The sequence below is a fragment of the Oncorhynchus mykiss genome, chromosome 30 (genome assembly GCF_057628025.1).
Source record: "Oncorhynchus mykiss isolate SJ-2025 chromosome 30, ASM5762802v1, whole genome shotgun sequence".
Taxonomy (NCBI): domain Eukaryota; kingdom Metazoa; phylum Chordata; class Actinopteri; order Salmoniformes; family Salmonidae; genus Oncorhynchus; species Oncorhynchus mykiss.
In genome coordinates this window covers 38,805,813-38,935,684 of record NC_143051.1, presented here as the reverse complement: position 1 = coordinate 38,935,684, position 129,872 = coordinate 38,805,813, and the positions used below count along the sequence as shown (strand labels likewise).

General features: G+C 42.8%; 6 protein-coding genes and 1 long non-coding RNA gene across 16 annotated transcripts; 3 read left to right on the top strand and 4 right to left on the bottom strand.

The window, feature by feature from the left end:
* The first annotated feature begins 11,524 nt into the window (after positions 1-11,524).
* setdb1a (SET domain bifurcated histone lysine methyltransferase 1a) lies at positions 11,525-29,699 on the top strand. The gene is given in 22 exon segments (XM_090228358.1): positions 11,525-11,561; positions 12,501-12,547; positions 12,731-13,214; positions 13,392-13,597; positions 13,695-13,730; positions 13,732-13,877; positions 22,601-22,674; positions 23,029-23,039; positions 23,041-23,100; positions 23,102-23,162; positions 23,297-23,507; positions 26,039-26,237; positions 26,669-26,717; positions 26,720-27,008; positions 27,214-27,330; positions 27,584-27,622; positions 27,624-27,655; positions 27,906-28,034; positions 28,248-28,556; positions 28,809-28,978; positions 29,211-29,299; positions 29,501-29,699. Coding segments are annotated over 22 exon segments (2,943 nt in total). The 3' UTR covers positions 29,649-29,699.
* A 7,125-nt stretch (positions 29,700-36,824) lies between these two features.
* Positions 36,825-52,170, top strand: clk2a (CDC like kinase 2a). 2 transcript variants are annotated; one of them, XM_036971166.2, is made up of 13 exons: positions 36,825-37,039; positions 38,129-38,316; positions 38,557-38,842; positions 39,670-39,760; positions 40,876-40,942; positions 42,182-42,298; positions 42,835-43,001; positions 46,182-46,276; positions 46,719-46,848; positions 49,715-49,797; positions 50,345-50,424; positions 50,710-50,800; positions 51,034-52,170. In XM_036971166.2, the coding sequence occupies exons 2-13, from the start codon at positions 38,129-38,131 to the stop codon at positions 51,220-51,222; spliced, it is 1,584 nt and encodes a 527-aa protein (XP_036827061.1). In that variant the 5' UTR covers positions 36,825-37,039; the 3' UTR covers positions 51,223-52,170. The 2 variants fall into 2 exon arrangements, with proteins under 2 accessions (XP_036827061.1, XP_090084359.1); XM_090228233.1 differs by lacking the exon at positions 39,670-39,760 and having other exon boundaries at positions 36,882-37,039.
* A 420-nt stretch (positions 52,171-52,590) lies between these two features.
* Positions 52,591-57,000, top strand: LOC149970299 (uncharacterized). 4 transcript variants are annotated; one of them, XM_090228235.1, is made up of 5 exons: positions 52,591-52,710; positions 54,659-55,066; positions 55,336-55,417; positions 55,679-55,815; positions 55,905-56,369. In XM_090228235.1, exons 2-5 carry the CDS (start codon positions 54,774-54,776, stop codon positions 55,933-55,935), a joined length of 543 nt encoding a protein of 180 aa, XP_090084361.1. In that variant the 5' UTR covers positions 52,591-52,710; positions 54,659-54,773; the 3' UTR covers positions 55,936-56,369. The 4 variants fall into 4 exon arrangements, with proteins under 4 accessions (XP_090084361.1, XP_090084362.1, XP_090084360.1 ...); XM_090228236.1 differs by lacking the exon at positions 52,591-52,710 and adding an exon at positions 54,275-54,389 and having other exon boundaries at positions 55,908-57,000; XM_090228234.1 differs by lacking the exon at positions 52,591-52,710 and adding an exon at positions 54,286-54,389.
* Positions 57,001-65,124: 8,124 nt separating this feature from the next.
* On the bottom strand, positions 65,125-77,774 carry LOC110488529 (dnaJ homolog subfamily C member 8). Its single transcript, XM_021560761.3, has 9 exons — positions 77,114-77,774; positions 76,043-76,144; positions 75,031-75,087; positions 70,954-71,020; positions 70,765-70,859; positions 70,423-70,494; positions 70,226-70,317; positions 66,951-67,026; positions 65,125-66,674 (listed from the first exon to the last, which is right to left on the bottom strand). Exons 1-9 carry the CDS (start codon positions 77,204-77,206, stop codon positions 66,549-66,551), a joined length of 780 nt encoding a protein of 259 aa, XP_021416436.1. The 5' UTR covers positions 77,207-77,774; the 3' UTR covers positions 65,125-66,548.
* A 2,816-nt stretch (positions 77,775-80,590) lies between these two features.
* LOC149970298 (uncharacterized) lies at positions 80,591-82,697 on the bottom strand. Of its 4 annotated transcripts, none has more exons than XM_090228228.1 (4): positions 82,535-82,697; positions 81,543-81,634; positions 81,021-81,211; positions 80,591-80,894 (listed from the first exon to the last, which is right to left on the bottom strand). In XM_090228228.1, exons 1-4 carry the CDS (start codon positions 82,567-82,569, stop codon positions 80,715-80,717), a joined length of 498 nt encoding a protein of 165 aa, XP_090084354.1. In that variant the 5' UTR covers positions 82,570-82,697; the 3' UTR covers positions 80,591-80,714. The 4 variants fall into 4 exon arrangements, with proteins under 4 accessions (XP_090084354.1, XP_090084355.1, XP_090084357.1 ...); XM_090228229.1 differs by having other exon boundaries at positions 81,021-81,252; positions 82,652-82,686; XM_090228231.1 differs by having other exon boundaries at positions 81,021-81,252; positions 82,535-82,657.
* A 697-nt stretch (positions 82,698-83,394) lies between these two features.
* On the bottom strand, positions 83,395-102,240 carry LOC110514582 (heterogeneous nuclear ribonucleoprotein R). 3 transcript variants are annotated; one of them, XM_036970705.2, is made up of 11 exons: positions 102,157-102,240; positions 101,098-101,266; positions 100,864-100,982; positions 100,613-100,720; positions 86,991-87,104; positions 86,619-86,795; positions 85,658-85,793; positions 85,367-85,572; positions 85,104-85,253; positions 84,892-85,013; positions 83,395-84,795 (listed from the first exon to the last, which is right to left on the bottom strand). In XM_036970705.2, the coding sequence occupies exons 2-11, from the start codon at positions 101,261-101,263 to the stop codon at positions 84,186-84,188; spliced, it is 1,908 nt and encodes a 635-aa protein (XP_036826600.1). In that variant the 5' UTR covers positions 101,264-101,266; positions 102,157-102,240; the 3' UTR covers positions 83,395-84,185. The 3 variants fall into 3 exon arrangements, with proteins under 3 accessions (XP_036826600.1, XP_036826599.1, XP_036826601.1); XM_036970704.2 differs by having other exon boundaries at positions 102,054-102,233; XM_036970706.2 differs by having other exon boundaries at positions 102,161-102,219.
* Positions 102,241-104,747: 2,507 nt separating this feature from the next.
* LOC149970297 (uncharacterized) lies at positions 104,748-107,010 on the bottom strand. Its single transcript, XR_016493672.1, has 2 exons — positions 106,855-107,010; positions 104,748-105,223 (listed from the first exon to the last, which is right to left on the bottom strand). It is a non-coding gene; the product is annotated as an uncharacterized LOC149970297 (long non-coding RNA).
* Between the last annotated feature and the right edge of the window lie 22,862 nt (positions 107,011-129,872).

Below are 129,872 nucleotides of genomic sequence, written 5' to 3'. Positions count from 1 at the left end.
TCCATCGCTTCCACTGAAGCAATCTCAATTTCATCCTGGTCATGCCCCCTTGGCTACAGAATTTAATTGCTCATGTGTATCGTCTTTCTCTCTAGCGCATTTCCAACGCCAGGCCTCTTGTCTCTTGCTCCTCCTCAATCTTTGCCTTCATTCAAGTCAAGCTTTCCCTGCCTCATTAGTAACCCTTCAATCTTCCATGATGAAGCCACATGCGTTGACTCTTGATGTGGCTGGAGTTATTGAGGTGTCGAGTCTAGCAGGTAAACCAGGCTTAAGGTCTTTCTGACAGGGAAACAAAGGGCGGGGGTGTTTGATTCACATGTGAACTGCAGCGACTGTTATTCAACTCCTGTTAAACTATTTATGAAGACTTTAGCGCCAAGGGGAGGTCGCATGTGCCCACGGATGTGTGTGTGTGTCTGCATGTGTATGTGTAGAGAAGCATTTTGTGGGGTGCTCATTTTTCCTCTGATCGTGGGAGGATGAAGAGATTTGTAATAGAGGACTCAGGACTGTGTTATGTAAGAAAAAGCAATAAGATAACTTAAGAGGGGAGCTCAAAGGGAGCGATACATGAGGGCGCTTGACGGTGGGGGTGGTTCATGTTAAAAGGGGTGCAGACAGGCAGGGAAAGGTTCTGTGAAACAACAGGGAGATCGATAAAACTGTAATTTCTTCCTCCATGTGAAAGACAAGCAAGGACGGTGAGTTTTAAATCATTAGCACGGTTTGAAATACTCATACAGTAGTGAACAATGTGTACGTAATAATCAATGTTTTATGTTATTCAGATTCATAGGGAGTTATGCTCTTTCATTTGAATTCAATTGGGAGATTGTATTTGTTTTACCAAAAGTATGTGGAGACCTCATTCCAAAATCATGGGCATGAATATGGAGTTGGTCCCCACTTTGCTGCTATAACAGCCTCCACTCTTCTGAGGAGGCTTTCCACTAGATGAACACTGCTGCGGGGACTTGCTTTCATTCAGCCACAAGAGCACTAGTGAGGTCGGGCATTGATACGGGCAATTAGGCCTGGGTCGCAGTCGGCATTCCAATTCACTCGCTTTGTGCATGGGGGCATTGTCATGCTGAAACAGGAAAGTGTCTTCCCTAAACTATTGCCACAAAGTTAGAAGGACAGAATCGTCTAGAATGTCATTCATGCTGTAGCGTTAAGATTTCCATTAACGCTAATCAACTGGAACTAAGGGGCTTAGCCCGAACCATGAAAAACAACCCCAGACCATTACTCTCATCCGCCAAAGTTTACAGTTGGCACTATGCATTGGGGTAGGTAGCCTTCTCCTGGCATCCACCAAACCCAGATTCGTCCGATGGTGAAGCATGATTCATAATTCCAGAGAATGTGTTTACACTGTTCTAGAGTCCAATGGCGGCAAGTTTACACCACTCCAGCTGACGCTTGGCATTGCACATGGTGATCTTGGGCTTGTGTGCGGCTGCTCGGCCATGGAAACCCATTTCATGAAGCTCCCGGCAGTTATTGCAGTTCTGGTGCTAACTTTGCTTCCAGAGGCAGTTTGGAACTTGATAGAGAGTGTTGCAACCGAGGACAGACGATTTTTACTTTTATGCACTTCAACACTTGGCGGTTCCGTTCTGTGAGCTTGTGTGGCCTACCACTTCGAGACTGAGCTGTTGTTGCTTCTAGTCGTTTCTACTTTACAATAATAGCACTTAAAGTTGACCGGACACTTCAAGCAGGGCCGAAATTAGACGAACAGACAAACTGTTGGAAAGGTGGCATCCTATGACGGTGCCACATGGAAAGTCACTGAACTCTTCAGTAAGGCCATTCTACTGCCAATGTTTGTTTACAGAGATTGCATGACTGTGCTCAATTTTATAAACCTCCCAGCAACGGGTGTGGCTGAAATAGCCGCATCCACTCATTTGAAGGGGTGTCCACATACTTTTGTATATATAGTGTATGTGCGTAGCTTAGTCTGTTGTTTAATTGAGTCCATTCGAGTGCTCTTTTGCCACAGTTAGAGATTTTCATATGTGTGCATTTTTATTCTAAGACTACTGCTAAGTACTTTTACTGTTTTGTGTAAATCAGTGCTTGACATGGGTAAGAGCTCACTGGAGCTGAGTACCGTCACCTCAAATGTTCTACTGCTTGAGCTCCTGTTCCTCTTATAGAACAGTAGTTCCACCATTTTTTTATTTTGTATTTTAAAAAATGAAGGAACTTAGTCCGGATTAGGTAGTGCATCATCAGTTCCTCTTGTCATGTTAGTCATTGCATACCTTTATAGAGTTATTTATAACTCCAGATCATATAGCTCATGTCAGTTAACGTTTATTTATTTAGTTTTTTTAGCCCGTAGAGAGTTGTAATTTTTTTGTCACTCAAATATCACATGAATACATTAGACATGAAAAAATGTATAGAATTACAAGAAAATATGCTTTAAAACTGCAAAATGCAGGATGTTCCCATATGCTGGAAGGGTCCCGAGTGAAAAAGTTTGGGAACCCCTGTTAAAGAATATTAGCTCAAAAGTATTGTGGAGCTCCTACACCTAAATATAAACAGTACCGGCACCTATTTCAGTCCATGTCAAGCACGGATGAAAACACAAACTAAACGTATTAACAGCTATGAACTTTCATATGAAATGTATTCAAATTGTGTGAGGTATAACCCACAAATATGCTAAAATAAACAATACTTGTCTTAAACGTGTATGCAAAATATTGAAAAGAGAAACACATTTAAGCATTATTGGGATTTTGGGAATACCTAGGGGTGCTCGTAAATACAAAGTGCTGTACTGGCCAGTTTTCTTTTTTTGTTGTTGTCTATTTCTTCTCCGTCAGAGCAACATTTTTGTATGAGTGTATGTATGTCTTCTTTGTTTATTCTCTGAGCAATATGTTAACAAGGGTACATGTACACCTCAGAGCCAGGGAGTGTGTTTGGTTAAGTTTAGGCTGATAATGATATTTCCTCTCTCACAGGAGGACACACGCTGGGCTGCAAGTGACTCACTTTACAAGACTTAACTTGGATCTTTAATGAGATATCATACAATCATATGATTTACATTGCAATTTCATGACAAGACATTATCTACCTGAGAAGACTTTAACTTACCTGGCAACTGATCTCGTAGATTGGAAGACAAGTCATAGGAAAAGCAGCTAAGTCTCTGTTGTCTTCATTTATCCTGTTCATCCAGGATCTGCAACACAAGCTTACGAGCATCTCTCAAGCTACTACTGAGCCTTACCTTGATCAGCCACATGGACCAGCACCAGCCAGCTCCTTCTCTGTCCACGCTGGAGGTGGACGTGGACCTGGGCTTTGCTCTCTTCTTTCTTGCCCTCCTCTGCTTCTTCCTGCTGCTGACGGTGGTGCGCTGCGCTCAGACAGTGGTGGACCCTTATGGTGCCATCTCAACCTCCACCTATCAAGAGGAACAGATAACCAATTAAGACGAGAGTACCACGCAAAAAAAGAGGCACTCACAAACCATGTGCTGGAGAGAGTTAACATTCTGCTACTCACCATGCTGAAGATATACAGCAGGAATCCCTAAGCTTTATGAAAAGATAGCCTAAATGAGGGATGTCATTTGACTTAGCAACAAACTTTGGTTTATTTGGGAGATGCAGCAGAAATAGCTAATACCGTAGGCTAAACCTACGCAGGCCAGTGTATAATCCAAGATTATCACCGGGGAAAGATTACAAATCATTTCCACAATGGCAGCTGAGTTGCACTGTTCCTTTCTATCCTTTTGTAAATACAGTTTTTGCATGACTTGTACTGTATCTATTTCTCTAGTCTGTACATTCCTTGATAAGTGATGAATGTTTAATGCATTTGTCACGTTCTGACCTTAGTTCCTTTGTTACGTCTTTGTTTTAGTATGGTCAGGGCGTGAGTTGGGTGGGTTGTCTATGTTAGTTTTTCTATGATTTGCTATTTCTGTGTTTGACCTGGTATGGTTTTCAATCAGAGGCAGCTGTCAATCGTTGTCCCTGATTGAGAACCATATTTAGGGAGCCAGTTTTCTATTGTGTTTCGTGGGTGATTATTTTCTGTCTTTGTGTATGTCACCAGACAGGACTATTTCGTTTCGTATCATTCTCGTTGTTATTTTTGTTTTAGTGTTCTGAGTTGAATAAATATCGTCATGAACAGGTACCACGCTGCACTTTGGTCCGATCCTTGCTACTCCTCGTCAGAAGAAGAGCGTGACAGAATCACCCACCACCAAAGGACCAAGCAGCGTGGTAACGGGCAGCAGCAGCAGCAGCAGCGATCTCAGGACTCCTGGACATGGGAGGAGATCCTGGACGGCAAAGGACCCTGGGCACAGGCTGGGGAATATCGCCGCCCCAAGGCAAAGCTGGTGGCAGCGAAAGCTGAGAGGCGGCGGTATGAGGAGGCAGCACAGCAGTGCGGCTGGAAGCCCGAGAGGCAGCCCAAAAATGTATTGGGGGGGGGGCACACGGGAGTGTGGCGAAGTCAGGTAGGAGACCTGCGCCAACTCCCCGTGCTTACCGTGGAGAGAGAGGGACCGGGCAGGCACCGAGTTATGCCGTGAGGCGCACGGTGTCCCTGGTGCGCAGGCATAGCCTGGTGCGGTACATAGTAGCGCCTCGTATCGGCCGGGCTAGGTTGGGCATCGAGCCAGGTGCCATGAAGCCGGCTCAGCGCATCTGGTCTCCAGTGCGTCTCCTCGGGCCGGGATACATGTGTAGTGTTCTGAGTTGAATAAATATCGTCATGAACACATACCACGCTGTGCTTTGGTCCGATCCTTGCTACTCCTCGTCAGAAGAAGAGGACGAGCATGACAGCATTGACTGTATAGGGTTTAATGCCATACAACCTTATCAGATTATGCAACATTTACTGTATTTAGAGTGGGTTGATACTTTTATTTTGTTTTACCAAAAATGTGGGAATCAGAACATGTGGAATTGTGACAATGTAGACAGAGATGCCCTCTACACTGTCCTATATACATTGAGTGTACAAAAAATGTCCATGACATACACTGACCAGGTGAATTTAGGTGCAAGCTATGATCCCTTATTCATGTCACTGGTTAAATCCACTTCAAATCAGTGTAAATGAAAGGGAGGAGACAGGTTCAAGAAGGATTTTTGAAGCCTTTAAACATGGATTGGGTTTACGTGCCATTCAAAGGGCAAACGGGCAAGACAAAAGATTGAAGTGCCTTTGAACGAGGTAGTAGGTGCCAGGCGTACCGGTTAGAGTGGGTCAAGAACTGCAACGCTGCTGGGTTTTTCACACTCTACAGTTTCCCCGTGTGTATCAAGAATGTTCCACCACCCAAAGGACATCCAGCCAACTTGACACAACTGTGGGAAGCATCAGAGTCAACATTGGCCAACATCCCTGTGGAATGCTTTCTGACACCTCGTAGAGTCGATGCCCTGACGAATTGACGAGGTTCTGCGGGTGAAATGGGGTGCAACTGAATATTAGGAAGGTGTCCCTAATGTTTTGTACACTCAGTATAGAAACATATTGAAAGGGGCATCTCCTCCTCATGGACTGCACCAGATTGTTTGTTTTTGCTGTGAGATGTTACCCCACTCTTCCACCAAGGCACCTGCAAGTTCCTGGACATTTCTGGGGGGAATGGCCCTAGCCCTCACCCTCCGATCCAACAGGTTCCAGATGTGCTCAATGGGATTGAGATCCGGGCTCTTCGCTGGTCATGGCAGAACACTGACATTCCTGTCTTGCAGGAAATCACGCACAGAACGAGCAGTATGGCTGGTGGAATTGTCATGCTGGAGGGTCATGTCAAGATGAGCCTGCAGGAAGGGTACCACATGAGGGAGGAGGATGTCTTCCCTGTGACTCACAGCATGGAGATTGCCTGCAATGACAACAAGCTCAGTTTGATTGATGCTGTGACACACTGCCCCAGACCATGACGGACCCTTCACCTCCAAATCGATCCCACTCCAGAGTACCTCGGTGTAACGCTCATTCCTTCGACGATAAACGTGAATCCGACCATCTCCCCTGGTGAGACAAAACCGCGACTCGTCAGCAAATTGCACTTTTTGCCAGTCCTGTCTAGTCCAGCGACGGTGGGTTTGTGCCCATAGGCGACGTTGTTGCCGGTGATGTCTGGTGAGGACCTGCGTTACAACAGGCCAACAAGCCCTCAGTCCACCTTCTCTTAGCCTTTTACGGACAGTCCGAGCACTGATGGAGGGATTGTGTGTTCCTGGTGTAACTCGGGCAGTTGTTGTTGCCATCCTGTACTTGTCCGGCAGGTGTGATTTTCAGATGTACCGATGCTGAGCAGGTGTTGTTACACATGGTCTGCCACTGAGAGGACGATCAGCTGTCCGTGATGTCTCCCTGTAGCTCTGTCTTAGGCATCTCATTAGTACGGACATTGCAATGTATTGCCCTGGCCACATCTGCAGTACTCATGCCTCAATAAAAGCACGCCTAAGGCACGTTCACGCAGATGAGCAGGGACCCTGGGCATCTTTATTTTTGTGTTTTTCAGAGTCAGTAGAAAGGCCTCTTTTAGTTTCCTAAGTTTTCATAACTGTGACCTTAATTGCCTACCATCTGTAAGCTGTTAGTGTCTTAATGACCATTCCACAGGTGCATGTTCATGCATTTTTTTAATGGTTCATTGAACAACCATGGGAAACAGTGTTTTTTTTAAACCCTTTACAATGAAGATATGTGAAGTTATTTGGATTTTTACGAATTCTCTTTGAAAGACAGGATCCTGAAAAAGGGACGTTTATTTTTATGCTGAGTTTAGCATGATTATTAGACAGATGTACTTTCAGCTCGGCCTGGGGACAATAAAATTACACTCTAAAGTGTGCCGTTTTGTCACACAACACCATGCCACAGATGTCTCAAGTTTTGAGGGAGTGTGCCATTTTTATTTTTATTTTACCTTTAACTAGGCAAATCAGTTGAGAACAAATTCTTATTTTCAATGACGGCCTAGGAACAGTGGGTTAACTGCCTTGTTCAGGGGCAGAACAATAGATTTTTACCTTGTCAGCTCGGGGATGGACAACAGAGTGAACAAAAAGCAGCCAATAAGTGCTCAGCATATGTGGGAACTCCTTCAAAACCTGTTTCCATCTCACCTCAAAGATGCTCTTGAGTTTGGTCAGCAACAATGTTCAGATATGCTGCGGCATTCAATCGTTGCTCAATTGGTATCAAGGGACCTAATGTGTGCCAGGAAAACATTCCTCACACCAGTACACTATTGCCACCAGCCTATACCGTTAACACCAGGCAGGATGGATGCATACTGCAACAGGAATCAGGATTCGTCTGACCAGGCGATGATTTTCCACTCCTCAGATATCCAGTGTTGATCGTGTGCCCACTGGAGCCGCTTCTTGTTTTAAGCTGATTGGAGAGGAATCTGGTGTGGTCGTCTGCTGCAATCGCCTATCTGTGACAAGGATAGACGAGTTGTGGTTTCCGACACCACAACACCACTGTTGCACTGTTATTTGTCCGTTTGTGGCCCTCCTGTTAGCTTGCATGATACTTGCCATTCTCCTTCGACCTCTCATCAATGAGCAATGGAAGACCAAAAAGATCATCAAGGACAACCACCACCCGAGCCACTGCCTGTTCACATCACCACTGTTCACCCCACTATTATCCAGAAGACGAGGTCAGTACAGATGCTTCAAAGCTGGGACAGAGAGACTGGAAAAACAGCTTATATCTCAAGACCATCAGACTGTTAAATAGCCATCACTGGCACACTGGCTACTTTAATGTTTACATATTTGCATTACTCATCTCATATGTACAGGTACAGTGCCTTGCGAAAGTATTCGGCCCCCTTGAACTTTGCGACCTTTTGCCACATTTCAGGCTTCAAACATAAAGATATAAAACTGTATTTTTTTGTGAAGAATCAACAACAAGTGGGACACAATCATGAAGTGGAACGACATTTATTGGATATTTCAAACTTTTTTAACAAATCAAAAACTTTGTTTTCAAATCAAATACTTTGTAGCGCCACCTTTTGCTGCGATTACAGCTGTAAGTCGCTTGGGGTATGTCTCTATCAGTTTTGCACATCGAGAGACTGACATTTTTTCCCATTCCTCCTTGCAAAACAGCTCGAGCTCAGTGAGGTTGGATGGAGAGCATTTGTGAACAGCAGTTTTCAGTTCTTTCCACAGATTCTCGATTGGATTCAGGTCTGGACTTTGACTTGGCCATTCTAACACCTGGATATGTTTATTTTTGAACCATTCCATTGTAGATTTTGCTTTATGTTTTGGATCATTGTCTTGTTGGAAGACAAATCTCCGTCCCAGTCTCAGGTCTTTTGCAGACTCCATCAGGTTTTCTTCCAGAATGGTCCTGTATTTGGCTCCATCCATCTTCCCATCAATTTTAACCATCTTCCCTGTCCCTGCTTAAGAAAAGCAGGCCCAAACCATGATGCTGCCACCACCATGTTTGACAGTGGGGATGGTGTGTTCAGGGTGATGAGCTGTGTTGCTTTTACGCCAAACATAACGTTTTGCATTGTTGCCAAAAAGTTCAATTTTGGTTTCATCTGACCAGAGCACCTTCTTCCACATGTTTGGTGTGTCTCCCAGGTGGCTTGTGGCAAACTTTAACCGACACTTTTTATGGATATCTTTAAGAAATGGCTTTCTTCTTGCCACTCTTCCATAAAGGCCAGATTTGTGCAATATACGACTGATTGTTGTCCTATGGACAGAGTCTCCCACCTCAGCTGTAGATCTCTGCAGTTCATCCAGAGTGATCATGGGCCTCTTGGCTGCATCTCTGATCAGTCTTCTCCTTGTATGAGCTGAAAGTTTAGAGGGACGGCCAGGTCTTGGTAGATTTGCAGTGGTCTGATACTCCTTCCATTTCAATATTATCGCTTGCACAGTGCTCCTTGGGATGTTTAAAGCTTGGGAAATATTTTTGTATCCAAATCCGGCTTTAAACTTCTTCACAACAGTATCTCGGACCTGCCTGGTGTGTTCCTTGTTCTTCATGATGCTCTCTGCGCTTTTAACGGACCTCTGAGACTATCACAGTGCAGGTGCATTTATACGGAGACTTGATTACACACAGGTGGATTGTATTTATCATCATTAGTCATTTAGGTCAACCTTGGATCATTCAGAGATCCTCACTGAACTTCTGGAGAGAGTTTGCTGCACTGAAAGTAAAGGGGCTGAATAATTTTGCACGCCCAATTTTTCAGTTTTTTATTTGTTAAAAAAGTTTGAAATATCCAATAAATGTCGTTCCACTTCATGATTGTGTCCCACTTGTTGTTGATTCTTCACAAAAAAATACAGTTTTATATCTTTATGTTTGAAGCCTGAAATGTGGCAAAAGGTCACAAAGTTCAAGGGGGCCGAATACTTTCGCAAGGCACTGTATATACTCTATTCTATTCTACTATATCTTAGTCTATGCAGATCCGACATTGCTCGTCCAAATATTTATATATTCTTAATTCCATTCCTTTACTTTATATTTGTGTGGATTGTTGTGAAATTGTTAGATATTACTGCACCGTGGAGCTAGAAACACAAGCATTTAGCTACACCCGCAATAAGATCTGCTAAACACATATGTGACCAATAAAATTTGATTTGATAAGCTGTTTTTGCCCCTCAGAACTCCGCTGACTGGATGTTTTTTGTTTGTCGCACCATTCTCTGTAAACCCAAGACACTGTTGTCATGACGTGGCCCTCTTTGGGTATAGCGAGTACATTCCCACGCTCTGTCACCACCTCTCTCTTCCCCCTACACCCAGGTTCTGTTGTCTTAGGTCATAAATTCCATGAGGAGACTCTCCTCAGGGCCAGGCAGTATAGAGAGAGGGTTTCACAGTAGAACAAAGGAACTTCTTCTACATCACAGAACTTGAGAACTGAACAATATCCTTGTTTTGAAGAATGTGTAAACGGTCGGTGGAGAAACCAGCTACGACCGGTCCATTTTGTTTTATGATTGTGACCTCAGGAAAGACGATACAGACACATTACCATAACTCTGTTTATACAGGAGCCTCCATTATGAGGCTTGCATCTAATTATTGTATAAAATGAATGAGTAAAGATTAAACTATTTGTGAAATTGTGCCATGTGATTTTAAACCGTTAATGTGAGAGAATTGTATCCCCTATAAATGTTAGTCATTGGCCCTTCCCATGAGCACAGACATTGATCTGGCGTCATGGGACAGCCCTTTTCTACTGTTACGAATATAACCCCCACCTGAAGGAATTCCCTTTAGACCATGCCTACCTCGGTCAGCTGAAGGAGCTAAGGTTGAGTAGAGACCACAAGAATCTCAGTATAAGCTAAGGTTGTAATGGTTGTTGTTAACTCTGAGACTATCGATTCCGACAGAATAAGAACAACTCTTCGATACTAATTACTAGTCGGCAGCTAGGAATTATGTACCATTGAATGTGAAGACGGACAACCGCTGAAACATGTATTCTATAATAACATTTCTGAATGGGACTCTGAAGTATCCATTCTAACCACGTAAGACTCCTTGGAAGCAGATGGAGAGACAAGCGGATGAACTTTCCAACAGAAAGACGGACGATTCCAATAGAGCTCACGACGACACACTTAGCGTAAATATATATATTGATTGCAATTATTCCCAAATGAGTGAGCGTTCATGTGCAAAGGATTAGCATTTCAATCAATATAATTATCAACTGTGTAGTGATTCTTGTCTTTTGCGCCCTTTTCAGTCCACACCCACTTCCCTTTGTCTACCAAGCTGCCATATCGGCTTAGCCCACTAGGAAACATCCCCTATCATTTCCTTGTAACCATATCTACTGTTTGGTGATGCATTTCTGTGCTAAGTTAGTAAATAAATGATTAAGACAATTGATGTGTGGATGATTCATGGTGAAGGCTGGGTTCGTGCAGATAACCAACAATTTGCGACGTTTGGAATGAGACTAACGTGAGGTAAAGAATAATTCATTAATTAGAAGACTAATTGATCAGACATTAAAATAATCTGAAGAGTTATATTAGGAAAATTATAACTTTGTCATCTGAAGATTTTCCTTGGGGCCCCGACTTCCTAGTTAACTACATTTACATGATTAGTTTAATCACGTAATTTTAATTACAGAGAATTGATTTGATAAGATAAGTCTTCAATTTAATGATGCCAAAGACACGACACTATCGTGTGTGAAAAGCCCAGGAGGGTGGCCGTTTCTGATATATTGTATCCGGCGCACCTGGCAACAACAACCATGCCACGCTCAGTAGCTTAGGTCACTCGTTTTGCCCATTCTACTGTTCAATAAAACAGTAACTGAATGCCTGTCTGCCTGCTTTAGATAGAGAGTCACGTGGCTGGCTGTCTGCAGGAGTTGATTTTAGAGCAAAAATATTCAAGTGATAGGCTCTTTTAAAACTCTGCACCTGCAATTTACCTGCAAATGTTTTATCATTACACAAAAATGAATGTGACCCCCTCCAAAAGCCAGACGGAGATTAGTAAATTAGACACACATTCGGTCCTTTATATAACTGTAGCAGTGGAGGTTGCCTCTTAATGTCTGGAGTGAATGGAATCAAACACAAGGAAACCATGTTTGATGTATTTGATACCATTCCACTGATTCTGCTACAGCCACGTCCTCTCTGGTGCCACCAGCCTCCTGTGAACTACAGCCCCTATGGTTATTTGAATCGCCTGTCACAAGACAAATCTTGCCATGAAGATGTTGCATGCATTGTGAACTGCACTCCGTACTGAGATGCGCTGTCTGTCCCCGCCCTGAGTGTTGACGATTGATCATGCAGTTATTTATTTATTTTACCTTTATTTAACTAGGCATGTCAGTTAAGAACAAATTCTTATTTTCAATGACGGCCTAGGAACAATGGGCCTGATTTGTACCTTGTCAGCTCGGTGGTTTGAACTTGCAACCTTCCGGTTACTAGTCCAACGCTCTAACCACTAGGCTACCCTGCCGCCCGGTAATAGAAAGGTCGTAGAGATGCCAGGTTTACACATCGCATATCATTTACCAGTTCCTTTTCATGTCATGCTGTTCACATAAATAATTGACTCATTACTCAGTTATTTATCCCGGGAAAAGGCAGTGAGTTTGGCCGGTAAACCTCGTTAACCTGGCTCCCGCTATTCCCAAACTCTATCCTGGGGCCTCCTGGGGCCTCCCCCTGGGTACACGTTCTGTCTTTCGCCCTAGCACTATACAGCTGATTCAAATAGTCAAAGCTTGATGATGAGTTGGTTATTTGAATCGGCTGTGTAGTGCTAGCGCAAAAGACAGAAGGGAAAGCAAGGGTAAGCAAAACGGATTGGGATTGAGGGAGATGTTGTTTGAATGGGAACACAGTCTTTGGCGTGACCCTCAATCCCAATCCGTTTTGCTTTATTCTTTCCTCCACCTCTTATCTTTTTCTCAGTTGCTGCTCCTGAAGAAGGCACAGCTACAGACAGTGACACAGAAGATGTGAGAACTAAGCCAGATAGGATTCAAATGTGCTCACACACACACACACACACACACACACACACACACACACACACACACACACACACACACACACACACACACACACACACACACACACACACTTCTACGTGTGTGGTCTCGGCCATGCTCCTGACATGCTCTTCTCTCATTCTTCCTTAGTACAATGACATGGCAGATGACACGGAGAGCATGCCATCTTCTTTAGCTGTGACCACCCCTACTGTAACTGTTGTCCCAAGTGAAGCCTCAGGCTCTAGTGATACCCCAGCAACTCGCCTTGCACAGTCAGAGTTTGAACCACCAAGTCCACAAGAAGACGGCGACGATAATACTCCTCCATCAAAATCCCAAAAGGTTTCAACAAAACATCCAGAGGCCAGCAAATGTGGACGGCTGAGAAAAGGTGAAAAGAGGAGAGAATCTCCCCAAGCCAAACACAAATTTGGGTGCTACATTGAAGACTTGGCTCCTGCCCCTACAAATCCTTCTGTGCCAATGAAACCACAAAAACCCAGAACAGGTGACTCCTCTGCATCAACAAAACAGCTGAACTCGAGCAAAGCTGGCACAGCTTCCCCACCAAAATCACAAGAGCCCAGCAAGAGTGACAAATCTGCTCCCAAACTACAAGAGGCCAGCAAAAGTGGTTCCACTGCCCCATCAAAACCACAAGAGGCCAGAAAAGGTGAGTTATGCTTTGCATTAATGGACTGACCTTGTTTTACATTGATCTTCTCTAAATTGCTTTCTACCTCATGTCACTGATATCGTTAATGATGATCTTTAGTGCTCATGGTGATCTTCTCGCTCCCTGATTTAGAAACAGCCACTCTGTTTGTGGTGACCAGCGTGTCGCAAGCTCTGACCCATGCACCCAACCCTGCGACTCAGCCACCCCTTGTCCTCATAGAGGAGGAGATCAAGATTGACACGATGGTCCTGGCCAGGAGGAGGACCAAGACCTGGTACCACGGCAGGATTACAGAAATCAAACCAACAGGTAAGAACTCACCCAACCACCGGTTAGTCCTGTTATTGTATATCATTAGATGTCCTTTACAGATTTCTTAGTTTTCTCCATGCTCTCTATATCTCAACCATTGATGCTCCACAGAAAATGGAGGTGGACTTTAGCGAGAAGGGGAGGAGCATGCTGTCAGGGACACCACATAGCCTTTGACCACACCGCTTCGCTGGAGCAGCTGTACGTGGACGTGCGATTGGTGGCCAAGTTCAAGGATGTCCACCAGTCCTTGTTCTGCTCTGGCATTCTGGCTGAACTCCCCAACTGAAAGAACCGCATGAGGTATGAGCGTAAAGATAGTGTGTGACTGTGTGTGCAGGGCCGCCTGCTCATTAGGCAGGATTAGGCGACCGCCCATTATGGTAGCTTGACGAGGGCAGTATTTTCTGAGCTAAACTGACCAAGACGCACCTCGCAACAATACATGATTCTGTCCAAAAACAACAACAATTTCTCTCAACCAGTGGCATATGGGCTTTTTAGGTGAGCGCTGATGCCGCCCTTTGACGAGCAGTACCCACTTAGGCAGGGACACAATATTGAACTTGTCCGTTCGCAGCGCGCCTCTCCAGGGTGCTCTTGGAGAAACGCATCGCTACAGTGCTCCACCAACATTCCGTGAAAAAACCTATTGTGTATCCGTTGTAGCATGTGATATATAGCATGTGATAAGAGTATTTGACCTTTTTCTGTAGCCTACGGGCTGGGCTGTCACACATTTGATCTCCAATGTAATGAGACTGAAACTTTTTACATCATGCATGTTTCCCCGCTCAAATAGCCTAACCTAAATGACACCAAAGCGAATAGAACATGTGCTGACATGTTAACAAACATATCCTTAAAAACAGGACATGTGAAAGTAAAATGGACAATAAGGTTTCATCCCAAGGGCTAAATTGTCATGATCAGTGGTTTCAAGTTTGTATCCATGAGCTGGTCATAGCTAAAAATTAGATACTTCTGCATTTCCCGCTGTGTAAACACATTGCAAATAGGCTCAGGATAACTCCTGATCAAGTTGGGTTGCTGATATTCAGAGCTAAAATAGCCAAATTGATTCATCATGGGATTCAGGACTAATAAAGCCAATACAAAGGCCTGTTTTTGTCAAACGGTGGGCCCAGGGTCATTGCCAGGATTTTGGGGCTGCTTGGAAAGGCTGTTCAACCTGTCTCGGCACATGGTAGATCTTAGATCTACAATGTAGAAATTGGCCAGGTCGCAGTTGTAAATGAGAACTTGTTCTCAACTAGCCTACCTGGTTAAATAAAGGTCAAATAAAAAAAGATCTTAGTTCTTTAAGTTTCAGTTTACTGAAGGCACGTTCACCTCCAGCAACTGTTACAGGCATTGTACAGAAGATTTGCAGTGCAATACACACCTCTCCAAAAACACCCTGTAGCTGCATCTTGTGGATGGCATTTAGGAACTCTACAGGAGGAAGACCATCTGGAAAAAGTGGCAGCGTATATCGTCTTTAGATCTCGCACTTCATTTTCAAATCCATCTGAGATCTTTGGAGTACTTGTTTCTCAATTTGTGGCAAGCTACACATTTGGTTTCCAGTCATTTTCCTAAATGTACACATTGGTTAAAACTCCTCACATATAGCTGCCATCTTGTGGAATCTCTTGTCCAAATGACTGATTATACTATCCAGGGCTATATAAAACATTGTGTTGCAAAATCCATTGTCTGACTTCTGTTCCTTTGCTATGTCATCTTCGGTCTCATCGGGGAAATGCTTTCTTTTTTTTTCTTTTCTGGTGGCTCCTTTGTTCACTGTGAAACTGAGCATTTGCACCCATTTCATTTGCCACCGTGGAGGCTTCTGCCAGTAGAGCGTCACCATTGATTACGCAGAGCCTGTATTTCTTCCTGTAGCGCCTTAATGTGAGCTGCTTCAGTGTCCAGAGGAATATTTCCCGACGGAAGAATTAGGCTTCTATTCTCAATACACTGCAAAACTTTTTCCCAGAAAGTGAGCAGGAGGATTGCCTTGAAAGACAAAGTAGCTTTTTCAGACCATTTGCCTCTGATTTGGCTTCGTTTGTCAGGCTACAGGTAGCAAGAAGCATGTCTAGGGCCATCTGTCAAGATGGTAAATGAGTTGCCGCTGGTCGGACCGCAGCAATACGTGCACTCCATCAAAGAGTGTCTGAAAGGCGGTTATGACAGCAGCCAGTCTTTTCCTTGAATGGCCCATCGCTCTGGGCTGGCACTGAACAGATGGTTCACACAGCCCCCCAAAAAGTTGATACTTCTGGGCATGGCTGAGCTGCATGTACACCCACAAGATTAGGAGTATGGTAGGCACAAGGTATGTGGCCAGTGGATTCTTCAGTGATTTTATACTGTGTGCTTGCACTCAATCATTTTAGAAATGCTCTGGTAGTTTGTCATACAGTCTCCTCCATTTCACTGATGATATCTTATAGCCATCCGTACTATTCAGAGAACTGGGTGATGGTTTACTTTGCTCATGAGAAAAATAAACACATGGAATGCAATATTATGGCTTTACACTCTTACTATAAATAAGCCAGTCTCTCTGCACCTTTTCTCTTCTGTTTGCGGACTTACTGTACTGTAAATAGTTGGGGAATGGCTTGTCATCTGTGTCTGGGGGCATGATTTTATACAGTTCTGTCTCCTCACCAAACCTGTTGGCTAGTCTGCGAACAATAGCTTATTTTTCATGGTCTTGTACTTTCTCTGGCCACAGTGCTGGGTAATCTAAAACCTCATCTTCCTCACTTCAAATCTGTCCACACTCTTCATTTCCCTTATTGCTTGTTCAGTCTCTTCTTGTCACTCCTTCACTGGCCCTTCTGCTACTCTTTAACTCCTCTTCCTCCTCCCTGCTCTCCTCTGCATCAGTCTGTCTGACAGCTTTCTGCTGAGATTGTGCCAACCTGGGGCTCTCTGGGCACTAGGAGGTGAGTAAACAAAGGGAATGTTAGGGTTAATGTTCACTCCTACAAAGGTTACCATACAAAGAAATCTACTACTGAAAGTAAAAATGTTTTCATTATAGTATCCATATCAAACAGAATATGTATTTAAGTGTGTCTAAGTCATCATGTGCCTAACTTTACAATAAAAAATTGGTCTAGTTATGCTGCTGCTGCTACAAAACAACTTCCTCACCCCCAATGTCCGTTATACGTTATATATGGTTATATGTTTTAATTTATCCAATTTTAATTTATTGTTTTGTCTAACATTTTTTAAATGATAAACAAATAATTTTCTAAACATTTAGGGGCCCCTACCAGGATAGGGCCCCATGAATCATGTTTCCCCCCCTTAATGGCCTCCCACATAGATGGACATTGTCACGAGTCCGACCGAGGGTGTTTCCCTTTCCCGGGCAGGTGGCGCTCGGCGGTCGTCGTCACCGGCCTATTAGCTGCCACTGATTGTTTTTCCTTCCCCTCCTTGTATGTTGAGTGGTAGCACCTGTGAATGTGTAATTAGTTTGTCTTTATTAGACAGCCGGCCCGCCTGGTTGTTGTGCGGGATTATTTCATTGTAAACCTTCGGCTCTGTGGTATAGGCACGTTGTGTCCCATTTGTACATTTTGATTCCCTGTGTTTTGGGAACGTAACGTTTTTGTGAGCACCCTGTGGTGCATTGGTGCGATTAAAGGACGCGCAGCATTGAACTCTCTGTCTCCTGCATTTGACTCCACACCCACGACACCCGGAGCATTACAGAATCCCGCACCTATCAAATTGATGGAGTCAGCAGGAGCAGCAGCCAACCCTCTCCCATCGATGGAGGAACGGGTTCTCCACCACACCACCGTCCTTCATCGGATCGGATCCGCGATGGATCAAGTGATGGAGAGAATGGACAGATGGGAGAGGAGTGGGCTCCTCTCTCCACCTTCGGCACCCACGGTTCCGGACTCCCCATCTCCCGACTCCAGCACCCTCCGTCTGACGCTACCGAGGGCTTATGATGGAGCGGCGGCGGGTTGCCAGGGGTTTCTGCTCCAGCTGGAGCTATACCTGGCCACCGTCAGACCCACTCCCTCAGGAGAAGAGAGGGTGAGTGTCCTCATCTCCTGCCTCACGGGTCGTGCCCTGGAATGGGCGAACGCGGTCTGGAATGGTCCAGACTCAGCGCGGGAGCACTACCCAGAGTTTTCCCGTCGCTTCCGCGCCGTGTTTGATCACCCTCTAGACGGCCGAGCGGCGGGAGAACGACTATTTCACCTCAGGCAGGAGAGGAGGAGCGCCCAGGATTACGCGCTGGAGTTCCGGACCTTGGCAGCCGGATCTGGGTGGAACGACAGGGCTCTCATGGACCACTACAGGTGTAGTCTCCGAGAGGATGTCCGCCGGGAGTTAGCGTGTCGGGACACCACTCTGTCACTGGATCAGCTGATTGACATGTCCATTCGACTGGATAATCTGCTGGCTGCCCGCGGGCGTTCAGAGAGGGTCCTGTGCGTTCCACCACCCAGCCCCTCCGCTCCCATTCCGATGGAGTTGGGAGGGGCTGCGCCGAGGGGTACCGGAGGAGGAGGCCTTCCCTGCACCAACTGTGGTCGGAGAGGACACACGTCTGATCGGTGCTGGGGGGGTCCGTCTGGGAGTAGAGATGGCAGGCGGAACGCTTCTCGGTCACCCCAGGTGAGTCAGCATCAAACTCACCCAGAACCCCCTGTTGGCCACATGTTTGTCTTAACTTTTTTCCTTCGCTTTTTTCCCTCTTCCCAGCATAGGGCGCTCGTTGATTCAGGCGCAGCTGGGAACTTTATGGATCGCGGACTCGCCCTTAAGTTAGGGGTTCCGCTGGTGCCGATAGATTCTCCTTTCCCCGTGCACTCCCTAGATAGCCGGCCATTAGGGTCAGGGATGGTCAGGGAGACCACGGTCCCACTGGACATGGTGACGCAGGGGAATCATAGGGAGCGTATCAGTTTCTTTATTATTGACTCGCCTGCGTTTCCAGTGGTGCTGGGGACTCCCTGGCTGGCCCGGCACAATCCTAAAATTTCGTGGAAACAGGGGGTTCTCCAGGGGTGGTCAGAGGAGTGTTCTGGAAGGTGTTTGGGAGTTTCCATCGGTGCCACGTCGGTGGAGAGTCCAGACCAGGGTTCCACGGTGTGCATTCCCCCCGAGTATGCCGATTTGGCAATCGCTTTCAGTAAAGTGAAAGCGACTAAATTACCACCTTATCGACCGGGAAGGGATTGTACGATAGATCTCCAGGTAGACGCTGCGCTTCCCAAGAGTCACGTGTACCCGCTGTCCCAGGAGGAGACGTTGGCAATGGAGACATATGTCACGGAGGCGCTGGGACAGGGGTACATTCGGTCCTCCATTTCACCCGTCTCCTCAAGTTTCTTTTTTGTGAGGAAAAAGGAGGGAGGCTTGCGTCCGTGTATCGATTATAGAGGTCTAAACGCCATCACAGTGGGGTATAGTTACCCTCTACCTCTCATCGCTACGGCGGTGGAATCGTTCCACGGAGCGCAGTTCTTCACAAAACTGGATCTCAGGAGCGCGTATAGTTTGGTGCGTATTCGGAAGGGAGACGAGTGGAAAACCGCATTTAGTACTACATCAGGCCACTATGAGTACCTCGTCATGCCGTATGGGTTAAAGAATGCTCCAGCCGTTTTCCAATCCTTTGTAGACGAGATTCTCAGGGACCTGTGCGGGCAGGGAGTGGTGGCTTATATCGATGACATTCTGATCTACTCGGCCACTCACACCGCGCATGTGTCTCTGGTGCGCAAGGTGCTTGGTAGACTGCTGGAGCATGACCTATACGTCAAGGCTGAGAAATGCGTGTTCTCTAAACGAGCCGTCTCTTTTCTGGGATATCGCATTTCCACCTCGGGGGTAGTGATGGAGGGTGACCGCATTAGGGCCGTGCGTAATTGGCCGACTCCGACCACGGTAAAGGAGGTGCAGCGTTTTCTGGGTTTTGCCAACTACTACCGGAGGTTTATCCGGGGTTTTGGCCAGGTAGCGGCTCCCATCACCTCACTGCTGAAGGGGGGCCCGGTGCGTTTGCAGTGGTCAGCAGAGGCGGACGGAGCATTCAACAAGTTGAAGGCGCTGTTTACTGATGCGCCCGTGTTGGCGCATCCGGACCCCTCTCTAGCATTCATAGTGGAGGTGGACGCGTCCGAGGCTGGGGTGGGTGCCGTGCTATCACAGCGCTTGGGTACGCCACCAAAACTCCGACCCTGCGCTTTCTTCTCAAGGAAGCTCAGCCCAGCGGAGCGTAACTATGATGTGGGGGACCGGGAGTTGCTAGCGGTGGTTAGAGCTCTGAAGGTGTGGAGACACTGGCTTGAGGGGGCTAAACACCCCTTTCTCATCTGGACCGACCACCAGAATCTGGAGTATATTCGGGCAGCTAGGAGACTTAACCCACGTCAGGCAAGGTGGGCCATGTTCTTCACCCGGTTCCGATTTACTTTGTCTTATAGACCGGGCTCCCAGAACGTGAAGGCTGACGCACTGTCCCGCCTTTATGACACGGAGGATGGGTCCACCGAACCTACTCCCATCCTTCCCGCATCGAAGCTGGTAGCCCCAGTGGTATGGGAGGTGGACTCGGACATCGAGCGGGCGTTACGGGCTGAACCCGCGCCTTCTCAGTGTCCAGCGGGGCGAAGGTACGTGCCGCTTGGTGTTCGGGACAAACTGATTCGGTGGGCTCACGTTCTACCCTCCTCGGGTCACCCTGGGGTGACGAGGACAGTGGGGAGCCTCCAGGGGAGGTATTGGTGGCCTACGTTGGCTAAGGACGTTAAGGGTTATGTCTCCTCCTGTTCAGTGTGCGCTCAGAGTAAGGCTCCTAGGCACCTTCCTAGAGGGAAGCTACAACCCCTCCCTGTTCCACAGCGGCCATGGTCACATCTGTCCATAGATTTCCTAACCGATCTCCCGCCGTCTCAGGGGAACACCACGGTTCTGGTGATTGTGGATCGGTTCTCTAAGTCCTGCCGTCTCCTCCCGTTGCCCGGTATCCCTACAGCCCTACAGACTGCGGAGGCGTTATTCACCCATGTCTTCCGGCACTACGGGGTGCCGGAGGACATCGTTTCTGATCGGGGCCCCCAATTCACGTCCCGGGTATGGAGAGCGTTCATGGAACGTTTGGGGGTCTCTGTCAGCCTGACCTCCGGTTATCACCCCGAGAGTAATGGGCAGGTGGAGAGAGTGAACCAGGAGGTGGGTAGGTTTCTGCGGTCGTATTGCCAGGATCGGCCAGGGGAGTGGGCACGATACATTCCCTGGGCTGAAATGGCTCAGAACTCACTACGCCACTCCTCTACTAACGTGTCCCCTTTTCAGTGTGTGTTGGGGTACCAGCCGGTCCTGGCACCATGGCATCCGAGCCAGACCGAGGCTCCTGCGGTGGAGGAATGGGTACAGCGCTCCAAGGAGACCTGGAGGGCCGTCCAGGAATCTCTACGACAAGCGAGTGGACGGCAGAAGAGGAGTGCTGACCGCCACCGCAGTGAGGCCCCCGTGTTTGTACCGGGGACAGGGTCTGGCTCTCGACCCGAAACCTACCTCTCCGCTTGCCCTGCCGGAAGCTGGGTCCGCAGTGTGTAGGGCCCTTTAAAGTCCTGAGGAGGATAAACGAGGTGTGTTATCGATTACAACTCCCTTCCTATTATCGTATTAACCCCTCGTTTCATGTGTCTCTCCTCAGGCCGGTGGTAGCTGGTCCCCTGCAGGACAGTGAGGTACCGGAGGTCCCTCCCCCCCGCTGGACATCGAGGGGTCCCCGGCGTACACGATCCGGGCCATTCTGGACTCAAGACGCCGGGTGAGGGGCCTGCAGTACCTCGTGGACTGGGAGGGGTACGGTCCGGAGGAGAGGTGCTGGGTACCGGTGGGGGACATCTTGGATCCCTCCATGTTGAGGGATTTCCATCGCCTCCATCCGGATCGCCCTGCGCCTCGTCCTCCGGGGCGACCTCGAGGCCGGTGTCGGCGCGCTGCGGGAGCCACGCGTCAGGGGGGGGGTACTGTCACGAGTCCGACCGAGGGTGTTTCCCTTTCCCGGGCAGGTGGCGCTCGGCGGTCGTTGTCACCGGCCTATTAGCTGCCACTGATTGTTTTTCCTTCCCCTCCTTGTATGTTGAGTGGTAGCACCTGTGAATGTGTAATTAGTTTGTCTTTATTAGACAGCCGGCCCGCCTGGTTGTTGTGCGGGATTATTTCATTGTAAACCTTCGGCTCTGTGGTATAGGCACGTTGTGTCCCATTTGTACATTTTGATTCCCTGTGTTTTGGGAACGTAACGTTTTTGTGAGCACCCTGTGGTGCATTGGTGCGATTAAAGGACGCGCAGCATTGAACTCTCTGTCTCCTGCATTTGACTCCACACCCACGACACCCGGAGCATTACAGACATTCCTAAAATTCAAATTCAGGCGACACTGTAGGATATACCTCAGTAAGGATGGACCGACGCTGATGCCCTTTGGGTGTCTTTTTTTTATGTTCACGGACAATTCATTTTGTCCGGTTTGGAACAGCCTTGATTTGGACCATACATAGACGTCTCTAAATGACATCTTTTCAACTTCATTCATTCAGAACCCAAAAAATGATTTCAAAGTCTGGAAAAATAAGTATTTTAGTTGTCTTTTTAACGTCAATTTTCTTTGGTCTCGCTTGTAGACGACGCACAACAAGCTGCAGTCGATCTGCTCTACCTCGACCCTCCTCCGGACTCCCCTCAAACCCCACGTTGATGGGCTGGCCTGGTCTGTACCGGGCCATGGGCGGGTTGGGGGTACACCTTGATGTAATCCTTGATAAACTCCCTGTTGGCCTCATCCTCTATGTCCTCCCACAACCTCCGGCAGAATGGCAAGGACCGGCCCTGTGTTTGTTTGTGTGTGATTTAGCTATTGTGGGTGTGGTTGGATGATGATATATGGAAACATAATGCTAAATATGATTCATCATTGCCTTAGTAAAGCTCTGTTGCGCTTCCCCTTGTGTTTCAGGTTCCTGATCTTTTTTGATGACGGCACACCTTCCTATGTAGGCTTGCCGGATCTTCACATTGTTTGCAGACCATGTAAGAACAGCCTCGGACAATTGTTTTCTATCTTTAACGTATACTCAATACTTCTTGGCTCAATTCTGTTTGATCCTCCTACCAAATGTAAGATGTCTAATTCAGATCCAACTGTTCTCTTCTAGTTGTTAACTCCACCTGTGTGACAATACATGTTTATTCCAATGTAATACTCTTTTGAGTTATATACATTTTTCAATTTGTTGGCTTGTATGGAGCAACAAAACTCATACTGTGGCTGTTGTCATACAACAAGTTTAATCTGCAAATGTAAGTGTTGGTGAGACACTTGCAGGGAAACGCACATACATACCCACACAAACTAAGCCTATTGTTTCTCTCTATCGTCTTAAGTGCCGAAGGTTGTGGGAGGACATAGAGGATGAGGCCAACAGGGAGTTTATCAAGGATTACATCAAGGTGTACCCCCAACCCGCCCATGGCCCGGTACAGACCAGGCCAGCCCATCAACGTGGGGTTTGAGGGGGGTCCGGAGGAGGGTCGAGGTAGTATACAAGGTGAGAATCTGCAACCGCTTACGCTGTAACCATTTAGTGAAGTGATAGTGATTGACTTGCAGTATATTGTGCTTGGTATTCTGGTTATGCTTATCTAACTAAAGTCTAGTTCTTCACTGACGCACATATAATGCCAATCCTTTTTTCCTGTGTGTGTGTGTGTGTGTGTTCTCAGGATGACGAACATAAGGAATGGTTGTATCGAGGCTCTTTGCGCCTGGAGCATATGGCCAACATGAAGAAACGTGTTGAGGAGTCAAAGGATAAACCAACAGTGACACGGCCCAACGCTGGCAAATACAGTGCCTTGCGAAAGTATTCGGCCCCCTTGAACTTTGCGACCTTTTGCCACATTTCAGGCTTCAAACATAAAGATATAACACTGTATTTTTTTGTGAAGAATCAACAACAAGTGGGACACAATCATGAAGTGGAACGACATTTATTAGATATTTCAAACTTTTTTAACAAATCAAAAACTGAAAAATTGGGCGTGCAAAATTATTCAGCCCCTTTACTTTCAGTGCAGCAAACTCTCTCCAGAAGTTCAGTGAGGATCTCTGAATGATCCAATGTTGACCTAAATGACTAATGAGGATAAATACAATCCACCTGTGTGTAATCAAGTCTCCGTATAAATGCACCTGCACTGTGATAGTCTCAGAGGTCCATTAAAAGCGCAGAGAGCATCATGAAGAACAAGGAACACACCAGGCAGGTCCGAGATACTGTTGTGAAGAAGTTTAAAGCCGGATTTGGATACAAAAATATTTCCCAAGCTTTAAACATCCCAAGGAGCACTGTGCAAGCGATAATATTGAAATGGAAGGAGTATCAGACCACTGCAAATCTACCAAGACCTGGCCGTCCCTCTAAACTTTCAGCTCATACGAAGACTGATCAGAGATGCAGCCAAGAGGCCCATGATCACTCTGGATGAACTGCAGAGATCTACAGCTGAGGTGGGAGACTCTGTCCATAGGACAACAATCAGTCGTATATTGCACAAATCTGGCCTTTATGGAAGTGGCAAGAAGAAAGCCATTTCTTAAAGATATCCATAAAAAGTGTCGTTTAAAGTTTGCCACAAGCCACCTGGGAGACACACCAAACATGTGGAAGAAGGTGCTCTGGTCAGATGAAACCAAAATTGAACTTTTTGGCAACAATGCAAAACGTTATGTTTGGCGTAAAAGCAACACAGCTGAACACACCATCCCCACTGTCAAACATGGTGGTGGCAGCATCATGGTTTGGGCCTGCTTTTCTTCAGCAGGGACAGGGAAGATGGTTAAAATTGATGGGAAGATGGATGGAGCCAAATACAGGACCATTCTGGAAGAAAACCTGATGAAGTCTGCAAAAGACCTGAGACTGGGACGGAGATTTGTCTTCCAACAAGACAATGATCCAAAACATAAAGCAAAATCTACAACGGAATGGTTCAAAAATAAACATATCCAGGTGTTAGAATGGCCAAGTCAAAGTCCAGACCTGAATCCAATCGAGAATCTGTGGAAAGAACTGAAAACTGCTGTTCACAAATGCTCTCCATCCAACCTCACTGAGCTCGTGCTGTTTTTCAAGGAGGAATGGGAAAAAATGTCAGTCTCTCGATGTGCAAAACTGATAGACATACCCCAAGCGACTTACAGCTGTAATCGCAGCAAAAGGTGGCGCTACAAAGTATTAACTTAAGGGGGCTGAATAATTTTGCACGCCCAATTTTTCAGTTTTTGATTTGTTAAAAAAGTTTGAAATATCCAATAAATGTTGTTCCACTTCATGATTGTGTCCCACTTGTTGTTGATTCTTCAAAAAAAAATACAGTTTTATATCTTTATGTTTGAAGCCTGAAATGTGGCAAAAGGTCGCAAAGTTCAAGGGGGCCGAATACTTTCGCAAGGCACTGTATCTGTCTATCAGTCTCTCTTTACCCCGCTGTCTCTGTGTTAGTGTGTCCTGTAGATAAATATGAACACGTCTACAGCCTTGTCTGTCTGACTGAATGGGCATCGAAGTCAGCCGTCTGTTTCCTTACATGGTGTGCACGGTACATTGAATCATTCCTGTATTTGGATTCGTATAGTGGACAACGTGTTTATTTCGCGAGCACACGCTCTCTTTGTCCACCACCCAGGGGGGACCAGTTTCGACTGCTAATACTATCCACACGACCAGCACGGCCGCTGCCAGCAAACCTCACGTCACCGCCTCAGCACCCTTAGGGTGAGTACAATTTATGTCTCTGTGTTTATACTGTGTTGCTGTACTATTTTAAAAAGAGTCTTGCACAAATTTCATGAATATGTATTTCCTGCATGCATTTATAATGAGGTTTTATTAGGGCTGGCAGGTGGCCTAGCGATTAGAGCATCGGGCCAGTAACCGAAAGGTTGCTAGTTCGAATATGTGACGGCTCAGGGATTCGGGAGTTTAGGGAGTTTTTCCAAAACCACCGTGCTTCTACACCTGCATTGCTTGCTGTTTTGGGGTTTTAGGCTGGGTTTCTGTACAGCACTTAGTGACATCATCTGATGTAAGAGGGGCTTTATAAATAAATTTGATTGAAAGCACTTAACCATAATTGCTCCTGGGTCACCGTCAATAATGGCTGATCCTGCTCTTGGGGGGGGGGGGGGGGGGGGATATGCAGAAAACAAATTCCCATTTCACACCACATGCTTGTCTAGGTTACACACTTGTACATGTGTGAAACAGGACAAATATAAGCACCCCCTATTTGACCTTTAGTCCTTTAGTCCATCCTTGTTTCAGAACGGCAACATTTCCTAGTTCGTTCATTCTCCCTCAAACCCATGTCATCTTCTCCCTGATCACGTCAGGAGGCCCTATGGCCAGAACCGTTCAACCGACGAGTCGTCTGTCATCACAGCTAAAGGTTCAGTCACCTTCACCCTCCACCGTTGCTGCCCAGCCTGCCTGGAATGCATCCGGTCAAAGGTTGAGGCCAAGCACCGTGGACTCAACCCGCTGCTCTGCGAGTTCCACCGCATGAAGGGCCGCCGCCGGGTCAATAACAAGGTGGGGGTGGGGTGAAGTTTCCCTAGATGTTGATCTTAGGTCAGTTTAGCATTTTCCTCTCTAACGGTTAAGGTTAGCATGGGGTGAGGGGGCTGATCCAAGATCTGTGCCTAGGGGTAAACTTCTCCCCAGGTCAATTAGGTGAGCACCTAGATGACTGGTCTATCTGGAATGTCTTACTTCATGATACAGAACTCTGCCATTACCTATAGTGATGACTCCGCTGCTGGTGCTGCATCGTGCCAGACACTGCTATTTTTAACTGGAGAGTTGGGAGCAGAGCAAATGACACATTTCCAATGTAACAGATGGAAAATGATGCATTCTGTTGTCATCCTATAGTCATACTGCTTGTAGTTATTAAAAACTCTGGTGTGGTTATGTTCTCTTTGTGTTTTCTCACCTTCCTCCGGGCCCTCCGTCTTTCTCAGACGTATTTCTACATCTTCTACCAGTCGCCGTGTGGCCTCAGCCTGAGCAACAGGACTACCTTCAACAGACCCGCTGTGACTTCCTCTTCCTGGACATGTTCTGTCTGGACCCCTTTGTGTCTGTGACCACAACCCACCAACCCCGGCCATACAAGATCAACATCCTAGACCTGACGCTTGGCAGGGAGAACCGGCCGCTGTCCTGCATCAACGAACTCGGCAACATCCGGCTAATCTCAGTGATCTACAACAAGCAGCGCGTGGCGGCCAGCGGGGTCTCCCTCAACACCAGCTCAGACTTTCTGGTGTGCTGCAACTTCACCGACAGCTGCAGGAACAGGTGTGTGTGTGTGTGTGTGTGTCACAGGGGTTAAAGTTCTGTTACTGCAATGTATTTCCTTAAATGTATTTAAAGGACGAACTGTTTAATGCATTTAGCAAATGATCCTCTTTCCCTAAAAGCATAAACGGTCATGACTTTTTTACATGGTATGTGGAGGTTGTATTGACGTGTATTTATGGACATGTATATTGTGTTGCTGTAGGTCGTCATGCTCCTGTCACCAGCTGACCATCCAGGCCACAGCCGTGTCACCGGGTGGCCCTGAGGACGTCAACGTTGGCTTCGAACACAAGAGGCTGGAGAAACGGCTCTCCACAGGGTGAGGCTTGTCAATGTGTCTTCATGAACATCTTTCAATTATCCATCAGTCGAAACATCGCTTTGACTGTTGGTCTTTGGTCTTTTTTTGGTCAGTCTTTGGCTTTTACTGGTCATCACCTCAATGTTCTCCTCTAGCTCTCAGCTCTTTCTATGCATTTGTGTCATCCGTGACATGCTTTGAGAGCAATGTCTGAAAAGCTCTTGTAGATAGTATTATTATATCAACCCTCTCCACCTCCCTCTGTCTGCAGTATATATGAGTGTAACGCACTGTGCCGCTGTGACCCACGGTGCCAAGGGCACCTTCATCTGCACTTACACTGGTGAGCCGGAACTAGGAACCCAACCTAACCCGACAGACAGACTGCTGTTAAGGTTGACTTCTGTTGATTACATACACTACTAGTCTTTTGTCTGTTGGACATCCTTTTAGTGCTCAATGCCCAAGACCTCTTCTAGTGTTACTCTCTTCCATTCTCTCCTTCTACTATTGCAATGTCTTTCTTCCGGTTGTACTGCACACAATGCTCACAACTTTTCCCTTTGCCATCTCTCCCCTTAGGGATAACTTAGGGATAATCATGAACAAGAAGAGTTTGGGGACAGAGGGCAACGAGTACGTGGTCAACCTGAACCACATAGAGGGAGCTGAGAGCAAGGAGGGTTACGAGAGTGAGACGCGCTGCTCCGACAATGAGTCAGGTACAGACACGCAGAGAGCCTGGACTCACCGGCAACTATAGGATAGATTTTATGTTATCTGTGTATTATCTTTTTTTGAATGCAAAAAAAGAAATTGGGTTTCCATTTCGATTCATGAGTTGTAAATGCACATACCCAGTGGACACACAGGGAGTGCAAAGAGAAGCAACAGAACTGAGCATCTCTAATGTTGCGGCCTCTGTTCCCCATCAGGTTCAGAAGAAGAGTCCATAGAAGGCGTCAACAGTGAGCATGATGACTGTGATGACGAGGGCAAGGATGAGGAAGAGGGAAACCCCGAGAAAGAGCAGCGACGTATGATGATGAAGAACTCTGATGACGAAGCTGAAGAAGAACCCGATGATGATGAAAATTATGAGGACAAGGACTACGATGTCAGTGAAGATGATGGCGACTCTGACTTCAGGCACAATGTCTCCTCTATGGAGAGGAGCTACGTCACACGCAGGCATGCCAAAATACTACAGGAGGGTAAGAGGAAACTACAGTATATACAGAGAAGTATACGGAGTGAAAAACAAACATTGAGGGCAACGAAAAGGTTACTGAGGTTTAGTAGAGTATTCATTCTTATTTGGTTTGATAAATGTTGGTTTCTCAAAATACTGTCGGAAGGTAGAAAAATAAAGCACAGACACAAATATAGACGGAAATGAGTTCATGAACTCTCCACTTTTATTTCTGAATTTTTAAAAGAAGTTATAGGACTTTGGTTCCCAGACTCATCAAATGACTCACAAAATGACTCTCTAGACCCAGCGAAGAAATCGGGCTCTGACGCAAAGTCTTCTGACCTGCAGGACGGTACAGCAGAGGGAAATGACAAGCAGGCCTCAAACGCTCCAAGGCGTTTCTTTGATGGCGAAGAGTCATGCTACATCATCGACGCAAATCTGGAGGGGAATGTGGGTCGCTACCTCAATGTGAGTCATGAGGAGGAATAATCAGAGGGTATCGTGTTGGATAGTATGCCGACTGTATGATTTGCCCTATACCCATACTTATCAGAGATCCGTCAACTCAGCATCTTACCCAGGTTACAATAAAGGGCAGGACTAAACAACGAATTTCATCCTCCAATTTCATCCTCCTACTCGTCATGAATGGGGATAAAAATTGTCATGAAGCTCACATCCACTGTCTCTCTCCCTACAGCATAGCTGCCACCCAAACCTGTTTGCGCAGAATGTTTTTGTGGACACACATGACCTTCGATTCCCCTGTGTGGCCTTCTTCACCAGCAAGATTGTGACCTTCTGTTATGACTCATGGGATATTATATATTGCTTGTGCTAATGGTTGGTCTTTTGAGAGGCGAAGCCAGGATTAATACGGGTTCTGCTCATGTCTGTGGCTCTATAACAATTGCCCAGGGGGACTAAAGCATGTGCATTCTAATATGCACTTCTGTATATTGATCATAATATTGTCTCTGTGTTTTTCAGGCGCATCAGAGCTGGTACAGAACTGCGGTGGGAATATAAATGTGAGCTTGGTGTGAAAAGGTCGTCAAGAATCCTAAATTGTCGCTGTGATCAAGTGCAGGGAAAAGTTAAGAATGCCCTTTACATCTTCTTCCAGCTTCACCCCTGAAGTAAATTTAGGAATATACTGTAGGAGATGGTCTAGTTGTTGTATTTTAAACCATGCAGAGGTTTTTGTTCATATTACGATTCTTAAATTGTGCTTGAATAAATTAATTCTGAAGTATTGTCTCCTAGTTAAATAAAAAATATTGAAATGTCCTTTTCAGCATTCCTAATTTATTCTGCCCCAAATAATATTTCGTTAAACTATATTCTCACATTTTCCTTAAATGTTTCCAAAGAAAATGTTTTGTAAATGTATTAAACCATCAAGCAGTTGTGGAGGTCTGAACAAAGACAGTTGTGAGAGAGAAATTACGTATTTACCTGATTTGTTTGATATTCATAGTTAACGATTTATATACTTAACAAATAGTAAGACATTTCTGTTCTGTTAATGCTGTGTTTCTGTAAAGGGATGGTTTCCACTCTAGCTTCCTCCAGTTAGTCTGGGCGTATTGTCAAGAAATGGGTTTTGCGAGAGATCGCTTGAGCTGACAGTGACTTGGTGATAACCTACAGCTGGCATTCCATAGACAATATGTGGTGTGTGTGACCCGAGATGGAGATAGCCTGGAAGTGTTTAGAACCATCCCTCATTGTCTCATCTTCATCCTTGCATCTGGGAAACTAAGCCGGGTTGGGAGTAAAACAACATCCCGTGCAGATAACCAGGAGATGAACCCAAGGTGGCTTGTGGTGCCCCCCACCCGATCCGCATGGGAGGGATGGAACCAGCCATGACTAAGCAATTTTAGTGTCAGCTATATAAGAACTCTGCATTGTCTGTAAAGGTTAAGCTCTCGGCAACACACCTTCGTGTGCGGTCGACTGCTTCATTATTGCAATAATTAATAGATATTAAATAAAGATGATTGTTTGAAGAAATTACAATGTGTCTCTCAGTATACATGAATTTCCACGACACAGTACAGTAAGTCTTTGGTCTGGCTGCGGCTGGAAGAGTGGGGTTGTTTCAGTAGCTATGTTTCCATTAACTTGTCCATTTATTTTGTTGAAGACATTTAGAAAGTTTGCATAGACAACTGCCTGGTAGGATGTGTTTCCAACAGGGTAGTGGTAAAAATACTGCAGTCCAGACGGATCATAAAGTAATAGGGCTGACTGTAAAAATGTGCAGTGATGAGAAGTTCCCACAGATGGTTATTAGAAATTGAATAATGAATTGTTATTGCATGATTAAAAATGTTTAAAGACTATAAATTCTGTTTATTGGAATTTAGCTACCTCTAACAGAGAATATGGGAAATATTGGGAACTGACATTTTAAATCTGTACAGCCTGTATTACTTATGGGGAGCAGCTTCCTTTTAAGGTGTGAGGTAACTGAGCTCTCTGATATCACGGATATTGAGCATCTTGATCTTAATGAGAAGGCTAAATTGAATGCTTTTACAGCAGTGGTTCCCAAACTTTATAGTCCTGTACCTCTTCAAACATTCAACCTCCAGCTGCGTACCCCATCTAGCATCAGGATCAACACACTCTCAAATGTTGTTTTTTGACATTATTGTAAGCTTGCCACACACACTATACGATACATTTATTAAACATAAGTGTGAGCTTTTGTCACAACCTGGCTCATGGGAAGTGACAAAGAGCTCGTATAGGACCAGGGCACAAAAAATAATAATCAATAATGATGCTCTTTATTTAGCCATCTTACATATAAAAATGTATTTGTTCATCAAAAATGGTTAATAACTCACCACAGGTTAATGAGAAAGGTGTGCTTGCAAGGATGCCAATAACTCTGCAATGTTGGGTTGTATTGGAGAGAGTCTGTCTTAAATCATTTTCCACACACAGTCTGTGCCTGTATTTCGTTTTCATGCTAGTGAGGGCTGAGAATCCACTCTCACATAGGTACAGTGGGGCAAAAAAGTATTTAGTCAGCCACCCATTGTGCAAGTTCTCCCACTTAAAAAGATGAGAGAGGCCTGTAATTTTCATCATAGGTACACTTCAACTATGACAGACAAAATGAGAAAAAAAATCCAGAAAATCACATTGTAGGATTTTTAATGAATTTATTTGCAAAGAGGGAGACCTTGCACAATTGGTGGCTGACTAAATACTTTTTTGCCCCACTGTATGTGGTTGCAAAGGGCATCAGTGTCTTAACAGCGCGATTTGCCAAGGCAAGAAACTCTGGGCACAGCCCTATCCAGAAATCTGGCATTGGCTTCTGATTAAGTGGACTGGAGGCAGGGCATGAAAGGGATAACGAATCCAGTTGTTTGTGTGGTCTGTTTTGGGAAAGAAGAAAAAGAAACGCACACCTATTAAGATGAGGTGCTGGCTAGCGGAGTGGAAACTTGAAAATAAAAGAGAGCCGCACACTCTTGGAGCTCAGATGCAAAAATGTAATACCAACGTTTCGACAGCCAAGCTGTCTTCATCAGGGTATAATCACAAACACTGCGGGATGACTCGTTTATATAGTGTCAAAAGACACAGGTGTCTGTAATCATGGCCAGGAGTGGCCTAATATCATTGGTTAATAATCAAATATTAAAATGTCATACAAAGAACTGCATACAAACAAATGGATAGCATACGATCATAGATTAATTTGGCTATACAAGTTTACACACAATTACAATGGCAAAGTCACAATAATCACAAGAATGGCTTCAGATCAAAGTCTACGTTGAGACCGAAGGGCGCAAGGGTCTTTAAATTAAAGATCCAGGCAGCCTCTCGTTTTAACAATAAATTATCAAGGTCAACCCCTCTCCTAGGGGTTGACGCAGAGACGAAATCGAGTGGCCTGCCTCCAAGAAGTGGGCCGCAACTGGATAAGTAAAGTTTTTACACCTAATGGTGCTACTATGCTCTGAGATACGTAATTTTAATTCGCGCTTTGTTTTACCTACATAATTTTTACCACAAGGACAAGTTATAAGATAAATAACTGCCTTAGTGGAGCACGTAATAACACCTTTTATTGGGATCGATTTCCCTGTTTGTGAGTGTTTGAAGGATCTACATTTATAAGTGCCATTGCATTGAGCACAGCCATTACATTTGTAATTTCCATCCAGTAGGGGCGCAAATAGACGTTGTTCAGGAATATCTTGGGGTGGTAAATCAGAGTTTACCAATTGGTCTCTGAGATTTCTGCCCCGCGAGAATACGACCAAGGGAAGGTCCGAAAACACATTACCGAGACTATCATCGGATTTTAGGATGTGCCAATGTTTGTGAACAATTCCCTTAATTTGTTCAGAGCACTTTGAATAGCGGGTAGTTAGAACGCAAGAATGCGTCTTTTTGCGAGACTGACCTTGAAAAAGGTAAAGTCTCGTTTTGTTTTGAATTTTCTCAATGGCAATATTAATCTGATCATTCTTGTAGCCCCTCTCCTTGAACTTTCTTTGCGTCTCAGCCATATTTCTGTCGAAATCGGACTGTTTTTTGCAAATTCTTTTGATTCGACAGAATTGGCTGTAGGGCAAACTATTTTTCAAGGGAAGTGGGTGACAACTGTTTTGGGAAAGAACCTGCGTAATTGCGTACCCAGGTCACCCAGGTGCTTCGCTATATCACATTTGTCCGTAAGCTTGAGTTCATTTGCACACAAAAAAATCATACAATGATGGAAAGACCTGTGTGCTCTCCTTGTTAATGCAGACAGAAAAGAGCTCCAACTTCTTAATCATAGCCTAATTTTTGTCCTGCACATTGAATATAGTTGCGGAGAGTCAATCCTAAATTCAGATCATTCAGGCAAGAAAAAACATCACCCAGATAGGCCAATCGTGTGAGAAACTCGTCATCATGCAAGCGGTCAGACAAGTGAAAATTATGGACAGTAAAGTGAACTTTAAGTTCGTCTCTCAATTCCAAAAAATGTGTCAATACCTTGCCCCTTGATAACCAGCGCACTTCTGTATGTTGTAAAAGCGTTACATGGTCGCTGCCCATATCATTGCATAATGCAGAAAATACACGAGAGTTCAGGGGCCTTGCTTTAACAAAGTTAACCATTTTCACTGTAGTGTCCAAAACCTCTTTCAAGCTGTCAGGCATTCCCTTGGCAGCAAGAGCCTCTCGTGGATGCTGCAGTGTACCCAAGTGGCGTCGGGAGCAACTGCTTGCACGTGAGTTACCACTCCACTATGTCTGCCTGTCATGGCTTTGCGCCATCAGTACAGATACCAATACATCTTGACCACCAAAGTCTGTTTGATGTTACAAAGCTGTCCCGTACTTAAAAAATATCCTCTCATGTTGTCCTTGTTTCCAGTGGTTTGCAGAAGAGGATGTCTTCCTTAATTGACCCCCCATAAACATAACGGACATAAAGTTGATGTCGGAAGTTTACATACACTTAGGTTGGAGTCATTAAAACTAGAGGTTGACCGATTATGATTTTTCAACGCCGATACCAATACCGATTATTGGAGGACCAAAAAAAAGCTGATTTTTAAAATGTATTTGTAATAATGACAATTACAACAATACTGAATGAACACTTATTTTAACCTAATATAATACATCAATAAAATCAATTTAGCCTCAAATAAATAATGAAACATGTTCAATTTGGTTTAAATAATGCAAAAACAAAGTGTTGGAAAAGAAAGTAAAATTGCAATATGTGCCATGTAAGAAAGCTAACGTTTAAGTTCCTTGCTCAGAACATGAGAACATATTTTTCTACAACTTGGAGTACACCTGTGGTTTATTCAATTGATTGGACATGATTTGGAAAGGCAAACACCTGTCTATATAAAGGTCCCACAGTTGATGGTGCATACCAGACAGAAGCCACTCCTCCTTTGCCTAAAGGCACCTGAAGGACTCTCAGAACACGAAAACCAAATTCTTTAGTCTGAACTTTTTGGCCTGAATGCCAAGCATCACATCTGGCACCATCCCTACATAAAGCATGGTGGTGGCAGCATCATGCTGTGGGGATGTTTTTCAGCAGCAGGGACTAGGAGACTAGTCAGGATCGAGGGAAAGATGAACGGAGCAAAGTACAGAGAGATCCTTGACGTACACCTGCTCCGGATCGCTCACAACCTCAGACTGAAGGTTCACCTTCCAACAGGACAATGACCCTAAGCACACAGTCAAGACAACGCAGGAGTGGCTTCGGGACAAGTCTCTGAATGTCCTTGAATGGCCCAGCCAGAGCCCGGACTTGGAAAGGCACATGACAGCCCACTTGGAGTTTGCAAACTTTCTTTATTGCCACAAATTATGATTGCCGAATACTTTAAAACTATAAGCTCAACTCTACATTTAATTGTAAATGCCTACTGCTTGCAACATTTAAATGTAAATGTTTAATTGTGAATCCCAGAAATGTCCCATACGCATATCAAGAAGCTGATAAAACAAAAACAGCATGATCATTAAACCTTGTGCTGGGGACAATAAAAGGTCACTCTAAAATGTGCAGTTTTGTCACACAACGCAATGCCACAGATGTCTCAAGTTTTGAGGGAGCGTGCATTTGGCATGCAGACTGCAGGAATGTCCACCAGAGCTGTTGCGAAATAATTTAATGTTAATTTCTCTACCATAAGCTGCCTCCCATGTAGTTTTAGAGAATTTGGCAGTATGTCTAACTGGCATCACAACTGCAGGCCACATGTAACCACGCCAACCCAGGACCTCCACATCCGGCTACTTCACCTGCAGAGAACGTGTATGGTGTCGTGTAGGGGAGTGGTTTGCTGATTTCAACTATGTGAACAGAGTCCTCCATGGTGGGGGTGGGGTTATGGTATGGGCAGGCATAAGCTACAGACAACAAACACAATTGCATTTTATCTATGGCAATTAGAATTCACAGAGATAACATGACGAGATCCTGAGGCCCATTTTCGTGGCAGTCCATTGCTGCCATCACATCATGTTTCAATATGATAATGCACGGCCCCATGTCACAATGATCTGTACACAAGTCCTGGAAGCTGATAATGTCCCAGTTCTTCCATCGCCTGCATACTCACCAGATATGTCACCTATTGAGCATGTTTGGGATGCTCTGGGTTGAAGCGTATGACAGCATGTTACAGTTCCCGCCAATATCCAGCAACTTCGCACAGCCATTGAAGAGCAGTGGGACAACATTGCACAATCAACAGCCTGATCATCTCTATGTGAAGAAGAAGTGTCACGCTACATGAGGCAAATAATGGTCACACCAGATACTGACTGGTTTTCTGATCCATGCCCCTACCATTTTGTTGAAGGTATCTGTAACCAGTCATGTGAAATACATAGATTATGCCCTCATTAATTTATTTAAATTGACTGATTTCCTTATATGAACTGTAACTCAGTAACTCAAATGTTGCGTTTATATTGTTGTTCAGTGTAGTGAAATGTAACAATCGTTACAAGAGGGATATAAAAAGGGATATTTACTACAGGAAATCAATTCCTTCTGCCATATTTAGTTGGGCTTCATGGTTTGACGTGAACTGGCGCCGTGCTTGTCTCACTTCACAGAAATGTACGGTGACCAACAAAGTAAAGGAGATCTCCTTAAAGATTATCCATAGATTCTATCCGTGTAATAGCTTGATTTCTAAATATATTCCTGATGTTACAGTGAATGTAGTTTTTGTGAACTAGAAACAATCTATTGAACACTTACAGTATTTCATAATTGTTTGTGTTGTGAGCTGTTCTGGACAGACGTGATGCTATATCTTGGAAGCAAAATGCATACAACCATTGAAATATCTAAGTTTGACATATTATTTCACACTGACTGAACAATTGAATGTCAGTATGTCATTAATCTTTTTTTTATTAGGGAAAAAATGTCACACATCTAAATGTATGAAGAAAAAGCCTTCATTTTTTACGGATTTTGAAAAATTATTTAGAATTATTGAAATGTATGCAAAACAAAATGTCTCATGTATTCTCTAAATGTCTGTATTTGATTTTATATAATGTGGATATGTTTTGATTTCATTATCCTCTTTGTAATGTCTATGTAACCTGCCTGGCTGTTCTGTGTTTTGTGTTTTGTATGTTACTGTTTAATTTAAAATGTTTCCCTTACCCATTTAGAGGCAAATTTCGTAATTTGCGGTCCTGTAGATCTGATCTGAAAAAAATATTGTCCTGTAAAAGAAACATTATTTTTTACCCGACATGTTTTTAAAAGTTGCAAGGCAGAGGATGAGAGCTAGTAGCGTTTTTACTAACCATCATGATCTCGCGAGCTTACGTTCTGTCGGAAAACAGACGTAAGCTCGCGAGACCGTGATGGTTCGTATGAGGCTACATCGCTAGCAACAGATATAGATAGGATTCCAATGGTGAGAAGGGAAGCCAAAACGAGCAATTGCCAACACGGATTTCCTGTGGGATAAACACACAGGCCTGGCTGCTAAAACGGTAAACAAAACATTGTAAATACACGTGTGCATGTAATTGTATTCGGGTTTCAATGACAAGGTAATCCATGCGAGTCAAAGTACAGTCAGTTAGAATCAAAGCTAACAAGTAGCTAGTAAGATGGCGGTCAAAATTGGCTAGCATTAGGGAGCTAGGTAGCTATTAGCTAACGTTAGCGGCATATTTTCAGAAATAGCCAAACAGTTATTTATTTCGACAAAAATGACAATTTATGCCATTCTTCGCGAAAGCAGTTCGTGTGAAATGGGAGCATTTATGCGAAATATCAGGTCATCGTTTAGTAGCGAATTTAGCATAGCCTTCGTTATGCAGCCAACTCGACTGAATTCTGACGTCGTAGTTAGCTATATTTGTTCTGAGTCAACACATTGCCATTTGTTGTCATGATGGCTAGCGAACTGACTTAGTTGTCAAACTACACATTTGTCATCCCATGTCTTTTTTTTTTTTGTTATCATATTTAGTTAAACTGTCAGTGATTAACCCACGTCATTAAGTTACTTATCTAACATTTGCATTTAGCCAGGTAACAGCTGACGTACCTGGTTGATAACGTTTTTCTTAGCTACTGTTGTTATTCTAAGGCCATCAATACCTAGCTACGTTTTTGTTATTGAGTGCAGTAGGCTAACGTTACTGTACTCTTGACATTTGACTGGCTTAACACTTGTGATCGTGAATACTGCCTAACCACCAGTATTTTTATTTAACATTTGTTTAACTAGGCAAGCCAGTTAACAACAACGGTCTAGGAACAGTGTGTTAACTGCCTTGTTCAGGGGCAGAACGACAGATGTATACCTTGTCAGCTCGGGGATTTGATCTAGAAGCCTTTCGGTTACTGGCCCAACGCCACAATATAGAGTTTGTTTCAAAGCCTACAAATGCAAGTCCTGTTTAATTGTATACCCCCCCACCACCTGTTCCTCACCAGGTTTGCGTTTGCTACTTTTCTTCCTTTTCCCCACAATGCAGCTGCTTATGTATCCCACCCTCCTTTCTGAGTGTAATCCAACCCCTCACCAACTGCAATGAGAATACCAAGTAACAACTCTTGTCTTGTCACAGATGCCACACTCAAGACGGTACCCGTCCTCAGAACTGGCCAGCCGGAGCAGCTATCAAGACCGAGACAGAGGACGCAAGCAGAGGCACCGCAGATCGCCCTCTTTTTCCTCTAGCAGTGACCGGGAAAGGGACAAAGACCGAAGGGGGCGGGGAAACAGACAGGAGGGAAGCTATGCTCGCTCTAGGAGGTGTGTTTTCTATGGTTGTATTATATTTGTTCAGTTGCATACTTAATGATTTGGTATGATAGCTTTTGTACTGTATGATACTTTATCTGGTAGAAATGTTTTCATAGTCTGGAAATCTCAGTAGATTAATGTACCTGTATGGCATTCATTTAATAATGTGTAACTGGAGTTTAAGCAATGTGTCTTCTTAAATGTTCAGACAGCATTGCTCTAACCCATTGTGTTGGCCCACTTTTGCAGCTACAATAATCGCTCGGCAGACCGCAGGCCGTACGACCGACGCTACTGTGAGGGCTATCGGCGCCTGGACCAGAGCCGCGAACGAGACAGAGATCGCGGAAACAGGGAAAGGGAACATGGAGGAGCAGCAGTCGATAGTTACTACGCACCTGACTTATCACCGAGCATGTGTGACTACCGGCGGGGTCGTGAGAGGGAACAGGAGGAGTCATACCGAAGGAAGGGCAGCAGGCGTAAGCACAAACGAAGGCGGCGTAGAACCAGGTCCTATAGCCCATCCTCGTCGGTGAGTACAGCCCGGCCCGAGCTTGTCCTTTAACCCTCCTACTCTTTCTATCTTTCTCTCCTCTCTCTCCCTCATGTCTTTCTCTCTTCTTTCTCTCCCTCATGTATTTCTCTCTACTTCTCTTTAACCTTCTCTTGTCCACAGCTCCTGGACTTGGTAAGTAGTACAATCTTTTTTGTTTTGTTTTTGTCAGCAGGATTTTAGTTTTTTTTGGTTTTAGTAATTAAATCCAAATGTGCTTTCTACAGTCTTTTCATAGAATGAGTTGTGTAGTGAGACATTGTGGATAAAGCATCAGCCACATTTTTATCCTTCTGCATTAAGTAGACATGAATGAGAGGTGACCATAGGTTGGGATGTATCACTGATTTTAATCTCAAACTATTTCTGCTTCATTTCCTTATCATTCTCAGTTTATTTGTTTTCTGGGAAGTACTCTGCTTAATTTTAAGTGAGCAATATTATAATTTGTAGATATTTTTGCTCTTTTATGAATTGGCTTTTTATTCATGAATGGATATGCAGGTTGCTTCCTTATTTGTAAGCAGCACAAGTTAAAAGGTAGAGGGGGAGAGAAGCAGAGGACGAAATGTGATCTTTGACTTGTTCCCTTGCACTATATCCCTATCGTTATATATTTCCTCACGTGGTGTCATACGAATCGCCCAATGACCACCACAACCACTACGTCAACTACAACACCACCCTCCTCCTCCCTCCTCTACCTGTGCCGCCTTCCATCGCCGTGGCTACGGCTGCCCCTGAAAACCCCCTGTCCCCCTGTCGGTCGTGTCGTGACCTGCTGATGCCGTGGGGGCTGCAAACAGCGGAGCGACAGCCGGACGCGGGCACTGAGTGTGAGGGACGACGAGGAAGGGCACCTGATCTGTCGGAGTGGGGACGTCCTGCAAGAGAGATGTACTCACTGCCACTACTCTATCGTAACCCTTCTCCATATGAGTATTTAAAACCATAGAGCATTCACTGACAGGGGAGTGCCTGATGATGATGCCATGGTAGAATGTTGTTCGCTCTAGCTCAAAAAGCAGGGTGGATTGCACACAATGTTGAGGATAGCGGTTTTAGATAAATATTGCTCGTTGTGTTGAAGATATCTAGCTGTGGTATGTTTTTATATCGGAGATATTCAACAAACAAAAAAATATATTCTCCTACCACCGCATTTCCTCAACTTCTTAATTATCTCTTGCGCTTTAGTTTAAATTCAAGTCCAGATCTACAATTTTTTTTATTTTTTAATGCATTTAATTAGGCAAAGCAATTATGAACGTTTTTAAATATTTTTTCCAATCCCTCATATCTAGCCCTTTCCCTCAACTAGCATGTGTATCTAGTAAACATTCATTGGGCCTCTACAACTTACGTTGTCTGCAGTGTTGCAATTTTTTCCTTTGACAGTTGCATCTTTTTAATGCTACACTTCATAGTAAATTTAAGAGCATGATAAAAAACAGTTATCATGATCTCATAACACCCACACAATTAACATAGTTTTACCACTTTCTAGCTCATATCCCTTGCATAACATGTATGTTATCTTCAGTGATTCCCGTTTGGAACCACCCCCCCCCCCCCTAAGTCTACACACATTCACACTTATTTCAGGAAAAGTTTAGCTTGAGTGTGTCTTTTTAATTACATAGGTTAACCAGTAAAACCAAATGCATTCCTCACACTCCCTTGCCCTAAAATAGGCACACCACCACATCTGTAGGGAATATACTTTTGTTTTCCTTCCTATAAGCTGCTGGGGGGCACTCAAATTTACTCCCTCATCTTTCCCCCCCCCCCCTGTTAGTATGTGGACCCCAATTATCATAGGTTATCTAGGACTGTGGAAAATAAAATTATTTTTTTATAGACATCCCATTTGTCCACAACCTGAAAAGGGGAATGGGCGCTAGCATTGAAACGCCTAACTTTTTTGCCTTGGTTTCCCTGCTCCTGTCCACATGTCTAATTCTTCTCTTCCCTTCTTTCCCGCTTTCTCCCTCTCTCTCTCTGTCTTCCAGATGAGATTGTCAGCACTCTGGGGGAAGGCACCTTTGGGAGGGTGATGCAATGTATTGACCATCGCCGGTATGTATCTGCATTAAAAATAACTGCTAGAGATATATACCTCTGTGTAAACTCTGACTGTGTCCCAAATGGCAGCCTATTAGCTAATCTAGTGTACTACTTTTGATCATAGCCCTGTGGGTCCTGGTCAAAAGTAGTGCCCTATAAAGGAAATTAGGTGCCATTTGGGACACAGCCTCTGCCTATATCACCCTCCCATGTAATTATGGATGAGTGGTGTGGCTCTGAGTTTAGCTGGCTGGGCAATTATACCCCATGCAAATGTGTGCCATGCTAATGTCCCTGCCTGGGCTCCCTGAAGCATGATGTGAGTTTGAACTTAAATGTGATTAAAAAAACAAACGTCATTATGGGAACATAAGATGTTGCATAATCAACATGAAAAGGCAAGAATTTACACATCACAATTGTTTTCTTCTATGAAGTAAGGTGGACGTTCATAGTTATAGAATTGGACAAATTTATCATGTTTAGAGATTGAAAAAGCAGGTTTCAAAAGCAATCTTAAGTGTATCCGTCAGTCTTATTTTAGCTACCAAACCTGTGACAACAGGTTTCCAAGCAACAGCACTCTTGGTTAATGTAGATTAACCTCTAACAAGACTCACTTCAGGCAATAAGAGCTTTGCGCCATAAGGTATTCCCTAATGTATTGTGTGTTAGGACTGCACCTAAATTGTGACATTGACATGCGCAATACTTTTGATTTATTGCTCAGTTGACGGTGTTCTCTCCTTCTTGCCGCTTCTCAATCGCCCACACGCATGTAGTCCTGCCCCCTGTCACTCAAGCAGGCAGTTCCTAGTGCTAGAGATTCACTCTGCATGCATTGACCAAAGAACAGCATGCAGTCAACAGATTTTTCCAAACCCTAGCTTTCCACTTTGTTTCTTAATATAAGTGCACGTTTTTGATATTCTATTCGCTTGTGTAACTTGCTCTGTGCAACACGCTAGTTAGTGGGTCTTCGCAAGCTGTCAATGTGCCTAAAACATTTGTTAGGCTAGCCTTTATTACTCATCGCTAGCTAAATCCACTGAGGTAGGGTATATCTTCAGACTTTTGCTCTAATATAGGGTGGTACCAGTGGTGGAGTGTATATCAGAGGAAAAGCCTGAAGAATATTCAAAAAACTTTGTCTGACTGTACCTAAGGTTAGTGCTATGAGGGATCCTTGGGATGTCCATACCTGTAGCCTTACCTTAACTGTTTATCTTTCTCATTCATTGTGTTTTACAGGGGAGGAGCCACTGTTGCTCTGAAGATCATAAAAAATGTGGAGAAATACAAGGAAGCAGCTCGTCTGGAGATCAATGTGCTGGAGAGAATCAATGAGAAAGACCCGGAAAACAAACAGTGAGTATACCTACTACTTTGACCACTGGTGTATTGTTCGTTACCAGTGAAGGGAAATATATATTCAACAATTTAAGATTTTACTGAGAACCAGTTCATATAAGGAAATGGGTAAATGTACATTTCATTAGGCCCTAAACTATCGATTTCACATTACTAGGAAAACAGATATGCATCTGGTAAGGGAAAAAAGTAGAGGTGTGGATTAGAAGACCAGTCAGTATCTGGTGTGACCATCATTTGCCTCATGCAGCGTGATACATCTCCTTCACATAGAGTTGACATTGGCTGTTGATTGTGGCCTGTGGAATGTTGTCCCACTCCTTCAATGGCTACGTGAACTTGTTGGATATTGGCAGGAACTGGAACATGTGATCGATCCAGAGCAGTGCTGAACATGCCCATTTCCACACCCACCATCTAAGCCCTTTTTTGATCAGAAAAAAATGCCCTGTCTCGATCCTGTATCATTTCGTTGTTGTTCGATTATGTTAGCTTTTAGTGTTATTTAATATGAGACTCCTCTTTACTCCCAGCCTGTGTGTGCAGATGTATGACTGGTTCGACTACCACGGACACATGTGTATCTCCTTTGAGTTGCTGGCCCTCAGCACCTTTGACTTCCTCAAGGAGAACAACTACCTGCCTTACTCCATCGCCCAGGTCCGACACATGGCCTACCAGCTATGCCTGTCTGTCAAGTGTAAGTTTATTTATATATATATATTTTTTTAAATTGCCTTTTATTTAACCCGCTAAGTCGTTGAGGGCATGTTCTTTACCATTACCGGCCTGGCATAAGTACACTCAGATGCTATGATGCTACCAGTCATCTAGTCATAATTCTTATTAAAACAGCCTGGCTGTCAAGTGTACGTGCACTACAATATTACGCTACTGTCTTGTTTGTATGGCCTTTTATTTAATCAAATTACTTATCAAGAACACATTCAATTCAACAATTTCAACATGACCTACCGCCATACAGTGGATCTGCAAAGTATTCAGACCCCATTTACTTTTCCACATTTTGTTACATTACAGCCTTAATCTAGAGTTTTTTTCCCCCCTCAATCTACACACAATACCACATAATGACAAAGCATAACAGGTTTTTAGAAATGTTTGCAAATGTATTACACTTTTTAGTAAACTATTACATTTGCATAAGTATTCAGACCCTTTTACTCAGTACTTTGTTGAAGCACCTTTGGCTGCGATTTCAGTCTTGTCTTCTTGGGTATGACGCTACAAGCTTGACACACCTGTATTTGGGGAGCTTCTCCCACTTTTCTCTGCAGATCCTCTCAAGCTCTGTCAGGTTGGGTGGGGAGCATCACTGCACAGCTATTTTCAGGTTGCACCAGAGATGTTTGATCGGGTTCAAGTCCAGGCTCTGGCTGGGCCACTCAAGGACATTGAGACTTGTCCCGAAGCCATGCCTGCATTGTCTTGGCTGTGTGCTTAGGGCTGTTGTCCTGTTGGAAGGTGAACCTTCGCCCCAGTCTGAGGTCCTGAGCGCTCTGGAGCAGGTTTTCATCAAGGATCTCGCTGTACTTTACTCTGTTCATTTTTCCCTTGATCCTGACTAGTCTCCCAGTCTCTACCACTGAAAAACATCCCTACAACATGATGCTGCCCCACCATGCTTCACCATAGGGATGGTGCCAGGTTTCATCCAGACGTGATGCTTGGCATTCAAGCCAAAGAGTTAAATCTTGGTTTCATCAGACCAGAGAAACTTGTTGGCTCTCGTGCCTTTTACTGAGGAGTGGCTTCTGTCTGGCCGCTTTACCATAAAGGCCCGATTGGTTGAGTGCTGCACAGATGGTTGACCTTCTGGAAGGTTCGAACATCTCCACAGAGGAATGCTGTAGCTCCTTCAGTGACCATTGGATTCTTGGTCACCTCCCTGACCAAGGCCCTTCTCCCCCGATTCCTCTGTTTGGCTGGGCAGCCAGCTGAGTTCTAGGAAGAGTCTTGGTGGGTCCAAACTTCTTCCCTTTAAGAATGATTGAGGCCACTGTGTTCTTGGCGTCCTTCAATGCTGCAGACATTTTTTTTTGCCACCTTTTTTTTAATGAACCCCAGATTTGTGCCTCGACACAATCCTATCTCGTAGCTCTGTGGACAATTCCTTCGACCTCATGGCTTGGTTTTTGCTCTGTCAACTGTGGGACCTTATCTAGACAGGTGTGTGGACTCCAATCAAGTTATAGAAATGTCTCAAGGATGATCAATGGAAACAGGATGCACTTGAGCTCAATTACGAGTCTCATAGCAAAGGGGCGGAATAGCTACAGTACCACTCAAAAGTTAGGACACATTCATTCAAAGATTTTTCTTTATTTTGACTATTTTCTACATTGTAGAATAATAGTGACGTCAGCTATGAAGTGACACATGGAATCATGTAGTAACCAAAAAAGTGTTAAACAAATCAAAATGTTTTATTTGAGATTCTTCAAAGTAGCCGCCTTGATGACAGCGTTGCACACTCTTGGCATTCTCTCAACCAGCTTCATGAGCTGGTCACCTGGAATGCATTTCAATTCACCGGTGTGCCTTGTTAATTTGTGGTATTTCTTTCCTCAATGCGTTTGAGCTAGTCAGTTGTGTTGTGACAAGGTAGGGGTGGTATACAGAAGGTAGCCCTATTTGGTAAAACACCAAGTCCATATTATGGCAAGAGCGGGCTTCATTGTCGGATTGCTGCAAATAAACCACTAATTAAAGGACATCAATGAGAAGAGATGCTTGGACCAAGAAATGCAAGCAATGGACATTAGACCGGTGGAAATCTGTCCCTTGGTCTGACTAGTCCAAATTTGAGATTTTTGGTTCCAATCACCATGTCTTTTGGAGACGCAGAGTAGGTGAATGGCTGATCTCTGCATGTGTGGTTCCCACAGTGAAGCATGGAGATGGTGTAGGGGTGCTGGTGACACTGTCTGTGATTTATTTAGAATTCAAGGCACACTTAACCAGGATGGCTACCACAGCATTCTGCAGCGATGCGCTATCCCATCTGGTTTTGGGCTTAGTGGGACAATCATGTGTTTTTCAACAGGACAATGACCCAACACACCTCCAGTTAGTGTAAGGGCTATTTGACCAAGGAGAGTGAGGGCGTGCTGCATCAGATCTGGCCTCCACAATCCCCTGACCCCAACCAAATTGCGATGGTTTGGGATGAGTTGGACCGCAGATTGAAGGAAAAGCAGCCAACAAGTGCTCAGCATATGTGGGAACTCCTTCAAGATGGTTGGAAAAAGCATTCCAGGTGAAGCTGGTTGAGAGAATGCCAAGAGTGTGCAAAGCTGTCATCAGGGCAAAGGGTGGCTACTTTGAAGAATCTCAAATATAAAATCGATTTTGATAACTTTTCTTTTTGGTTACGACATAACGTGTTCATAGTTTTGATGTCTTCACTATTTTTCTACAATGTCAGATAGTAAATTTAAAGAAAAGCCATAGAATGAGTAGGTGTCAGCTTTTGACTGGTACTGTATGTAGAGAAGGTATTTGTTTAAAAAAAAAATGTAATGCATTTGCTAAAATGTGTAACCTGTGTTCACTTTGAAATGTTTTATTTAATACATTTTAGAATAAGGCTGTGACGTAACAATGTGGAAAACGGACGAGGTCTGTATACTTTCCGAATGCACTGTAAGTCTCACTCCAACAACCCCTATATAGATCTCCCCTTGAGACTGAGAGGTTGGAATAAAAGGCCACCGTTGTTTACAATAAGAAGCCTTTAGCCACATGAGGGCATTGTTGGTTCAAACACCTGTCAGAAGAGGAGTGCTCTTTTCATTCACCACCATCGAATGTGGATGTCTCGTTTGTTAGGATATTAACTGGGATTTTCTCCTCACAGTTCTTCATGATACCAAGCTGACACACACAGACCTGAAGCCAGAAAACATCCTGTTTGTCAATTCCGACTTCACCATGACCTATAACGTAGAGAAGGTGAGACGAGAAGTCATGCCTCAGGATAATGGGCTTTCTTCAGAGCCTGTTTTGCGTTCACCAAGGTTGCACCCCAAATGGCACCCTATTTCCTAATAGTGCACTACTTTTAACTACTTTATAGGTTAAAGGGTACCATTTGGGATGCATCCTGAGTGTCATAGCAGGCCTTAAGTGCAGATGATGACTTGGCATAAATGTACCAGAGCAAAACAAATGAAGCATTTTCTGTTTGGATACGGGTATGGTTAATGTCAAGGTTACTAGATATCAGAAATGGAGTAATCAAGGCATCACTCACTGGCCTCTTTCTAAAAGTTGACTTTTTACTTGTTTCATGAGGTTTGAAATTAGTTCAGTGATAGTGTGTTTATTTTATTTATTTATTTATAGGACATTTTCTGTTTTTAAACCATGTCCCTTTTCACCTTCCTGCCTACAGAAGCGTGAAGAGCGGACCGTGAAGAGCACGGATGTACGGGTGGTGGACTTTGGCAGTGCCACGTTTGACCACGAGCACCACAGCACCATCGTCTCCACACGGCACTACCGCGCCCCAGAAGTCATACTAGGTGAGTGACTTCAGTTGGCTGATCAATTGGATGAGGACTAGGGCTGTTACAGTGACCGTATTACGGCCACACCGGTGGTCACGATTCACGACGACAGTCAAATTCCACATTACCATTTAGTCACGATAATTAGGCTTCTCCAAGCTCTGATGCTGCCTATGGTAGGCTACTAATGACCAAACTTGCTAACTGCCTGGTACTCAGCACTCTATTGTCCCTCTAATCACTGACATCAATGCAAATGTTTTCAAAAATGTAATCAAACACTTCGTTAGAGCCCATGAGTTCATGTTGTGCAACATTTTTATAGGCTATGTGATGGCCTCTTAAGAAGAGGGTCCCATCAGCTTTCTAGGCAAGGCTTACTATATTTATTATTCAACTTTCCTAATATTAAGCACATCGTAAAGAGAAGCAACAGGAGTATAGCCTACCTGGCAGGCATGAAAATGAACCACGGGGAAAGCGTGCTCAATTCGCTAATTAAGTGCATGGATGACATATTTTTTTAGAGACCGATCCATGATAATGGGTCATTCTAAATCGAAACAAATTTCACACATACAGTGCATTCAGAAAGTATTCCGGCCACTTCACCTTTTCCACAAAATGTGGAAAGTGAAGGGATCTGAATACTTTCTGAATGCACTGTATATTATTTAGTGTATGTAAAGAAAATATTAAATTAAGAATAGGCTAATATTCACCCATCACATGATGATGATTAAATGTCATGGTCAAAACATATTGATGCAGTAGTAGCTAAGATGGGGAGAAGTCTGTCTATAGTAATGTGATGCTCTGCCTTAACACTATCAACAAGGCAGGTCCTACAGGCCCAAGTTTTGTCACACCTTGACTACTGTTCAGTCGTGTGGTCAGGTGCCACAAAAAAGGACTTAAGAAATTTGCAGTTGGCTCAGAACAGGGCAGTACGGCTGGCCATTGGATGTACACAGAGCTAATATTAATAATATGTATGTCAATCTCTCCTGACTCAAAGTGAAGGAGAGATTGACTTCATCACTACTTGTATTTATGAGAGGTATTGACATGTTGAATGCACTGAGCTGTCTGTCTAAACTACTGGCACACAGCTCGGACACCCATGCATACCCCGCAGACATGCCACGAGGTCTCTTCAGTCCCCAAATCCAGAACAGACTATGGGAGGCTCACAGTACAACAGAGCCATGACTACATGGAACTCTATTCCACAAGCAATAAAATTCGATTTAAAAAACAGATTAAAAAAAACACCTTATGGAACAGCGGGGACTGTGAAGCAACGCAAACATTGCCACAGACACATGCATACACACACGATTACATACACACTCTAAATACACATGGATTTAGTACTGAATATATGTGGTGAAGTAGGGGCCCGAGGGCACACAGTGTGTTGTGAAATCTGTGAATGTATTGTAATGTTCTAAAGGTATTATCAAGTGCTTGTCACATTGTGAATGAGAGACTGATGAAGTGTGTACAGCCTGCGCAATAAACAAAGCTGAGCTAGTGCCTTTTCGTGACTTTTTTTCAAATCATTATTCTCATGCAGCTTTAGTGTATTAAAAATCTAAACATATAGCCCAACATTTTGTCACAACTAAAGTTACGTGGATAACTCTAAATTAAGCATATAGGAGTACCTATTTCTTTGTTAACCGCTTAACATAGAATAGCCGCATGTGTGCACTCAAATTGTTTGGAGAAAATATTCTATTTAATTCCGTTATGTTCAATTGTATTCTTCGTATTATAACATTTTAATCAAATCATGTCTGCTAAATGAACTAGTGTAGCCCACAGCCATATGGCATAACCAGATCCGGGCTTAACATGGACAACTAAGAGTATGCTATTCTGTTCTTCTGAAATATACATTTTCTTTATATCATGCTTCTTTAGACCGGTCTAAAATAAATAATTGATTTATTGGGAAGGTGTAGGCTATATTACATGGATTTATTAGACTGTTTTAATGTAGATGTTCTAAAGGTCAGCATCAGTGGCTTGTAGGCAATGTTTGGAAGTCAGGAGATGCCAAATGTGTTTTGTTAATTAATGGTCAAATTACTGTGACTGGCAGTTATTTGCTTGACAATGTCATGACCGCCACAGCCCAAATGAGGACTATTCTAAACTAAGGCTGGTGTAGCCACTACGTTGGCAATGAACTGCTATAGTCTGTGTGGTTGGGTGAGGAAGGCTATTCTAAAACAGAGGGGGGGTGTTCCTTGGCAGTCGCGTTGAACTGCCATACCCTGCCAGTTCTGTTCCAGTCAGGTAGACACTGAACAACTCAGTCAGACACTAAGTGCAGTTGATCGGCTTAACCTCGCTCAGTAGTGCATGAGATAATTAGTTGAGTGTGCTTTGAGCAGGGTTGATTTGTCTTTTTACGTAATTTTAAAAGCTCAAGGTGTACGCTTACCCTTGGCCATGTTATGTGGCTTGGGTAAGGCCTCCCTTGTTCTATCTAAAGAAACTCAAAAGCTGCACACTCACCCTCTTGATCCGAAGTGCTAGTTGTGAAGTGACGGACAATGTTTAGGCAGAAAGCTGCTGTGTTGTAATTTGATTTGTTGCTTTTGATAAATCAAAGCACTGGCGCTAGTGTCTTAAATAGTTTTTCCTGCTGTTTTTATTAGGTTCCACCAGCCTACACCAATTCATTATGTGTTGAATAATACGCGGCCATTTCCTGGACACAGATTAAGCCTAGTCCTAGACTAAAAGATGAGCTAAATGGAGAATCTCAATTTAAATACTTTTTAATCCAGCATTAGGCTTAATCTGTCTCCGGGAAACCACCCCGAGGAAATGTTACTTTCCACCCATTATGTGTTTTGTCCTGCAGAGCTGGGCTGGAGCCAGCCATGTGACGTGTGGAGCATCGGTTGCATCCTGTTTGAGTACTACCTAGGCTTCACCCTGTTCCAGGTAAAACCCCACTTCACTTCCCAACCCATTTCTGTCTATGGCGACAGCTGCCTTTCTAGATTGGTCGATTCAGGTTGACGGGAAGGACTGAACAAAGCCCAGAATAGCTTGCTGCCTGGTCACTCGGATTGGTCAGCCCGGAGTCGGACCAGTATCACACCAACATGTGTACCCACAAATACATTTGCACACGTGCAAGAAAACACGCACATGTTGAGCCGGAGAAAGCAGCAGGGAGAGACAGCTGCTAATCCTATTGAGGATCAACCCTTGGTTGAGGTCGTCCTCCGTGTTCTGAGTTTTGCTTGGCTGTGCTTCTAACACCATAGATGCTAGCTCACACATTCTATTCAAAGCTCTCAACTTCAGCCATATTTTACTCAGCGTTTATTAAAATTGTTTCAAGATAGGTGAGCGCTCTGATAATGGTCTGTTTGCATCGCTGATATCCACAATCTACTTTTATGGCTATTTTATACATTGAATGAGAAATAGCCATGGTGAATCTTAATTTTATCACCATCTTGTTTGTTCATCCCTTCCTCAGACTCATGATAACAGGGAGCATCTGGCTATGATGGAGAGAATACTGGGGCCAGTGCCCTCCAGGATGATACGCAAGACGAGGTCAGAGCTCACACACACACACATACGACCAGGTGCATCTGTGTAGTTAGTTGCAGGTCAAAAAGCAATCCAACACACACACCCATAGCATCAAAGTGAAGTTTGGTCCATGCCACATTTTAAAGGGCCTTTTTGTTAGCGATGATTGTCATTATGTCTTGCGTCGAACCCCGTGGCAACTCTTTCCAGGGTGCTGCCCCTGCATGCACGTGCACACAAACTGTTCTTCAAAGGATTTTTATTTCTGTATGCCACGCCTCAATCTTTGACAATTTCTCAACTCAGGAAGCAGAAATATTTTTACCGCGGCCGTCTGGACTGGGACGAGAGCTCGTCAGCTGGGAGATACGTGAGGGAGAACTGCAAACCCTTACGGGTAAGAGAGCAGCTCCTTTTCCCTCCTTGTGTAGCACCCCACTACTTTATCTTCCTTGACCTCTACCTCTCATTCACCCTCTCATATCGGATTAACCAGGAATTTCTAAAATCATCCTCTCTTTAGACAAATTAACCCTAACCCCGACTCTAGTATCAACGGTTCCTGATTTTCATTGTTATGCAAATCACATCTCTGTATACCATCGCTCTTTCTGTCTCTCTCTCTCTCAGAGATACCTGTTGTCGGAAGCTGAGGAGCACCATCAGCTGTTTGACCTAATTGAGAGCATGCTGGAGTACGAGCCCACTAAGCGCCTGGTTCTGGCCAACTCCCTCAGACACCCGTTCTTTGAATCGGGGACAGCAGGCGACGCAGTGGGGGGGAAGAGCTGGGAGGGCAACCGCGACATCAGCCGGTGACCCAGGGCCTCCATACTCTTAAGGATAGAGGGATTTAAGGTGGACCAGACAGATATGACCGCTTAAGGTGGTATATCACAGCATGAACCTGTTCCCTCCTGCTTACTATACTGCCCCACCTCCACAGCCAGGAGAGGGGCTCATGCTGGCAGCTAGAAGAACTTCAGAAAAGGACAGTCCTCTTAGTCCTCTCAGCTTCTACTCCCAACAGAAGACATGACGAGATTAGTTTTTTTTTTTTTCTTTCTTTTTTTTTGTTGCCCAACCTTAAACTACCCAGCTCCAGTCTTCCGCATGTAAAGAAAAGGACCGGTCTGGTCTAGGTCCGTTTAAGTGGAACACTAGTGAGAGCAAGAGGGACCCTCGCTACATAATCAAATATTGTGACCCTTTCGTTTGATGTCAGACAATTGGCGAAGAGGGGCATTGTAACGTGGTTCGTTCTTCCATTTAAAGAGCACTATTTATTTGGAAACCATCGATCTGGACTAATGTTAGCCAACTGGATGACATCTTTTGTCAATGAGTGATTGACACACCACATTGTTTATATAGGCCTCTCCTATTGCTATATTTATTTCTGTTACATAAATGCTTTCGAGGAGAGGGATTATGCTGCCATATTAATGTAATAATAGTACTCACACCTAGACGTGTTTTCGCAGCTGGTCCTCTTGTCTGGGGAACTGACCCACACACACACAATGCAAACTGCCTTTTATACTTTGTGATAGGCTCAGGCTTGTGGTCTGAGAGCGCACGTACCCACAGGGTCATAGTAGTCATGTGTGGCATCCCAATGCCACATGCACACAGCAGCACAGTTTACAGTATTTATTATGAGGCTGCTGCTGGTCATCTCCCTGTACAGTACTTTTTGTATGAAATTTAAATGTGTAAAACTGTATATATGTATGATTGTTTAGAATTAAAGTTAAGTCCTCCTTTGCCAGGGCTGATAGTGCTGTTAATGTCAGCTTTGGCCTCTGGCACAGTTATGCGAAGGCTTTTTGTCTTCGATGCTTGACTGTGTCTTTGAATCCCTGATTTATCTTGTGACTGTAGCCCTTAGGAGGACTTGTGTGTGTGTGTCTGGCAAAACTAGTGTTGGCATAAGATATAGCAGGCTGTCAGGAAACCCCTTAATAACCCTGGCCTATTGCTCTATTTCATAGTATTTTATTACCAACTCTACTACTACTAACCAAATTAGTCTGTAGCGCTACAATCTTCATTTTCCTTCATTCTGATCTTCTCCCCACCTCAACCCTATTAGAGGAGGTCCAAGGTCCCTTCCCCCTCAGATGTTCTCCGCCAATGTGCTTTGAGAAGGAATAGGTAGAATGCAAGGAAAGATTGAGGTTCACTCTTGGAATCTCTTCTGAAGTCTGCCTTCCAGATCTGACAGAGCAGGCTCACCCACCGGAAGGGCCAAGGACAAGGGGATCCGCTGTGGCAGCCGCCTGGCAGGTGTACTTAACGTCATGGGTACTCCTCCGTCTGTCACTAACTCGTCATCTCTACTACCTTAGTCTCTTTGCCTCACTGTCCCTGGCCTGCTTTCCCTCACTCCATCTGTTTCTCCCATCTGCTACCATAAACGTTAGAGCAAAGCTTAGCAAAGCAAGAATCTGTAGAGATATGCTGGTAAACTAAGGCAGACAAAGTTCATTCAGACCCCTTGACCTTTTTACATTACATCCTTATTCTAAAATGTAACCCCTGCCCTTCCTCATCAATCTACACACAATATCCCATAATGACAAAGCAAGACATTTTGCAAATGTATTTAAAAAAAAAAAGAAGCCTGATTTGGTGGATTGCTGCAGAGATGGGAGAACGTTCCAGGAGGACAACCATCTCCACAGAGGAACTCTGACAGAGTGACCATCGGGTTCTTGGTCACCTCCCTGACCAAGGCCCTTCTCCCTTGATTGCTCAGTTTGGCTGGGCAGCCAGCTGAGTTCTAGGAAGAGTCTTGGTGGTTCCAAACCTCTTCCATTTAAGAATTATGGAGGCCTCTGTTCTTGGGGACCTTCAATTATGCAGAAATTTGTTGATACCCTTCCCTAGATCTGTGCCTCGACACAATCCTGTCTCGGAGCTCTACGGACAATTCCTTCAACCTCATGGCTTGGTTTTTGCTTTGACATTCACTGTCAACTGTGGGACCTTATCTATAGACAGGTGTGTGCCTTTCCAAATCATGTCCAATCAATTGAATTTACCACAGGTGGACTCCAAGTTATAGAAACAGCTCAAGGATGATCAATGGAAACAGGATGCGCCTGAGTCTCATAGCAATGGGACTGAGTACTCATTTACATAAATACATTTTTTTTTAAACAAATGCCTTATCTTTGCTAAAAATTCTCAACTTCTTTTGCTTGGTCATTATTTAGTATTGTGTGTAGATTGAGGGGGAAAATGTAATACATTTTAGAATAAGTCTTTAATGTAACAAAATGTGGAAAAGGGGAAGGGGTCTGAATACTTTCCGAATGCACTGTATATGTAGCAACCAAGGCAGACATTAGGGTGAGAGTTAAGTTCACTGGATGAACAAAACTATTAACCTTTTAAACGTCTAGCTATAGAAATAAATACAAAATAACCCAAACAACCAAGTTTTATAATTGAGATTGTGTATATATTTTTTTGTATTACCAGTATATTTCCATCAGTCAATGTATAGACATGATCAGGTACAAAGTGGTGGAAGGCTGATGGGTCATGGTTAGACGTTTCCACAGGATCTTGACCTGTTATTGCATCAATGAATCGGTTTACTTCAATTGGCAGCTATTCTAAAGAAAATGGTCCCCCCCCCCCACCACTCTGATATTGAAAATAAACTGAACTAACCAAATTTAAGAAATGGGAATCGGTCATTCCAAGTCATCATTGAAATCAACATGACATGCTTGTTTCTTTCCTACACTGGTTTGTTTGCGACCCTGTAGGTTCTAATTAAATAAGTAGCGCTTACGTCTTCAGCTAATCTGCCTGAGAAGCTAGGAGGGTCATCTGTTAAATCCCCATAAGAGGGACTAGTGCGCATTTGTCCGGTAAAGTGGCTAGTCTCAACCTCAAACAATGCTGTCACTGTGAGGAATTATTTGGAGTACTTTACTTTATTGGATACTGCAAATAGACAATATTTACAGGTATGTGCAATTAGAAAAGGATGCACATCACACTTGAAATTGCCTTGCATAGATTTTAGTTTTGATAATGTATTTGTAATTATTTATCCGTATGTGTTGGCTGTATTCTAAATAATGTAGTTGACATTGGTTCTATTGTCGTTGATAATGCCCCCCTTTTTAAGACTGTTCAGGTCAACTTGCAATCAGACACTGCATGCATTTAGTTGTGTCGTTTCCCTCCTTTTGAACTCCCAACTCAATCATTATCCTGTCTTTGCTGTTGACAGGTCTGAAGAACAGCCCATCAGTCAAGTTCCTCCAGTCAGTCAGCTGAGAGATACTGAAACACTACTGTAGTGCTCAAAGCAGCACACACACACACACACACACACACACAACTAGATGGATCTTATGGTGGATCTTAAGTCCCTGGGTGATCCCATCAAGCAGTTCAGCGACTATGTGTCAGGGACGGGGACCAAACCGGACAACAAAATAGGCACCAAAAAGAGCACAGGGGCCAGACGGAAGAGCGTAGTCGTGAGCACCGGGGCCAGACGGAAGAGTGTAGTTGTAGTCCGGAGGCACAGCATAGTCAGGAGGAAGAGTGTCCCTTGCGCCAAAACTTGCACCAAGCAGAGAGCCGTACCAGACTCCTGGCTCAGTGCATACCAGGCTGACATTCAGAGAGAACGGTAGGGATGGTTGGCCATTGTTTTTAGTAGATATAAAACCATTAAAGGCCAGTTTCCTGGAAGGAAATTAATCCTGGACTAAAGAGCACTTTCAATGGAGATTCTTAATTGAGCATGCTTTTTAGTCCAGGACTAGGCTAAATCTGTGTCTGGGAAACCGACCCGTAGAGCTTACATGGATAAGTATCAAACTTTTAGGTATATCTGCTTGGGAGACTAACAAAATGCCACTGAAGCATCTCTAATGTTTACGTATTGTGCTACTGTAGGAAACTGAGAGAGAAGAAGATTGCAGAAAGGTCCATCAGAAGGAGGAGTCAGCATTTCAGGAGCCAGCACTGCCTCCCAAAGGTAATTGAGTCTGTGTGCATGTCATGTGTGACTGGTCATAATAACAGAAGGTCACTCATTCAATAGGCATCTGATCCGAGAGTATATCAATTTAATTTTGAAGGAGTAATGGGTGAAACTTGAATCACAAGAGACCTATTCTAATTGAATTGACCTATGTCTCTCGTTTATATGAAGGGATTACAAGTGTACTGTTGGCCAGGATTTTAGACTTACAAAAGGCATAATTGAACCTTTCTTTTTTTTTCTATCTTCATGTAGAGTAAGACAAATGCCAAGAGGAACCAGAAATCTGTGAAGGATGATTCGCTGTTTGGTGCCTTCCAGGGGCTCAGTCTGAACGTGACGGGAGGTGCCCAGAGCTCGATGGCCTCAGGCGGGGACCAGTGTAAAATAATGTGAGGCAAAAGACTTGACTCATATAACCTGGCCTAGGCTTCCAGGGCCGAGGCAACATATCACCTAACACTTTAATCTCGTTCACCAGCAGGCTCTCTGTTGACATGTGTATGGGATAACAATTGAGACTGGGGACGAGGTTACCTACACTTTCCCTTGAGACATTCTGAGAAGACTGAACTACGGGGAAAAACAACAGGTTGTTGATGAGAAATCACAATGAAGCCAAAGTTTTAAAGGTAGACTCAACAATATGATGTAGATGCAGAAAGTAAACAGAATAGGCTGTTGGGTCCCGTACCTACCACGTTGGGCTCCTGAGTGGCGCAGCGGTCTAAGGCACTGCATCTCAGTGCTAGAGGCATCACTACAGACCCTGGTTCGATTCCGGTCTGTATCACAACCGGCCGTGATTGGGAGTCCCAAAGGGTGGCGCACAATTGGCCCAGTGTTGTCCGGGTTAGGATTTGGCCGGGGTTGGCCGTCATTGTAAATAAGCAATTTGTTCTTAACTGACTTGTCTAGTTAAATAAAACCTATTTTTTATATGGTATTTGACAGTATCAAAATTGTCTAAGAAAAAAAAAAGCATGCATTTTTATCAATTTTGGGTTAGGCATAAGGTTAGCAGTTAGGTTAATCACTTTTTAAGAAGAGAAATTGTACAAATAGGTGGAGTTTGACTTTGTTGCTGTGGTAACTAGTTACGACTCTCTAACAGCTTGAAGCAAACCTGTGCGCATGTGCAAATACTGTGTGAGAGCGTCATCTTGCATCTCCCTATATCCCAATATCTGCGGTGCTGCTCATGGCAACGTCATTTTGCTGAGTCTACCTTTTCAGTTGGTTTATTAAAGATGCTAGTGCACTTACCCCCTTCATATCAGACACCATAAGCTCTGGGGGCCATGCGCCTGTCATCAATGTCTATTTTTATTTTATTTAATAAATCATTTTGACAGTAACCCTCAAAAGTCAATCATAAACCTTTTCAATGTCCATATGTATTAAGAAGCTAAGTGTTTGTTTTTTGGGCTTCAGAAATGTGACTGAAAAAAGTGCCTCAGGCCTTGTAGCAACTGTAATGACTGCCAATAATGTACTAGCTGCTAATGTAATAACTTTTGCATTCATAATGTAATAAATGCCGATAATGTAATAAATATGCTGAACGCATAACAAGGTTTTTGCGCACAATGTAATGATTATTACATTGTGAATAGTGTAACTTTAACCAATGTAATATTCACTCTTTTTATTTTCGTGCTTCAGTAATAGCTGACTACACACCAAACCACATTTCTGAATCCTAGATCTAAACCTGACTTTAGCAGTAATATCAATACACACCCACAGCCCCAGTCAGTCAGTGAATCTGCCTGTGTAAATGAGGGAGTGAGTGAGCGTGTGCGGGGGGGGGGCTACTACTAAAATCTACTACTACTACTAAAATCTCAACTAATATGCAATGTTTTTTTAATAGATATAACCCTGAAATGAGTCAGGTGATGTCCCCGGAACAAACTAAGTACTAGACAAAAATGTGGGACCATGACATAACGTCCTGACCACTTTAGGCAACCATTTTTTGATGTTCCGGGGACATCCTAATGACACATTTTTGTTAGCAGGGACGTTCCCTTGGGACCATCATGCAAACATCCTAATGACTAGTAAAATGAAAGTCCTGAGAACGTCCTAAAAAGGTTAGTGACATCTTGGTAACTAAATATTGTTCTGGAGGCAGCTGTGTAGAGTGGGTCAATGTGAGAAAAGGGTCAATATCTGGGGATAACTTGATCTATACAATGAGTACAGAAATCATTAACACCTGCTCTTGGCTCCCAAGTGGCGCAGTGGTCTAAGGCACTGCATCTCAGTGCTAGAGGGGTCACTACAGACCTTGGTTTGTTTCCAGGCTGTATCACAACCGGCCATGATTGGGAGTCCCACAGGGCGGCGCACAATGGGCCCAGCGTCATCCAGGTTAGTTAGGCCGGGTAGGCCATCATTGGAAATAAGAATTTGAGACATGGATTTGTACAGTATGTGTGCCATTCAGTGTGAATGGGCAAGACATTTAAGTGCCTTTGAACCGGGTATGGTAGTAGGTGCCAGGTGCACCGGTTTGTGTCAAGAACTGCTACGGTGCTGGGTTTTTCACACTCAACAGTTTCCTGTGTATCAAGAATGGTCCTCCACCCAAAGAACGGACATCCAGTCAACTTGATACAACTGTGGGAAGCATTGGAGTCAACATGGGCCAGCATCCCTGTGGAACGCTTTTGACACCTTGTAGAGTCCATGCCCTGACGAATTGAGGCTGTTCGAAAGGGCAAATGGGTTCTATGGACATAATGAATGCCTTGGAAGATGTGTTCCACGACACGTGTCGCTAGCGGAGAGGAACTGACATTCCACAGTGTAGCACTATTTTCCAGAGAACGCATGGAGCCCGGAGTTGATTATCGCTTTTATACCGATGGCTATAATTTAACCACTAGAAATTTTAATTTGCTGATAAATGTGTTCAACATCCACTGAAGTAGCAAGCAAGTTTACTAGACAGCTACAGTAGTTGGTTGCTGTGGAAACAGACTTGCTAGTTTAGCTAACCAAACCATCAGTCCTAGTTTGCCTTTATGAAAATCGAGTTCAACAATACCAATACTGTTTTCAATTTGACTTTTGCTTTCAAAAGCATCTCAAACAAAACATGTCAAAATTAACTATAGCCATTGAATTCTACCATGGCAATATACAATGAGTGGGTTTAATCCTGGATGCTGATTGGTTAAAACCACATTCCAGCCGGTGTCTTTTCCACAAGTTACCACCAGCTAAAGCTATGAAGTTGAAATGCCTACTTACTCTGTTCCATCTCCGCAATCCACTGTCTCATCAGCCCAGCCAGGCAATTTATAAACTTGATCTCCACTATAAAAAGCATGTAGACATTAACTCCCATTTTTCTTTTCGACTAGCATTTGGTTTTCAACAGCAGCGATTTGTATAAACCTAGCTGTCTGTCTCTCCAACATTTGCAATATTGTTTCAATATTGAAATTCGATCTCTAGCTGTCCCATAGCAATGTCAGGATGAGACGGACAGCTTTTCTCAGCCAGTCGAAATCATGAATCAGCTGGCATCATTTTTATGGATATATATACAAAGAAATGTCAATAGAAAACAGGTCAAACTAATCTAAATGCAGCTAGTTTGCAGTCTTTCCAGCTTCCGTTTGGAGTGATTGTGTTGGCTGTGTTGTTGGCTAGCTTCTCTGAACAAGTGTCCTTGACGAGAGAGCACATGTTCTATGCCAGGCAAAATTGCGCATCATTAGCTCATTGTTATGGATCTATCCATATAAAAATGTCACTGGAAAACCGATCAAACAAACGCAAATGCAGCTACTTTGCTTTTATTCTGGCGGGACTGTTTGACATGACTGTAAATTAGCTGTGGTTGGCTAGCTAGTAAGCAAGTGATTAGGAACGTTGCCAGCCAGTATCGCAATGGAACATTTTAGAACGAATGACTGGAGCGATCGCGTCCATAGATGCAGAACAAAAAGACTTAACGAGTGGGTCGCGTCTCTGGCAACCGAACCGATAGAACGAATGCTTGGGTAGCAAGCAACCTTAGATTTGTGTCGGGACAAAATCTCGTGGAAGTATGAATACATTCATCAATCATTATTTAAACGTTGGTAACCCACTGTCAAATAGTGACTTCGTCTCAAACAACACCCATGCCACTATATCCTCCAAACACTGGCTTCTAGGGCATTATCGCTTAAGTAGTGCACGCTCTTGAACGCCCTTAAAGCCAGTCAGTACTCAACAATGCCATGGTATAAAATGTAAAAGTCGATGCATAATGTAATAATTATATAGTTCAACTTCATGTGCAAAAACGTTATGTTATGCGTTCAGCATATTTATTACATGATTGGCAAGTTATTACATTATGAATGCCAACGTTATTACATTAGAAGCAGCTGTTACATTATTGGCAGTTTACATGATCAAATGCAAAAGTTATTACATGATCAGCTTCTACAAATTCAACTGACTGAAAGTACATATCTGAAAGTACATAAGTACATATCGTGAACAAATGCCGTGGTCAATGCTACTGTAACCGGTGCTATACTGCACCGCTGTAACTCTGCGTTGTGTGTGGTTGATTGAGACTATAAAACGTGGACTTTGGATATCAGGTAGTTTTAATCAAGTAGAACTCACTCTCTGCATCCTGCATCTGCATCCAAAAGGAAATAAAACATTTGTAGAGCACATATGTTCTGAGAATCGTCGCCTCTTTCTCTCTCAGTGCATCAAAATGATTTTCGAATACAAAAATTAATACAGTCTCTCCTTATTATACATAACATATTTTACATAGATAAAACCACATACCTGCATCCAAAAGGAAATAAAACATTTGTAGAGCACATATGTTCTGAGAATCGTCGCCTCTTTCTACAACAGATGCACAATAGGAGGGACTGGGATCATTCGAGGAGCTAGCCATCGTTCACACATACAATAGCCTGCTAATACCTTAGCTAGCTATTAACCACATGTTGAATTCAGAATGTTGATATCATCCTAAAAAGTACAATTACAAGTGCATCTTAACAATACCATCCGCTTATGAGTAACCTCTAAATATACATCATTATTCATGAACAAAACACTGTGTATGACTTTGTACTTAAAATAATCAAACTTTCCTGAAGACAGAAAAAGCGTGCCTACCTCTCTCAGTGCGTCAAAATGATTTGAGCACGCAGGGCAAAACGTAAGTACACACTCCCCTTCTCCCAGGATGCAGGCATGCATAATAACAAATCAACACGACATATTAATACAGGAACCTGGTGAAATTCACATAGTACTTTAACAACTGTTACACTACGACACACCCAATGCTACGACGGCACCAGTGCAATTAGTGGAGCTTACTGAAGAAGTGTTCAAAAGCGCATATCAGACCGAGAGCCTAACGCTTTTCACGTAGTTCTTTATGAGTTTTAGTTTATAAAAACGATCTTACCGCAGAGGCAACAGTTACATGGATGGTAAAAAAAAAAACAGCTTGATTGCCGTAGCAACATCAGGGAAACTGGGCAGAAGGGTGTGAGTGCTTCAAATACAGCCGTTCTGCAACATCTTTAGTTGAGCCTCTCATCAGGTGCGGACTTAGTGATTTGGAGAGACCATTCTGAACCAGAGAAGGAAAACGCAGACTGAAAATATTTGAAATTCCCTTCACTAGTAAAGCTATTTGCATCACCACATGGAAGACAAGGAGGAAGGAAAATAGATAAGAGACAGACTATTGCTATTATTATTTTTAAATTCCTTTGATTTATTAGATGAATATTTCTACATATGATATTTATTGTAAGGTCTCCTCTTAGGATCCTCTTAAGTGCTGGTTTGTGTGTGTGTGTGTGTGTGTGTGTGTGTGTGTGCCAACTTGTGATTGAGGCTGCTGAGCTTTTGTGTCCTGCAACCTATCAAGATAGACCTGGAGAGAGGGAGGGCAGAAGGTACTTGACAGGTTAGAAACTGAGATTATTCCATCCACTTCTGATATTCACCTTACACATCTTCCCTCATGTTTTTAAAAATTATCGTTACTTTACTCTAAAGTTAAGACAGAGAGAGAGATACAGAGAGAGGGTGGGAAGTAGCCTAGCAGTTAAGAGTGTTGGGCCAGTAACCAAAAGGTTGCTTGTTTGAATCCCTGAACTGACTAGGTGACATGTTAAAAGAAAAAGGTTTTGCCCTTGAGTAAGGCACTTAACCCTAATTGCTCCTGTTAGTGGCTCTGGATAACAGGGTCTGTTAAATGACTCAAATGTAAAATACAGAGATAGGTGCACTCCTGCCATCAGACTGTAGAAGACACAACATAGTCCACAAGAACGTACACATCCTTACACATTTAAAACAAATTAATAGTTATTTTACTTTACTCCGAAAGTTTTGAGTTTTGTTGGTCCTAAGGGCTGAGAAGAAATGAGGGAGACAATTCAGACGGGGATGAGGTAGGATGAATGAGTACTCACCATGGTCAGTAAGCGGAGGCAGCAGGTCAGTGGAGTAGCTGAACTCTTGGAAGGCAGTGTGTCGGCCACATGCAGAAACTGAACGGTCCTGGACAAACTCGGCCATCAGGCTCTCATCCACCAGGGTCATGTTGGCAGTGACCTCATCAGGGAGGACCACAAACATCCTGACATCATCCTGCAGGGAGAAAATAGAGAAAGGGAGAGATCAGATCAATTTGATTTTTTTAAATGAACAGTAAGAAGTATTTTCAACTTTTTATACCAGGTTGTGAGAGCAAATTAACTGTGCGGCCCAGGTCTGAGTTGAGTCCCAATTTCACTGGCTAATGGTTCTGGATCATCATGGAAATGCTAGTGAGTGCCTCCCCATCTAGCTTGAAGTCCCCCATCCCTCCACTTTGACTGAACTGAGTTATTGATCTATATATACACGCAAGTACGTACGTGTAAGAGCCAATAGATGAAGCTTAAAAAACAACTTCAGGAGATGAAATGAGGCCTTGAACCCCAGCCCAAATGCCTTTGAACCAGGCCAGAACTTCTTTGCAGGGGCTTGGTCAGAATGCGATCCACCTCGCCACCAGTGTGGTTGATTTACGTCAATGGTTGTGCCTGTTTTGAATCTTTCCGCAAGGTGGCGCCAACTCTCCATATTTTGCAAATGCTCAGTTGGCCCTACAACGCTCATGTGGTTTTAAATTGGTGCCGATTTTTTTTATTCCACTAACGAAAACCCTCACTACTCAAATGACTCAACAAAAAAATCTACAAAATTGCAACAACAAAAACAAAAAGCAGCATCAGCTCTACTTGAATACACAAGTATTGTCCGTGTCATTTTTCGTAGTTGTCGCTACTAAATTTGAGGGACTGTGTCCCCACTTTGAGGGAATACAATATCTCTGATCTGTTTTGGACCCTTTTTGACAAGATCGCACCTCAGTTAGACAGCCCCTCATGCCACAATGCAGCATCATCACTTACACACTCACGCAGCAGGTCCACATGCTGATATCTTTGTGACTCTGGGAGAGCAAGGGCTGGGAAGAATCAGACTCTGAATCCAGCTGTGCTGCTGCTAGTGCTCGCCAGTTGTAGGCTACTGGTGATGATGAGCCACCAACAGCAGATCGAGATTTCGATTCGAGATTTCGTTCCTACTGGTAAACCGGTGTTAGAGTTGTGGAGTTGCAATATCAACAGACCCTTATCTATGGTTTGTATTGGCATGCATTAATCAGGACTACTTTTAAATTGTGTGCAGCGCAATTGAAATATTGGCATTGGGCCTAATGCACAATGTCTCAGGAAATACTGTCTGGATAGGCAATACTCGTTATAGAAAACAGTCAGGCCCGTTACCCGGACCTACAGGCCACAAAAAGTGCACGTGCTGGTTGTGTTTATTTATTTTTTTGGGAGGGGGGTTCAGCTGTTTTCGGAAGATGGGCCAGGGACTCTGAAGTCCTAGCTTCAGTGGGAAGCTGGTTCTAACATTGGGGTGCCAGAGAAAAGCTTGGATTGGGCTGCGTGGGAGCTGGCCAAGAGACCCGAGGAGTGCTTGGGTTTGGGGTTTGATTGTGGGGTTTGAGCAAAGCTGGAAAGTTGGGAGTGATTAGTGCTTTTTGAAGTCTGTTTGATTATTTTTTTAAATCATGGTTTTCAATTTCATTTTCGATAATTGTTTAAAAACATTAAATGCACCATGTATTATGTGGGTTGAATGCTGTAACAACACAGAATAAAACAATTATTAAAAGTCAAATGAAGATAGTGCCCATTACTGCTTATCACATAACAATAATTTATTAACAATATTTCAACTGTGTAGATTACATTTGATGACTTAATTTCCTTCCAAGTCATCTCGTCGCTAAAGAGCTGCTGCCTATGCTGTCTGACAAAATCACAATTTTGTAGTTCTTCAAATAAGGCATACTTTTATGACTGCTGAATATACCAACTATTAACCACTTAGATCATGTATTTTTAGGTAGAGATACCTTGTGAAGCAACAGCTGCTCTCTATATGATCTCACCATCGGCATTCTCTCTTCAGTAGCAGGCGTAAAAGAAACAGATCGGACAAGTAGATGCGCAATGAATTAGCCCTAAACTATGTAGAATATTGGCCTGTTGGAAACGACATCACACAGTTCAGGCTGGATCTGATTTGTCTGTAGAGAAACTGAGCTATGTGCGCATTGAGCTCACAGAAAAAAACCTGAACGAAATGGAATTAAAACGACATTGGTCAATTAGTTGTTTAAAAAACAAAAATAACTGGAATTTTGGTTAATCGCTCAGCACTACAGTTCAAGCACGGCTCGTGATGCAGGTTCACCTAGCCTATACAGGAAAGTTGTAAATTCTAAAACATTATTGGTAGCTGACTAGTATGCTGTTGCATCGAACATTTGTTTCACAATCTGCAATGTTTGAATTTCCAACTTTCAATTACTGAACAACCGGCCAGCAGTCACAAAATGGCAGCTTTGCTACAAAGCTATAGCTTTTGAGAAATGTTTAAAATGAGAACATTATGACCAAATAGGCCTACCAATAAACATTTATCCATAAGCTAAAGCAAAGCTATACATGCCCTGACACCCAGCACCTCGACTTAATCGGTGTGCGTTTCTTTTTCTTCTAGACCACAGAAAGCCTAACATCGACTCGATGGGCATGCAGAAGCATAGACATGTCGCAATTTAAGCACCACGGACAACAACCGTTAGTCTATACTTTGTGAGTGGCTGGCTGGCTAACACAGTAGACATTATATTTTAGGGGTGTGGGGACTCCGACATTGTGGGTGTCCAGAGAATCTGGAATGTGAAGATGCATTTCAATGCTTTATCTTTTCTTTATGCCTCTGTAGCCGAAGAGAACACTTTGGTAGTCATTTCTATATGTATTGCCATGAGTTTAATATCCTCATGTTGTATCCTATATGTGCACACTTGATAGTTGTCATTGAATTGATTTACAACTTACGCACTTTTAGTAAATATACATTTGTATAATTTTTTGCTCTGTCACAATTTAGTCTAGTTGTCTTTGACAAATGAGTAATTGAATGTATTTTCAATTAATGATTATTAAAAGACAAAATGTTGAACAAGACTAAAAACTTGGGCTCATCATGCTTCACTTACAGGCAAGAACAAACTGACAAATGCCTTTGCTTTGATCACACTCACAGACGACCTGACTATCTCCTAAGAATATCTTGGACATTTTTATTGTTATAGTATAACGATTACAGTTCAACGGACAGAAAAACAGCTCTCACAAACTAGGCTTCGAATTTCCATGGTACTGTAGATTGAGTGAAACACTGCTGCAATTAAACATTTGATATGGATTCACAATGCTACTGCTAATTAAAGAACACTACTAGTGGTTAGATGATAGGTATATGATCACGACCAATGGTCAATTGGGGTAACATATTTTAATGTATTGGAGAAAACAAAGTCAGAGGAGGTATCATCATGGGAATAGGAGTGGATTTTTTGTCTCTGTCCCAAATGACACCCCATTCGCTATTTAGTGCACTTATTTTCCCTGGGACCCATATGGCTCTGGTCAAAAGTAGTGCATTATATATGGATTGGGTGCCAATTGGGACGCTCCTGTGTAGTGGAATCCCAACTCACTGTGGGTTTGAAATTGTGATGAGCAAATCATTGGGGCAGCAGGTAGCCCAGTGGTTAGAGTAACCGAAAGGTTGCAAGATCGAATCCCCGAGCTGACAAGGTAAAAATCTGTTGTTCTGCCCCTGAACAAGGCAGTTAACCCACTGTTCCTAAGCCGTCAATAAAAATCAGAATTTGTTCTTAACTGACTTGCCTAGTTAAATAAAGGAAAAAAAAATCATCTAGATGGCAGGATACTTTGAGATATGGGGATACTCTCTTCCTCACTTTACAACCACTGTGCCTGAATAGAGGAGTAAACTACTCCCATTGTCCTCCAAGAGTGGCTGGATATTCTCCTTGTGTTTCACAGTAAAGGGAAAATTCCTTAATAACATGTTATAGCATCTTGTACCTATTGACGAACACAAATACAAGGCAGTCGCTAGCTAAGGATTTCATTATTCTACCCTCAACTAGATTGCCTCGTTTCGGAGTCAATACTTGGTAGACCACAAAATTGGCTTGTTACAAACAAGCTTTTATTTAAAGGTAAAAAAAAAAAGAAAAAAAAGAAAAGAAAACACAGCACAAAAAGTCCAGTCAAACTAAGGTGGATACAGAAATGGAAGATTGCCTGTCATCTTGTCTACTTTGAGGCCAGTAAGTGTGATGGTCCCATGGAGGTTGCAGATCACAATTATGTACATAAAAAATAAAAAATAAACGAGCACAAAACTACATTTCTCAGGAGGCTGGATGCACTGTCAAGTGTAAGTAAGAATGTTGGGCTGAGTCTCGATTTCACCAACCTTCTCCCGAAGTGTACGCTTGCTATGGTGGAATTTTTACAATGGTGGAAACTCCCTCCAGCCAACGCTTACACACCACTCATATGCTTTTAAAACATCACGTGGAGTGTGCCAGTATACACTTCTGGAAAAGGGTGAAGAATCGGGATGTAGCCTTTGGGTAGTATCCTTAACCCTCACATCTCAACAGACGTCACTCTCTCTGCTCCATCTTGACTTTAGGAGGCTTCAGGAAGGACCGGGGTTTCTTCTCTTTTTTAGCCTTGCTCTTGCCTGCCTGGAAACTCCTCCAACTGTCCACTCGCCCATCCCTTGTTTCCTGGTGAAAATATAAGGTAGTAGAGTCAGCGATGCACTAAGTAAACAGCAATATCGGGGACGACTTCTGAAACAACTATCTGCAGTTCCCCCTGCTGCTCGTGGCAACGCCATACCCCTGAATCAGTTAAAACAACTGAAGAGCTAGTTATTCAACAGTAGGTACTCAGTCTCTCCTCATCCCAGGTTATTTTGGGTGAGGATCAAAGTTCTGCTCAAAACATTACCACCCCCCAAAAAATGACTGAAATGTATTTACAACCTTTTTTCAACATACCTCAAAGTTTTTCTGCCATTCCCTCTCTCGCTTAGCTTTCTCTGCCGTCTCAATCTCTTCCTCTCTTGCCCTTTTCCTGAAAAGGAAAACATGAAACATTGAATTCCATTATATTCCCTCCTTAAGGACACAAAAAGACAAGCACAAAGACATTAAGGGCCATGTACAGTGCATTCGGAAAGTATTCAGACCCCTTGACTTTTTCCACTTTGTTACGTTACAGCCTTATTAAATTTAAAAAAATATATATTTACACACATTACCCCATAACAAAGCAAAACAGGTTTTTAGATATGTTTGCAAATATATTTAACATGTAAATGTAATATTTCTGTTTTTTTATAAGTATTCAGAGCCTTTACTCAGTACTTTGTTGAAGCACCTTTGGCAGCGAATACAGCCTCGAGTCTTCTTGGGTATGACGCTACAAGCTGGGCACACCTGTATTTGGGGAGTTTCTCACATTTTTCTCTGCAGATCCTCTCAAGCTCTGTCAGGTTGGATGGTAGAGCGTCGCTGCACAGCTATTTTCAGGTCTCTCCAGAGATGTTCGATCAGGTTGAAGTCTGGGCTCTGGCCGGCCAACTCAAGGATGAACTTTCAGGAGACTTGTCCCAAAGCCACTCCTGTGTTGTCTTGGCTGTGTGCTTACGGTCATTGTCCTGTTGGTGAACCTTCGTCCCAGTCGATTCCTAAGAGCTCTGGAGCAGGTTTTCATCAAGGATCTCTCTTTACTTTGCTCCGTTCATCTTTCCCTCAATCTTGACTAGTCTCCCAGTCCCTGCTGCTGAAAAACATCCCCACAGCATGATGCTGCCACCACCACGCTTCACCGTAGGGATGGTACCAGGTTTCCTTCAGATGTGACGCTTGCCATTCAGGCCAGAGTTCAATCTTGGTTTCATCAGACCAGAGAATCCTTTTTCTCCTGGTCCGAGAGTCCTTTAGGTGCCTTTTGGCAAACTCCAAGCGGGTTGTGCCTTTTATTGAGGAATGGCTTCCGTCTGGCCACTCTACCATAAAGGCCTGATTGGTGGAGTGCTGCAGAGATGGTTGTCCTTCTGGAAGGGTCTCCCATCTCTACAGAGGAACTCTGGAGTGCTGTCAGTGACCATTGGGCTCCTGGTGACCTCCCTGACCAAGGCCTTTCTCCCCCCCGATTGCTCAGTTTGGCCGGTGGCCAGCTTCAGGAAGAGTCTTGGTGGTTCCAAAATGATTCCATTTAAGAATGATGGAGGCCTGTTTTCTTGGGGACCTTCAATGCTGCAGAAAGTTTTTTCCCCCCAGATCTGTGCCTCGACACAATCCTGTCTCGGAGCTCTACGGACAATTCCTTCCACCTCATGGCTTGGTTTTTGCTCTCAATGTCAACTGTGGGACCTTATATAGACAGGTGTGTGCCTTTCCAAATCATGTTCAATCAATTGAACTTACCACAGGTGGACTCCAAATCAACAGGATGCACCCGAGCTCAATTTCATGTCTCATAACAAAGGGTCTTAATACTAATGTAAATAAGGCATGTTTATTTTTTAAAATAAATTTGCAAACATTTCTAAAAAAAACTTTTCTCTTTGTCATTATGCATTATTGTTTTCCTCCCCAATTTAAATCATGTCATCGCTGCAACTCCCCAATGGGATCGGGAGGCGAAGGTCAAGCCTCCTAAACATGACCTGCCAAACCGCACTTATAAACACCCGGCTGCTTAACCCAGAATCCAGCCACACCAATGTGTTGGAGGAAACATTGTTCAACTGACGACCGTGGTCAGCCTGCAGAAGCCCGGCCCGCCACAAGGAGTCGCTAGAGCACGATGAGCCAAGAAAAGCCCCGCCCCCCCGGCCAAACTTGATCTGCCATATGCTAGCGCCAGCCGAGCGAGCCTCCCTCTTCAGTGCCAGTGAAGTGTGTTCGGAACAAATATGCGTCCCAAAGATGTGTTCACTGCGGTAGATTGTTTATTTTCATCAACGATTTGGTTTCAGATGGGTCCACGTAAATAGGATTATAAAGGAAATAAATCGTTCTTCTTGCAAAGCATGTAAACATTCTTAAATGAGCTATTATATTAAATCTGACTATCTACAACAATCACATTATTGTGTGCATGCAACTGCACACGCTGTGAGTCTTCTGTGCTGTTCTGTATTTCATGGACAATATACAGCCTTCAGAAAGTATTCACACTCCTTGAATTTTTCCACATTTTGTTGTTACACAACTTGAATTTAAAATGAATTAGATTACGTTTTTGTGTCACTGGCCTACACACAATACCCCATAATGTGAGTGGAATTATGTTTATCGATTTTTTAATTAATTAAAAATGGTAAAGCGGAAACATGTTGAGTCAATAAGTATTCAACCCCTTTGTTATGGCAAGCCTAAATAAAGTTCAGGAGTAAACATGTGCTTTACAAGTCACATAAATTGCATGGACTCACTGTGTGCAATAAGTGTTTAACATAAAATGTAAATGACTACACCACACATACAGATAATTGTATGGTCCCTCGGTCGAGCAGCGAATTTCAAACACAGATTCAACCACAAAGACCAGGAATGTTTTCCAATGCCTTGCAAAGAGCACCTATTCGTAGATAGGGTAAAATACAAGTAGACATTGAATATCCCTTTGAGCACGGTGAAGTTATTACACTTTGGGTGGTGTATCAATACACCCAGTCACTATAAAGATACAGGCGTCCTTCTGAACTCAGTTGCCGTAGAGGAAGAAAACCAATCAGGGATTTCACCATGAGGCCAATGGTGACTTTAAAACTGTTAGAGTTTAATGGCTGTGATAGGCGAAAACTGTGGATGGTTCAACAACAGTTACTCCACAATACTAAGTGAAAAGAAGGAAGCATCCTGTTTGCAACAAGGCACTAAAGTAAAACTGCAAAAATAATTACTTTACGTTCTGAATACAAAGTGTTATGTCTAGGGCAAATCCAAAACCACTGAGTACCACTTCACATTTTGAAGCATGGTGGCGGCTGCATGTATGCTTGTCATCGGCAATGACTAGGGAGTTGTTTTTAGGATAAAAATAACCAGAATAGACAAAAGCACAGGCAAAATCATAGAGGAAAATCTGGTTCAGTCTGCTTTCCAACAGACACTAGGAGACAAATTCACCTTTCAGCAGGACAATAACATAAAACACAAGGCCAGATATACACTGGAGCCGCTTACCAAGACGACGATAAAGTCTGGATTTAAAACTGGCTTGAAAATCTATGGCAAGTTGACTGAAATGGACCCATTACCTTTCATGCATGTCCTTGGCTTCCCGCTCCTTCCTCTTGATTTCAAGCTCTGCAAACAGCTTCATAGTCTGCTTGTACACCGCCTGTCTGAACTGACGATCAAGAAAATAGTGGTTTCCTTAGTAAAATAACAATAAGCCCAGTCTCAAAAACAGTCTTACATCTGTTACAAGTTATATTTAACCACTTGTCAATACCATTTCTGGGTCATCCTCTTCCAAGAATTGAGGCTTCCCATCCTTCTTCAGCTGTTTCTTCTTCTCTTTCATCTGTTGCAATTTTTAAAAAAAAGATGCAGTTGAAGTGTCATATGCTGTGGCAATACATGAACTCAACTGTAATCGTGGCATCACTAGTATTAATACAATTGTACAGTGAATCTATGTCCCAAATGGCACCCTATTCCCTTTATAGTGCATTACTTTTGACCAGAACCCTATAGGTCCTGGTCAAAAGTAGTGGACAATATAGGGAATAGGGTTCCATTTGGGAAGCTACTGTACCTGTGTGAACAGAGGGACAGGTGGTTAGTTACTCACATTATGCTCAACATATTCCCTTCCTGCTTGGATCACATCAACTGCCCTCTTCTTCTGTTCTGGGTCTAGCAGGTTTTTGTATGCCTTGTCCACAGCTAGAAATACAGTGTGATTGGGGTTGTTAAGAACTCTTTGAATGTATTCGTCTAACTGATGTAGACATACTGTTGACGGCAATTATATTTCTACCTTCAAAGGCTAGTTGTGCTCTGTCTGGATCATCCTGGTTCTTGTCTGGATGGACCAAGATGGACAACTGAAATGGGAGGAGAAATTAGTTGGCATTCATTAGTGTGAGAATCAACAATATCAAATCAAAGTGTATTTGTTAAATACACAGGACACATTGGGGTGTAAATGGCAGTGGTGGGAAAAGTACCCAATTGTCATACTTGAGTAAAAGTATAGATAGAAAGTTACTCGAGTAAAAGTCACCCAGTAAAATACTACTTGAGTAAAAGTCTAAAAGCATTGGATTTTAAATATACCTAAGTACCAAAACTACATTTATTTGATCAAATATACTAAGTATAAATCATTTCAAATGATTATATTATGCAAACCAGAAAGCAGAATGTTCTTGTTTTTAAAATGTATGTATAGCCAGGGTCACATTCCAACACTCAGACATTAGTTACAAAAGATGCACTTGTGTTTAGTGAGTCCGTCAGAACATAGGCAGTAGGGATGACCAGGTGTTCTCTTGATACGTGAGTGAATTTCACAATTTTCCTGATCTGCTATGCATTCAAAATGTAACGAGTACTTTTTGGTGACAGGGAAAATGTATGGAGTAAAAATAACAATATTTTCTTTAGGAATGTAGTGAAGTAAAAGTATATATATATTTAAAATACATTTAATTGAACCTTTATTTAACTAACCAAGTCAGTTAAGAACAAATTCTTATTTACAATGACGGCCTACCAGGGAACAGTGGGTTAACTACCTTGTTCAGGGGCAGAAGGACAGATTTTTACATTGTCAACTCGTGGATTCGATCCAGCAACCTTTCGATTACTGGCCCAATGCTCGCCCCAAGTAAAAGTTGTCAAAAATATAAATAGCAAAGTACAGGTACCCCCAAAAAACTAGTGAAGTAGTACTTTAAAGTATTTTAACTAAAGTACTTTACACTACTGGTAAACGGTGCAATGAAATGCTTTAGTTGCGAGCTCTCTCTCTCAACAGTGCAGTGAAACATGAACTCAAAATAATAACATAAGGCAATAAGTGGTGCAATACAAATAAGGCAGTAGAACATTAAAGATGGAATCTGCAGTGTGCGGAAACAGTGCCACTGCCGCCCCACCACCTTTGTTATTGTTGCAGAGCTGAGGAGTGCGAGCAGAATAGTAAATAAAATTGCAATACGTAGTGCTCTTCTATGTAGAGTCTGACCGATAAATCAGTTGACCAATAAATCAATTTTATTGGCCGATAGCCCTTCACAAAAATAGTTGCATTGGTCTTTATTCCACAGATAAAGCGGCGATATTATATACATTGAAAGAACAAATACGTCTGCTAATTTGCAGTCGTTTTTTTCCCTAGGGGGTGCTCTGTGTATTGCTTGTTGAACATAATTCTGCCCTAAAACACAAGGTGAGAAGAATAGGCTTTATTGATTTTTACTGGGCAGTTAAGAACAAATTCTTATTTACAGTGACGGCCTAGGAACAGTGGGTTATTAGCCTTTTTTTAATAAGTAAATCATCAAAAGTGCTCTATACCAAGCAAGCAGCCCTGTCCTCATCACTTCCAGTGAGGGAAAAAAGTATTTCATCCCCTGCTGATTGTTTGCCCACTGACAAAGAAATGATCAGTCTATAATTTTAATGGTAGGTTTATTTGAACAGTGAGAGAGACAGAATAACAACAACAATAATCCAGAAAAACACATGTCAGAAATGTTATAAATTGATTTGCATTTTAATAAGGGAAATAAGTATTTGACCCCTCTGCAAAACATGACTTAGTACTTGGTGGCAAAACCCTTGTTGGAAATCACAGAGGTCAGACGTTTCTTGTAGTTGGCCACCAGGTTTGCACACATCTCAGGAGGGAGATGAGGCCTAGCCAGTCTCCAGAACTTAATCCCATAGAAAATCTGTGGAGGGAGCTGAAGGTTCGAGTTGCCAAACGTCAGCCTCGAAACCTTAATGACTTGGAGACGATCTGCAGAGGAGTGGGACAAAATCCCTCGAGAAAGTTCTGCTTATAAAACTCACAAAAAAAAAAAAAGAGTAGTGAAGGCGCTGTTTGTTATCAACCAAATTAGGTCACTGTTACTCCAGTCTCTATTGCAGAATTCAGCCTTTTTGACAGCATATACAGTGGGGCAAAAAAGTATTTAGTCAGCCACCAATTGTGCAAGTTCTCCCACTTAAAAAGATAAGAGGCCTGTAATTTTCATCATAGGTACACTTCAACTATGACAGACAAAATTAGAAGAAAAAAAAATCCAGAAAATCACATTGATGGATTTTTAATGAATTTATTTGCAAATTATGGTGGAAAATAAACTTTTGTAATTGACCAAATACTTATTTTCCACCATAATTTGCTAATAAATTCATAAAAAATCCTACAATGTGTTTTTCTGGATTTTTCCCCCTCATTTTGTCTGTCATAGTTGAAGAGTACCTATGGTGAAAATTACAGGCCTCTCATCTTTTGAAGTGGGAGAACTTGCACAATTGGTGGCTGACTAAATACTTTTTTTGCCCCACTGTACTCAAGTCGATTTAAAAATTCACACTAGTCCCCTCGTTCGGTGATTGGCGTTTTCGGGATGTGACAACGGAAAGCCAGCAGGCAGACCTACGGTATGTTTTAGCAGGGAAGTTTGGTAGGGTGACCTGATTTGTAACTATGAAAATAATTTTGTCAAACAGATCGTGAACCTTCTTATTCTAGAGGGGCATCAATAAATAGAAAAATAATTGGGTTAGGGTGTAGAGCAAGATTTATGTCATCTTGTCTTCAGGATATCTTATTATTGATTTACTTTTAGTCTGATCAGTGGAACAATTCTTATTCTTAACAATAGGCTAAAATATAGGGTAATTACTGTGCTTGTCAGTAAGAACAGTACTGTTATTCCCCACACCTATTGTATTATTCCTCTTCTTCACAATTTTGCCAGTGTAATCACATATGCCTACTTGTGTCTTTGAAAATTACGCGTCTCCTTCCTGAGCGGTATGACGGCTGCGTTGTGTTTATACTTGCATACTATTGTTTGTACAGATGAACGTGGTACCTTCAGGCATTTGGAAATTGCTCCCAAGGATTAACCAGACTTGTGGTCTTGGCTGATTTCTTTTGATTTCCCCATGATGTCAAGCAAAGAGGCGCTGAGTTTGAAGGTAGGCCTTGAAATACATCCACAGGTACACCTCCAATTGAGTCAAATGATGTCAATTAGCCTATCAGAAGCTTCTAAAGCCATGCCATAATTTTCTGGAATTTTCCAAGCTGTTTAAAGGCACAGTCAACTTAGTGTATGTAAAAGTGTATGTAAACTTATGACCCACTGGAATTGTGATACAGTGAATTATAACTGAAATAATCTGTCTGTAAACAATTGATAAAAAAATTAGACGTCCTAACCCGACTTGCCAAAACTATAATTTTTGTTAACATGAAATGTGTGGAGTGGTTGAAAAACGAGTTTGAATGACTCCAACCTAAGTGTATGTAAACGTACGACTTCAACTGTACATATAAATAATCGGTGACCTTTGCCTCCCTAAAATTGGTATCGGATTTCAAAAACCTATATCAGTCGGGCTCTACTTTCTTCATGCATGCAATGATGTCAGAGGGTAAAAAAAACAGTGTTCGTTGTTTGCAGTAACTTTGTTGTTGTAATATTGCAAATGAATGTGGCTGTTTCACTATTAAGAATATCAGCTATAAAGATATGGTGGGAAATATAAAACTATAGAATGTACAGTATTTACTATGGAATGTACTTTCAATGTGACAGTTATTTACTGTAGATAAAGTGAGCAGTACAATTAAATAACAGCAATGATGGTAGTGAGTGAAAGTGTATATGTATGAAAGTGTGAATGGGTGTGTCAAGAGTCAGTGCAAATAGTATTTTAATAGGGTGTGGGTGACTAGCAGGTACAGTATGTGCAGGTGGAAAGCTAGGGTTAGCTGTTCAACTGTGTTATGACCTGGAAGCTGTGTTGGAACCGGTAGGTCTAAGACTGGAGCCTCCGGTACCCACTGTCAGATATGTAGTATACCTACCGCTCTGAACCTCTTCTTCAACTCCTCATCTGTTGCCTCTGGATCAATTTGTAACACCTGAAATTCAAATTAGGCATTTCACTGGAAGCAAAGTTTACATTGCATAGCTTAAGCAACACAGATCTGTATTTACCTCAAGCGATTCAAACAGCTAGACAAAGTTGCCGGTGTTGTACAAAGGATGTTGCAAGACCCACTGGTTGATCCTTTAAAAAAAAAAAATATATATATATATCCTAGGCCTCACTCCCCCCTATCTGTGATACCTACCGCAGCCCTGCTCCTCCATATTTAACACCCATCCTGCCAGTCACATTCCGTTAAAAGGTCCCCAAAGCACACACATCAAATCAAATTTTATTTTGTCACATGCGCAGAATACAACAGGTGTTGTTCACCTTACAGTGAATTGCTTACTTACAAGCCCTTAACCAACAACGCAGTTAAGAAAAATAAGTGTTAGGCAAAAAAGATTTTAATAAGGTGTGGTGTTGCTACTATGCTGTGTTGTCATGTGTTGCTGTCATGCTCTGTTGTTGTTTTAGGTCTCGAATGTCATGATGTGCCTTTAGTCATATATATATATATATATATATATATATATTATCCCAGCTCCTGTCCCCACAGGAGGCCTTTTGGTAGGCCATCATTGTAAATAAGAAGTTGTTTTTAACTGACTTGCCTAGTTAAATAAAAATGGTACACTACTCCCTTTCCTTTGAGAAACACACTCTTGCACTTTACCATCTCGCCCAAATACAACAGTCACACAAAGTTATCATTTAACTTCTGACACTAATGCAGCACCTTCAACAAGTATCTCAAATGGGTTGAAACCTGCTACGAAGCACCTGTCAGCACAACACCTAAGCCATTATGGCAAGAGGCTTGAACCTCTTAATGGGGTTGCTGGTGTTGTACTAAGGACACTTCAATGCAGTTATAAACAAAAACCTTGTCACAATAATAATAGATCAACTACAGCTGCATGTGACAGGAACTAGCCACTTACCTCAAACGGGTTTAAATTGAAGTAGGATGACCCAGGTCTGAGCAGCCTGTCTATTTGCTGCTTCGAGGTTAGCACAGAGTCTCTTTTCTCTATCTGCTTTACCTGTTGAACAGAGACATGCCATATTAGTTAGGGTCACAGAAGTACAGTCATGGTCATATTAGCAAGCAAATGGATATTTACATCATCTTGGTCCCTTTCACTGGCCAGCTGGCATAGCATTATCTGTCATGACTCATGAGTCCACTTGGGGAAGGTTGGATAGATGGAACTGAGCATGTTTACATTCATGCCAGAGATCCAACCCACTTGCTTACAGCTGCACTAGGGTCAGACAGGCTTCCTGTCTAGATTAAGACACCCCAGAGCTGGTGTGAGATATGGCTCAGAAAATTAAACTCCATCCAGGGATGAGAAATGTGTTTTACTCCTAAAATTGTCCCATTACCCTAACCGTTACACCGTAAAGATTGAATGATTTCTAAAAACGAGTAGTCTTTCAATCTTCTTGGTGTAACAGTTGGCATAATGGGACAATTCGGAGTACTATACAACGTATTTCTCATCCCTGGATTGGGATATATTTTCCGAGTCATATATCTTAATCTACACAGGAAGCCTGTCCAACCTAGTGCAGCTAGCTGTAAAGAGGGTCGAATCTGCTGTGCTGGCTAGCAATAGCACAAAACAGATCAAATACTCAACCATTTCACCACCGTTTAAATGGGAAACAAAATTCCTCTACACTGATAGAATAGCCGCGTAACAAACTATATGCGTGTCATGATCACAGAGAAGTGTACTGGTGAATCAACAACACTACCCGGTTAGCGTTAGCACTTGGTAGCTTAGCTTAGCTAGCTAGAACGTACACACACACACCGTGTTATGCGAGCTAGCTAGCCCAGTTAACGTTAGCTAACTTTAGCCCCTCTAGCTTTTTAGCTAGCAGATGTTTGTAGGCCTCATAAATGCAGGTCCATGGGACGAATTATCGGTATTTGTCAAATTCATAATGTTAGGTTACATATCAACACACTGAGTAAGATGTATTTCCTAAATGTATCTTACCTCTGTGTAGAAATGATTGAACAAATCATCCGGACCACTCTGGGTAGAGGGCTCTCCTCCAGCAGCCGCCATCTTGGCTAAGACTTCATTCATCTGACGTCACAATATCCACTATCACGTGACTGTCAATGCAGTTTTGGAGTTTTTGCGCTCAAATACATTTATACAAATAAAAAAATAGGGACTTTCAATAAATGTCAATGAAATATATAAAACATATTGCAAATATGTATTGTTTCAGATTGTCCTTTGAAACATTTTCCAAACAATTCAATAAATTGCGTTCAACATAGATAGTTGATGTAAAAGCTTACACTATAACACTTTAAAATGTTTTAAAAATGTTGATAAAAAACTTGAAAACAGGTTAAAATATTTATTATTTTGCTCAAAAAATCATTCGGGTGTTCAAAAATATACCACAACATTTCCACCAATGATCCTTCACGGCCGATGAACAGAAAAAGCAGTTTTCAGTCGGACAATTCAGAGTATCTGTGCGTGTTCCTGGGAAGTGAGCTCTCATCAGATTCCGAGTCGGTGAAGCGTCCTCCACGCGACGGTCTCCAGAGTCCATAGAGAAAGTCTTCTAGGGTGGTAAGGCGTGTGTCCAGAGCTGTCAACTTCTGCTCGATTACCTCCTGTAGCCTGAATCCTTGATGAAACATCGACTGCATGTCCACAGTGTACTGCAGCTGAGGCGGCAGCGGTTGAAATTAAAATTACCAATACTATCTCAATCATTGTTGCAAGTTATATACAGTTGTCTCCAAAATAGGAATTAAGATCACGCGTACTTCTACTAATGATACTGTATGGATAAATATCTTAGATACCCCAGACACATCTATGATGAAACGTATTGGTCAGTCACCTGGTTTTGATTCCTCTTGATGATTCTAAGGCTGATGAAGAGGATGATCAGCAAGATCACAACCAGAGCAAAGGTGACATTGGGCCACTCATGAAGTGCCCAGAACATGGCATCACTGCAAGCGCCATGGACAGATGTGTCCCGAATGCCCACTTGAGGGAACTCCATTCCAACTTGTGACCACGAGGGGATCCCACAGAGATTCATGCACGCCATCTCTGATAGTGTCCTCTTTTTCTTCTCCGGTCAATTGACGAGGCGCATGCTCATGAGAAACCAAAATCGGTATATGCAGACTTGAGAATTTGAAATTCCACAACCTCAACCCCTATTGTGATGTAATAGTGCTAGACAACTGTGAAATATGTCATAAAAGACTACATGTTCAATAGAAATAGGCACTGTTGCTTTTTGCCAAGCTAAATCATCACCTTACACATACATCACACCAGTCTTGAAATCCCAAAGAATAAGTCAATTTACTTGAACGAAACTGTATATAAACAATACAAAAAAAGGGTTATCAAAAGTTTAAGAACATCTACTAATTCAAGGGTTTTTCTTTATTTTTACTATTTTCTACATTGTAGAATGATAGTGAAGACATCAAAACTATGAAATAACACACATGGAATCATGTAATAACCAAAAACAGTGTTAAACAAATCAAAATATATTTTATATTTAGATTCTTCAAAGTAACCACCCTTTGCCTCGATGACAGCTTTGCACACTCTTGGCATTCTCTCAACCAGCTTCATGATCTAGTCACCTGGAATGCTTTTCCAAAAGTCTTGAAGGAGTTCCCACATATGCTGAGCACTTGTTGGTTGCTTTTCCTTCACTCTGAGGTCGAACTCATCACAAACAATCTCAATTGGGTTGAGTTCGGGTGATTGTGGAGGCCAGGTCATCTGATGCATTACTCCATCACTCGCCTTCTTGGTCAAATAGCCCTTACACAGCCTGGAGGTGTGTTTTGGGTCAGTGTTCTGTTGAAAAACAAATTATAGTCCCACTAAGCGCAAACCAGATGGGATGGCATATCACTGCAGAATGCTGCCGTAGCCATGCTGGTTAACATGGCCTTGAATTCTAAATAAATCACCAACAGTGTCACCAGCAAAGCACCTCCTCTCCTCCATGCTTCACGGTGGGAACCACACATGCGGGGATCATCTGTTCACCTACTCTGCGTCTCACAAAGACACGGTGTTTGGAACCAAAAATCTCAAATTTGGACCCATTAAACCAAAGGACAGATTTCCACCGGTCTAATGTCCATTGGTCATGTTTCTTGGCCCAAGCAAGTCTCTTCTTCTTATTGGTGTCCTTTATTTAGTAGTGGTTTCTTTGCAGCAAATCGACCATGAAGGCCTGATTCATGCAGTCTCCTCTGAATAGTTGATGTTGAGATGTGTGCTACTTGAACTCTGTGAAGAATTTATTTGGGCTGCAATCTTAGGTGCAGTTAATTGCCAATTTCTGAGGCTGGTAACTCTAATGAACATATCCTCTGCAGCAGAGGTAACGCTGGGTCTTCCTTTCCTGTGTCGGTGGTCCTCATGAGAGCAAGATTCATCATAGGGATTGATAGTTTTTGCAACTGCACTTGAAGAAACTTTCAAAGTTCTTGAAATTTTCTGTATTGACTGACCATCATGTCTTAAAGTAATGGACTGTTGTTTCTCTTTGCTTATTTGAACTGTTCTTGCTATAATATGGACTTGGTCTTTTACCAAATAGGGCTATGTTCTGTATACCAAACCTACCTTGTCACAACTGATTGGCTCAAACGCATTAAGTAAAGAAATTCCACAAATGAACTTTTAACAAGGCACACCTGTTAATTGAAATGCATTCCAGGTGACTACCTCACGAAGCTGGTTGAGAGAATCCTAAGAGTGTGCCAAGCTGTCAAGGCAAATTTGATTTAACTAGGCAAATCATTTAAATTCTTATTTACAATAATGCCCCCCCCCCAGCCAAACCCTCCCCTAACCTGGGTCTGTAGTGTCACCTCAAGCGCTGCAGTGCCTTAGACCGCCGCTCCACGCGGGAGGCCCTGTAAAAAGCCCTTTTGAATGGATTTCACATGACTGATGTGAGCAGCCACGGGTGGGCCTGGGAGGACCTAGGCCCACCCAATTGGGAGCCAGGCCAAGCTAATCAGAATACGTTTTCCACCCACTAAAGGGATTTATTACAAACAGAAATACTCAGTTTCATCACTTGTCCGGGTGGCTGATCTCAGACAATTACGCAGGTGAAGAAGCCAGATGTGGAGGTCCTGGGCTAGCATGGTTACACATGGTCTGCGGTTGTGAGGCCAGATGGACGTACTGACAAATTCTCTGAGACAACATTGGAGGTGACCTATGGTAGCGAAATTAACATTACATTCTCTGGCAACAGCTCTGGTGGACATTCCTGCAGTCAGCATACCATTTACACAACCCAGCACAAGGTGCTCCTGTGTAATAATCATCCAATTTAATCAGCTTCTTGATATGCCACACCGGTCAGATGGATTATCTTGGCAAAGGAGAAATCACTAACAGGGATGTAAACACATTTGTGCACAACATTTGTGAGAAATAAGCTTTTTGAGCATATGGAAAATGGGATCTTTTATTTCAGTTAATGAAAAATGGGGGACACACACACAGCCCAACTTTCCCTCATATTTTATTGTCTCTGGCTGGTGTCCAGCAGTCTGTCTTCATGTTATCTGGTGGAGCAGCCACAGCAGTGACAGTGCCTGCCCCTTCTGCCACGGACAGCTCGCTTGACCTCCTCCAGGGCCTCCAGGCGCTGACTGGCCTCCCTCACCCTTGCTGCCAGGCTCTCCTTAAGTTCCAGGCCTTGATATAGCTGCTTAGACAAGGCATCTGCCTCAGACCACTCCTGGATAGGGATGTCGACACATCAAAACATTAATGACCAGAAGAAATCCACAGATTAAATAGTGTCAATACAAATAAATATTTATACAAATGTAAGATTTCATATTTTAGAAAATATAATTTTTACCTTCCATTTACATATTTTTCTATAAGCATGGTAGCCAGCAGCAGCTATGACAAAGACTAGCAGCAGGGGTGAGAGGTATGGGGACAGGAGATCGATGTAGTAGAGTAGCCTTGGAGTTCTCTCATCAGCCTGGGCTCGGAAATATGCCAGGAGTTCATCAGGGGAGATGTCAATGCCCACTGTTGCCCAGGCTGGGAGTTTGGAGAAAATAACAGAGGTCTCTTTAGGAGGGCTGGAAAAGGGCCACATAGAGAAAGCCATATCAAATATCAGACATTCCTGTGAAACATAGCATAGGTTTGGCAACAACTCAATAGAGTCTTGAAAACAAATCAGAATGCTAGGTTATCAATGGAATCCTATTGGAATATTCTATGCAAATGTCAGTGAATAACAATTATGACATCACATCTCAGAGCATGTTCAATGGATGTACCTCTTACACTAATATAAATGAAGGGCTCCAATTTCCAATGATAGATGTATAATACAGAATAAAATAGAAAAAGAACAAGACCTTACCCATAAGTCCACTCCATCTCGAATGAGCCCAACCTAACTGGTCCACAGGAAGGGCAGGGTGAGGGCTAGCTTGAGGGAAGCTCCCGTACAGTCTGGTGACAGAAGCAACATATAAAACACAACTACTCTTATTAAATATAATCCTTTAAAATCAGACATTAATACAAAGCTAAATTGTGTACAACATGAATAAAATATCGCTGGTGCAATATAAGGCACATCAGTAAAACAAATAGACACTGCCCTCCTGTGGATTTAAAATGTAAAGACCAATTTCCAGGCACTGTCTTTTGTTGTCGCTTGCCCAGCAGTTGACTAAATTGTAATCTTCAAAGGCATTGGGATCAGTGTAGTTATCAATTACCACAGTAGTAAAAAGTACTCATCATACAGAAAGCCAATGTCAGTTTAGAATTGCCCAATAAAAATATGCTTGGTTAGAGAAAATAAAAGGAATTCTAGTCCCCCTTGCTTCCGTTAAAGAAAGCTGCCTCTAGAGATTAAATGCGACAGTGACAGCTGAAGCGATTATCACAACAGGGTGTAGCTAAGTGTGTCCCAAATGGCACCCTATTCCTCATGTAGTGCACTGCGTTTGACCATGGCCCTAGCGGCTGTTAGAAAGTAGCGCACCATATAGGGAATTGTCCAAGTGACAGGTGTTGGGGGCTTAGGCCGATCTCCTTTATAGAAAAGCCTCGAGTTGGACTGCCTACTTTTGTCCATTTCATTCCGTAGATTAACAAACTAATCTACTTCTGAGTAAATGTGGCCAATTGGCTTTAATACTGTGACTTACCACTTATTGGTCAATCAGGATGACTAGGCTACATCCTAAGTAAGGGGGCTAATAACTTCAAATCATTTGTCTTCTATCTAGACTTACAACGCAATTATTCAGAAGCTTCATTACCCTAGTTTGAGGATGCAAGGATTGATGTGGTTGACACTGACAAAAATAATCAATTGAAATGTAGGCCTACATCACTCACGGTAGTATATTAGTAACAACAATAACAAGGAGCATGGCATGACTGTGGCTGGAAGTCCCCCCCCTTTGATTTTAGCAGCAGTTGTAGGTGAGGAGAGACAGTACTCAACTAGCTCACCCGGGCCTTTTGTAAGGAACACCGTTCAGGGTGAGTTCTTTCCTCACTCAAGCGATGCCGCTCTTGCTTCACCACCTGGGTAAGTTGGAATAAAAGGACAAAAGATAAACACAAATAATAATATAAATGAAACCGAAGGCATTTGCTCTTAGCATTTCTCTATGGAACAACAGCAGGGCTTGAAGGGTCATTGCTACAGCAGCAAAAGACAAAAACGTACAGCAGCAGCACAGACATTACTTTCATAATTTGTGAATCATTTTTATCCTTTGGAGGTTCCCAGTCTGTAATAAGAAATTACTGAATAATTGGGCCTCATGGTGTTTGAGTGGAGGTGAGTTGCAACTGATCCAGTGCCTTCAGGGAAGGGGAATGTATTTGAATTCTCAGTTGTTCTGGTCTTCCTGTAGAGTCCAATGTAAATGATTGCGAGGTAGAAATTTCTGCATCGTTGTACAAAATGTACAACTATTGTGTTCATTTTTATTTTATTTGTATACCTTTAGAACCTTTACCAGATCATAAGAGGGTGGCATATCCTGGAAAATAAAGGGTTATAATCCTTTTTTATTCAGTCATTCAAACATCATTTGTGCTCTCTGTCATCCAGTCTTTCGCTATTTGACAATTTCATTTGGAATCTTTATTTATTCTTTGAGCAAAAAGCTGACAAAATCTCATTCCAAATGTGAAATTTGAGGTAGGTTTAGGAGTAGACTCAAATACTGAATGACACCATTGAATTTGAAGGTATCTGACAATTGAATAATGCTCAACTGAGTTTTATTGAAACGGAACAAACGTAAAAGTTATAAATACAAACATCAGAACAAACTGCAATGGCTTTTAAGGTAAGCCAAACCAAACTAACGGGCAAGTTCAAAGAAAACATAGGAAGTTATAATAATAATAATATCAGTTTTAAAAAACACAATTGATCTACCTCTAGAAATGCTTGACATACACTTAACATTACAAAACGTTCAATTTTTCTACTTCCTGTGGATTCTTTTCTCCATCACGGCAAAAAATGAATATGAAGCTCTAGCCATAAGCAATTATTTACAAGCAAGTCACTATGCCACTATTAGAAACCAGAAATAAGGGGAATACAGGTAGGGGAGGGAGGGGCTTGGACACAAACTTTCCTGCAAGGCAAGATCATGATTTTAATGTCCTCAGACTTTTGAAAATGAATTGTCCACATTTAAAATGCTCATTGTTGGCTTTAAAATAAACAAACAAAATGTTGGAAGGTAAAAGTGATGTGTGTTTTAAGACATTTGTCCCATGTAACCGTAAGAGTAAGAAATGATTCAGCAAAACGGTTACATTCACATCTTCAGGCCAAAATGCAATTCCAGCCAATCATGTGCCAATTCTGGGGGTGTCTGTCCATTTTTTTCTCAGTGAATTTTTTTTTTTCCGCGAGGGATGAAGAATAAAAAGTCAATCAAAAAAATTGCGCCAATCTCCTTGTTTTCTCCCCCTGTACTTTTTGTTTTTATTTTGCCAAATACCTTTTTTGATGCGTCTACTTCCACTGCTGCCCATAAGAATCCTGTGAAAACTCCAGGGTGTCATTACTGTAACCATAGTTACCGGAATAGTCGGCCCCTTGCTGCAGGGGCTGCTGGGCGATGGGCTGGGACCCCCAGTTCTGCTGGTTGATCTGCCGGCGCTTGGAGTCAGGCTGGTTGAAGACATCCGCCTTCCTCTTCCCGCCCACATTGCCCCCGCGGTTCCCCCTGGCTCCTCGGGTACCTCGGCCCCTCTGTGGTTGGAATGGTCCCCCACGGCCCCCTCCTCTGCCACCCCTGGGCCCGCCGATGGGTGGCCCCCTCTGGGTATAGCCCCCTCGGCCCCGTGTGGGTTGTGCTCCGCGGGTCCTGGGTGGGCCTCCCCTGCTGGGGCGGCTGCCACGGCCCCTCATGCTGTACACATCGTCGTAACCGTAGTACGGGTCCTCGTAACCACCGCGGTAGTCATGATAGTCGTAGCCGTAGTAGTCATCGTAGTAGTCCTCGTAGCTGTAGTAGTCTGGGGGGTAGGCGGCGTAGCCACCGCCTCCTCTGCCACCACGGCCCCTGCCCCTACCTGGTGGAGGCATGCGTGGCGGTGGGTAGTAGTAATAGTCATCATACCTGCAGAATACAAGAATAACACATAAGGTTCAACGTAATCCCATGACAGGAGATCTACTCAGATATTAGTCAGGCACAGTCTCTCTGTGACCTCACCCTGGGTTTCTGGTGGTCTGGCGCTGAGCCTGCCTCTCTTTCCTTTTCTTGTCAGGGGGCTTGGCCAGGACTATCTCAATCTCCTCTCCCCCCAGCTCCTTCCCATTCATTTCTGCCATTGCCTGAGGAAAGCAGAACATTTGTATCACACATACAAAGGTAAAACATTTGTATTTTTTGAAATGAGAAAATAAGGACTAAGAGTAACCCACCTTCACAGCTGCGTCCCTGTCCTCAAAGTGAACAAAGGCGTAGTCTTTGAGCTTCTTCACCCGCTCCAGCTTTCCAAACGCAGAGAAGGTCTTCTCCAGTAGCTCCTCTGTGACCGGGGTGGCTAGCTTCCTGACAAACAGGACTTTCACCTGATGACACAAACATTACAGTTCAACTCCATATTAATCTCAGTTTATGCAGAGAGGTCATTGTAAAATGAGAGAGTGAGTGTGGGAGAGCGAGTGAACAAGACATGACTTACCTTCGCCATGACATCTGGGTCGGGCTCAGCGACCGGGTCAGCCCACTCCACAGTGACCGGGTTCCCCCACACCTTCACCTTGCCACTCATCAGGCGGCGACGGGCCTGGGCTGCAGACTTGTGGTCCTCGTACTCCAGGAAACAGAAGCCACGGTTCTTCTTCTTGTCGTCCGGCTGGTGGTAGAGGATCACTTCCTGAAGCCCCTCTGGAGGAAGAGGGAGACTGGCGTCACATGACTGATATCTGACCAATGACAACCCACAGAACATAAAACAAAATGACTTTCTGACCTGTGACTTTGCCAAAGTCCTCCAATATGCTCTCTCTGGTCTTGTTCTTTGGGATAGATCCAACAAACAGGCGGTTGTTTGCGACAGATATGCACACTCCAAGGTATTTCCCAGACCGGATTTCATAGTTATCACACTGAAAACAAGAATCGAGTTAAGATGGCTTAAGAGCTGTCATTTTATTGCGAGGAACTGCAGTCCTCTTTTTTTCTTCCTTTTTTTTCTCGTTTTGTCCTTGAGGAACTGCCGTCAACATTTATAAGCCATAAAATGTGCATTCTCCCTACTTCCACTTAAGCTGCAATTAATGAGTATAGCAAAGTGTTCCGTTGTTATTATTAGCAGCTTGTCATTTTTAGAGGAATATTACACTCTGGTCATCAGAGTAATAACATGAATTGGTGCATGAGACAGAAATAGTACAGTGTGACTTGAAAGACTGTCCCCTTTTCTCAGCAGAGGGAGGGAGAGCACAGTCAGGAGAGAGGCAACCTCACCGCTGCTCGCCTCACCCCCCCCCCCTCAGACTGATGCAGGCCATCAGTCTAGTAAAAAAAAAAGTAACACAAATTATCTATTAGCAGTGTGATCATATGTCATTTTTTCAAATATAATTATAAAATGGTCTGAGAAGAACATTGGCTGGGCAATTCAAGCATAGTCAATATGCAGTGATAATGTATTGGGCCTATAGCCTATTGCACAAATATCATCGCGGAAGGACTGTTTAATGAAAAAAAAAAAACATCTGAGCGATAGATCTCAGATTGCATTTTGACTCAGAATGTGATCTGGAAAAGGTTGGAAACCACTGCCCTAGACTAAAAAAAAAAAAAAACACAATGGAGATTCTCTATTGAAAGTGATTTTTAGTCAAGGCCTAGGCTTCATCTGTGTTTGGGAAACAAGCCGCTTGGTTCTTAGAAGGTGAAGTAAGACTTGACTGACTGCAGGGACTTACAAGTTTCACCGCCTCAGCTGCTGCATCCTTGCCGCAGAAGGTGATGAAGGCGTATCCCCGGTTCTGACCCGACAGAGGGTCCATCATTAGCCTCAGGTCCCAGATTGTTCCCGCCTTCTCAAACAATGGCACCAGCTCGTCTTCATACAGATCTCTGGGGATCTTTCCCACAAACACCTGAAGGCAGAAAACAGAGCCTAGATCAGTGAGGGTTCCACAATGTAATCAGATCAGCTCATGATACTTCAGCAGGGGAAGTCTGCTGTAATGCTGCTATAAAAGTCTGTTGCCATTCTTGGGGCCAAAGTCTTACAAACGCATCTCTTATCAGTCATAGGCTTTGCCACAATGTTATAAATGGTACATCTTTACCTCAGTTCCAATCCCAGGCTGTGCTCCCTGGAACACTTCCTCTGGTGGGGGCCCTCCATATTTCCTCTGTCCCGTGGTGACGTCCAAGGTGTATCCTGTCCGCTCCAACAGAGCCTGGGGAACATGTAGACGTCAGCATAACCAATACACAACATGAGCGGGAACACAAAGTTTGAGGGCGTACTTTCAACCACAGAATTGTCATCATGGTTTCCAATTTTCAACATAAGACAAACCTTGTCATCAAATCTTCAACGTTATATCCAAAATCAGAAAAAAAATAGGTTTGACAGCACCTCCTATGAGATAATTAGTCCATCTACAGCTATCCCATCTGGTCTCCCATCCAGGGTTAACCGAGCACAGCCATGCTTAGCTTTGATATTTGTCACCGACTACTACCAATGTGCTTGGGTGAGAAAGATTGAAAGATGTCTTACCAAAATATATTAATTGTTGCTATCGAAGCCATTTCAAAAAGGGTAGGTTTAACAGAGGAAATGTAAGCATACTTTATATAAGTCACAGATCATCAATGACACTATTTAGGCCTGTATAGCATTTGGGAAGTCATCAATAGCTATTGTGCTACAACTTTAGATACTATTAGAACATTTTGGAAAATACTCTTCAAAACTTTAAATTTGTCTTGATGTTTTTATGGATATTTCAGATAGTAGGATTAGGCTTTTGGTCATTTGATTCACAACAGCAAGGAGGGATTTCCCCCCCCAGCCAAGCATGCATCATTTCTGTTTTATAATGATGGTCAACTAAGGTTTGTTCAAATTTCTCATTAGATTTGTATATCTCGCTATTGTGTTCTCTCGCACGCTCTCCAAAAACAACTTAAAACTTTGAGATAATGCATGCTAAATTTCTCCTACCGCGCTAAACTGAAACTGGGTTAATAGGCCATGTCCCAATACCAAATGGAGAAAAAAAATATATACACAATTTGAGCTTTTACAACAAGACACTGGAGTGTCCACTATAAAATGTAATTTAGCTATTGGCCCAGAATATCCGACATTCAAGAGAGAAAAAAACAAGTTTGCACTGCTTTGGTAATACTCTTACCTCTACCTACATTGTTCTCTTGCTTTGTGTAAATACAACATGAGATATTCCTACTTGCTATAACCTATACGTAATTTACTCAGAATGTCAACCATGCACTGCCCTGCCTGATCCAATTCTGTTCGGGGTAATAGTTTGAACAGTGATTTTTTACTTGTTCATTCTGAATGAAAAATGATACACACACACTCTGGTTGTCCAACCATTTACTTATTTCCTTGCCCCAGGCAAGCCGTAATGTTGAGCCCTGATTCACATCTCCAACTAAATCAAAAATAAAAAAAGAGTAGGATTAAGACAGTGGCTCAAGAATGAAACATCTCCTTTAAAAATGTTGATATTTGGTTGCGTGGTCAATGGTGCTGAGAGATATTTTCCATTTAACTAATTGACTGATGTCAGTTCACTTATTTGAATTCCATTTCTTTTGCCCAATGCGCATTTTCCGACTGTAGTTTTTCTAGAGATAAAATCAGATGTAGCCCTAACTGTGATATGTAGTAGGGAGTTTCCAACAGGCCAATATTCAACATAGTTTAGCACAGATAAGTGGTAATTAACTACAATGACCATAATCTATTGCATGCCTACTTGTCTGGAAAACGAGAAGAGAGAATGCGTGATCGAGAGGGATGAAGTAGTTGCATCGCTAGGAAGCTCTACTGGAAAACACATGACTTAAGTGATTGATTGTTGGTAGGGCTGACTCCATTTAGTCGACAGGTTGTTGGGCGACTAAGATTCTTTTAGTCGAGCAGTCGCAAATAAATTATGGCACAGGAGACACTGGTCTGATTCACTCCTGTCTCAGTGGACTAATCCATTGTGGGGACTACACACCAGCAGTACATTTACCATTAATTAATTTAATTTCTAATTTACAACATTTGTTTGGTAACGGTAATTTATGTTAATGCATTCAATATATTATTAGTCTTTTACAGTTCTCATTGTCAGTATGGACAAGTTGTTTGCGGCGCACAACCTAGGCTACACTTGTGAGGAATACGTATATTCCGTTCCATTTACAAGTTGTCAATTTATTATTGATTTTTATTTGTAACGCTCCTGCCAATGTCGAGTAAGGACGCGCACCTGATTATGCAGGCTACCTGGCCTGCTCGCAAATGTAGGGCCATAAATGTGCAGATCTGAAAGTCTTTCTGATTGAGACGCTCCACAGTGGTGGCAAGTTAAGACAGAGTTGAGAATGACAATAGTTCCTAAAAACTTTGATAACCACTCAGCGTAATAAAAAACAATTAGTCATGTTCTGATTCCGTGGAAAATGTCAAAAATAGGCCTACCAGATTACTTCTTATCATTCGCGCAAATAGCCTACAGCTGTGTCTGTCCAGAGCTCACTGGCGCTGGAAACTGAGGGACCAGACTATTTTACACAACGTTGCAAGTTTGCTAGCACAAGCTTCAGAACGGACCAAGTTGATACAATGTTTCCTAGACCCTTGCACACAGGCCATGCATAGCCAATTTGATTTAGAGGAGAGAGAGAGTGAGAGAGAGAGTGTGTGTGTGTGTGTGTGTGTGTGTGTGTGTGTGTGTGTGTGTGTGTATGTATGTATGTATATATATATATATATATATATATATATATATATATATATATATATACACATACACACACACACACATACATAGCTCAAAAAATGAAAGGGAACACTTAAACAACACAATGTAACTCCAAGTCAATCACACTTCTGTGAAATCAAACTGTCCACTTAGGAAGCAACACTGATTGACAATACATTTCACATGCTGTTGTGCAAATAGAATAGACAACAGATGGAAATTATAGGCAATTAGCAAGACACCCCCAATAAAGGAGTGGTTCTGCTGGTAGGGACCACAGACCACTTCTCAGTTCCTATGCTTCCTGACTGATGTTTTGGTCATTTTTTTATGCTTGGCGGTGCTTTCACTCTAGTGGTAATATGAGACAGAGTCTACAACCCACACAAGTGGCTCAGGTAGTGCAGCTCATCCAGGATGGCACATCAATGCGAGCTGTGGCAAGAAGGTTTGCTGTGTCTGTCAGCGTAGTGTCCAGAGCATGGAGGTGCTACCAGGAGACAGGCCAGTACATCAGGAGATGTGGAGGAGGCTGTAGGAGGGCAACAACCCAGCAGCAGGATCGCTACTTCCGCCTTTGTGCAAGGAGGAGCAGGAGAAGCACTGCCAGAGCCCTGCAAAATTACCTCCAGCAGGCCACAAATGTGCATGTGTCTGCTCAAACGGTCAGAAACTGACTCCATGAGGGTGGTATGAGGGCCCGACGTCAACAGGTGGGGGTTGTGCTTACAGCCAAACACCATGCAGGACGTTTGGCATTTGCCAGAGAACACCAAGATTGGCAAATTCGCCACTGGCGCCCTGTGCTCTTCATAGATGAAAGCAGGTTCACACTGAGCACGTGACAGACGTGACAGTCTGGAGATGCCGTGGAGAACGTTCTGCTGCCTGTAACATCCTCCAGCATGACCGGTTTGGCGGTGGGTCAGTCATGGTGTGGGTTGGCATTTCTTTAGGGGGGCCCTCCGTGTGTTCGCCAGAGGTAGCCTGACTGCCATTAGGTACCGAGATGAGATCCTCAGACCCCTTGAGAGACCATATGCTGGTGCGGTTGGCCCTGGGTTCCTCCTAATGCAAGACAATGCTAGACCTCATGTGGCTGGAGTGTGTCAGCAGTTCCTGCAAGAGGAAGGCATTGATGCTATGGACTGGCCCGCCCGTTCCCCAGACCTGAATCCAAATTGAGCACATCTGGGACATCATGTCTCGCTCCATCCACCAACGCCACGTTGCACCACAGACTGTCCAGGAGTTGGCGGATGCTTTAGTCCAGGTCTGGGAGGAGATCCCTCAGGAGACCATCCACCACCTCATCAGGAGCATGCCCAGGCGTTGTAGGGAGGTCATACAGGCACGTGGAGGCCACACACACTACTGAGCCTCATTTTGACTTGTTTTAAGGACATTACATCAAAGTTGGATCAGCCTGTAGTGTGGTTTTCCACTTTAATTTTGAGTGTGACTCCAAATCCAGACATCCATGGGTTGATAAATTTGATTTCCATTGATAATTTGTGTGTGATTTTGTTGTCAGCACATTCAACTATGTAAAGAAAAATGTAATAACAATATTTCATTCAGATCTAGGATGTGTTATTTGAGCAGTGTGTGTGTGTATATATATATATATATATATGACATACTAATATCTGATATTTTCCTTGCCAAAATAAACTATACTAAGACTTAATTTTAGCAGCCTTTTAAGCATTCTATTACAGTTAAATAGTTGTAAATATTTTTTTTTTTAACTGACTTGCCTAGTTAAATAAAGGTTACACACGTAAATGCCAACAAAATACATTGACAGTAATGAAAATGAAAACAAATAGTAGAATTATGCCACAATTGAATAGATCATGCTAAACGGGGCTGGAATGTTAAACAAAAAGTTAATAATTTGTTAATTTGACAAAATTCTGTTAAAATCACACTGGATGTATATTATACCTTAGAATTGCAATGGGGGCATACTTATCTCACTGTACAGCCTTACCTATGGATTGTGGATAAGGTTACACATTACACAGAGGTGGAACATTTCCGTGGGAATATATGGGAATTAATATTAATAGCATTTAAAATGTAAAACTTTTTTTTTTTTTAAATCTACATTGGATATATTTACCATATCATATGGAGACAGAAACCTTTTACCTTATAAGTAGACAATTGCAAATTATGAAATCCTTCGAATAGAAATACAAATATTTTTAGTTACGAATTGAACTTGAATTAAATGAGTTGACTCTTCACATGGGATGATTTCACTGAACAACAAAAGGGAATATGATCCATTGAATCTCCCAAAAACATTTTTAACATACATCTGTAAAATTATAGTGTAGGTTGTCTTCCTTTCAAGCTTCCATATCTTCTCTCTGGACCTCCTCAATGTCCACCTCTTGAACATCAGACTGAGGCCTCAACTTCACAGTCACTTTCTAACCTTGTTGAGGATAGCTCGTTGTCAGGCTCAAAAAGCCCAAAAATGTACCCGGATGGCCACCAACGGTAGTGATGACACCATAGGCCTTGTTGATCTCACCAGCATACTGGGGTCCGACATGTACGCTGCGGCATGTATGGGCTTCAGGCAGAAGTCAGCACGCTTTTTGATGCATTTCAGACCTGCAGTTCCCTCTGCTTGGAGGAAGTGGGCAGGGCAGTACAGATTTCTTCCCTTACATCTGCATGCAGAAACATCAGACAGGATGGCATTGTCTCCCTCAATCCGTGAAATGGCTACTGCTATAGGTTTCAGGAGTTTCAGGCTGCTTTACCACCCTCTCCCAAAACACATAATCCAGGAGGATCCTCTTGATGGGGCTGTCCATATCGGCAGACTGTGATATGGCCATTTCTTGGACTCCTTCCCCTCCAGGAGACTGTCAAACATGACAACACCACCCCAATGGGTGTTGCTGTGTAGCTTCAATGTGGTGTTCTTATTCTTCTCACTTTGCTTGGTGAGGTAGATTGTTGCTAGAACTTGATGACCCTTCACATACCTAACCATTTCCTTGATGCTCCTTGAGGAGCAGATTCAATGCATGAGCAGCACAGCCAATGGTGTGATGTGATGGTAGGACTCCTCCACTTTAGACCAAGCAGCCTTCATGTTCGCAGCATTGTCTGTCACCAGTGCAAATACCTTCTGTGATCCAAGGTCATTGATGACTGCCTTGAGCTCATCTGCAAATGTAGAGACCGGTGTGTCTGTTGTCCCTTGTATCTGTACTCTTGTAGAACTCTGGATGAGGGGTGGAGATTAAGTTAATTATTCCTTGCCCACAAACATTCAACCACCCGTTAGAGATGATTGCTTTCTCTATGATTTGCTTGAACTCTGTTGAACTCCACATCCAGCAAATTAGTAGATAAAGTATGTCTGTTTGGAGGGGTATATGCTGGGCAAAGAACATTCTGATATCTCTTCCAATACATATTGCCTGTGAGCAGAGATGGACCAGTTGCATACACAGCTCGTGCAAGACACTCATCAGCATTTCTCTGACTACGTTCCTCCATCGAGTCAAAAAAACATCTGATTCCAGGAGGACCATAAGCTGTTGCTATCGATAAGGTGTCTGATTCATCATTGTCACCTCAAATAGAAGTAGAGACTTTTGTCAGAGGTTGCTTGTTGTGAGCGCTGAGGGACCTTTATGCACTGACAAATGATTCTGCATCTTTTTTCATTATTCACATATGATTCGGCACAGTATTTGCAAATGTACACTGCTTTTCCTTCTACATTAGCTGCAGCAAACTGTCTCCACACAGATAGTGCCCGTAGCATTTTGCTGTAAAGATAAAAAAAGATATACAATTTCATGTACAGATAAAGAGTTAAGCAGTTAGATTCAAATAACTCCTTTGTAAGATAAAAACATTTAAATTAAACATTTATGGAAACACTTAGCAGGCTCGAGCAAGTTAAAACCCACATGGTAGCAAAAACTAACTAGCAGAAATTGTTAACAAGTTAGAAATGATTTAAACTCACTTTGCTGTAGGCTACTATTTACTAGTTACCAAAAAAAAATTCATAAAATATATTCACCCCACCCATTATTATAAACAAAACTTACCAGAGAGCATGCAGTCCTTAGCTCAGACAGTGTAGTGGTTTGGGCTCAATAGCATCTCATAGTGTGGAAGATCTTGAGAATCAGCTGTACATGTGATGGAAGAGTGCACTGTGCATGCAGAGGTTTGCAATTTCACTGAATTGGGGATAGTTTAACTAAAACATGCCACAAGACCTAGAATTGCCTTGTGTATACCACAAAAAAGGTTCACTTTTACATGCTAACCTTTTTGAGGAATTTAAGCAAAATCCCCAAAATTCCCAGGCTTAACTACCCATGGAAAATTTCCAGAAAGTTTCTAAACCTTTGCAACCCTAATTGTGGATCAATGACATTGGGTATCGTTCTACCCAGAGAACATTAGTGTCGTAGCTCTTATTACGGGACTCTGAAACAACTGAATTGAGCTACATTTGTCAACCTGTGGGTATTGAACACTTTTCCAGAGGAAAAATACTGCGTGAATGTTTGGGAATCTGATAACATTGGGAAAAAATATATTGGGTATTGAGTAGACTGATACCCCATTTCATTGATCCCCAAACACTAGGTAAAGCTGTACAGTGCAATATGAATGTCATTACACCAAATAGGCGGACTGGGAATGTGATTTCACAGTCACAGTCCAGCGATATCAGCAACAATGTTAATATTTGCATAAACTCGTCACAGTTGTGTTGTGGGTGTCACCAAGTGGACTGATACCCCATTTTATTGCTTCGTGTACCGGTGCTCGACCAGTCGGGGAAAGACAACATCACCCACGACAGTTGATTGTCAAGGGCAATGAATTCCATTATCTTGGCTTTAATGGATTTCGCCTTTGAGTTGTCTCGCTGAAATGTTCTTACTCTTTCAAATGACTGCTCAATCCACACAGCAGACATTGTGGGCTAGGTTAGGAATGCTGTAGGTATGCACGTCAGCATTGACATCGGTTTTGCACGTCGTTAAAATAGACATCGGACCAATACCGACGTTGGCATTTTTGTCGGCCGATTCCGATATGTTCACTGGTATATCGTGCATCCCTAGTGCATTTAATGTCAGAATTTTACAAATAATTTATATAATTGAACCGCCCTCAAAAAGCAATAATTGCTCAACACTAGTTGCCAACCAAACACAATTCAATTTTACTTTTGTAATACAGTAAAAATACTAAAGTTAAGTCTCTTAAACTAATGTAACAGTATTTATTCAACCTTAACATTAGTAAAACATCCATGGCCACTTTGAGGTTACTGTAACTAAATGTAAATCATAGAAAGTGTGCATGTTCAAGACAGCATGCAAAGGTGGTAGGTCTGTGGAGATCTTCACAATTGCTATAATAATCTGCACAGAATATTGAACAGCCTTGATCATATATATATATATATATATATATATATATATATATATATATATATATATATATATATATATTATATATATATAAAAATACATACTGAACAAAAACAACATGTAAAGTCTTGAGCTGAAATAAAATATTAAATGTTCCATATAAACAAAAAGCTTATTTCTCACAATGTGCACCATAAGCCACCTCCCAGCATTGATTTAGATAATATGACACCACACCAGCCTACGTGTAACCTAGCATGCCCACTTGTAACCACGACAGCCCAGGACCTCCACGTCTGGCTTCTTCACCCACGAGATTGTCCGAGACCAGCCACTCGGACAGCTGATTAAACTGAGGAGTATTTCTATCTGTAATAAAGTCCTTTTGTGCAGAAAAATGTATTTGTATTGGCTGGGCCTGGCTCCCCAGTGTGTGAGCCTATGCCCTCCCAGGCTCACCCATGGCCAGTCAAATTAAATCCATAAATGAGGTCTAATGACTTTACTTCAGTTGACTGATAAACTGATGAAAATAATCATGGCCTCTAAACCTTCAAGCTGCATACCCTATTCCAACTAAACTACTGAAAGAGCCGCTTCCAGTGCTTGGTCTCCTATGTTGACCATAATAAACAGCTCTTTATCCACCGGATGTGTACCAAACTCACTAAAAGTGGCAATAATAAAGCCTCTTCAAAAAGCCAAACCTTGACCCCAAAAATATTTTAAAAACTATCAGTCTGTATCAAGTCTCCCATTCCTCTCAATTTGTTTTGAAAAAGCTGTTGCCCACAACTCACTTGCCTTCCTGAAGACAAACAACGTATACGAAACGCTTCAGTCTGGTTTAGACCCCATCATAGCACGGAGACTGCACTTGTGAAGGTGGTATATTATCTTTTAAATGGCGTCAGACCGAGGCTCTGTATCAGTCCTCGTGCTCCTAGACCTTAGTGCTGCTTTTGATACCATCGAGCACCACATTCTTTAGGAGAGATTGGAAACACAAATTGGTCTACATGGACAACTTCTGGCCTGGTTTAGATCTTATCTGTCGGAAAGATATCAGTTAGTCTCTGGATGGTTTGTCCTCTGACAAATCAACTGTAAATTTCGGTGTTCCTCAAAGCTCCGTTGTAGGACTATTGTTTTCACTATATACACTGCTCAAAAAAACAAAGGGAACATTTAAATAACACATCCTAGATCTGAATGAATGAAATATTCTTATTAAATACTTTTTTCTTTAAATTGAATGTGCTGGCAACAAAATCACACAAATTATCAATGGAAATGAAATGTATCAAACCCATGGAGGTCTGGATTTGGAGTCACACTCAAAATTAAAGTGGAAAATCACACTACAGCCTGATCCAACTTTGATGTAATGTCCTTAAAACAAGTCAAAATGAGGCTCAGTAGTGTGTGTGGCCTCCACGTGCCTGTATGTCCTCCCTACAACGCCTGGGCATGCTCCTGATGAGGTGGCGGATGGTCTCCTGAGGGATCTCCTCCCAGACCTGGACTAAAGCATCTGCCAACTCCTGGACAGTCTGTGGTGCAACGTGGCGTTGCTGGATGGAGCGAGACATGATGTCCCAGATGTGCTCAATTGGATTCAGGTCTGGGGAACGGGCGGGCCAGCCCATAGCATCAATGCCTTCCTCTTGCAGGAACTGCTGACACACTCCAGCCACATGAGGTCTAGCATTGTCTTGCATTAGGAGGAACCCAAGGCCAACCACACCAGCATATGGTTTCACAAGGGGTCTGAGGATCTCATCTCGGTACCTAATGGCAGTCAGGCTACCTCTGGCGAACACATGGAGGGCTGTGCGGCCCCCCAAAGAAATGCCACCCCACACCATGACTGACCCACCGCCAAACCGTTCATGCTGGAGGATGTTGCAGGCAGCAGAACGTTCTCCACGGCATCTCCAGACTGCCACGTGCTCAGTGTGAACCTGCTTTCATCTGTGAAGAGCACAGGGCGCCAGTGGCGAATTTGCCAATCTTGGTGTTCTCTGGCAAATGCCAAACGTCCTGCACGGTGTTGGCTGTAAGCACAACCCCCACCTGTTGACGTCGGGCCCTCATACCACCCTCATGGAGTCTGTTTTCTGACCATTTGAGCAGACACATGCACATGTGTGGCCTGCTGGAGGTCATTTTGCAGGGCTCTGGCAGTGCTCCTCCTGCTCCTCCTTGCACAAAGGCGGAGGTAGCGGTCCTGCTGCTGGGTTGTTGCCCTCCTACGGCCTCCTCCACGTCTCCTGATGTACTGGCCTGTCTCCTGGTAGCGCCTCCATGCTCTGGACACTACGCTGACAGACACAGCAAACCTTGTCACATCTCGCATTGATGTGCCATCCTGGATGAGCTCACTACCTGAGCCACTTGTGTGGGTTGTAGACTCAGTCTCATGCTACCACTAGAGTGAAAGCATTGCCAGCATTCAAAAGTGACCAAAACATCAGCCAGGAAGGATAGGAACTGAGAAGAGGTCTGTGGTCCCCACCTGCAGAACCACTCCTTCATTGGGGGTGTCTTGCTAAATGCCTATAATTTCCACCTGTTTTCTATTCCATTTGCACAACAACATGTGACATTTATTGTCAGTGTTGCTTCCTAAGTGGACAGTTTGATTTCACAGAAGTGTGATTGACTTGGAGTTACATTGTGTTGTTTAAGTGTGTTTAAGTGTTCCCTTTATTTTTTTGAGCAATATATATATATATATATTTACCTCTCGGTGATGTCATTCGGAAACAATGTTAACTTTCACTGCTATGCGGATGACACACAGCTGTACATTTCGATGAAACATGGTGAAGCCCCAAAATTTCCCTCCCTAGAAGCTGGTGTTTCAGACATAAGGAAGTGGATGGCGGCAAATGTTCTGCTTTCAAACTCAAACAAAACAGATATGCTTGTTCTAGGTACCAAGAAAAAGAGATCTTCTGTTGAATCTGACAATTCATCTTGATGGTTGGACAGTCGTCTCAAATGAAAAAAACTGAAGGACCTCAGCGTTACTCTGGACCCTGATCTCTCTTTTGACGAACACATCAAGACTGTTTCAAGGACAGCTTTTTTCCCCCCATCTACGTAACATTGCAAAAATCTTTAACTTTGTCCAAAAATGACGCAGAAAAATATATCCATGCTTTTGTCACTTCTAGGTTAGACTACTGCAATGCTCTACTTTCTGACTAAAGCACTAAATAAACTTCAGTTAGTGCTAAATACGGCTACTATGTGAGAGAGATGCAGACTCCGTCTCAACCTTTAAGTCTTTATTGAAGTCTTTATTCAAGACCCGTCTGGGGGTATCGTCAAACGGGGTCAGTGTCACCTGACCCCTCCTGTCTTAGCCTCTAGTATTTATGCTGCAGTAGTTTGTGTGTTGCGGGGCTAGGGTCAGTCTGTTATATCTGGAACATTTCTCCTGTCTTATCCGGTGTCCTGTGTGAATTTAAGTACACCCTCTCTAATTCTCTCTCTCCCTCTTTTTCTCTCCCTCTGAGGACCTGAGCCCTAGGACCATGCCTCAGGACTACCTACACCTGCTCGCCCGAACATCTCATTCCAAAATCATGAGTATTAATATGGAGTTGCCCACCACCCTTTGCTGCAATAACAGACTTCACTGTTCTGGGAAGGCATTCCACTAGACATTGGAACATTGTTGCAGAGACTTGCTTCCATTCAGCCACAAGAGCATTAGTAAGATCGGGCACGGATATTGGGCGCCAAACTTTACGCCACTGCAGCCACAGTTAATGTGTTGACATTGCTTCCAGACGCAGTTTGGAACTCGGTATTGAGTGTTGCAATCGAGGGAAGGCATTATTTAAAAAAAAAAAGTTTTTATACATGCTTCAGCTCTCAGTGGTCCTGTTCTGTGAGCTTGTGTGGTCTACCACTTCGCTGCTGAGCCGTTGTTGCGCCTAGACATTTCCACTTCACATTAACAGCACTTACAGTTGACCGGGGCAGCTCTAGCAAGGTAGAAATTTTACAAACTGACTTGTTGGAAAGGTGATATCCTATGACAGTGGCACGTTAAAAGTCACTGAGCATTTCAGTAAGGCCATTCTACTGCCAATGTTTGTCTATGGAGACTACTGTGTGCTCGATTTTATACACCTGTCAGCAATGGTTTAGCAACGGCTAAAATAGCGGAATCCACTAATTTGAAGTGATCTCCAAATACTTATATATAGTGTATCTGCTGTTGTAAATGTAAGACCTCACTGTGAGGCACATCTGTCTAGGTTGAACATTAGAGATTTTAGACTGTAGTTTGTTTAGGCGATTTTAAAGCTAACTAGCTACTTTACATGCTGATATTGTCTATGGTATTGTGAGTAGCTACATTTGCTTGCTACATACCTAGCTAACTAGCCAGCCAGCCCAGAGAGCATTGCCAATTTTGTCGTCGACTTGAGCTGCAATAGATCCCCACAACAGTTTTTCATGTTGCTACCAACCTTATTATAAACACCAAAATGGAACATTTGATCACAAAAAAAATATTGTTTCCAGTGTTATATAAACACTGTAAATTAAAGGAATGAGTGATTTTCAGGTGTATTTTTCATTAAAGTTTCATTTGTGTCTTTCACTTTTGTACACCAGCTTCAAACAGCTGAAAATACTACATTTTTGGTTACGTAAAGTATATTTCACAGCGGTTTAGATGATTCTCTACACTATACTTTGTTTTGTCAACCTGAAATTAGGTATTAGAATTTCAGCAACCAGTAAATGGCAGAGCCATTAAGAATTGTTGTGCATTGACAAGCATATTTATCTCGAATAGAAAACTACAAGCCGACTAAGTAAATAGGTAAACTATTCTACTATGGGGTTGTCCGATTTTGTATTAACATTACATGGCAAAAATAGTCGCACAGGGCAGGGTTTCATAAAAGCATCGTAGTACTAAGATCATCTTTCGTCCATTTAGTTTCAATGGAATTAAGATGTTAGTGCTACAACACTTTTGGGAAACAGCCCTGGAAAGTTACATCTTGAGCAATAAGTATAGGCTTTGAATGACTTTTCCAGCAGCTAGTGGCCCCATGTGGTAAAGCATGGCGCTTCCAACACCAGGGTTGTGGGTTCAATTCCCACAGGGGACCAGTAAAAAAAAAAAGTTAAAAAAAATCAAACAGTATACACTCACTACTTACTGTAAATCACTCTGGATAATAGCATCTGCTAAATTACTAAAATGCAAAAGTACACTAGGCTACACACCACTGTTTGAGTTGAGTGCTGAGCATTATAAACAATTGAATTATCTGAACATCAGTGTCAGCAACAATCATGCATGGCCGGTCAGTGCATACAGGATTACAGAGAATGTGTTTTTATGAAACATTTGGGAATTTATTTAGCATAAAACAGACACTTCCGTTGGTCTATTAGGCCATGTCATCACCAAACCTGCAATAAAAGTCTCTGGGGAGCTGGTCTACACTGATCTAAAAAAAATATCTTTACCTTGATCTTGGACTCATCGGGACCCTTGGTGGATTCTTGTACTTTACTTCCCTGCTTTTCCCTCTGTCTGTACGTCTTCATGACTCCACAAAGGAAAGCACTTTTGTTCTAGAAAGCAAACCACAGGACAGATGATTCATGTATTGGTGTTATGAGCAGAAGGAAATAAATAGCCCCCTCCATGTCAACTTCTGACTAATGCATCATCATCCAAACTGACTTGTATTCATTCCTCTCCCCCTGTAACTCACCTGCACATGGGACAGGTCACTTTCTTTGAACTGCAACAGTACAGACAGCGCTCCCTCTTCATTGAACTCCCGCAGAGCATCAATGGCCCTCTCATCCAGGTCAGCGTACGCCACCAAGCCTGAGGGTACAAGACAGATTCCTAACATTACAACCTGGCCTTTCTCCCCTTCATGGAACCTCAAGCAATATCATCACGCTTCTTTGGAAAACGGATTGTATGACCGATTCCCCACCAGTTGAGAATACGTTGTCGAGACTCTCGGCCACTTTCTGAGGCAGTCCAGCGTCGATGAGTGTCTGGTAGTTCTCTGTGTGCTCGCCTTCGGCAGTGACTTCCATAGGCTCCTCTTCCTCCCTCACCAGGGCAGAAGTACCATTCACCTCAGCGGCAGCAGCCATTCTCTTGAGAGAAAGGGGAAAAGACCAGATAAGACAAAAACAAGATTTCAGTAAGAATGTTCCACATTAGAACATATGTTTCAGGTGCCCTTTACAGATCAAGACTAACAACTTGTATGGTACATAAACTTTCCCTTTCATAAAATACATTGGGCACATTTTTTCCTATTGCAATAGTAACTTCATGTAATCTAGCTAAACCTCTGCAAGTATTGTAAATAGATCAACTAGCTAGTTCAGATTGGCTAAAATACTATAACTACACTAGAAATTCTGAACCATTCATTTTAATGCAGACAACCACGATGTCTGAAAAATGAAATACCTGGGGACAAGTGAACAGTAAGGTTATATTGGGAGGAAGCTAGTTAGTGAACTCCAACAGACAGTAAACAAAAACAATGACTATGCTAGCTAGCAAACATGTTTTTTGTTGAAGCAAGCTTAGTTGGTGGTGTGTATTTCTTGGTTAAACATCGTCCCGCCCCCTTCCAATAATAGCAAGCTCAATTACTGCAGCTAGCTACAGTACATAACTAGATTTAGTTAGCTACATTGTTAGACGAATTCGACTGAATTCACAATTTGGAAAATTTACACCAAGCAAAATAAACGTTTTGCGTTAGAAATACGAAAATGTAAATCAAAATAACGTTAATGTTCATACGCTTTGCCAAGAAAAAAAAAAAACAGGGCTAGCTTAGGCCTTGTTAGCATGCTGGACACCTTTCAGCATTCAAACAAACCACCCGCCAAAAGAGGTGAAAATGAATAATTAGCAAACGCTTACCTATCTTTTCTAGAAATATAACAGTATCGTTAAATGTATTATTCAACAATGAACCAAAATAGATATGCACTATGGTCAATATCAATAATATGTTTGAGTCTACCCACGAGACAGTTTTCGAGACGGCCCAGTCGCTCGCACACCACTCGGCGACGAAGGAGTACGCCCCCACCTAACTACGTAGAACCTCACAATCTTAACCAATCGAAGTGGTTAATCGCAGATTGACATTACTTTCCACCAATAAAAGTCCCATATTTCCAGACAGAACGCCTAGGTATTGTACATCAATGACTGTATCTATACACTCAAAATAAGGACATATTTGGATTTCGATACTGCACAATGCTGTGATTGAATTACAGTATAAACGTACTGAACGGAATGTGACAAATTCTGTGCAGTTTTTGGTACGAGGTCTTGGCGATGGAAATCAGATATGTGGAAGAGATGGGATTATTGTTATCATTGTTAGAACTGGTTCGGATTTGAAATTGGGTTGCCTGTCACAGATAAATGTGTGCAGCTAACGCTTTCAGAATATTGCACACCTGAAATCAAATACTCATCTGTCATAATAAATGCGCCTGATTTCAAGATTAACATTCTACAGTGGTATTTAAAGTAATCACAAAAAACTCCCAATCAGAAAACAACTTTAGTGCTTTATTAATGCTTTGAATGTGACTCACATACAACCACTTACAACTGCCTACGAGCATTTCATATTATTCTGTATATAAATCAGAGACACTCCATTTAGATACGTTTCGTATGGTATGTATTCATTTGTGGATGTCCATCACCCATTTCGTATGATATGTTACGAATTTGCAAAACGTACAATGTAGCAAATTAGCAAAATTGACAATACGTTACGAATTTGAACATTTTTCAAAATGTTACAAATATGCGACACGTATGATATGTATCACATCCACCCGTGATTGGTAGTCCCATAGGGCGGCGCACAACTGGCCCAGCGTCATCCAGGTTTGGCCGGGGTAGGCCGTCATTAGCTAGCTAGCTGGCTAATGTTAGCTAGCTGGCTAACTTTAGCTAAGGGTTAGGGGTTAAGGTTAAGTTTAGGAGTTATGTTTAAGGGTTAAGGTTAGGGGAAGCGGACACTAACATGCAAGTAGTTGCAAAGTATCTAAAATGAAGTAAGCAGTTGAAAAGTTGCTAATTTGCTAAAATGCAAAAGTTGTGATAAGATTCAAACTCACAAACTTCGGGTTGCTAGACGTTCGTGTTATACAAAACACCAGTGGCGATTTTAGCATGTAAATCTTGGTGGGACAAAACATTTTTTTTGGGGGGGGGGGGGGTGCATGCCAGCAAAGCCACAACACAACAATAAACAATACATTAATTGCACTATAACGGTGACAAACAGTGCCCGCAAACTGTTAGGGCCTACATAAAGCTGTCCTAACAGCTACACCTGTCTATCAGCAGAGCCTTATCTGGCAGCAAAACAGTTAATTCACCTTAATTTCCTGCCTTTAAAAAAACTGCTGATATGGCTGACTTGTTTAAACAAATGTGGTTTCAACTGACAATTGAGATGTACAAACTGGAATACCGGGACGACAAGCAGATAAGAGGCAATCCGTCAGAACAGAACAGAACACTAGGTAAAATTAAGAGGGGAAAATAGAGTAAATTATTAGGGTAAGGCACATGGGCTACTAACACCGTACTACACAACATAGTATAACTTTCTTAGCTACAGTATACATATCTCTCTGGCATATTACATCATTTATGCAGCAGCTTGTGGACTCAGCTTGTGCTGTGCTCACTTGATCAGGAATGTGGCGCACCGGTCCTTTGTGGGCAAATTTGTCTGGCATTCTCTGGATTTATGGTGCTTTCAAAACAACTGGGAACTCTGAAAAAAACAAGGTCAAATCATGATGACATCAGGGATCTTCAGGTTGTAGCTCTAGAAAGAGGCCCGAGTTCCCAACTTTCAATTCCGAGTTGAACATTCAATTCCGGATGAACGTTCAAAACTTATTTTCCCAATCGGAGCTCGTTTTATTTATTTTATTTTTGTATTTATATATTTTTGTTACTTTTACCCTTTTTTCTCCCCAATTTGTAGTTACAGTCTTGTCTCATCACTGCAACTCCCATACGGACTCGGGAGAGGGGAAGGTTAAGACGCAATGCCCACTTAACCCGGAAGCCAGCTGCACCAATGTGTCGGAGGAAACACGTGCACCTGGCTACCATGTCAGCGTGCACTGCACTCGGCCAGCCACATGAGTCTCTAGTGCGCAATGGGACAAGAACATCCCTGCTGGCCAAACCCTCCCCTAACCCGGACAAGGCTGGGCCAATTGTGCACCGCCCCATGGGTCTCCCGGTCGTGGCCGGCTGCGACAGAGCCTGGACTCGAACCCAGAATCTCTAGTGGCACAATTAGCACTGCGTTTAGACCACTGCGCGCCACTCGGCAGGCCGGATAGGCACTTCTAATGTAACTCTATGGCAGCACCCAAGGGGCTTGAATTTTCGAGCTCTACCCTTAGATTTGGCGGTGACGTAGTGTCCCCATGAGTACATTCCCAACCCCTACACTCCATATTTTCCGCTGGCTGCCCCATCACCACAGAATGCACTGAGCTAGGCTGAAATTCCTGCATTTTGGAGCTGCCTACACAAGAAAGCAAAAAAGAGACCATGTCTGTATGCAGCTTTATTAACTCAATGATTTTTTTCATTTTTTTATATTTTTTACATGGTTTGCAAACTGTTATGTGACAAGTATTAATGCTAAAATAACATTCTAAAAATGAGGGGCTGAATGACAGGTCGCCACTGCAAAACACCCACCCATACCAACCACTCTACTTTTGCCTTATGTAACCATCTGTAACCATACCAAATGTAAAATATACTAAATAGTTGTTTACTATGTTACGTCTAGTCTATGAGACCAGGCTGACAAACACCAAATCAGGCAATGAGTGATATATGGGATAGGTAGTAATGTAAGCCGTGTGAAGAGGACTGAAGACTGAGTTTAGTCATCATGTTTCAGCTTCTTGATGTTGCCTTTGTGACAGGCAATCTCACGCTGCAAGCGCTCAATCTCTTTCTTACTGTGGTCAATCTCCTCTTCATGGTGCTTCCATAGGGCATACAACTGCTCCTTCTGCCTGAGGAGCGAGAGGGAGAGAAAAGGTTGGTTGATTGATTTCTCTAACATGGCTTAAGTAAAACCAGGAGTGTATTCATAATGCCAAATCTGTTGCAAACGTTTGGCAACAGAAACCATTTACTTCAAACAGAAAACGTTTTGTATTGAAAACAAGAGTTTGTATTGGACAAATTAAGGTAGACCCCTCCCAAAAAGGATCATCCCACAAGTGTCACGGGTGAATCTGAGTCCAGGTCTCCCATGGGGAAAGTCGAACAAGGCGTCAGCATGCTTCAGTTGCTAGGCGAACCAAACGAGTTTGCGCGCATACTCCCTTAAAACCTCTTCAGGATCGTACTCTTTTTAAAAAAGTTTTTTCGCCAAATCTAACACCCTGTAGGCCAGGACCTGAAGCAAGATAATACAAACAAAAAAACGTGTTTATCACGAAAGGCCATACTTTCAAACAGGAGTATAGGTGTAATTTAGATTTTGGCCACCAGATGGCAGCAGTGTATGTGCAAAGTTTCAGACTAATCCAGTGAAGAATTACATTACTGCACAATATTTTGTATCAAGTCTGCCAGGAGTTTGCACAAATGTGCCGAATTTGTCCATTTTTACATATTCAAGTACATAACTATAGAGAACATACAAAAATGTATTGATAATAAAACATTTAAGTTTACACACTCCCAGGAATGTCTATGCTATTTTTTCACTGTATTATATACTGTTAGACACTGCACTGATATTAACAAGAATGTAAGCTTTCTGCCCATATAAGACAAGTCTATGTCCCGTAAGGTTGGCTGTTGTATACAAAGTCATTCTAGTCACATTAACGCACGTTAGCAACAACCGTCCCGGTTTAGGGATACCCGCCCGTCCCATAGAGGTTAAAATACCTTCGATTGAAAAACAAGAAAAAAGCGGCAATAGCGGTTTGTCCATTTTGAGTCGCCGTAGCCAGTAATTCGCTTACCCAAAATACTCCTAATTAATTCAAGAAATCTGTCAATAATTTTGACATTTTTGCCAAGGAGATTTTTTACATATAACTAAGATGTTTGGTGCAGTATTTCTCAATGAAAAAATGTGCACGAAAACAAATCGTGTCTTTGAATGTCAACAAAGATTATTGAAGATTAACCTAAAGTTGAACAATCGACAACGAAGGGGCGTAGACTTCGGCTACCGATCTCGACTTACCTCCAGAACAAATGTTTGGCAGAACAGCCGAAAAAGAAAAACATACCACAAACCTGAAGAGTTATCTTAGGTTATTTTGGAGAGCATTGGGTTAAATATAATGACATAGCATTTACTAGACATCCTTAATGATTGGACTATGCCTTCAATGTGGTACTAGACACATTTCCAGTCCTCTTTCTGATTTCCTGAGAAAACATGTACAACACTGCCACATGAGTTACTAAAGTTCATGATGGATGTCTTGGCTACAAATGAATTAAAACAATGAAACAGAAACATTACCAACCATCTGTAATATAGAATTTATCAATATGCGACAAATAATACAAGGACTATTTCTTGGATATTGCTATCAGTCTTGTTAGGCTACTTACTAGCTATGAGAGCTCCAACTAAATTAACTACTATACCATACAAAACTGTCATTACATTTACCTGGTCGGATAACATCCTGAACTGGGTGGCAAAGAAGCCCCTAAAGTTGGATCTTAATAGTAGCCTTGCCATTGCAATTTCTCAACTATGCAGATTAACAGGCCTACTGCTGCAGCTACCGTTTCAAATCCACTCCTGCCCAACCCTTGGCTGTGTACTTTAAAATGTGGTAATGTGTCCTTTCAACATGTGGGCGTGGCTGGAACAAGTCTAAAGATTCACATGCGAAGACATTGCACAACTATTTGCTGCCATCTAACGACAATCTGGGGAAGACATATCTTTGTTTTAATCATGCGAGCAAATGTCAGTATAATATGCCACTTCTTTAAGGGATTATAATGAGTTGTATTTTGAATTTCGTGGTTGCACATTGAGATTTGTGGTTGCAAGTACCATTTGCAAATGTGTAATTACATTGTGCAAGCTTGACTCATGATGTGTGAAAGATTTAACACCGATCACAAACTTGTAACTTTACATTTGAATACATTCAATAAGATTTGCATGAGGTGTATGGTTGCAGTCATTGCAGCTTGGGGTGGCAGGAGCAGTTGTTGAGTGTAGGGGGGCAATTGCCTTGGGGAATTGGGTGTGTATATCTTTGTTGATTAAATAAAGAAATAAGTGTATTTTTTTTAAAACTCAGGTTCCCTTTGTCTAGTGTCGGGTTTTGGTTGAGGATTTTGAGGATGTGATAACGCTCAGTATGGAAAGGGGGTGTCACTCCCTGACCGTAGATAGCTTTTTATGTCTCTATTTTGGTTTGGTCAGGGTGTGATTTGGGTGGGCATTCTATGTCCTTTTTCTATGTTTTGTATTTCTTTGTTTTGGCCGGGTATGGTTCTCAATCAGGGACAGCTGTCTATCGTTGTTTCTGATTGGGAACCATACTTAGGTAGCTTTTTCCCACATGGGTTTTGTGGGTAGTTATTTTCTGTTTAGTGTTTGCACCTTTGTTTCGCTTTCATTTAGTCTCTTGTCATTTTGTGTTAGTGTTCAATAAACAAACATGAACACTTACCACGCTGCGCTTTGGTCCGACTACTCTTCCTCATCCGACGACGAAAGCCGTTACAGGGGGCAGGTACTTTTTCACTGCACTGTATATTCTATCCGCATACTGTCCATAATATGTATACATACCATCACATATACACTACCGTTCAAAAGTTTGGGGTCACTTAGAAATGTCCTTGTTTTTTTTGTTGTTGAATTTTTAACCCCTTTTCTCCCCAATTTCGTGGTGTCCAATTGTTGTAGTAGCTACTATCTTGTCTCATCGCTACAACTCCCGTACGGGCTCGGGAGAGACGAAGGTTGAAAGTCATGCGTCCTCCGATACACAACCCAACCTAGCCGCACTGCTTCTTAACACAGCGCGCATCCAACCCGGAAGCCAGCCGCTCCAATGTGTCAGAGGAAACACTGTGCACCTGGCAACCTTGGTTCAATCTACACACAATACCCCATAATGACAAAGAAAAAACATGTTTTCAGAATTTGTGTGTGTGTATATAGTTTATATATATATATATATATATATATATATATATTTATATAAACTAAACTATCACATTTACAGTGCCTTGCGAAAGTATTCGGCCCCCTTGAACTTTGCGACCTTTTGCCACATTTCAGGCTTCAAACATAAAGATATAAAACTGTATTTTTTTGTGAAGAATCAACAACAAGTGGGACACAATCATGAAGTGGAACGACATTTATTGGATATTTCAAACTTTTTTAACAAATCAAAAACTGAAAAATTGGGCGTGCAAAATTATTCAGCCCCTTTACTTTCAGTGCAGCAAACTCTCTCCAGAAGTTCCGTGAGGATCTCTGAATGATCCAATGTTGACCTAAATGACTAATGATGATAAATACAATCCACCTGTGTGTAATCAAGTCTCCGTATAAATGCACCTGCACTGTGATAGTCTCAGAGGTCCGTTAAAAGCGCAGAGAGCATCATGAAGAACAAGGAACACACCAGGCAGGTCCGGGATACTGTTGTGAAGAAGTTTAAAGCCGGATTTGGATACAAAAAGATTTCCCAAGCTTTAAACATCCCAAGGAGCACTGTGCAAGCGATAATATTGAAATGGAAGGAGTATCAGACCACTGCAAATCTACCAAGACCTGGCCGTCCCTCTAAACCTTCAGCTCATACAAGGAGAAGATTGATCAGAGATGCAGCCAAGAGGCCCATGATCACTCTGGATGACCTGCAGCGATCTACAGCTGAGGTGGGAGACTCTGTCCATAGGACAACAATCAGTCGTATATTGCACAAATCTGGCCTTTATGGAAGAGTGGCAAGAAGAAAGCCATTTCTTAAAGATATCCATAAAAAGTGTTATTTAAAGTTTGCCACAAGCCACCTAGGAGACACGCCAAACATGTGGAAGAAGGTGCTCTGGTCAGATGAAACCAAAATTGAACTTTTTGGCAACAATGCAAAACGTTATGTTTGGCGTAAAAGCAACACAGCTGAACACACCATCCCCACTGTCAAACATGGTGGTGGCAGCATCATGGTTTGGGCCTGCTTTTCTTCAGCAGGGACAGGGAAGATGGTTAAAATTGATGGGGAGATGGATGGAGCCAAATACAGGACCAGTCTGGAAGAAAACCTGATGGAGTCTGCAAAAGACCTGAGACTGGGACGGAGATTTGTCTTCCAACAAGACAATGATCTAAAACATAAAGCAAAATCTACAATGGAATGGTTCAAAAATAAACATATCCAGGTGTTAGAATGGCCAAGTCAAAGTCCAGACCTGAATCCAATCGAGAATCTGTGGAAAGAACTGAAAACTGCTGTTCCCAAATGCTCTCCATCCAACCTCACTGAGCTCGTGCTGTTTTGCAAGGAGGAATGGGAAAAAATTTCAGTCTCTCGATGTGCAAAACTGATAGAGACATACCCCAAGCGACTTACAGCTGTAATCGCAGCAAAAGGTGGCGCTTCAAAGTATTAACTTAAGGGGACTGAATAATTTTGCACGCCCAATTTTTCAGTTTTTGATTTGTTAAAAAAGTTTGAAATATCCAATAAATGTCGTTCCACTTCATGATTGTGTCCCACTTGTTGTTGATTCTTCACAAAAAAATACAGTTTTATATCTTTATGTTTGAAGCCTGAAATGTGGCAAAAGGTTGCAAAGTTCAAGGGGGCCGAATACTTTCGCAAGGCACTGTACATAAGTATTCAGACTGCAATCTTGATTTTACAATCTTGGCACACCTGTATTTGGGGAGTTTCTCCCATTTTTCTCTGCAGATCCTCTCAAGTTCTGTCAGGTTGGATGGGGAGCGTCGCTGCACAGCTATTTTCAGGTCTCGCCCTGGCTGGGCCACTCAAGGACATTCAGAGACTTGTCCCGAAGCCACTCCTGCGTTGTCTTGGCCCCAGTCTGAAGTCATGAGCACTCTGGAGCAGGATCTTGCTGTACTTTGGTCCGTTCATCTTTCCCTCGATCCTAACTAGTCTCCCAGTCCCTACCGCTGAAAAACATCTCCACAGCATGATGCTGCCACCACCATGCTTCACCGTAGGGATGGTGCCAGGTTTCCTCCAGACGTGACCGTTGGCATTCAGGCCAACGAGTTCAGTCTTGGTTTCACCAGCCAGAGAATCTTGTTTCTCATGGTCTGAGAGTCTTTTTGGTGTCTTTTGGAAAACTCCAAGCGGGCTGTCATGTGTCTTTTTTCTGAGGAGTGGCTTCCACCTGGCCACTCTACCATTAAGGCCTGATTAGTGGAGTGCTGCAGAGACGGTTGTCCTTCTGAAAGGTTTTCCTATCTCCACAGAGGAACTCTGGAGCTCTGTCAGAGTGACCATTGGGTTCTTGGTCACCTCCCTGACCAAGGCCCCCCCCCCCCCATTTCTCATGCTCAACTTGACCATGCTGATTTGTTATTGTTACCAATCACTGCCCTTCTTTATGAGGCCTTTGAAAATCTCCCTGGTCTTTGTAGTCGAGTCTGTGCTTGAAATTCAATACTTGACTGCGGGGCCTTACAGATGTCGTATGGGTGACAGAGGAAGAATTAGTCATTCAAAAATCATACCAACACCTATTATTTCACACATAGTGAGTCCATGTAACTTATTATGTGATTTGTTTAACCAAATTCTATTCCTGAACTAATTCAGCCTTGCCTAAACAAAGGGGCTGAATACTTATGCAACGACTATTTTAGTTCATTTTTTATGAATCTTTAAAAAATATTCTTCAACTTTCAGACTATTTTTGTAGATTGTTGACGAACAAGGCCAATGACAATAGTTGAATGTACTGTCAGTCTGGATAAGAGCTAAATGATCAACATGTACAGTATATGTGAAAATGAACAATGTGTGCTTTGCCATTGTTCATTTTCACATATACTGTACATGTTGATCATTTAGCTCTTATCCAGACTGACAGTACATTCAACTAAGGCAGATGAACAACATGCCACAGACATAGCAAGTAAGACGTTTCTGTAACTGTTACTGAGATTGTTGTTGTTCAGCCGGCCACTTGCAAATGTATTTTTGTATTTTAAAATACAATATACTGTACGTGTATTTTTATTAAATAAAATGCTTTGCACATTGGTGTTTTGTAGCAGAAGAAATCTAGGAATTGTGAGAGCATTATCAAGCAGAACCATGAACTGGGGTTGTTTACAAGACAACTACTATGGTTGCCTACTACAATCTTGTTGACCTGCTTGGTCACATAACCCATTCTTGTTTGGGTGTCCTCATGAAATCCAATCACAGATTTCCTTGGACTAAAAACCCTCATCCTTCCTGTAAAATGCCCTGATTCCCATGGTCCATGGATCATTATCTTTAGGGGCTATATATGATGGGTCTGACGCAAAGCCCATTTTAAATTAAAACGTTCCTTTGATTCCTATCACTCTGAGTGAAATCACATTCATCACGCATCCTGAAGTACTGTCTGGAAGTGGCATTGTGATTGTACAATGGTAAACTGTCCATATTGTTAGAGGTGGTGGGTGTTTTGTACGCATTTAGAACACGTGAGTCATGGAAGTTAGTCAAAAGGACCCAATCTGGATGACAAATCCCATCGAGCTTCCTTCACAGCTGGATGAGAATACAGCTCACCGGCCCCGACATTCTCCATCCTCACAGTTGCGGAGGGTGGATGCTCAATGACCATGGGAGGTATTGTGATTCCTGCTCTCTACTTCGAAATGAGGGTGTTCTATTAATCTGAACCATGCATCCAGGTAGGCATAGTTTTCACCAGGTGAAAAGTGATTGCATTAGTTTAGAAACCGGACTGCCTCCCTTTGATTGTTTCACATTTTTGTTGTGTTACAGCCTGAATTTAAATTGAGATTTGTGGGTCACCGGCCTACACACAATCCCCCATGACGTCCAAGTGGAATAATGTTGAAAAGCTGAAGTCTCTTTAGTCAATAAGTAGTCAACCCCTTTGTTGTCACAAGCCTAAATAAGTTCAGGAGTAAAAATGTGCTTAAGTCACATAATACATTTCATGGACTCACTGTGTGCAATTATAGTGCTTAATATGATTTTAAAACATATTTTTAATCTCTGTACCCCACACATAATTATAAGGTCCCTCAGTCAAACAGTGAATTTCAACCACAAAAACCAGGGAGGTTTTCCAATGCCTTGCAAAGAAGGGCATCTATTAGAAGTAATTTTTTTACATTGAATATCCCTTTTGAGGATGGCGAAGTGATTAATTAGACTTTGGGTGGTGTATCAATACACCCAGTCACCACAAAGATACAGGCGTCCTTCCTAACTCAGTTGCAGGAGAGGAAGAGAACCTCTCAGGGATTTCACCATGAGGCCAAAGGTGACTTTAAAACAGTTACAGAGTTCAATGGTTGTGATAGGAGAAACAATATTGTAGTTACTCCGCAATACTAACCTGGGCGAAGCCGGTGGCACAGAATTGTATGGAAAAGAGATGTTATAAGTTTCTGAAAGATGGATCATGCTGCTTTGTTGACAACAGATTGATTTGAGCAGGACGTGTCTCCCTCCCCAGCTTCGCCTAGTCAAGTGACAAGACTACGGGCTGGTTTAGAATCCCTTCATTGACGGAGTTCTATTAATCTGAGCCGCGGTGCATCGGTCTATGGTCCGTGACGTGAATAGGCAAAAGCGGCGAGGGAGGCGAGTCCTGCTCAAATCTAACAGCAATCTGCATAAAACATCTATTTTCCAAAAAATATACTATATACCTTCGGAAAGTATTCAGACCCCTTGACTTTTTCCACATTTTGTTACATTACAGCCTTAATCTAAAATGGATTAAATAAATGACGAAGCGAAACAGGTAAAAACATTTTTTGCAAATGTATTAAAAAAAAAACTTATTTACATAAGTATTCAGACCCTTTGCTATGAGACTCGAAATTGAGCTCAGGTGCATCCTTGTGTCATGACTTCCGGCGAAGTCGGTGCTTCTCCTTGTTCGGGCGTCGCTCGGCATTCAACGTCACCGGTCTACCAGCCATCGCCGATCCACTTTTCTTTTTCCTTTTGGTTTTGTCTTTGTTTTCACACACCTGTTTTTTCCATTTCACAATTATTTGTTCCTGTATTTAAACCCTCTGTTTCCCCCATGGTGTTGTGCGGGATTATTACATGTTCAGTTAGGTTTATTTTTGATGGCTGGTTTTTTGACGGATGCTGTGTTCACCCGTGCGTTATCTTTACCGTCTTGTTTTGGTCAAGTGTAATTGTTACCTTGTGCCTTGTTGAGTAAAGTACGTTGCTCACTCATTCTGCTCTCCTGCGCCTGACTTCATGCATCAGCTACACTCACCTTCTGACACCTTGAGATGTTTCAACAACTTGGAGTCCAGCTGTGGTAAATCCAATTGATTGGACATGATTTGGAAAAGCACACGACTGTCTATATAAGGTGCCACAGTTGACAGTGCATGTCAGAGAAAAAACCAAGCCATGAGGTCGAAGGAATTGTTCGTAGAGCTCCGAGACAGATTTGTGTCGAGGCACAGATCTGGGGAAGTGTACCAAAACATTTCTGCAGCATTGAAGGTCCCCATGAACACAGTGGCCTCCACCATTCCTAAATTAAAGAAGCTTGGAACCATCAAGACACTTCCAAGAGCTGGCCGCCCGGCCAAACTAAGCAATTGGGGGAGAAGGGCATTGGTCAGGGAGGTGACCAAGAACCCGATGGTCACTCAGAGCTCAAGAGTTTCTCTGTAGAAATGGGAGAACCTTCCAGAAAGACAACCATCTCGGCAGCACTCCACCAATCACGCCTTTTATGGTAGAGTGGCCAGATGGAAGCCATTCCTCAAAAGGCACATGACAGCCCACTAGGAGTTTGCCAAAAGGCGTCTAAAGACTCTCAGACCATGAGAAACAAGATTCTCTGTTCTGATGAAGATTGAACTGTTTTGCCTGATTGCCAAGCATCACGTCTGGAGGAAACCTGGCACCATCCATACGGTGAAGCATGGTGGTGGCAGTATCATGTTGTGCGTATGTTTTTCAGTGGCAGGGACTGGCAGACTAGTCAGGATCGAGGGAAAGATTAATGTAGCAAAGTACAGAGATGCTTGATAACCTGCTCAGGACCTCAGACTGGGGCGAAGGTTCAACTTCCAACAGGACAACGACCCTAAGCACACAGCCAAGACAACGCAGGAGTGACTTCGGGACAAGTCTCAATGTCCTTGAGTGGCCCAGCCAGAGCCTGCACTTGAACCCAATCGAATATCTCTGGAGAGACTTGAAAGTAGCTGTGCAGCAACGCTCCCCATCCAACCTGACAGAGCTTGAGAGGATCTACAGAGAAAAATGTGAGAAACTCCCCAAATACAGGTGTGCCAAGCTTGTAGCGTCATACCCAAGACTTGAGGCTGTAATCGCTGCCAAAGGTGCTTCAACAAAGTACTGAGGAAAGGGTCTGAATACTTATGTAAATGTGATGTTTCAGTTTTTTATTTTTTTTTATACATTTACTAAAATAAAAGTGTTTACTTTGTCATTATGGGGCATTGTGTGTAGATTGATGAGGAAAAAAATATATTTAATACATTTTAGAATAAAGCTGTAACGTAACAAAATGCATTAAAATTAAAGTGGTCTGTATACTTTCCGAATGAACTGTATACAAAAGTATGTGGACACCCCTTCAAATTAGTGGACTTGGCTATTTCAGCCACACTCATTATTGACAGGTTTTTAAACTTTTTACATTTTATTTTTATTTCACCTTTTATTTAACCAGGTAGGCCAGTTGAGAACAAGTTCTCATTTACAACTGTGACCTGGCCAAGATAAAGCAAAGCATTGTGACAAAAACAACAGAGTTACACATGGGATAAACAAATGTACAGTCAATAACACAATAGAAAATCTGTATACAGTGTGTGCAAATGAAGTAAGCAGGTAAGGTGTATAAAATAGACCACACAACCATGCAATCTTCATAGAAAATGACGGTAGAAGAGAGCACAGTGACTTTCAAGGTGGCAGCGTCATAGGATGCCACCTTTCCAACAAGTCAGTTAGTCAAATTTCTGCCCTGCTAGAGCTGCCCCAGTCAACTGTAAGTGCTGTTATTGTGAAGTGGAAACGTCTAGGCTCAACAATGGCACAGCCGTAACTTGGTAGGTCACAAAAGCTCACAAAACACGATCAGCGAGTGCTGAAGCGCTTACCGTGTAAAACTCGTCTGTCCTCGGTTGCAACACTCAGTTCCAAACTGCCTCTGGAAGCAACATCAGCACAATAACTGTTTGTCGGGACAGTTTCCCGACAAACAGCATGCTCGGCCATGGGTTTCCATGGCTGAGCATCCCGCACACAAGCCTAAGATCACCATGCGCAATGCCAAGTGTCAGCTGGAGTGGTGTAAAGTTTGCCGCCATTGGACTCTGGAGCAGTGTAAACACGTTCTCTGGAGTGATTAATCACGCTTCACCACCTGGCAGCCCTACAGATGAATCTGGGTTTGGCGGATGCCAGAAGAACGCTACCTGCCCCAATGCATAGTGCCAACTGTAAAGTTTGGTGGAGGAGGAATAATGGTCTGGGGCATTTTTTTCCTGATTCGGGCAACGTTTCAACATTGAGTGGAAAGCCTTTCCAGAAGAGTGGAGGCTGTTATAACAGCAAATGGGCACCAACTTCCCATTAATGCCCATGATTTTGGAAGATGTTCGACCAGCAGGTGTCCACATACCTTTGGTCATGTCGTGTATATGTTCGAGAAAAGTAGTTTTCAAGACACACTCCATATTTTATAAGGAGTGTAATGACACCAAATGTTATCTGTATTCATGTACGGTTCACAGATAATCTTACAGGAGGCATGTATAGGTCTAAAAAGGGCCTAAAATGACCACTTTCGTCATGGGTTTCTAAAAAATGAGGTTACTATGTGAGAATTGCCAGAACCATCTGAGACACCAAAAGTAGTTTCGGCCTACACTGGCATGGAATTGCCCTATACAAGGTCCATCTTCCTAGTACAATCACAGGTTACGCATTTATTTTCTCAGAAATAAGTTTATTTCGCAATTACTGTTGTTCCCCATTCAAAGCTAATGAAACTCCATGTTCTATTGAACACTATCCTTAGCTTATTCCTGTACACAGTGGAGGATAGGGTAACGGATGCAGTTCCACTGTTAGAACAACTGGTGGCAGTGTCCTCTAATGTATAGACCTATAGCAAGACCGACTCCAATTCTCCCAAATGCTGTAAATATTAATCAAGATTTTTGACCCCCTTATATAAACAGAATAATTTCCGCATTTAAGTTCAACATGACAGCCTAATCTAATGCATTATTCTATAAAAGAGGGTTGAATAAGGATGAGATCAAAGACAAATTTATGGAAAACATATCTCAAGGATATTGATAAGGAATGAATTTCTCTCTCAGTTTTGCATAAGCAAATAGTTGATATGAATATCCTGAATCATTATTACATTCATTTTCCTGAAAAGTTGTCTGGCATTTAGTCTATCAAGTGATTTCATTTAGAAATGTTTGATTATTTGGTTTACAATAAGTTGATATTGTCTCATTCAAAAACAGTGCAATCAGACAGTTCTGACCAGTGTCGTCATCAATAACCTCCTAATTGCCAAAAAAATATTTTTTGTGGCATTGGCATTTAGCAGAAATAATACCTCACTTATTGAGAAAAACAAACAAAAGAAGGATGATTGGGGGAGCAATACTCTCCGGCTAAACAAATTGAATAGACCTACATCAATAGAAGTACATGAATTGCTATAACCTGTAATGCCCTGCACAACACAGTCTACAATACAGCATGGACAGTGAGGAAAAAGTACATACACTGGTGCACACATTGGGATGAATAGCTGTTGGTACTGTCACAGTTCAGCTGAGTGCATTCTTGTAATTACTTATTGATTTTTCAGTTACTTTGTCACCGGTATATGAACATATATGGACTTCTGGTCGGGAGACACAGCAGCCCGCTACCTGCATCTGTTCTGTTCACTGCTGCTCACCTCACCAGCTCAAGTGTTGCCATGGGAAATAGTATCCTGGCAACAGCACAAACCTGAGCAAAGACAGAGTAAGGTCACACAGAGAGCTTTCAAGATGAGGCAAGATGTCTCTGTGTGAAACATTGACTTGCATAAATGTTTCCTGCAAAAACGTGCCTTCAATGCATTGATTTTGTTCCATGTTGCCAGTGTCATTGTCTGTTCTTTGCTATTGGTTTATGAAATCTATACTCACGGTAAATGTGCTCACTGTGTGTCTGCTTTTCCTGTGGCTTGGTATGGCTTGGCGGTATTTCTTATAGATTTTGCAGCCAAACTAATAGGCACACGTATCTAACCTTATGACATCTCACAATTGAATTGCTCACTTCCAATTATTATCTTGTTGCAAACAGCATGCATGTTTTGGAATAGTTTTATTCTGTACAGGCGTCCTCCTTTTCACTATATCAATTACAGTGTATTCGGAAAGTATTCAGACACCTTGACACATTTTGTGACATTACAGCCTTATTCTAAAATTGATTCAATTGTCGTGTCCCCCCCCCCCCCCCCCCCCCCCATCAATCTACACCCTAATGTAAAAACAGGATTTTAGACATTTTAGCAAATGTAAAAAAACAACAACTGAAATACCTTATTAATATAAATATTTAGACCCTTTGAGTGGCCGAGTCACAGTTTAGACTTAAATCTACTTGAAAATGTATGACACGACCTTTAAAACGGTTGTCTAGCAATGATCAACAACAAATTTGACAGAGCTTGAAGAATTTTTTTGAAGAATAATGGGCAAATGTTAGGTGCTGAAGGTGCTGTATGTTTTCTTTACTATGTACAAAAAAAGAAGAGGGTATGTGAAAGAAATGCAGTCTATAATCTAGATATTCACAATAATCCACATGTTGTTACGGACCAGCAATTTGTTTTTCATAAACCTGTTTTTGCTTTGTCATTATGTGTGTAGATTTTACTGTTGATGAAAATAACAATTGAATCCATTTTAGAATAAGGCTGTAACGTAACAAAATGTGGAAAAAGTAAATGGGTCTGAATGCTACCCGAATACAGTTGCGTAAACGGAGGTGGACAGCCATCAACAGGAAGAAAAAACCCAAACCAAAAGTAATTGTGTGGTAGATCATATGGGACTGGCTAACTATCCTAATCAGTTTAGCCCATAGGGATTTAATGCGCTGTCGCCCCACAAGGAAGGAACCCCAGTCTGTATGACACTTCAATATATAGTCCATTAATTGGTGTGGAGTCATCATTGTCTAAATGTCCTGGACCATAAGCAATATAATAATAACGAGGTCCAATGTTCAGCAATAATAATAATAATAATAATAATAATAATAATACAAACAAACAAATAGTATATTTATTGTTTTTTCTTTCCTGAAACAATTGTATACCTAACGGTTCAGCTGTTGGATATTTGAGCACTAAATGCATCAAGGCATTGCATGCATATAGGCCTATTCATACACTGTATGATATTCATATTTCAAAAATAAATATTAAGGGAGACACGCTTTGTTTTAGCCCTAGAGAGACGGAGAGAAAGCTAGAAAGATATGCAGGCGCCATGTTCCAGAAAATTGATTTTTATAAATTTCTATGCTAAACAGATATAAGCGTACAGAATGAGGCTAATTGGTAAATTTCTGATCAAAACATCTTTTTATAAAGATAAGCATTATAAAATATTCTTCCTCACCTTAAGTTCAACTGTTAGAATCAGTTGGAGTGCCTGTGCCCATTGCTTTCATAAGCCTGCAATAGCTAAGCCAAATAATAGCCATACCACACCAGACGTTCCCAAAAGTTGCTTAACTTTATTAGGGTATTATCAAAAAATAGGATAGGCCAGGGGTCTCCAACGTTTTCTAGCATGAGAGCTACTAAAAAAAAATAAACGGGTAAAGAACTACTCATTTTTTCCAGCTTTCAAATAGGAACATTCTTCTCTTCTCCTCTCCCCTGCAACTCTTCCCCATGTCCTTACTGTACAATAGAGAGTAGTGCACTTTTTCCTGTTAAGACACACTATATATACAAAAGTATGTGGACACCCCTTAAAATGAGTGGATTCGGCTATTTCAGCCATAACCGTTGCTGACAGGTATATAAAATCGAGCACACATCCATGTAATCTCCATAGACAAACATTGGCAGTAAAATGGCCCGTACTGAAGAGCTCAGTGACTTTCAACGTGGCACCATCATACAGTGGGGCAAAAAAGTATTTAGTCAGCCACCAATTGTGCAAGTTCTCCCACTTAAAAAGATGAGAGAGGCCTGTAATTTTCATCATAGGTACACTTCAACTATGACAGACAAAATGAGAAAAAAAATCTAGAAAATCACATTGTAGGATTTTTTATGAATTTATTTGCAAATTATGGTGGAAAATAAGTATTTGGTCAATAACAAAAGTTTATCTCAATACTTTGTTATATACCCTTTGTTGGCAATGACAGAGGTCAAAGTTTTTCTGTAAGTCTTCACAAGGTTTTCACACACTGTTGCTGGTATTTTGGCCCATTCCTCCATGCAGATATCCTCTAGAGCAGTGATGTTTTGGGGCTGTTGCTGGGCAACACGGACTTTCAACTCCCTCCAAAGATTTTCTATGGGGTTGAGATCTGGAGACTGGCTAGGCCACTCCAGGACCTTGAAATGCTTCTTACGAAGGCACTCCTTGTCATGTTGATAGACCAAGCCATGTTTCATCTTCAATGCCCTTGCTGATGGAAGGAGGTTTTCACTCAAAATCTCACGATTACATGGCCCCATTCATTCTTTCCTTTACATAGATCAGTCGTTCTGGTCCCTTTGCAGAAAAACAGCCCCAAAGCATGATGTTTCCACCCCCATGCTTCACAGTAGGTATGGTGTTCTTTGGATGCAACTCAGCATTCTTTGTCCTCCAAACACGACAAGTTGAGTTTTTACCAGAAAGTTATATTTTGCTTTCATCTGACCATATGACATTCTCCCAATCTTCTTCTGGATCATCCAAATGCTCTCTAGCAAACTTCAGACGGGCCTGGACATGTACTGGCTTAAGCAGGGGGACACGTCTGGCACTGCAGAATTTGAGTCCCTGGCGGCGTAGTGTGTTACTGATGGTAGGCTTTGTTACTTTGGTCCCAGCTCTCTGCAGGTCATTCACTAGGTCCCCCCGTGTGGTTCTGGGATTTTTGCTAACCGTCCTTGTGATCATTTTGACCCCACGGGGTGAGATCTTGCGTGGAGCCCCAGATCGAGGGAGATTATCAGTGGTCTTGTATGTCTTCCATTTCCTAATAATTGCTCCCACAGTTGATTTCTTCAAACCAAGCTGCTTACCTATTGCAGATTCAGTCTTCCCAGCCTGGTGCACGTCTACAATTTTGTTTCTGGTGTCCTTTGACAGCTCTTTGGTCTTGACCATAGTGGAGTTTGGAGTGTGACTGTTTGAGGTTGTGGACAGGTGTCTTTTATACTGATAACAAGTTCAAACAGGTGCCATTAATACAGGTAACGAGTGGAGGACAGAGGAGCCTCTTAAAGAAGAAGTCACAGGTCTGTGAGTGCCAGAAATCTTGCTTGTTTGTAGATGACCAAATACTTATTTTCCACCATAATTTGCAAATAAATTCATTAAAAATCCTACAATGTGATTTTCTGGATTTTTTCTCTCTCATTTTGTCGGTCATCGTTAAAGTGTACCTATGATGAAAATTACAGGCCTCATCTTTTTAAGTGGGAGAACTTGCACAATTTGTGGCTGACTAAATACTTTTTTGCCCCACTGTAGGATGCCACCTTTCCAGTTAATCAGATTTCTGCCCTGCTAGAGCTGCACTGGTCAACTGTAAGTGCTGTTATTGTGAAATGGAAACGTCTTGGAGCAACGGCTTTGCTCCGAAGTGGTAGGCCACACAAGCTCACAGAACGGGATGCCGAGTGCTGAAGCGCGTAGCGTGTAAAAAATAGTCTTAGTCTGCAGCTTAATGAAATGGGTTTCCATGGCCTAGCAGCCGCACACAAGCCTAAGAACACCATGCGCAATGCCAAGAATCGTCTGGAGAGGTGTTAAGCTCACCATCATTGGACTCTGGAGCAGTGGAAATGCATTTTCTGGAGTGATGTATTACGCTTCACCATCTGACAGTCCAACGGACAAATCTTGGTTTGGCGTATGCCAGGAGAACGCTATCTGCTCAAATGCATAGTAAAGTTAAAGCCAACTGTAAAGTTTGGTGGAGGAGGAATAATGGTCTGGGGCTGTTTTCCATGGTTCGGGCTAGGTCCCTTAGTTCCAATGAAGGGAAATATTAACGCTACAGGATACAATGACATTCTAGACAATTCTGTGCTTCCAACTTTGTGGCAACAGTTTGGGGAAGGCCCATTTCAAGGTTTCAGCATGACAATGCCTTCATGCACAAAGTGAAGTCCATATAGAAATGGTTTGTCGAGATCGGTGTGGAAGAACCTGACTGACCTGCACAGAGCCCTGACCTCAACCCTATCAAACACCTTTGGGATGAATTGGAAAGCCGTGAGGATCAGTGTGGTGGATGTGCTGTTGCTTACCCTTACCACCTGGGGGCAGCCCGTCCAGGATCCAGTTGCAGAGGGAGGTGTTTAGTCCCAGGGTCCTTAGCTTGGTGGTGAGCTTTGTCGGCACTATGGTGTTGAACGCTGAGTTGTAGTCAATAAACAGCATTCTCACATAGGTGTTCCTTTTGTTCAGGTGGGAAAGGGCAGTGTGAAGTGTGATTGAGATTGCGTCATCTGTGGATCTGTTTGGGAGGTATTGGAATTGTTCTAGGGTTTCCGGCACGATGGTGTTGTGAGCCATCACCAGCCTTTCAAAGCACTTCATGGCTACCAACGTGAGTGCGACAGGGTGGAAATCGTTTAGGCAGGTTACCTTCGCTTTCTTGGGAACAGGGACTATGGTGGTCTGTTTGAAACATGTTAGTATTACAGACTCGGTCAGGGATAGGTTAAAAATTCAGGGAAGACACTTGCCAGTTGGCCCAGAGAGCGTGATCACACAGTCATCACACAGTCATCCGGAACAGCTGGTGCTCATAAAAGGCATTTACAGTGCCTTGCGAAAGTATTCGGCCCACTTGAACTTTGCGACCTTTTGCCACATTTCAGGCTTCAAACATAAAGATATAAAACTGTATTTTTTTGTGAAGAATCAACAACAAGTGGGACACAATCATGAAGTGGAACGACATTTATTGGATATTTCAAACTTTTTGAACAAATCAAAAACTGAAAAATTGGGCGTGCAAAATTATTCAGCCCCCTTAAGTTAATACTTTGTAGTGCCACCTTTTGCTGCGATTACAGCTGTAAGTTGCTTGGGGTATGTCTCTATCAGTTTTGCACATCGAGAGACTGAATTTTTTTCCCATTCCTCCTTGCAAAACAGCTCGAGCTCAGTGAGGTTGGATGGAGAGCATTTGTGAACAGCAGTTTTCAGTTCTTTCCACAGATTCTCGATTGGATTCAGGTCTGGACTTTGACTTGGCCATTCTAACACCTGGATATGTTTATTATTGAACCATTCCATTGTAGATTTTGCTTTATGTTTTGGATCATTGTCTTGTTGGAAGACAAATCTCCGTCCCAGTCTCAGGTCTTTTGCAGACTCCATCAGGTTTTCTTCCAGAATGGTCCTGTATTTGGCTCCATCCATCTTCCCATCAATTTTAACCATCTTCCCTGTCCCTGCTTAAGAAAAGCAGGCCCAAACCATGATGCTGCCACCACCATGTTTGACAGTGGGGATGGTGTGTTCAGGGTGATGAGCTGTGTTGCTTTTACGCCAAACATAACGTTTCGCATTGTTGCCAAAAAGTTCAATTTTGGTTTCATCTGACCAGAGCACCTTCTTCCACATGTTTGGTGTGTCTCCTAGGTGCGTTGTGGCAAACTTTAAACGACACTTTTTAAGGATATCTTTAAGAAATGGCTTTCTTCTTGCCACTCTTCCATAAAGGCCAGATTTGTGCAATATACGACTGATTGTTGTCCAATGGACAGAGTCTCCCACCTCAGCTGTAGATCTCTGCAGTTCATCCAGAGTGATCATGGTCCTCTTGGCTGCATCTCTGATCAGTCTTCTCCTTGTATGAGCTGAAAGTTTAGAGGGACGGCCAGGTCTTGATAGATTTGCAGTGGTCTGATACTCCTTCCATTTCAATATTATCGCTTGCACATTGCTCCTTGGGATGTTTAAAGCTTGGGAAATCTTTTTGTATCCAAATCCGGCTTTAAACTTCTTCACAACAGTATCTTGGACCTGCCTGGTGTGTTCCTTGTTCTTCATGATGCTCTCTGCGCTTTTGACGGACCTCTGAGACTATCACAGTGCAGGTGCATTTATACGGAGACTTGATTACACACAGGTGGATTGTATTTATCATCATTAGTCATTTAGGTCAACATTAGATCATTCACAGATCCTCACTGAACTTCTGGAGAGAGTTTGCTGCACTGAAAGTAAAGGGGCTGAATAATTTTGCACGCCCAATTTTTCAGTTTTTGATTTGTTAAAAAAGTTTGAAATATCCAATAAATGTCGTTCCACTTCATGATTGTGTCCCACTTGTTGTTGATTCTTCACAAAAAAATACAGTTTTATATCTTTATGTTTGAAGCCTGAAATGTGGCAAAAGGTCGCAAAGTTCAAGGGGGCCGAATACTTTTGCAAGGCACTGTAGCTCGTCTGGTAGATTCGCGTCACTGGGCAGCTCGCGGCTGGGTTTCCCTTTGTAGTCCGTAATAAATTTCAAGCCCTGCCACATCCAACGAGCGTCAGAGCCAGTGTAGTAGGATTCAATCTTAGTCCTGTATTGACACTTTGCCTGTTTGATGGTTCGTCTGAGGGCATAGCGGGATTTTTTTATAAGCTTCTGGACTAGTGTGCCGCTCCTTGAAAGCGGCAGCTCTAGCCTTTAGCTCGGTGCGGATGTTTCCTATAATCCATGGCTTCATAATGTACTCCTTTTGTCCAGATCTAATCAGGTGCATGATCGGAGTCATACGGAGTCAGAGGGGCGCTGTTTCGCTCGCACGGATGCTTTATAGGAGGTTGATGCGTCTTTCTGTTGGCGTGTATCTCGGTCAAATAAATGATCAATATTTTATTTGGATGGGCAAGGACCATGGTGGCCCAGGACCCCCAGGACCCCAGGACCTCTAGCGTCCGACCATCTGAAACTAGGCGAAGTTTGCAATTAAGAAATAATAGATACAAATTATATACTCCCCACGATATACTTCTGCCAGGTAAGCCTACTTTGCAGTTAACATGTAATACAGGCTCGGGAGAAACGAAGGTTGAAAGTCATGCGTCCTCCGATACACAACCCAGCCAAGCTGCACTGCTTCTTAACACAGTGCGCATCCAACCCGGAAGCCAGCCGCACCAATGTGTAAGAGGAAACACTGTGCACCTGGCAACCTTGGTTAGCGTGCACTGCACCCGGAGTCGCTGGTGCGCGAGTCGCTGGTGCGCGATGAGACAAGGATATCCCTACCGGCCAAACCCTCCCTAACCCGGACGACGCTAGGCCAATTGTGCGTCGCACCACGGACCTTCCGGTCGCGGCCGGTTACGACAGAGCCTGGACACGAACCCAGAGTCTCTGGCACAGCCCTTAACCAATGCGCCACCCGGGAGGCCCCAACATGCCTACTTTTAACCTTAAACTATACTGAACAAAAATATAAACGCATTATGTTAAGTGTTGGTACCATGTATTATGAGTTGAAATAAAAGATCCCAGAAAAGTTTTCTATGCACAAAAAGCTTATTTCTCTAAAATGCTGTTCCATACACACAAAAAGCTTATTTATCTAAAGCCTTGTGCTGGGGACAATAATAGGCACACGACACAATGCCTCAAATTTGAGAGCATTGCCAGAGAATTTAATCTTAATTTCTCCACCATAAGCGGCCTCCAGCGTAATTTTAGAGAATTTGGCAGTATATTCAACCGGCCTCACGACCGCAGATCATGTGTAACCATGCCAGCCCTTCCCTGATGCTTTGTTTGATGGCTTCCGCATTCTTTAAGGACCGACACTGGAGTTGAGAAGCAGGTACGGGGAGTCAAACATTTTAATGAGGAACAGACAAGGAACAAGACAGAAACAGCGTCCTCACAGGGGTAACAAAACAACATACAAACATTAATGTGGAAGCAAGGAACAGAGTTGGGGGACAGACAAATATAGGGAAGGAAATAACAGGTGATTGAGTGCAGGTGAGTCCAAATGATCGCTGATATGCGTGACGAGGGAAGCAGGTGTACAGACCATTATTCCTCCACCAAACTTTACAGTTGGCACTATGCATTGGAACAGGTAGTGTTCTCTTGGCAGCCACCAAACCTAGATTCATACGTTGGACTGCCAGATGGTGAAGCAAGATTCATCACTCCAGAGAACGTGTTTCCACTGCTCCAGAGGCCAATGACGGTGAACTTTACACCACTCCAGCCAACACTTGGTGTTGCGCATGGTGCTCTTAGGCTTGTGTGCAGCTGCTCGGCCATAGAAATCCATTTAATGAAGCTCCCGACTAAAAGTTATTGTGCTGATGTTGTTTCCAGAGGCAGTTTGGAACTCGTTAGTGAGTGTTGCAACTGAGGACAGGCAATTTTTACGCGCTACGCACTTCAGCACTCTGTGGTCCTGTTCTGTGAGTTTGTGTGGCCTACCACTTTACGGCTGAGCCGTTGTTGCTCCTAGACGTTTCCACTTCACTATAACAGCACTTACAGTTGACCGGGGCAGCTCTAGCAGGGCAGAAATTTGATGAACTGACTTGTTGGAAAGTTGGCATCCTATGACGGTGCCACGTTGAAAGTCAATGAGCTTGGAGGGCCTCCCGGGTGGCGCAGTGGTTAAGGGCGCTGTACTGCAGTGCCAGCTGTGCCACCAGAGTCCCTGGGTTCGCGCCCAGGCTCTGTCGTAACCGGCCGCGACCGGGAGGTCCGTGGGGCGATGCACAATTGGCCTAGCGTCGCCCGGGTTAGGGAGGGCTTGGTCGGTAGGGGTGTCCTTGTCTCATCGCGCACCAGCGACTCCTGTGGCAGGCTGGGTGCAGTGTGCGCTAACCAAGGTGGCCAGGTGCACAGTGTTTCCTCTGACACATTGGTGCGGCTGGCTTCCGGGTTGGATTCGCACTGTGTTAAGAAGCAGTGCGGCTTGGTTGGGTTGTGTATCGGAGGACGCATGACTTTCAACCTTCGTCTCTCCCGGGAGTAGTAGCGATGAGACAAGATAGTAGCTACTACAACAATTGGATACCACGAAATTGGGGAGAAAAAGAGGTAAAATTTCAAAAATATATATATATTAAAAAAAAAAGAAAGTCAATGAGCTCTTCAGTTCTGCCAATGTTTGTCTATGCTCGATTGGCAACAGGTGATGCTTCCACTAATTTGAAGGGCTGTCCACATACCTTTTGTGTATATATATATAGTGATAGTGTATTTCGATAAATACCGGAACTGATTCAAATATCAAACATTACCTCTTGAGAAAGAGTGGTATGAAGTATGAAGAGTGAATGGGAAACAGATTGCACAAACAGTTTTGATACCCAGGCTACACTCTAGTAAGGTACACTTTATTTGACCTTTTTATCTCTGATTTTCGAGTCTGTTGTCTCCCTAACTCTCCATAGCTATTGAATGTACCTTATGTCCTTTTCTTTTCACATCAGGCCTCTTACCATCCCATCAGTGCCATAGCCAGTCATTACCCACCCGCCCCCAATCAGTGACCATACCCCTCCAGGGAACTACGCTCAAGAGACTGTTGGCATTTAGATATGACGCACAAACACAGCTGTAATCCATTGCATTTGACATTTTGTCATTCATGGTAGGTAGGTATCACGTGGGAGGCAATTTTTTTCAATGGCACGAATATGGTATTTTTTCACAATGAGAAAGAGAGAAAAGGATAATTCCCATAAAATGTGTAAGTGCTCCTTTCAGAGCAACGGAACGCCAACGCCCCCCCCCCCCCCCTCCCCGTACCCTCCCCAGCCCCTTCCCCTGACATCCTGATTCAATAAGTGGTGTGATTGCTTTCAAATGCACATTGATATTCAGCAGTAATGCCACCATCGGAAACAACGCATTAGAGTCTGGCCCCTTTGAATGTGTCACACTGTCTGTGTGACAGATAAGAGAATCCTCGCTGCACCAGAAAGCCTTGTTTGTTTTCCAGAGCTGGAAACGAAGGCCCACACAACCAAGCCAATTAAATAATGAACATTGCAATTGAATGTCAGAGGTCTTCCCTGGCTTATTAACTTGTTTGTTGCTGTGAACACTACTGCATTAACATGGCTTTTAGCCAAAGAAGCAGAACGTCCTTCTCACTGGGCAGAAAGTAGAGCTAGACTGGGATTGAATGTAAAGTCTTTATCATCTTGATTTATGGGAAAAGCACTCATGCACAGATTCATTTAGGGCTCACTGGACATGCATGAGATGGAAAATGGATGGCTCTATGCTCGATGCTTTGTTCTGCTCTCTACTCTGTGTTACAATAGGCATTGCCTACAGGACCCCACTTTTTTTACGCTGAATTGAATAATCAAGATATTTTGATTTGTGTAGACCACTTGCAGCCATGAAAAACAGTCTGAACAAAACATTGGTTCAGTTGGTAGAATATGGCACTTGCAACACTATGGTTGTGGGTTTGGTTCCCATGGGGGACCAGTACAAACAAAATGTGAACATGTATGCACTCACTACTGTATGATGCTCTGGATAAGAGTGTCTGCATAAATGTAAATGAGTCAAATCCATATTTCTGCAACCTACACTACCGGTCAAAAGTTTTAGAACACCTACTTATTCAAGGGTTTTTCTTTATTTGTACTATTTTCTACATTGTAGAATAATACCGAAGACCCCAAAATGATGAAATAACACATATGGAATCATGTAGTAACCAAAAAAGTGTTAAACAAATGAGAGATTCTTCAAAGTAGCCACCCTTTGCCTTGATGACCATTCTTGGCATTCTCTCAACCAGCTTCATCAGGTAGTCACCTGGAATGCATTTAAATTAACAGGTGTGCCTTCTCAAAAGTGAATTTGTGAAATTTATTTCCTTAATGCGTTTGAGCCAGTCAGTTGTGTTGTTACAAGGTAGGTGGGTATACAGAAGATGGTCTTTTACCAAATAGGGCTAAGTCCATATTATGGCAAGAACAGCTCAAATAAGCAAAGAGAAACAACAGTCCATCATTACTTTAAGACATGAAGGTCAGTCAATACAGAACATTTCTAGAAATTGCAGGTACATTTGCAAAAACCATCAAGTGCTAAGATGAAACTGGCTCTCATGAGGACCGGCACAGGAATGGAAGATCTAGTGTTACGTCTGCTGCAGAGGATAAGTTCATTAGAGTTGCAAGCCTCAGAAATTGCAGCCCAAGTAAATGTTACACAGAGTTCAAGTAACAGACACATTTCATCAACTGTTCAGGGGAGAGAAGTGTGAATCAGGCCTTCATGGTCGAATTTCTGCAAAGAAACCACTACTAAAGGACACCAATAAGAAGTAGAGACTTGCTTGGGCCAAGAAACACGAGTAATGGACATTAGACTGGTGGAAATCTGTCCTTTTGGTCTGGAGTCGAAATTTGAGATTTTTGGTTCCAACTGCCGTGTCTTTGTGACGTGGTGTGGGGTGAACGGATGATCTCTGCATGTGTATTTCCCACTGTAAAGCATGGAGGAGGAGTGGGGGTGCTTTGCTGGTGACAATGTCAGTGATTCATTTAGAATTCAAGGCAGACACACTTAACCAGCATGGCTACCACAGCATTGTGCAGTGATACGCCATCCCATATGGTTTGGGCTTAGGGACTACTATTTGTTTTTCAATAGAAAAATTACCCAACACACCTCCATGCTGTGTAAGGGCTATTTTACCAAGAAGGCGAGTGATGGAGTGTAGCATCAGATGACCTGGCCTCCACAGTCCCCCGACCTCAACCAAATTGAGATGGTTTGGGATGAGTTGGACCGCAAAGTATCCAACAAGTGCTCAGCATATGTGGGAACTCCCTCAAGACTGTTGGAAAAGCATTCCAGGTGAAGCTGGTTGAGAGAATGCCAAGAGTGTGCAAAGCTGTCAACAAGGCAAAGGGTGGCTTTTTGAAGAATCTCAAATATAAAATATATTTTGATTTGTTGAACACTTTTTTTGGTTACTGCATGATTCCATGTGTTATTTCATCATTTCGATATCTTCACTATTATTCTACACTGTAGAAAATAGTAAAAATAATGGAAAAACCCTTGAATGAGTAGGTATTCTGAAACTTTTGACCGGTAGTGTATATCTCCAACGTGCACAGGAATATGCTCTACTTCAGGGTAACACGAGGTTAATCAATGTTGCTTTCCATTTTTTAAA

Bases quoted from the DNA above. Each gene is read 5' to 3' on its own strand.
- clk2a (XM_036971166.2), top strand. From the start codon at position 38,129: ATGCCACACTCAAGACGGTACCCGTCCTCAGAACTGGCCAGCCGGAGC. The intron at 38,317-38,556 runs GTGTGTTTTCTA...CCACTTTTGCAG, and splicing joins AGCTATGCTCGCTCTAGGAG to CTACAATAATCGCTCGGCAG. The intron at 42,299-42,834 runs GTGAGTATACCT...CTTTACTCCCAG, and splicing joins AAAGACCCGGAAAACAAACA to CCTGTGTGTGCAGATGTATG.
- LOC110514582 (XM_036970705.2), bottom strand. From the start codon at position 101,263: ATGGCTGCTGCCGCTGAGGTGAATGGTACTTCTGCCCTGGTGAGGGAG. The intron at 85,014-85,103 runs GTGGGTTACTCT...TGCTTTCCTCAG, and splicing joins ACAGGGACGCAGCTGTGAAG to GCAATGGCAGAAATGAATGG. The intron at 84,796-84,891 runs GTGAGGTCACAG...TGTATTCTGCAG, and splicing joins CAGACCACCAGAAACCCAGG to GTATGATGACTATTACTACT.
- LOC110488529 (XM_021560761.3), bottom strand. From the start codon at position 77,206: ATGAATGAAGTCTTAGCCAAGATGGCGGCTGCTGGAGGAGAGCCCTCT. The intron at 71,021-75,030 runs GTAGGTATACTA...CTCCCATTTCAG, and splicing joins TGAAGAAGAGGTTCAGAGCG to TTGTCCATCTTGGTCCATCC. The intron at 70,495-70,764 runs GTGAGTAACTAA...AAATTGCAACAG, and splicing joins GGGAATATGTTGAGCATAAT to ATGAAAGAGAAGAAGAAACA.
- LOC149970298 (XM_090228228.1), bottom strand. From the start codon at position 82,569: ATGCTCCTTGTTATTGTTGTTACTAATATACTACC. The intron at 81,635-82,534 runs GTGAGTGATGTA...TTCTGTCACCAG, and splicing joins GTTGTTACTAATATACTACC to ACTGTACGGGAGCTTCCCTC. The intron at 81,212-81,542 runs GTAAGGTCTTGT...CCAAACTCCCAG, and splicing joins GAGATGGAGTGGACTTATGG to CCTGGGCAACAGTGGGCATT.
- LOC149970299 (XM_090228235.1), top strand. From the start codon at position 54,774: ATGGATCTTATGGTGGATCTTAAGTCCCTGGGTGATCCCATCAAGCAG. The intron at 55,418-55,678 runs GTAATTGAGTCT...ATCTTCATGTAG, and splicing joins GCCAGCACTGCCTCCCAAAG to AGTAAGACAAATGCCAAGAG. The intron at 55,816-55,904 runs GTGAGGCAAAAG...CTCGTTCACCAG, and splicing joins GGGGACCAGTGTAAAATAAT to CAGGCTCTCTGTTGACATGT.